Source organism: Sorex araneus, chromosome 2 (assembly GCF_027595985.1).
Source record: "Sorex araneus isolate mSorAra2 chromosome 2, mSorAra2.pri, whole genome shotgun sequence".
Taxonomy (NCBI): Eukaryota; Metazoa; Chordata; class Mammalia; order Eulipotyphla; family Soricidae; genus Sorex; species Sorex araneus.
In genome coordinates, this window is record NC_073303.1 from 27,397,637 (window position 1) to 27,536,619 (window position 138,983).

The following is a 138,983-nucleotide window of genomic DNA, read 5'->3' on the forward strand; positions in this document are numbered from 1 at the left end:
CGTGCTTACTCCTGGTTCTGCACACAGGGATCACTCCTCGTAAGGGCTCGGGGGACCACAAGAGGTGCCCCAGGGACCAAACCTGGGTTGAGGGGTTCAGAGGGATAGTACAGTGGGGGAGGCCGTAGGAAACATTGTAAGAATGGCCCGAATGTGACAAAGACACCAAGTGAGCGGATGCTGCTGGGAACAGCCCCCTGCCCCCCTTGACCTCACCCCCTCCCTGCCGGCACCCCATGTTCCAGGCAAGCTTGACTCAACTTTCACTTTGTAAACGTACGGTGTCTGCAAAGTGTCCCAAGGCAGCACAGGAAGATGAGGCCGGCCTTGCAGCAGAGCGCTGGCTGTAGGATGGATGGCCACCAACAAGCTTGATTGTTTCCTGTTTTTCTTTTTCTTTTTTTTTTTACTGTAAAATTGTTTATGTTGAGGCCCCATTTGCAAACTCCTTATTAAGGGATTAAATTTACGCCAGTCGGTTCCCTTGTATTTGGAATGTTTAACTCATACATTTTTATTAGATGCTGAGAGCTCAAGGGGTTTCTCATAAGTAAGCTGCTTGTTAATTGCCTTTTTTGTACGTAAACAAAATCCCAAATTGGAAAAAATGAGAGAAAATGAAGAAATAAAATTCCTCTACTTAAAATGAACGTCTTTGGTAGCTTTATGCATTTCCCCCCCATGAATTATTTAAAAAAATTTTTTTTAATGATCTCGGAGGATAACTGACCTGAATCTCAGTGGAAACCAGGAAAAACAGGTCCGTCATCCAATGATGGTGGCCTTCTCCTCTCTCCTCTGCTCGTTCTGAGGAACAGCCCGGGGTGGTCTGCAGGGACGGGACGGGGATCCAGGCCGGGTTTTGAGCTGCGGCTTCTCCATCAGCTTTCAATCAGTCGGCCCGGTCCGGCTCTGCTCTGTGAACCGGGAGTCACGCGTCAGCCCGTGTGAAGGTCAGAGTGGATCTGCAGTCTCAGACACCGGGCTGCGTCTGAATCCCGAGTGCGATTTTGTATGGGAGAGGGAGCCCTGGGGTGCTCACGAGGGACGTGTGGCCCGGCACCCCCGGACCTCTGAGCTCTCTCTCGAGCACCCCCATGTGCTCTTCTTGCCTCTGTTGCACGGTTTAAGCCCCTGGGGTCTTGGCTTTGCCTTGATATGTAGCATGATCAATATGATGTAAGCAGGTAGACAGGGAAAGACCCTCGGCAATAAAATTAGGTCAATAAAGCCATAATGCCCATGGGGCTGGAGGGATAGCACAGCGGGGAGGGCGTTTGCCTTGCACGCAGCCAACCCGGGTTCAATTCCCAGCATCCCATATGGTCCCCTGAGCACTGCCAGGGGTGATTCCTGAGTGCAGAGCCAGGAGTAATCCCTGTGCATCACCAGGTGTGACCCAAAAAGAAAAAAGAAACATAAAACATAATGCCCCAAAGTAGAGAGTATGGGGAATAGTATCTGCCATGGAGGCAGGGGCAGGGTGGGAAAGCGGGGTACACTGGGGATACTGGTGGTGGGGAATGTGCACTATTGGAGGGATGGGTGTTTGACCATTGTGTGATTGCAATTCAAACATGAAAGTTTATAACTATTCACACTGATTCAATAAAATTAAATTTTTTAAAAAAAGATGAAAAAAACCAAAAACCTGGGAAGGAAAATTCTAAAGCTGATCCACCCTGTGGATACGGAACACAGACCTGGTAAGACCTCCAGCTGACCCTGAGGAGACTGGAGCCTCCCCAGGAGATTCCTTGAAAACCCTGGACCTCTCCCTTAATCCTTCAATTAACTTCAGTGATTCAGCACAGAGAAGACCCAGCAGGGCCAAAGGTCAAGAAAAGGAGTTTCAAAGGCCGCACCCAATTCTACCCACTTAGTAACAGCCCGGGCAATGGACTTTCATCGAGGTAGAAGCCCCACGTGGGGGCAGGTTGGAAAAACCCTTTAAGTAAAACCCTATAAAAGCCACCTTGGGGGTTGGAGCGATGGCACAGTGGGTAGGGCATTTGCCTTGCATGCGGCCGACCTGGGTTCAATCCCCAGCATCCCATATGGTCCCCCAACCACTGCCAGGAGTAATTCCTGAGTGCATGAGCCAGGAGTAACCCCTGTGCATTGCCGGGTGTGACCCAAAAAGAAAAGAAAAAAGCCACCTTGAACAAAGGAAGGGCGCGCATATGCTGCCTGAGCCCATGTGCTGCTTGCACCCGTGCAGCCGAGCACATATGTCGCCCGAGCACATGTAGTGCCCATATCTCCCCTCTCGAGATGTGGACTGTCCTGCTTTCCTGTCCAATGCTGGGGTGTGTGTAGGGCTCTCTCCGCCCTTGGAGAAGCCCGCGTTCTCTCTTGAGCACGTTACTCTCCACCCTCTCCCACTTTCTCTCCCTCCTTCCCTTCAAAAACCCTCCAAATAAACTCTGTTTTCCTTCACTGCTCATCTACTCCTGCAATTCTTGCCTGCGAGGCAAGACAAGAGCCCCCAAATCCCTGGGTAAGGCCTGGGACTGGTTTCTCCTCTCCTGCAAAGAGCAAATCCAGTCTGAGTCCGTGGCTCCCCGAGAAATCGGGTGGCGGGGATCAACTCCTGGCAGACCAAGCAGACTTCAGGTGTGGCCTGACGGTCACCTTGTGGGGCTGGCGGGCTCCGGCCCGTGCCAAGCAGGGGCTCATGGCAGACTTTGCCGGTCCTAGTCTTCCCAGCGGGTCTTGGGTCGCAGAGGCGGAGTGGGAGAAAGTGACCGTCTTTCTTTCCTCCGGACTCTCGTGAACCACCCGTGGGGTCCACCGACATCAAGTAGACTGTTTTGTCTTGGGGCCACACCCAGCAGGGCTTGAGGGTCACTCCTGGCTCTGCACTCAGGAATTATTCCCGGCAGTTCTCCTGGAACTGTATGGGATGCGGGGATCGAACCTGGGTCAGCAACATGCCTTCCCCTCGGTACCATCACCTGATCAATAGACTGTTTCCCTTCTCTTAACATTTTTCCACGTGGTTTTATTTGCCCCTGGCCTAGAAGCGCCTTGAAATGAATTCTTTTTTTTTTTTTTTGCTTTTTGGGTCACACCCGGCAATGCACAGGGGTTACTCCTGGCTCAGCACTCAGGAATTACTCCTGCCGGTGCTCAGGGTGCCATATGGGATGCTGGGAATCGAACCCGGGTCGGCCATGAGGCAAACACCCTACCCGCTGTGCTATTGCTCCAGCCCCGAAATGCATTCTTTTTTTGTTTGTTTGTTTTTGGGTCACACCCGGCGATGCACAGGGGTTACTCCTGGCTCTTCACTCAGGAATTACCCCTGGCAGTGCTCAGGGGACCATATGGGATGCTGGGATTAGAACCTGGGTCGGCCACGAGGCAAACACCCTACCCGCTGTGCTATCGCTCCAGCCCCCCTAAATGCATTCTTTATCAGCAGCCTATGAAGATCTGTCTCAAGGCTTTCGTGAGTTTATGATCCCACATCAGAAAGCTCACCAGCAGGGCTGGGCGGTGATGCCCCTGGCACGGCCCCCACACACCGAGCCCAGTGACCGTCTGCCACCCGAGATCCCTGGCCCCACACGTGGTTCCTAGTGGCACCCTTGTCATGGTGTTTGCAGACTCTGAAACTTCCGGTAAGCACCACAACCAGGGTGGGCTCAAGCTCACTGCACAGATGCAGCCCCCAGCGAGCCCATGTGCCAGCCCTGGCAGGGACCGCCACCCGTGTGTGTGCAACCCACGTGTCATAGCGACACCGACAGTGACAGAGAGAGAGTGGCAGGGGATAAAATTTGCTATAAGTTAAGAAAACAAGAAAGAGCACGAAGCAATGATCCACCATGAATAGATTTCTTGCATAACAAACACGAGGATTAGATCTTCCAGCACTTCAGACAAGGAAAAATACAAGATTCAGTCTCCGAGTATCTTAAAATTACTGAAGTTATAAAGCAGCATAAAAAATGGGGGGTGGGGCAGAGCAATCCAGCCAGTGGAGCATTTGCCTGGCACACAGCCAATCCGAGTTCAATCCTCAGCATCCCATGTGGTCCCCTGAGCACTGCAAGAAGTGTTTCCTGAGTACAGAGCCAGGAGTAACCCCTGAACATCACTGAATGTGACCCCAAAATCCGAAAAAATGGGAGGTGTGGTTGAGGGGAGGGAATATGCATCATATGTGTGAGACCCGGTTTACTCTTAGCAAGGAAGGAAGGAAGGAAGGAAGGAAGGAAGGAAGGAAGGAAGGAAGGAAGGAAGGAAGGAAGGAAGGAGGGAGGGAGGGAGGGAGGGAGGGAGGGAAGGAAGGAAGGAAGGAAGGAAGGAAGGGAGGGAGGGAGGGAGGGAGGGAGGGAAGGAGGGAGGGTAGGGAGGGAAGGGAGGAAGGGAAGGGAGGGAGGGAAGGAAGGAAAGAAAGAAGGAAGAAAGAAAGACAGAAAGAAAGAAAGAAAGAAAGAAAGAAAGAAAGAAAGAAAGAAAGAAAGAAAGAAAGAAAGAAAGAAAGAAAGAAAGAAAGAAAGAAAGAAAGAAAGAAAGAAAGAAAGAAAGAAAGAAAGAGAGGGAGGGAGGGAGGGAGGGAGGGAGGGAGGGAGGAAGGAAGGAAGGAAGGAAGGAAGGAAGGAAGGAAGGAAGGAAGGAAGGAAGGAAGGAAGGAAGGAAGGGAGGGAGGAAGGGAGGAAGGAAGGAAGGAAGAAGGAAAGGAAGAAAGAAAGAAAGAAAGAAAGAAAGAGAAAGAAAGAAAGAAAGAAAGAAAGAAAGAAAGAAAGAAAGAAAGAAAGAAAGAAAGAAAGAAAGAAAGAAAGAAAGAAAGAAAGGTAGAAAGGTAGAAAGAAAGAAAGGTAGAAAGAAAGAAAGGTAGAAAGGTAGAAAGAAAGAAAGGTAGAAAGAAAGAGTGAACCCTGAGCACAGAGCCAAAAAGAAAAAAATATATTTCAAAAGCACAAGGAATAAACAGTACTATAAAAAGATTAGACGGGTATCCATAATTACAGAGTTAAATGCAATTGGAAGTAGATTAGAATTTTGCACTGGAAGATTAATATGACAAAATTATCTAGAATGTAGCACAGAAAGATAAAGAGATGGAAAATGTGTAGAAGAGAGGAAGAGGCATGGGAAATAAATGAGATGTTCCAACATATCAGAAAAACACTGAGTGGGGGAGAATGGAGGGGAAGAGGAGAAAATGTTCATTTATTTACAAATTTATTCAATAACCAGGCATAGGCCTCTAATGCATGCCAGGCACTATTTCAAGGCTCTTGAAACAAATAATGAGATGATAAGAGATCACGATTGATCATCATCCAGAATGTTTTGGACAAAAATTCTCTGTCTCAGGAAATGAGGCCCAAGCACACTGATCTTTACCTGGACACATGTGAGAGAGAGAGAGAGAGAGAGAAGAGAGAGAGAGAGAGAGAGAGAGAGAGAGAGAGAGAGAGAGAGAGAGTCAGACAGACAGACAGAGACAGAGACAGAGACAGAGAGACAGAGAGAGACAGACAGAGAGACAGACAGAGACAGACAAACAGACAGAGACAGAGAGGCAGAGACAGACAGAGAGGCTTAAGAGAGAGACAGAGAGAGGCTTAAGAGCTTTTGCTTTTGCTTTTGGGGGCCACACCTGGAAATGCTCGGGGCTTCCTCTGCACTCAGGAATTACTCCTGGCGGTGCTCAGGGGACCATCCAGGGATTGAACTTGGGTCAGCCTCACGCAAGGCAAGCTCCCTCCCACTGTACTACTTCTCCAGCCCCAAGATAGAATATTTCATTTGATTTTTTGTGGAGGGTACATCTGGCAATGCTCAGTACTATTCCGGGTGGTACTGGGGGGACCATGTGGTGCCAGGGACCAAACTCAGAGCTCCAGTATGCGAAGCAAGTCCTCAGCCTATCACGACCTCTCTGGCAACACGTCATTTTACTTATTTGTTGTTGTCTGTTTGTTGGGGAGAGGCGGGTCATACCAAACAAGTGTTCAGGGCTTACTCCTGGCTCTGTGTACGTGGGTCGGTACTGGCGATACTTAGGAGAGCATATTATAGAGTGCCAGGGATTGAACCCAGGGCAGCTGCGTGCAAGGCCAGTGACTTATCCCCCATATGACCTCTTTGGCCCTCTCTGGCCTTTTTTTTTTTTTTTTTTTTTTTGCTTTTTGGGTCACACCCATCCATGCTCAGGGGCCACTCCTGTCTCTGCACTCAGGAATTACCCCTGACCGTGCTCGGGGGACCATATGGGATGCTGGGAATCAAACCCGGGTCGGTCTGGCCCATTTTAAAGAAGCTGGAAAAAAGGCATATGTGCGGGCTGGAGTGATACCTCAGCGGGGAGGGCGTTTGCCTTGCATGCAGCTGACCCGGGTTCAACCCCCAGCATCCCATACGGTTCCCAAGCACCTCCAGAAGTAATTCCTGAGTGCAGAGCAGGAGTTACACCTGAGCATTGCTGGGTGTGACCCAAATATCAAAAAGAAGAAGAAGGCACATGTGCTCCTTAGAGCCGAGACACAGCAAATTTCTCAGCAGTAACAACAGAAACTGAAGCAACTCTGCAGTTGTCAGAGTTCTTAGAGGAAATACCGAACCACAGGGAAGGTAACTCGCCACCAACTCGTCCTTCCCAGTGCGGGAGGCTTGAACAAACCACCTGCCCACATTTAATTCCTTTACGTTTGTCCTGAACGCTTACAAAGACTTAGGGTTGCTTGAACCCTTACAAAGACAACGTGAATGCAGGCAGGATGTTATATGTACTAGGGATTGCTATTACTTTGTTAGTAGTTACTTATCGTTACTAGATGAATGCTTAAGAATTAAGAGACTGGGGCTGGAGGGATAGCACAGCGGGTAGGGTGTTTGCCTTGCACGCAGCCAACCCGGGTTCAAATCCCAGCATCCCATATTGTCCCCTGAGCACCGCCAGGAGTAATTCCTGAGTGTAGAGCCAGGAATAACCCCTGTGCATCGCCAGGTGTGACCCCAAAAGCTAAAAAAAAAAAAAAAAAAAGAATTAAGAGACTGGGGCTGGAGCGATAGCACAGCGGGTAGGGTGTTTGCCTTGCATGTGGCTGACCCGGGTTCGATTCCCAGCATCCGATATGGTCCCCTGAGCACCGCCAGGGGTAATTCTTGAGTGCAGAGCCAGGAGTAACCCCTGTGCATTGCTGGGTGTGACCCCCAAAAAAATACAGAGACAATGTCATGGTCATGTGCATGTAATAACTTAAAACACGCACACACACCTACTCCAGATGGAATCCCGGTGACCGAGAGTTTCCACAAGCAAGGTCCAGGTATGCGGGTCCCAGGACTAAATCTCCAGTCCGCATGGTGGCAGAGGACCAGGGCTGTCCCTCTTCAGGTCCCCGCCCACCCAGCTGACTGGCTGTCACGCCCACAATTTGCCTCCGGGCTCCATCTTAGAGCACCAACAGCCGTGGCCCAGAGACTCCCACCTGAATCCCAAAATGGATTAGTGCAATACAGAGATGTCTCTGGAACCCAACCATTTACAGTCTAGAAGTTTACATTTACAATTGCGGCCATGCAAGCTTTCATGATACTCAAAATGAGCAATGGAAAATAAATTATCTTGGTCTGGAGCAATAGCACAGCGGGTAGGGCGCTTGCCTTGCAAGCGGCCGACCCAAGTTCAATTCCCAGCATCCCATGTGGTCCCCCGAGCACCACCAGGAGTAATTTCTGAGTGAACAAGCCAGGAGTAACCCCTGGGCATCGCTGGGTGTGACCCAAAAAGCAAAAGCAAACAAAAAAAAAAAAAGAAAGAAAAGAAATTAGCACCTGCCCCTGGCAGGTAGGCTTGAATAGTGGTGGGAAAATTCTGAGCAGAACATAATGACCAAAATTAGAGGGAGTATTGGGGAAATTGCCATAGAGGCAAGGTGAGGACTGGATGGGGGAGGGGGTAGATAAGAGTTGTTGGTGGAAAATGTGCACTGGTGGAGGGATGGGTGTTCTATCATTGTATGGCTGAATCTCAAACGTGAAAGCTTTGTAACTCTATCTAACAGTGGCACTGTAGCACTGTTTGTAGCACTGTCACCCCGTTGTTCATCGATTTGCTCGAGCGGGCACCAGTAACGTCTCCATTGTGAGACTTGTTACTGTTTTTGGCATATTGAATATGCCACAGGTAGTTTGCCAGGCTCTGCCACGCGGGCAGGATACTCTCAGTAGCTTGCTGGGCTCTCCAAGAAGGATGGAGGAATCGAACCTGGGTCGGCCGCATCGGGCGCGTTTAAGGCAAACACCCTACCCGCTGTTCTATCACTCCACTCCTATCTCACAGTGATACAATTTTTTTTAAAAAAGTAATGCCCAATTCAATCAGCTTAATCAATGGCTGAACAAACAGCAGTACTCCTACATTATATATAAAAAAAATTAAACACACGTATACACACACACACAACAGAGAGATAGTACAGCCAGTAAGGCACTTGCCTTGCACACAGCCCACCCAGGTTCCATCCCTGGCATTCCATATGGTCCCCCGAACACCTCCAGGAGTGATCCCTGAGCAGAGAAGCAGCAATAAGCCCTGAGCATCACGAGGTGTGGCCCAAAATTAACACACACACACACACACACACACACACACACACACACACACACACACACACACACACATACAGAGAGCTAGCTCAAGAACAAATTTTGCCTGTGTGATCCCCAAGTTGAATCCCCACTACTGCATGGTCCAGCACTGCCTCTCCATATGCAGCCCTCCTGGCACCTCTGGTGGGGTCCCAGAAGCCGAAAGGGAAAACCAAAATAACCCGCAGTCAGATACCATTTTACACAGGCAACATCTTTAAAGAAAACACACAGCAGAAACATCACGTTGCATTCCTATGTTCACTGTGGCACTTTTCACAGTAGCCAGAATCTGGAAACAGCCCAAGAACAGACAACTGGATGAAGAAACTTTGGTACATCTCTACAGTGGCATACTACCCAGCCGCCAGGAAAAATGAAGTCATGAAAGTTTGCTTATAAGCGGATGGACATGGAGAATGTTATGCTGAGTGAAATGAGTCAGAAAGAGAAGTCCAGATAAAGAATGACTGCATTCATTGTGGGATATAAAAAAAAAATCATATGAGACTAATATCCCAGGCCAGGAAAAACAGGGGCCAGGAGGACTGGTCAATGGTTGGAAGCTGGCCACAGGAGTGTGTGTGTGAGTGTGTGTGTGTGGGGGGGGCCAGGGGTAGGAGTGGAGAGGGGAGGGGCGAAGGGCAGTTAGGATAGAGAAGGGACCAGTATGACAGTAATAGCTAGAAATGGTTCACTCTTGACAAGAACCGAGTGTTGAAAGTAGGTAAAGGAATATGCATAACTTTTCAGTATTTGTATTGCAAACCATAATGCCCAAAATTGTGGGGCGGGGGGAGGGGGGAGAGAGAGAGAGAGAGAGAGAGAGAGAGAGAGAGAGAGAGAGAGAGAGAGAAGAAAAGTGCCTGCCATAGGGGTGGGGGGCATAGCAGGAGGGAAACGGGAGACATTGGTGGTGGGAAATGTACACTGGTGAAGGGAGGGGTGTTGGAACATTATGACTGAAACCCAATCATGAACACCTTTGTAACTCTGTATCTCACTGTGATTCAAAACATAAATAAATAAAAATTAATTTAAAAAATTAAAGTAAAATAACATTTATACAGCTTCACAACTCATCTTGGAGAGACGCCCATTATTCCAGGTGGGCCCGGGTTAACTGTCACTGGGCCAGATCTCTGGGGTCTTATCTGAATGGGGGTGACGGAGTTCTCGCCCCGCCCACGTGCCCAGTGCACCTCGCACCCACGTCCGGCTCCCCCCACCGCCAGAGAACAGGTCCCGAGTCCTGGCTGGGCTCAGAGAGGGGCCAGAGAGCAGCCACGGGCCGGTCACCCCAGCTCCAAAGCCCCTGAAGGAACCCCTCCAGCCTTCACACAGCCGACAGCCCCGTAGGAGCACAGGGACTTGGGTGGGAAAGTGAGTTACTAAGCTCAGGAGTGAAAACACACACAGAGAAGGCCGGCTCGCACCCAGGGGCGCATCAATCCTCAGGCCAGGACTTCAGCAGCACCTTGACGACACACAGGTCGCTACACGCAATGGAAGGTAAAGCGCTCTGGGTCTGACAAGGGAGCAGGCTTGGTGGGCGGGTGGGAGACGGGGACATAGGTGGCGGGACGGCTGTTGGAATATTGACTACCTGGAACAACTGTATTAGGAGCAGCTCTGGAAATCACGGTGTTTAATCAAAGTTCCAAACAAAAACTTTAGACCCTGAGGCTGGAGAGAAAGTACAGGGGTTAGACCCTTGCCTTGCATGGAGCAGATCCTGATTCAAAGCTCTGCCATCATATATAGTCTCCTGAGCCCTGAGCATAGCCCGTCTGGCCCCAAGGCCCCAAATCCAATAATAATAATAATAATAATAACAACAACAACAACAACAATAATTAAAAATGTTAAAATAAATTTCTATCAATACACCACTTGCAAGATAAGGGCCTTACCTCCTATACTATCTCCCTGGCCCCAAATACTGGACTTTTTTTTTTTTTGGTTATTTTGGGGCTGCACCTGGGGGTACTCAGGACCATGTGGTGCTGAGGGATTGAACCTGGCAAGCGTGTGTGCCAGCCATTGGAACCATCCCCCTACCCAGAGTTAATTTTTTTTAATGAGAATGAAACAGTTATTTTTATTGAATCGAAAACTCAGAGTTTATTACTTACATCGTCTCCTAGTGGAATTCAAAAGGCTCCCAGGGGATGGCTTTCGGATGCAGGAAGCAGAACACTGACTTACAGGAGAGAATCGTGTATAAATGAGGACCTGAGTGTGTCTACGCAGGCCTGGGCTGTAGACAGTCAGAATAACAACCTCACTATGGGGGTACTCACGCACCAGCGCTGCAGGCTGGACAGTTAACACACCGAGCAGAAGGAAGGGGTTCGCTGAATCCCCTCCAGAGGCTCCTTGGGCAAGAAGCTGCAGAAGTCAGCCAGCTTTATGCTGTGAAGAATGCCTGCTAAAATATTAAAGCTATTTACTAAAAGAACAAAAATAGAAAGCATAGCTTCCAAACCACCAGAGAGGAAATAACAGAAAAAAAAGAAAATGCAAGTATCAAGTGCAAGGAGGAAAGGGGAAAGAAGATGCCTAGGAAAATCACCAAGGAAAACACAAGAGAATAAGAATCAGCCCAGACACATTACCAATCACCATGGATATAATTTCCCATTTTTCAAATAGAGTTTGGGTAGATGATTTTTTTAATATCAGACTATAATATGCTAATTAGTACTAGAGTACATTTAAAATGAGGAGGTATGGAGAAGTCGAAAGTAGATGGACAGAAAAAGATATCCAACAAAAAGAATCCAAAGAAAGCATTATTAGAGGGGCCGGAGCAATAGCACAGCAGGTAGGGCTTTTGCCTTGCATGTAGCCGACCGGGGTTCGATCCCCGGCAACCCATATGGACCCCAAGCACTGCCAGGAGTAATTCTAATTCCTGAGTGCAAAGCCAGGAGTAACCCCCAAGCACTGCCAGGAGTAATTCCTGAGTGCAAAGCCAGGAGTAACCCCCTGAGCATCGCTGGGTGTGACCAAAAAAGAAAAATAAATAAATAAATAAACAAAAATAGAAAGCATTATTAGAATCTTCCGGGGCACCCCCAGAGGGGGCAGGGTCAGCCCAGTGCCTGCCCAGAGCCCCGAAAGCCAATTGGTGGCTCCCACACTCCAGTCACCACCGAGCCTCCAGCCAGACTCTGTTACCTCGGGACCAAGCTCACCAAGAAAGTCACCTACCAAAAATTTAGGAGGCAGGGGCAGAGGGGGTTGACGGGAGGGAAGCTGGGGACACTGATGGTGGGAAATGTACACTGGTGAAGGGACGGTTGTTGGAACATTGTATGCCTGAAACCTAATCATGAACAACTTTGTAACTGCGCTTCTCATGGTGATTTAATAATAATAATAATAATAATAATAATAATAATAATAATAAAAGAAAGCATTATCAGAAATGTTGGGGCTGGGTGATAGTACAGCAGGTAGATGCTTGCCCTTGCATGCACCTGACCTGGGTTTTGACCCCTGAGATCCATATGGTTTCCTGAGCCTGCAGCAGTGATGCCTGAGTAAGCCAGAGTAAGCCCTGAGCACTGCTGGGTGTGGCCAAAAAAAAAAAAAAAGGAAGGAAGGAAGAAGAGAAGAGGAGAGAAGAGGGGAGGAGAAAGGAGGGGGGAGGGGAGGAGAGGAGGATGGAGAGGAGAGAGGGTGGAAGAAGTAAGGAAAGAAAGAAAGAAAGAAAGAAAGAAAGAAAGAAAAGAAAGAAAGAAAGAAAGAAAGAAAGAAAAGAAAGAAAGAAAGAAAGAAAGAAAGAAGAAAGAAAGAAAGAAAAGAAAAGAAAGAAAGAAAGAAGGAAGGAAGGAAAGAAAGAAAGAAAGAAAGAAAGAAAGAAAGAAAGAAAGAAAGAAAAGAAAGAAAGAAAGAAAGAAAGAAAGAAAAGAAAGAAGGAAGGAAGGAAGGAAGGAAAGAGAGAGAAAGAGAGGAAGAGAGGGAGAGAGAAAGAGAGAGAAAGAAAGAAAGAAAGAAAGAAAGAAAGAAAGAAAGAAAGAAAGAAAGAAAGAAAGAAAGAGAGGAAGAGAGGGAGAGAGGGAGAGAGAAAGAGAGAGAGAAAGAGAGAAAGAGAGAAAGAAGAAAGAAAGAAAGAAAGAAAGAAAGACAAGAAAGAAAGAAAGAAAGAAAAGAAAGAAAGAAAGAAAAGAAAGAAAGAAAGAAAGAAAGGAAGAGGAAGGAAGGAAGGAAGGAAGGAAGGAAGGAAGGAAGGAAGGAAGGAAGGAAGGAAGGGAGGGAGGGAGGGAGGGAGGGGAGGAAGGAAGGGAGGGAAGAAAGGAAGGAAGGAAGGAAGGAAGGGAGGGAAGGAAGGAAGGAAGGAAGGAAGGAAGGGAGGAAGGAAGGGAGGAAGGGGAGGAAGGAAGGGAGGGAAGGAAGGAAGGAAGGAAGGAAGGAAGGAAGGAAGGAAGGAAGGAAGGAAGGAAGGAAGGAAGGAAGGAAGGAAGGGAGGGAGGAAGGGAGGGAGGGAGGGAGGGAGGGAGGGAGGTCAATTCCAGCTTTGAGAGCGCCCACTAGCTATGCAAGTGGACACAACACAATCTTACCCCTTTCTTGTAGAAAGGGTTCTATAATTTTGAGAGTTCTGTAATTTTGTTTGTTGGGGGCCACACCTGGTGGTGTTCAGGGGCTGCTCCCATCTCTGTGCTTGAGGGTCACTCATGAAAGTGCTCAGGGGACCATGTGTGGTACCGGGGTTTGCAACCAGGTCCATCAGGTGCAAGGCAGGCGCCCTACCCACTGTATTGGCTCTCCGGCCCCCTCCCACAGGATTCTGGCGCCACCCCCCAAAAAAAAACAAGGGTCTTCAGACACTGGGGTGCAGAATCTTCCACTGGGGAGGGGCTCAGAGTGAGGTGTGGGCTGACAGTGACCCACTTCGTTCCGTGTTAGAAAGGTCTCGTGCCAACGGGGTTCACACCTCATTCTCTGTGTGTGGTGGAGGGGCCACTGCCGGCAGTGCTTGGACCTCACACGCACAAGTCACTTAAGTCATATCCCCACCAGGAGCCCAATCTTTTGCGTGTGGGTGGGGGATGCATTTATTTATTTTGGTTTGGGTCCACACCCAACAGTGCTGGGGGCCCCTGGGGTGCCAGGAATGGACCCCTCAGCCCTTTGAGCTATCTCCCGGCCCCTTTGTCGTGTTTGTCTCAAGAGCCATTTCTTTCCTCATCAGCGCCCTAAGTGTCACACGAAAACCTTGGTAAGATTGTTAATTCAACAATTCTTACGATGCAGTAACTGTTAAATCTGGGCTTTGAGGGGCTGGAGTACAGCGGGTAGGGCATTTGCCTTGCATGCAACCGACCTGGGTTCGATTCCCAGCATCCCATATGGTCCCCTGAGCACTGCCAGAAGTAATTCCTGAGTGCAGAGCCAGGAGGAACCCCTGTGCATCGCCGGGTGTGACCCCAAAAGCAAAATAAATAAATCAATCTATGTAAAAACTACAAACGCACGCACTAGCAGAAGGGGGTGATGTGTGTGTGTTGTTTGCAGGCTCTCGGGAGGGCGCTGGCTCTCTCTCTCTCTCTCTCTCTCTCTCTCTCTCTCTCTCTCTCTCTCTCTCTCTCTCTCTCTCTCCACTCGCATTTGGTGCTCTTGAGCCACTGTGTATGGACCAGATCGGGATGGCTCCTCGTGCTCTGTTTCTGTGTGTGCCGCCGTGCTCTCTTCTGTCTGTCTCTCTACTGTCTCTATCGTCTCTCCTCTGGTCTCTCCCAAGACTCCCTTATTCCCTCTCTTTGTGCTCTGCTTCTGTGTCTTCTCCCCCATCTTCTCCTACAGTCTTAGTTGATATAGCAATCACATAGGGTGGTGACACAAAGGTGGGTTGCACATTAACGAATCAACAAAGAGGAGTAAGACCACTCCTCCAGGAGATTAATAAAGTCTCATCTAAAGAGATTACTCCCATTTGCCTTGCATGTGGCTGACCCGGGTTCAATTCCCAGCATCCCATATGGTCCCCTGAGCACCGCCAGGGGTGATTCCTGAGTGAAGAGCCAGGAGTGACCCCTGTGCATCGCCGGGTGTGACCCAAAAAAACAAAACACACAAAAAAAAACACTAAAAACTAAAGAGATTACTCCAGATTACTAGGAGATCCACTCCAGGGTGGGATCCAAACAAGGGTGTGTCGCTTTCTTCTCTCCTCAGCTAGTAATCCACTTAAATAGTTGTAGTAAATCTACTTCTAATATTTCTAGCAATGTCATTCTGTATGAGCACAGTACGAGATATAAACTTAAAGTTTGTTTCCTCCTGAGGACATTCACTATATATTCCAGACCACAGTCCTCAGGCCAGGTTAGTCTTCCTAACCCCAGCAGGTCCTAGTCTCGTCGCTACTTTTGGATCATGACAGCATTTGTCTATGACCATGCTCTCAACTTATAGTTGAGTATTGTGGCGCTTTGGCCTGGCCCATTTCGATGCCAGGATAGCTCACAGCTTGCCCTGGGTCTATTTCGTCCCTCGTTGGGACCCTGCTTTTGGGGTGCTGGAACTAAGGGCAACTGAGTCGAGAAAGCAGATGCGCAGGAGTAAATATTATTGGAGTCAATCAGCTCCTAAGTTACAAAGCATAATATTAACTGTCTTCCTGTGTCTGTACAGAAAGGATATTGCTCTAAGGTAAACTAAGTTCCCTGTGGCAAGGCCAATGTTATCCTACAATCTGGGCTTTGAGGGGCTGGAGTAATAGCACAGCGGGTAGGGCATTTGCCTTGCATGCGGCGACCCGGGTTTGATTCCCAGCATCCCATATGGTCCCCTGAGCATCGCCAGGGGTAATTCCTTAGTGCAGAGCCAGGAGTAACCCCTGGGCATCACCGGGTGTGACCCAAAAAGCGAAAAAGTCCAAAAAAACAACAACAACAAAACCCCACGAAAATCTGGGCTTTGATTTCCAGCGTTATCAGCCTGGGAAGCTTCGAGAAATAAGACCTTTTTGGGGTGATGAGTGAGGGAGGTTCTCTGGCTCTCACTGCACTGCCTTGCAGAGTTCAGAGGTCTGAACTTGTCATATTCTCCCCTAAGTGCCGAGTCCCCCGTGCCTGCCCCCAGCACAGCCCTCCCAGTCGCTACTCCTCCCTGGGTCCCCGAGACGTTTTGCTTACTTGGCACCACACTCAGGTCTGGTGTGCCTGACGCCTACGGGCTCTTTGTCCCTGGTCAAGGTCCTGGCCACGCCATTCCCAGGCCTCACCCTGCCTTGTGTTTTTGTTGCTGTGTTGGGGCCACACCCAGCTGTGCTCAGGGCTGACTCTCGGTTCTGCACTCAGGGATCACTCCTGGTGGACTAGGGACCATATGGGGTCCTGGGAACTGAGCCCAGGCTGGCCCCTTGCAAGGCCAGTGCCCCCCGCACCCCCCCCTACCCCGCCACTGTGCTCTCAGTCTGGCCTCTGTACTGGTCTATTTACCGAAGGCCTTTACTTCTCTATTTAATCCTGGACCCAATTCTCTTTTGTTTATTTGTTTTTGTTTGGGGGCCACACCCCATGGTGCTCAGGGCTTACTCCTGGTTCTATACCCAGGGATCGCTCTTGGTGGGCTCAGGGGACCACGTGGAATGCCAAGGATTGAACCCAGGTTGACCACTTGAAAGGCAAGTAGGCAAGTGCCTTACCTGCTGTACTGTCATTCGTTTACTTGTTTATTTACTGTGACCACTCCTGGAACCAGTTCTTCTCTTTTTTTTTTTTCTCTGCCCCTTTTTTTTGGAGTAGGGAGGATTGCATGCAAGGCAAATGCTCTACCCGCTGTACTACTGCTCTGGTTTATGGAATCAATTCTTTTTTTTTTTCTTTTTGGGTCACACCTGGTGATGCAAAGGGGTTACTCTTGGCTCATGCACTCAGGAATTACTCCTGGTGGTGCTCAGGGGACCATATGGGATGCTGGGAATCGAACCCGTGTCGGCAGCGTGCAAGGCAAACACCCTACCAGCTGTGCTATTGCTCCAGCCCCTGGAATCAATTCTTGACCTATCTGTATCCAATCAAGAAACAGAAACTGTAGGATAACATAACCTCAGGTAGTTTAGGTTTATTTGGGTTGTCCCCATCACAGTGCTCCCATTCCTCTGTGTTTATTTGTAGCTTCTTTCTTTGTGTTCTGTTGACTTTAAATATTGTTATTCTCTTCTCCTTGAGTCCTTTGCATAGTTTATTCAGAGCTGTGTCCTTTTTTTGTTTGTTTGTTTGGTTTTTTTTCTTTTGCTTTTTGCATCACACCCTGTGATGCTCAGGGGTTATTCCTGGCTCTGCACTCAGGAATCACTTCTGGTGGTGCTCGGGGGACCATATGGGATGCCGGGGATCGAACCCGGGTCGGCTACATGCAAGGCAAAAGCACTCCCCGCTGTGCTATCGCTCAGGCCCCAGAGCCATGTCCTTTTGTATGGACACAAGAAGACTGTATCAAATGCTTTTGTAACCTGGGAGTTATTTGACTCTACATGATATTTTCCTCCTGGGCATCTGTTCTCTCGACCTAAGCCTCAGTGCCCTTACTGCCTAGCACCCCCAAAAGCAGGTTCCCGATGAGGGACGGGGATGGACCCAGGACAAGCGGTGAGTTATGTGCTACCCTGGCATCAAGATGGGCCTGGCCAAAGTGCCTGGTCATGGACAAATGCTGTCATGATCCAAATAGTAGTAACTATGTGAGGAACTGGCTCAGGACAGACCACAGGAATCTATTTAGCTTTCTTAAGACTCTTTTTACAGGAGCCCACATTCTAGAATAACTTGTCTATCTGTCCCTGAGCAAGGAATTTGGATACAGGCACCCTGGGTCGCAAGAACGGTGGTGGTCAGACCAGATAACCACACCCATATCACAAGACACATATCACAAGACCCAGGACTGCCCCCAGAAATGGGACATTCCTGAATATTGACTCGAATACTGATCTCTAAAGCCATAGGCTAAGGAGTGAAGTCCTTTTAAATGGATTGGTTAAGAAAGTTTGTAATATTACAAATCTATTGGCTATGAAATGTGTGGGCTCTGCTGTAACGGCTGGGGAAGGCCTATATAAGACCTCCTTTGGGGAGGCTCGGGGTCTCTTGCCCAACCTGCTGGACCTGCGTGTCCGCGTAGGCGGCTGGACCCAGGCTAGCCAGTCTTACAATAAACCCTGCTTGCTGTTTGCAGTCTCTGGAGTCTCTTTGTCGTTATAGGGAGGTTTCGATCCACGCCCTAACAACTAGATTTGGACCTTGCTAGGGTTAGGAATGATTAATCTGTCCTGAGCGCTGTAGTCTGAGTCTGAGTCTGTGGCAAGATGTTGCCAGGACAGCTGCCCTACAAGCCTCAGTGTTACTGTGCCCCTGCAAAATAACTGCAAAATACTGTGCCCCTGCAAAATAATTAAGATGTTGATGGAGTTCTGGGACTGAGGAAAAGAGAAAAACACCTTAAGAGGTATTTTGCAGGCAGGGGGTCAGGAAGGGCTTTGGAATACCTCTAGGTGCTGTCTCCTGTGCTTTCTTATGTTGATTTTGCTACCTGACTGGGTGTGGCCCCGAGGGCAAGGGGCAGAGAGACAAGTAGGGGGAGAGACCAGTGAAGAGGAGCAGAATCCAGAGAGCAAGAGGAGAATCCTGAGAGCGGGGATGGGGGATGGAGGAGTGAGGAGCCAGGAAGGAAGAGTGCGAGAGATGAGAGGGATGAAATAAACGGTAACTAATCAGCAACCAGCTTGGTCCTCGTTCCTTCGCCTGCCCAGTGCCATTGAACCCGGGTGGGCTTCTGTGTTCTCTGTGCACAGGGGTGGAGTAGAACACCGGTGGATGACTTCTACACACACACACACACACACACACACACACACACAGAGTCACACAACCACAATCACACAACACAGACAGTCACACACAGGTAATGCACATCGGTTACACACTCATGAACACATAGTGGTACACTCAGATTTTCATACACTCATTCTCACACACACACACAGACACACACTTACATTTTCACATACACACATCCACACTCTAACACACCCTGGCACTCACACACTCATACGTACTCTGAAACACTTGCAGCCACACATGTGCTCATGTTCACACACACTGGTACACACACTTGCTCACACAATCACACACTTACATGGACACACACAAATGACCTCCTAGCTGGAGTGAGAAAGCAAAAGGCAGCACGTTGGAGGAAGTAAATGAAACTGCCTCGCCCTGCGGGGTCCCCTGAGCCCCCCACATCATGCTAACTACAGGCGAAACGCACAAGCAGCCCAGCACTGCACTGCAGAGAAGCACCAAGGGGCGGATTTGGGCTCAGAGTTACGCTGACCCCGGCAGGAATCTCTCGGCCCTTTGCTCCGGCAGCGGCAGATGCCAAGAGAAGGGGCCACGAGTTTAATCACTGCTGTGAGGCCACCCCGTGATGGCACTTAGGGGCAGCCTTGCTGGGGGGCCTTGCAGGGCAGGCAAGGGCTCTGCCCTGCCACATCCCGGGTCAGGAACAGAAGCTTTGGTGCAGGGGAGGCACACCCGGCAGTGCTCAGGGCTTACTCCTGATTCTGTGCTCAAGGACCATCTGAGATGCCGGGGATCGAACCCAGGTCAGCTGTGTAAGGCAAGCACCTTACCTGCTGTACTGTCTCTCCCGCTCTGCCATCTTTTAAAATTTTAATTCATCTTAATTTTAGAGTTTTCGTTTGGGGGAGTCACAGCCAGCCAGACTCGAGGGACCACTGTACTATCACTCATCACGCCTGGTGGTGCTCAGGGCTTACTCCTGGCTCTGTGTTCAGGGGTCACTCCTGGCAGGGTTCAGGACAACGTGGGGTTCTGGGGATTGAACCGACCTGAGTCAGGCTGCACGCAAGGCAAATGTCCTGTCCGCTGTGCTATTGCTCTGGTCCCTGGAACAAATTTTTTCTTTTTCCAGTTTTTGGTTTATACCCAGCGATGCTCAGGGATTACTCCTGGCTTTGTATTCAGAACTTACTCTTGGCGTTGCTCAGGAGACCAGGTGGGATGCTGGGGGTTGAACCTGCGTCAGGCATGCACAAGGTTTGTCTTCTCTCTCCAGGCCCCAAATTTTTTTGTTAGTCCTAGGGCCGCCACATACTTCAATCCTTAGGGGTTACTTCTGGCTCTGCACTCAGGAATTACTCCTGGTAGTGCTCTGGGGACCATACAAATGCCGGGGATCGAACCTATGTCAAGGCAAGCACCCTATCCACTGTATTATCGCCCCAGTCTCAGCCCAAGTTTTTTTTTTTTTTCTTTTTGGGTCACACCCTGCGGTGCTCAGGGGTTACTCCTGGCTCATGCACTCAGGAATTACTCCTGGCAGTGCTCGGGGGACCCTATGGGATGCTGGGAATTGAACCCGGGTCAGCCGCCTGCAAGACAAACGCCCTACCCGCTGTGCTATCGCTCCAGCCCCATCAGCCCAAGTTTTTAAGACAACTTTCACCTTTGCTGATTTAAAGATATTGGGCAGGAAATGTAGCTTTCCCCTGGAGTCACTGGCTCCGTGTCCTATGCTCAGACATGTCATCGTGGTCCCAGTTGTGGGGCCTGGAACTCGGCAGATCCACGGCCGGCTCTGAGCGCTTCTGTAAGGGAGGGCTGGACAGAGAACGCAAAGGCCTGGGCTCAGTTCCAGCCCTGGAACTACGTGGTCCCATGACACCGGGTGTGGCCCCAGCACCCCCTGGCCGGGTCTGAGCGTGGAGCTGGGACCTGCAGACTCTGAAGTGCTGGGAGTGGCCCTTGCCCCACTGCCCAGCACCCGGGAGCAGCCTCCTCTCCCAGAGAATTCACACTCTAGTAAGAGGAAGACGACAATGAACAGTGCGTGCGTGCATGCGTGTGCGTGTGTGTATGTGTATGTGTGTGTGTTTAAAATCCAATAATCGTGTACATGTACTACACAAAATAAAGCAACAAAGGGGTGCAAAGTAAAAGCCAGGCCCCCCATGAGTCTGGGCTGCAGGAAAGGCTTGTAACTGACTCACCTTCCTCCAACTACAAGGATGGCCTGGTACCCGTGGGCTAAGGCACCCCAAGACTTCCCTGAATATCCCAGGGAGAGGTTCCTGGGCCCCACACACTGCTAGGGTCCTTCTGCCCTGCTTACACACACATTTTAAAATTTTATTTCTATATTTTTAGTTTTATTTATTTTTTAATTGAATCGCAGTGAGATGCACAGTTATGAAGTTGTTCATGATTAGGTTTCTGTCATATAATGTTTCAACACCCTCTCTCTCTCTTTCTCCCTCTCTCTCTGTCTCTCTCTTTCTCTCTCTCTCTGCATCCTCTCTTTCTCTCTCCCCCCCTCCTTTTGGGCATTATGGTTTGCAATACAGATACTGAGAGGTTATCATGTAGATCCCTTTACCTACTTTCAAACACTCCGCCCAGAACTAAATTTTGTTTTTATTTTTTTAAATATTATTATTATTATTATTATTATTTGCTTTTTGGGTCACACCTGGCGATGCACAGGGGTTACTCCTGGCTCTGCACTCAGGAATTATCCCTGGCGGTGCTCAGGGGACCATATGGGATGCTGGGATTTGAACCCGGGTCGGCCGCGTGCAAGGCAAACGCCCTACCTGCTGTGCTATCACTCCAGCCCCTAAATTTTGTTTTTAATCTGAAGGTTTTTATAATTTAATGAAGAGCTATTATACCACCCAGAATTTGAAGGGCCAAGTTTCCAAAGAGAAAAGAAAAATCACCGAGGATTCCACATCCCCCCAGAGCACCTGCAGCAACAGAGGCTGAGAAACGGGGCACGAAGTGGCCAGTCACTGGCTCTCAACGACCAGGACTCAGGGGGTCCTGACGCGTGGATTTCCCTGCGGGGCTTTTGCTTCCAGGCGGGTGGCCGAGTCAGGGGCTGGGCAGCGTGGGCAGGGGCTGGGGATCCGACAGCTCTCGCGGCTCAGAGAAGTAGGGTTCGGGCGAACTAAGGAGAAGGGCGCCCTGTAGACCCCAGGCTTCAGTCTAGGATCGGTGGGAAGCCGGAAGCCAGAAACCAGAGATAGATCAAACTTTACAGAGCAGGGGCCGGAGCAATAGCACAGCGGGTAGGGCGTTTGCCTTGTACGCGGCCGACCCGGGTTCGATTCCCAGCATCCCATAGGGTCCCCTGAGCACTGCCGGGGGTGATTCCTGAGTGCAGAGCCAGGAGTAACCCCTGTGCACCGCCGGGTGTGACCCAAAAAGCAAAATTTACAGAGCAGAGCTGCCCTAAGTTAGCCCAGCTCCTGACTGGGTTCAGCGAGTCTGTCCCTCCAGGAACTCTCTGACTTATCAATTCACGTGGTGCTCAGGGGCCTGACTCTCCACTGCCAGCCCAGCCCACGGGGCCACGCTTGGGGCAGGGGCTCAGGGGGGCCGTGAGCTGGAAGCTCCAGTGTGTGTTAGGTGCCCGAACTAGCGTGTTATCTCCCAGCCCTAGTTTTTTTCTTTTTTTCTTTTTGGGTCACACCCGGCGATGCACTCAGGTCACACCTGGCTCTGCACTCAGAAATCACTCCTGCTCAGAGGACCACATGGGATGCTGGGAATCAAACCCGGGGTTCGCCACGTGCAAGGCAGATGCCCTACCCGCTGTGCTATCACTCCAGCCCCCCCCAGTTTATTTTTTGTTTTATTAATTCAGGCATGGATTTACAATAGTGTTAATATTATTTATTTATTTATTTATTTGCTTTTTGGATCACACCCAGCGATGCTCAGGGGTTACTCGTGGCTCATGCACTCAGGAATTACTCCTGGCAGTGCTCGGAGGACCATATGGGGTTCTGGGGATCGAACCCCAGTCAGCCACATGCAGGGCAAACTCCTTAACCTGCTGTACTATCGCTCCGGCCCCAATATAGTGTCAATATTAATGTTCCAATCAATGCAGCAACCCCACCCCTGCCAGTCCCCCTGCACCCCGCCTCTAGGACCCCTCCCACCACCCCACCACCGTCCCAGGCAGACTCCTAGGGGCTGTTAGCCTTGGCCCCAGTTCCTTTCCTTTCTGTATCTCTATACACTGCAGTTGGTAAGATGCTTCCGTCCTCCCCCTCCCTCTCACCCCCCCACTCAGCGTGCCCCCTCCAGCTTCCTTGAAATCCCAGTGAGCTGCAGGACTCCATCTTTCCTCCTGCTGACGAGCGTTCCACTGGGTCTCTCTCACAATTTGAGCCACTATTCTCTTTCGGGCACTTGGTTTGTTTCCAGACCTTGGCTACTGTGAACAGTGCGGCAGTGAACCTCGGGGGACAAATATCTTTTCAAATGATTATTTTTGTGTTCTTGGAATAAACGCCAAGAAGTGGGCTGGTTGGATCACATGGAAGCTCTGTGAATTTTTGGAGAGGTCTCCACATGCAGAACGATTTCTAATTTATCTTGGCAGGGCAAGGGGAAGAGAAGCTGAAAGACTTCTCGTAAGCCTCGCACCATAGGCTGGGGAAGGCGCCAGCGGCGGCTAAACAGCCATTCTTGGTGCTGGAGCAACAGAACAGCGGGTAGGGAGCTCTTGCCTTGCACGCGGTTGGTTCCATCCCTGGCACTCCACAGGGTGCCCGGAAGCGCCAGGAATGATCCCTGAGCACAGAGCCAGGAGTAAATCTGAGCACGGCTGGGTGCAGTCCCCGAACCAACACATACAGAAACACCTCCCCCCCCCACCGTTCCTGCCATTGCGTTCAGGCCTGAGGGAAGTCAGCCGAGGGTGGCTCCACAGATCTCTGGAGGAAAACTTAGATTCCACTTATCAGCCCTGTCCACACACTGATATCCTGATCCCACGTGTCAGCGCAGACTCACATCTCTCAAAGATTGTGCTGTTCATGACTTACCTCCCCGCTGACAGCCCTCGGATTCAAGGAAGAAAAGAAGTCCTTTTTTTTTTTTTTCTTTCTGGATCACACCAGGCGATGCACAGGGGTTACTCCTGGCTCTGCACTCAGGAACTAATCCTGGCGGTGCTTGGGAGACCATATGGGATGCTGGGAATCGAACCCAGGTTGGCTGCATGCAAGGCAAACGCCCTCCCCGCTGTGCAATCGCTCCAGCCCCTCAAGGAAGAAGTCTTGCACTGCCACGAAGGCGGCCCCAAGATAACGCCTCTACTTCAGGCCTGGGAACTGAAGCCCCTGTTGCAAATGAAAGAAGGGGCGCGAGTCTTCTCAGAGCTCCAGGCCTGGCCCCTGGCTGGGCTGCTGAGGCCTTTCCATGGGCTCAGTAACCTGTCACCCGCCTTCTGTCACCTGGGGCCAGGGCGAGCATCTCCTTGGCTTCAGGCTTCGCTGCCTGTTCAGGCATTTATGCCCACCTGTTTCTTTTTCTTTTCTCTTTTTTCTTTTTTTTTTCTTTTGGTTTTTGGGTCGCACCTGGCAATGCACAGGGGTTACTCCAGGCTCTGCACTCAGGAATCACCCCTGGCGGTACTCAGAGGACCATATGGGATGCTGGGAATCGAACCCAGATCATCCGCGTGCAAGGCAAATGCCCTACCCGCTGTGCTATCACTCCAGCCCCTATTTTTTTTTTTTCCTTTTCCTTTGGGTTTTAGGCCACCCCCAGCTGTGCTCGGGGCTTACGCCTGACCCTCCACTCAGGGATTACTCCTGGAAGGCTCAGGGGACCATGCAGGGTGCAGGGGATTGAACCCGGGTCAGCTGTGTGCAAGGTAAGCTCCTTACCCACGGTACTGTTTCTCTGGCCACCAAGATTTAAAATTTATTAGAAGAATCGTGATTTACAACATTTTTTTGATAGCTAAGTTTTAGACATATATCCCCACCCCCAGTGTCACCTTCCCTCCCCCAGTCTTCCTAGTTGCCATTGGTCCCCCACCCCCAACCCCCAGCCGACCACCTTAACAGGCACATTTTATTTATTTATTTATTTATTTGCTTTAACACACTTTTTTTTTTCACACCCAGAAGTGGGTTACTCCTGGGTCTGCACACAGGAATTACTCCTGGCAGTGCTCGGGGTGCTATATGGGATGCCAGGGATTGAACCCAGGTCAGCCGCGTGCAAGGCAAATGCCCTCTCCGCTGTACTATCTAATTGCTCCGGCCCCAACAGGCATGTTTTAAATAGCACAACATTTTTTTTTTTACAGACTTTGTTAGTTTAGGTTTGATGTTCGATTCACACCCAACAGTGCTCAGTCCTTACTCCTGACTCTGTGCTCAGGGAACACTCCAGGCAGGGCTCAAGGGACCATATGGGGTGCTGGGGATCGAATCCAGGTCAGCTGTGTCAAGGCAGGTGCTTCCCTGTCGCACTGTCGCTCCTGCCGTGTTTTTACAGTCCCGCCGTCATTGAGAGGCGCGTCTCCAGGCCTGCCAAGACCACGCACGGTCAGTGTGTCCCTGACAGCAAGGCCAGTTCACTCCAGCAGGCTCAGGCTGAGCGATGGTACGGCAAAAAGGGTTTCCGCCTTGTATGTGGCCAACGCAGGTTTGACTCCCAGCACCCCAGATGGTCCCCAGGAGTGATTCCCTGAGCGCAGAGCAAGCCCTTAGCATGGCTGGGTGTGCCCCCCACCAATAAAAACATTCTGGCATACTCCTGGGGAACTCCATGGGGTGCTGGGATCAAACCCAGGTAGGCTGTTTGCAAGTCACGTGCCTCACCCACTGTGCTCTCTCTGGCCTCATAATTTTTGAACAAGGTAAAACTATTATTTTCCAGCAATTGAACATTGGGGCCACAGAGATAGTACAGTGGGTAGGGTGCTACCTTACATGCGGACAACCTGGGTTTGGTCCCTTGAGCAATGCCGGGAGTAATTCCTGAGTGCAGAGCCAGGAATAAGTCCTGAGCATCACCAGGTGTGGGCCCCCAAACAAAACAAAACAATAAAAGCAACCCAACAATAGACTCTCTCTCTCTCTCTCTCTCTCTCTCTCTCTCTCTCTCTCTCTCTCTCTCTTGTTCTCTCTCTCGCTCTCGCTCTCTCGCTCTCTCTCTCTCTCTTGTTCTCTCTCTCGCTCTCTCTCTCTCTCTCTTTCTCTCTCTTTTTCTCTCTCTCTGACTTTTTGGGTCACACCTGGTGATGCTCAGGGGTTACTTCTGGCTCTGCATTCAGGAATTACTTCTAGGCAGTGCTTGGGGAACCATATGGGACTCAAACCCTGGTCATCTGTGTACAAGGCAAGAGCCCTACCCTCTGTACTATTGCTCTTGCCCAAAGAACACTTTTTTTCTTTCAATAGTTTGGAAAAATCTGAGTTCAGGGTTGTCATATGTCCTCACCGGTAACACTACAAAGTATCAGGGTACCACTTCCTGACCTGATGAGGTCACTGATTTTGGATCATCATCATCGTCATCATCATCATCATCATCTTGGTACCGTTTCCATTCATCCTAGCCCTGAGATTTTAGAAGCCAACAGTGCCGCATTGGAGGCTCCTTCAGGGTCAGGGAATGAGACCCGTCATTGTTACTGGTTTGGGCAGTAATATACCACAGGGAGTTTACCAGGCTCTCCCATGTGAGCAGGAAACTCTCCGTAGCTTGCCAGGGTTCTCCGAAGGGGAGAACTAGGCTATAAGATGTGGCCGAGCACTTCTGGGAGCTTGGTTTTATAGTCTCTGGATGTTGATCGTTGATGGGATTACACGGTGCCGGGGGCAGTTTCTGGGTGTGACTGCCTAAGCTACTGAAAAGTGGGGGATCTGGGCAGAAGAGGCCCAGTCCCGATCTGAGCAAGCTTGGAGATCTCAGCCCTGGGTCCCACACACCTGAATTCCTCTGCCGGTACCTTCATGTGTGAGGCTCATCCGAACATGTGGAGAGGAGCCTTGAGCATGGCTGTGGCTGGGTTCCAGAGATTTTCAGTTGCCGGTGCTCTGCTCTGATTTTGGATGTAGGAGTAAAACCATATCTGTGACCCTTGGTGCCACACCCTGCAGTGGTCAGGGGTTAGTCCTGGCTCTGTGCTCAGGGATCACTCCTGTTAGTACTCGGGGGACTCTAGGGGATGCCAGGGATCAAACCCGGGTCGGCCATGTGCAAGACAAGCGCCCTGCCCTCTGTACTATTGCCCCTGCCCCAATTCTGGCACTCTTACAGTGAGGTCCAGTGCTTGGTTGAACCTGCTTTCATCTGCAGAAGCAGTCCTTCTCAGCATGCCACAGAGAAGCTTTCTTCTTCTCACACCTCTTTTGGGTTGTGGTTAGTTAGCGGGAACCCGTGGTTTTCTTCATTTGTCACATCAAAGGGCCGGAGAGCACAGCGGTAGCGGTGCCTACTCTGCACGAGGCCTCTCTCCTCCGTCGCTGGCACCACACACGGTGCCCCGCGCCCCTCGGGAGTGATCTCTGCACACTGGGCCAGGAGCAACCCTGCACGCAGTCAGGTGTGGCCCCCCAAGCCCAACAAGCAATGGAGAAACAAACAGCAATACCCACACAATGTTAACAACCCAATAAAGGTTATCTATAAATATAACTTGCACAAACATCAGAGGCGACAGTAAAATGTTGGAAGTTTTCCCATGGACTCCGATGTGAGTCAAGGCTAAATCGAATACTGTTAGAAGTCCGATCTTTTCTTTTATTTATTTTGGTTTTGAGACGATACGCAGTGACCCGGGGGCGTGCAAAGCAAGTGCTCTAGCCTTTAGTGCTTCTGCTGCTGGTGATTAGCTTCCCCCCGACAGCTCCTGGGCCATGCCCCATGGCACCCTGGCACACTGCTAGACTTGCCCTTGTGGGGCTCAGAGGTCCGCTTGCTGCTGGGGTCTGACTCCAGGTCCCCCACACGCACAACCTGAGTACTAGCCCTTTGAGCTGGCTCTTCGGCTCCCTGCCTCTGATGAGAAGACGAGAGGGGCTGGAGAGATAGTGCAGTGGGTTGAGCACTTGCCTTGTACGCAGCCAACCCGGGTTCAATCCCTAGCATCTCATATGGTCCCCTGAGCCTGCCAGGAGTCATTCCTGCGCTCAGAGCCAACGAGTACCCTCTGAGCATCACTGGGCATGACCTAAATCCTCCAAATTACCAGGAGAAACTACTAGAACTCATAAGTAAATTAAATATAATTCGGGGCTGGAGCGATAGTGGGTAGGGCGTTTGCCCTGCACACAGCCGGCCCAGGTTCAATCCGTGGCATCCCATATGGTTGCCTGAGAAGTGCCAGGAGTGATTCCTGAGTGCAGAGCCAGGAGTGACCCCTGAGCATCGCTGGGTATGACCCAAAAAGCAAAAGTGAGATAGAGAGAGAGAGAGAGAGAGAGAGAGAGAGAGAGAGAGAGAGAGAGAGAGAGAGAGAGAGAGAGAGAATTGAATATGATTTCTGGGTCAAAATTTTATAACAAGCTGCATTTTTATAAACGAGTAACTTTTAGTTAGGCACTGAAACCTTAAAATACCACTCAAAAGATTGTATCAAGTATCCAGAAAAAGTGGGCAAGATCTCCGCAGGTGAGGCACAGACGCCGGCTGGAGAGAATCGTCTGAATGCAGAGCCTCTGAGACTCCACAGCACAGTGCCAGCACCAGCCCCAAGCACCAACAGTCATGCCCCCCAAAAGAAGTTTGAAACATCACTAAGAGTGACGAGTAAAAGTGGTAGAATGGAAAACACTGGGGGCAACTATCCCAGAAATGCACCAAAATCTCAAAATTTGTCATAATCAACCTCATAGAACTCTGGAAAGCAGTGAAAGGAATATATTTTTAAATTTTATTTTATTTATTTATTTGTTTAGCTTTTTGGGTCACGCCTGGCGATGTACAGGGGTTACTCCTGGCTTTTCACTCAGGAATTAGCCCTGGCGGTGCTCAGGGAACCATATGGGATGCTGGGATTTGAACTCGGGTCGGCCGCATGCAAGGCAAATGCCCTACCCGCTGTGCTATTGCTCCAGCCCCAGCAGTGAAAGGAATATAGAAATCAGGCAGGGCAGCTTTGAAAGACTATTTTAATTAAAAAAAATTTTTTTCAGGGAGTGGAGCGGGAGGGGGAGATGGGAGGGAAATTGGGGGCACTGGTGCTGGGAAAAGTACACTGGTGGAGGGATGTGTGTTGAATCACTGTATGACTGAAACCTAATCATGAACAGCTTTGTAAGGGTCTATCTCACAGTGATTCAAAAAAAAAGTTAAGGAAATTCGCTGAAATGTCATTGCCATGGCATAACAAGATCTTTTTCACAATCTGGTTCTAATCTACCTTTTCTAACAAATCTCCCTTTACCTTTCAATAGTTACTGACTTTTTAAAGGTTTAAAATTTTATTTCCATAAAATTGTTTACAATAATTGTTTGCATTCAATATTTCAGCACCAATTCCACCATCATTACACTTTCCCACTGCTATTATTTTTAATTTTCCCACCACCACCCAAGCCTGCCCTATAGGTAGATACTAAATAATTGGGGCCTGGAGGCATCTCTGTGGTGTGCTGCAACCTTCTGAGATTCATGTGCAAGTCTCTGAATCATGGCCGTTAATGCGCTTAAATGGCACCCAGAACTTATGACTGAAAACTCCAGGCTTAACAGACCCAGCAAGAGGCGACTTCCCCCCATCTCCCCCTGTTTCCGGCAACTTGGCAGTCATACCCACAAGTCACCTCTGGCTGGTGCAAGATAATCTTATCAATGGCCATGATCCAGAGACTCATTATAATTCTCTCAGAAGAGAGCATAAAACTACTTGCCATAGCCATGCCACCTGACCCTGCAGCAGGCTGTTTTATTCGGGGTGACCTGGAGAGGGGGCGGGGCATGAGGGTCCCAAGGGACCCACTCCCAGCAGCTGAAAACCTCCAGAACTCAACCACTGCCATGCTCACAGCCATTCTTCCCATGCTTGGGCCAAGCATCACCCATAAGTAAACCTATCCCTGGCCATCTTACACCTCACCACTCATACTCCAAGAGAAGTGCACCACATTTGATGGGGTTTAAAGTAGAAGGCAACCAATCTTAGAGAGAAATAAATTTTTAGAGCTATCAGAAAGCCCGGCAAGCTACTGAGAGTATCTAGCCCGTACGGCAGAGCCTGGCAAGCTACCCATGGCATACTCTATATGCCAAAAACCAGTAACAACAAGTCTCACAATGGAGACATTACTGGTGCCCGCTCGAGCAAATCGATGAGCAATGGGATGACAGCGACAGTGATAGATAGATAGATAGATAGATAGATAGATAGATAGATAGATAGATAGATAGATTCACACAAGACTCAACCTTTAACAACATGTTAGTGATCTCTTATAGAAGGGCTTAATGCCCCTTGGGCGAAATAAAGCAACCTTCATACACTTTCCTCTAAGGAAACTTTCTTGGAGCATTTTCAGTGGCTTTTCATAACAATACAAAATAAATTATTTCAGTTCTGCTTTGGGGCAGGGATTGGGGTTCGGGATGGAAACATTTGAAATATGGTGGTGGAAAGGGGTAATGGTGGTAGTTTTGGTGTTCAAATATTAAATGTAATAAAATATTATCAACTATTTTATAAAAATAAAATTAAATTTTTAAAAAATGGTGCCCAGAAGCTGTTCATGGGTGTGACTGCCAGGAAACAGGAAGGGCGAGGAGCTGGGGGGAGGTTGCCTATCCCCAACTCTGTGAAGCCTGCAGTTTTCAGTCACTAGTCCCGTAAACCTAGGTTTTTCAGTGCATTCATTTACATGCGTGGGGTCTTAGGACAAGCCCGGGAAGGTCAGCCATGAGTGTGGCGGCAGTTGGGTTCTGGAGGTGTGTGGCTGCCTGGGTTCATCTGGGGCAGGCGGAGGGACACACCTGGCCCCCTCTGAGGTGCTCTGGTGAAATCGGCCTGACCCGGGGCGGGGAGACATCTCTGTGGTGCGCTGCTCTCTTCTGAGACTCATTTGTGAATCTCTGAGTTTAATCTCTTTTGAGATTTATTTATGGATCTTGAAGCAAGGCTGATAAATGAGCTTGTATAGCTGAACTGGAGGTGGCTTATGGGCGTGACTCCCACACACTTAACCGTTTAATTTCTTGCGAAACTTGGTCTTAAGTTGTTGGGGTCCAGCCAGAGGCACAGTGGCAATTTTGGGGTATCAGGAAGCTTAAAGGCACCATCAGGCTGCTGATGCACTTGCCCCGCAGGTGACACTGTATAGTCCCCCTTTCAATATATTTTTTTAAAGTGTCACTGTATCACTGTCATCCCGTTGTTCATCGATTTGCTCGAGCAGGAGCCAGTAACATCTCCATTCATCCCTGTCGTATGCTAGTGTAGCCTAATGGCATATTGGGGGCTCTTTCAAGATCAGGAGAATGAGGACCATCGTTGTTACTGTTTTTGGCATATCGAGTACACCACGGGTAGCTTGCCAGGCTCTGCCGTGCGGGCGGGATACTCTCAGTAGCTTGCCGCGCTCTCCAAGAGGGACAAAGGCTTTTGGGGCTGCCTCTAATCACCTTTACAGGTGTTCCCAGTCTATAGAACCATATACTATATATTCTCACTCTATACTTTTCATATAAAGCATATATGAATAATTAATAAAATAGAGGAATTGTATTCCATGAGTTCAACACATCAGTAAAAAAACTTCTTTTTTTTTTTTTTTTGCTTTTTGGATCACACCCGGCAATGCACAGGGGTTACTCCTGGCTCTGCACTCAGGAATTACCCCTGGTGGTGCTCAGGGGACCATATGAGATGCTGGGAATCGAACCCGTGTCGGCCGCGTGCAAGGCAAACACCCTACCCGCTGTGCTATCACTCCAGCCCCTAAAAAACTTCATTTGAGGCAGCATGATCAATACTGTTATGATCAGGTTTCATGCAAACCTCATTCCAACACCACATGCCCCCACCAAAGTGTCCCCTCCCCCCAACCCCTCTATCCTGCCTGTGCCAACCATGGCAAGCTCAGTAGCTTTGAGAGATTTTAAATCCTTCCTGTCTGACCCTCTCCCTGGTGTGGTCTGGACATGGCAGCAGATTCCTGGCTGGGGGACCTGGTTCCAGAAGGGGCAGAGGGGACTTTGTTCCAAGGCACTGTGTTTGTTTTTTACCTGGGTGGGGTCCCTGGGCTCCTTTCAACCCTCCGCTATGGAGAAGATATTATTTTTTAATGTTGTTTGTGTGTCACATACAGCAATGTTCAGGGACTCTTGGCTCTGTGCTCAGGGGTCACTCCTGGTGGTGACCTAACTCACTCAGATGGCCGTATATGATGTCAGGGTCCAACAGGGATTTGGATACATGCAAGCAAACGCCTTAGCCCAGTACTCTCTCTCCGGGCCCTGTATTGTCGGAAAACATTCAAAATCAAATGAGCAAGCTGCTATCACCAGGACAAATGTAACCATTGAGGTAAATAGAATTGCCAGAAACCTAGGGGGTGGGGGAAGCCAGGGAGTGAGTTTTATTTTTTGGTGTAGTGGGGGAGTCAGAGGCCTTGAAAAATTTCATGTATACCAGGAAATCTGTAACTACACATGGACAAGGCAGGATGCAGGATGCACTCTCAGAAAACACCTGCAGGGCCCAGGATGTGGCTTGGATTACAGGAGTTTGATCCCTGGCCGAAGGGAGGGAGGGGTATACATCAGCTAAGGCGTTTCCCTCTCATGCAACTGACTCCGGTTCAATCCCCAGCATCCCATAGGGTCCCCAGAGCACCAGGAGTGATTCCTTTTTTTTTTTCTTTTGGGGTCACACCTGGCGATGCTCAGGGGTTACTCCTGGCTCTGCACTCAGGAATCACCCCTGGCGGTATTTGGGGGACCCTATGGGATGCTGGGAATCAAACCCGGGTCGGCTGCATGCAAGGCAAACGCCCTACCCGCTACGCTATCGCTCCAGCCCCAGGAGTGATTTCTGAGCGCAGAGCCAGGAGTAACCTCTGAGCATCACCAGGTGTGGCCCCAACCCCCACGCCCACCCCCAGAAATTAATTGAAATAAGTAAACATTTAAAAAAAGTAAAACAGGAAAATGCAGGGAGACCAGTCAAAAGGGCGCATTGGGGGGCTGGCGCAATAGTACAGAGGGTAGGGTGTTTGTCTCTCACGCCGACGACGGGGTGCGATCCCCAGCATCCCAGAGGGTCCCTCAGCACCGCCTGGAGTAACTCCTGCGTGCAGAGCCAGGAGTAACCCCTGTGCATTGCCACCACGAGCACTTAGCCCTTACCCTGGCACCAATGCAAGGGGCCACCAGCAAGGGAGGTGCCTTACCCCTGTACTAACGCTCTGGACTGTGCCGCAGACCTGTAAGGGAGGCGATAACTCGCACCCAGAACCTGCAGACCGATCCTGCGGGCACTGTCGCTTCCGAGGGAGTGTGCTCGAGAGAACGTGCATTCAAATATGCACATTAAAATATTCTCGGCAGCGACGACAGCAAAGGGAATGAAACAGTGGCCCGTTATGGGTTTCCTGCCAGGCATTGTCAGACTTTCCGGAGCTGCCCAACCCCCAGCCGACCGGGCCGGCCCCACCCTCTGCCTCTCCCTCCCTCCCCCACCTTCGCCCACTGCGGAGTGGACTGAGCAGACGCCGCCTCCCCACCCCAGCTCACTCGGCAAGCAGGGGGACGCGCAGGAAGCATGCTTTAAAACTTGTCTTGTTTATTTTATTATTGGGAAGAGTCATTGTGCGTCTTTAACTCTACCGTTCGTTTATATTATACATACATTTGTGGCAGCTGAAAGGAAAACATAATCTGTTGCCAATAATGTTACTGCACAAATAAGCTTGTTAATGAGCTAATTAAGTGTTAAACAATTAGGTTACTAGTGTTTTAAAGGCTTTATATTAAGTAGAGAAATCTGGTGATGGCTATATATATATATATATATATATATTTGAGAGTGTTTCAAGTACCAAGGGAAATTGGTTGGGGGTTTTAGGTAGGTGGGAGTTCGTTTTTTTTTTTTTCATTAAAAATAATGATGGGGGGGGGGCTGGAGTGATAGCACAGCGGGTAGGGCGTTTGCCTTGCACGCGGCCGACCCGGGTTCGAATCCCAGCATCCCATATGGTCCCCTGAGCACCGCCAGGGGTGATTCCTGAGTGCATGAGCCAGGAGTGACCCCTGTGCATCGCCGGGTGTGACCCAAAAAGCAAAAAAAAAAAAAAAAATAATGATGGGGGCAGAGAGGCGGTACAAGGGGTTTAGGTGCTTCACATACATGTGGCCAACCCCAATTTGGTCTGGCATGATGGGTGGTCCCCCTGAGCACTGCCAGAAGTGATATCTGAGCACAGATCCAGGAATAAGCCCTGAGCTCCACCAGGTATGGCTCAGAAACAACCCCCGCTCAAAAAAAAAAAAAAAAACCAAACAGGCAGAGCCAGAGAAATCACACAGGAGGCAAAATGGGGGGCCAGAGAGATAGTACATCGGGTAAGGTATTTGCCTTGCATGTGGCCAATCCGGGTTCCATCCCGCATCCCATATGGTCCCCCGAGCACTGTCACTGTCACTGTCATCCCGTTGCTCATCGATTTCCTCGAGTGGGCACCAGTAACATCTCCATTGTGAGACCTGTTGTTACTATTTTTGGCATATCGACGACGCCGGGGTAGCTTGCCAGGCTCTGCTGTGCGGGGGAGATACTCTCAGTAGCTTGCTGGGCTTTCTGAGAAGGGCAGAGGAATCAAACCCGGGTCATACTCTTGCAAGGCGAACGCCCTACCTGCTGTGCCATCACTCCAGCCCACCCCACCCCCACCCCAGCACTGCCAGGAGTAATTCCTGAGTGCAGAGCCAGGAGTAACCCCTGAGCATCGCTGAGTGTGACCCAAAAAGACCAAAAAAAAAAAAAAAACCAAAGAGGTAAGATGTTTGCCTTCCATATGTCTGACCCCAGTTTGAGTCCCCGACATCACAGATGGTCCCCCAAGCACTGCCAGGATTCATGGTCACATCTGAGCACAGAGCCAGGAGTAGCCCCTAAGCACTGCAGAGTTGTGTCCCCCAAAAATAACGGCAAGTAAGGGCCAGAAGGAGCCCCCAGACTGATGCTTTGCCTGCGAACCCAGGTTTGGTGGTCAGTACCGTGTGGCCGCCTGAGCACTGCTCAGAGGCTGGGAGAAGTTCTGGAGCACTCAGGTGATCTGAGTTCGATTTCCACCACATACACATACTATGGGTTTTAGACTTAACTGCAGGGTTATGTCTCCAGCTTGACATGAGTTCCTTCATTTGTTCCCTAAAGAATTTTCAGTTTTGTAGTCACGAGCATACTTTATGTGCAGAAAATCCTGGGCCCAATTCCTGACACTAGAAAAAGAAATTTTCTTTTCTATTTTTTCTTTTTTTTTGCTGTGCTAGAGATCAAACCCAGGGCCTCCCCCACGAGAGGCAAGTGCCCCAGTGCTGAGCTACTTCCACGGCCCGTCTTTTTCACTAGCTAATATAATGACCCAGTTGAACAGCAGGAAGGTTGTTTGCCTTGCACACAGCTGACCCGGGTTCAATCCCTAGCATCCATTATGGTCCCCCAAGCACCGCCAGGGGGTAATTCCTGAGTGCAGAGCCAGGAGTAGTCCCTGAGCATTGCCGGATGTGACCCAAATAAACAAAAAACAAACAAACAAAAAAAAAAACAGAATTACCCGAGTTGAAACACATAAAGCAGGGATGGGGGTGGGGAGCTGTGGGTTGGCGTATGAGCCTTGCACGCGTGAATCCTGCATTCCATCATCAGGACCACCTGGCTTCCTGAGCACTGAGCTGGGAGTAGGCCCCTAAGCACAACTGGGCGTGACTCAGAAAACACAGCTGGCGGGCAGTGGAGCTGAGGGGGAGCTCAGAGACCTGAGGGCCCGTTGGCCTTGGGGCACGGGGGATCACCGCCTCAGGCTGGGGGCAGATGCTCACTCCCTTCGCTGTCCCCGCCCTGGGGATCTGTCCTTCTTCTCTTCTTTCCCATTTGGTTTTGGGGCCATGCCTCGTGGGCTCCGAGGTTATTCCCAGCTCGGTATGTGGGGGTCACTACGGGTGATCCCCAGATGACCACACATTGCTGGGGGTGGGACCCCCCCCCTACCCAGCACACACCCGAGCCCCTGAATCAGCTCCCCAGACCTGATTATTAGAGTCAAGCAGGGGATGTGACTCAAGGGTAGCCACAGACCTGCAGGATAAGAAAGAGGCCCCGGGTTTGTCCCTTGGCAACACATGCCCGCCTCCCCATAACAGTCCAACACACACAGCACCACTAAAAGTGTTCCCATGCAACACAACACCTAAAGAGTCAAACCGAAGGTTGAATTTGTTGAATTTGGTCAGACCACAAACCGGGAATGTGTTTGTAATGGAAATGCTGAGTAAGCATTCCTTTATTTGGGGAGGGGGAGTCACACCCAGAGTGCACGGGGCTACTCCAGGCTTATGCTCAGGGATCCCCCACCAGGGTGCTCAGGGGGTCATTTATTTATTTTTTTTTTTGGTTTTTGGTTTTTGGGTCACACCCGGCAATGCACAGGGGTTACTCCTGGCTCTTCACTCAGGAATTACCCCTGGCGGTGCTCAGGGGACCATATGGGATGCTGGGATTAGAACCCGGGTCGGCCGCGTGCAAGGCAAACGCCCTACCCGCTGTGCTATTGCTCCAGCCCCCCTCAGGGGGCCATTTAGTGCCAGAGACTGAACCCCGGGGTGTTAGCATTCAAAGTTTGTATTCCAGGGCTTTGAGCCTCTCCCTGCTCTGATTAGATATTGTTGAAGTACAGAGCTATTTCTAACTTCTTAAGCAAGCTTATCTGTACAAATTCTAATTTATACAAATATCTAGACGATATCTACGTGTGTATTTGATATTTTTAATCCACAGCTACGGATAAATTTATCTAGCCATAAATAACTGGTGTCAACCAAAGGCGAGGACTCTTTCTAACCTTTAGCACAGCGTTTCCGCAACTCGAGTTTTTCAAATAGCTCCTTACTCTCATCAGCTGTCGGGGCAGCGGCTCAGTCTCCAGTTATTTCATGAAGGTCACCACTAAAGAAAATGGTGACCCAAATAAGGGCTACATATTGATTAACGAGGGTTTTGTGGGGGAGGGGATTGGGGCCACGCCTGGTGGTGCTTGGGGGCTCGCCCAGGCTCGGCTCTCAGGCTGGGTAAGCAACTTAACCCCTGTACCATCTCTCTAGCCCATTACTGTGACTTTTATCCATTTGGTGGGGTTGGGTCATTGCCTAGGGCTGCCTGCTCACAGCTAAGTTTGGGAGTGACTCCTGGCAGTGCGGGGGACAAAATGTGGATCAAGCCACAGGGTTGGCCTCAGGCAAGATGAGAGCCTTAATGCTTGAGAGTGATGACTTTTAAATTCTCTTAAACTACTAATTTTCCTCCAACTCTTTTTATACCCTTATAAATTCTTTGGTTTTAAATAAATAAATGAATAAATAGAAGGTCAAGGGGGCTGGAGCAATAGCACAGCGGGGAGGGCGTTTGCCTTCCACGTGGCCAACCTGGGTTGATTCCCAGCATCCCACATGGTCCCCTGAGCACCACCAGGAGTGATTTCTGAGTGCAAAGCCAGAAGTAACCCCTGAGCATCGCCAGGTGTGACCCAAAAAGAAAAAAAAAAAAAAAGACAAAGAAAAGGTCAATAATGAGTAACCCAGGCATAAGAAGGAAAAAAAAAAGGTTGTTTTTTAGTTTGTGTTCAGAATGTCCTAGTCTCACTCTGACTGCCTCATGGTGATGTGATTCAACATGTCTTTCCTGCCATCTGCATTTCTGTGACTTGGTAGCTGTATCTCAATATTGTTTCACGAAGGTTTTGTTTTTGTTTTTAACTACATCTCGCCATGTTCCTCTGGCCTGCTCACTTGATAAATCTGCTGTCTTAAGGATGCTCCTTTGTATGTATTTTCTTTCTTTGATCTTGCTGCTTTCAATATTCCATCTCTGGGCCAGAGCCAGAGCACAGCGGGTAGGGCTCTTGCCCTGCACATGGCCAGCCCAGAATTCGATCCCCGGCATCCCATATGGTCCCCTGAGCATATTAAGATCAATTCCTGAGCGCAGAGACCGGAGTAACCCCTAAGCACCATTGGGTGTGCCCCACTGCCCCCCAAAACACAACAAACCAATCGATCTCTACATTTGAGCTTTGTCATTCTGATTATGATGTCTTGGAGTATTTTTGTGTCTATTACAAAATATATTACACAGATTCAGCTGTGGGCCTGCTAGATCTGGGGGCATGCATTAGTGACTCTTAGAACCTCTCACTATGGGGGCTGGAGCAATAGCACAGCAGGTAGGGCGTTTGCCTTGCATGTGGCCGACCCGGGTTCAATTCCCAGCTCCCATATGGTCCCTGAGCACTGCCAGGAGTAATTCCTGAGTGCATGAGCCAGGAGTAACCCCTGTGCATCACCGGGTGTGACCCATCCCCCCCCAAAAAAAGAAAACCTCTCACTATGGATTTTGAATAACAATTCTTCATCATAACTGTCTTCCTGTTCTCAGAGATTCCAGTGATTCTTAGTTGTTTCTCCTGAACTCATTTCAAAGTTCTCCCTTATGCTATTTGTTTGAGGTTTTTAAAAATAATTTTGTGTTTCTAGACGTTTACTGCATCTTGTCTTGGAGCTTTATTTTACTTGTTTTTGTGGGCCCCACTCGGAGTAATTTCTGGCTCTGCACTCAGGAATTACTCCTTGCAGTGCTCAGAGACCATATGGGATGCCAGGGATTGAACTCAGGTAGGCCATGTGCAAGGCAAGTGCCCTACCCTCACTGTCACTATCACGGTCACCCCATTGCTCATCAATTTGCTCGAGCGGGCACCAGTAACGTCTCCATTGTGAGTCTTGTTACTGGTTTTGGCATATTGAATATGCCACGAGAAGCTTGCCAGGCTCTTCTGTGCGGGCTAGATACTTTTGGTAGCTTACAATATACTTATCCATCCCCAAGAGTTTATTGACTTCTTATTTGATTTTTTTGCTACACCCAGGGATGCTCACTCCTGACTCTGCACTCAGAAATCACTCTTGGTGTTGCTTAGGGAACCATATGGGATGCTGGGGATTAAACCCGAGTGCCCTACCTGCTGTATTATTGCTCCTGCCCCAAGCCTCACTGATTTTATTCTCATCTACTGTAATAGTTGTAATCTGTTGTCCAGGCCTTCCATTAACATTCATTTTTAATTTCACCTATCAAATTCTTTAGTTCTGTCACTTATTTTTGTCTTTTTGGGTCACATCCAGTGATTCTCAGAGGTTACTCCTGGCTCTGAACTCAGGAATTACTCCTGGAGGTGCTCAGGGGACGATATGGAATACTGGGATTGAACCTGTGTTGGTTGCATGCAAGGCAAACGCCTTACCCACTATACTATATCTCCAGCTCCAGTTCTATCACTTCTGACTATAGTTGTCTTATTTCTCCTCTCATGCTCTCTTGTGCCTTACTGATCCTGTGCACCATTGTTTCTTTGAACTCACTGAACATCCTCAACATTTTCTTCCTAAAGTACTTATCTGAGAGGCTATCGAGCTGGTTACTACTGGCTGAGTCTCCTGGGCTGCTATCTTCAGTAAGAATGATGGGTTCCAGGGCTGGAGCGATAGCACAGCGCCTTGCACTCGGCTGACCCAGGTTCGGTTCCCAGCATCCCATATGGTCCCCTGAGCACTGCCAGGAGTAATTCCTGAGTGCAGAGCCAGGAGTAACCCCTGTGCATCGCCAGGTGTGACCCAAAAGAAAAAAAAAAAAGAATGATGGGTTCCGGGGCTGCAGTAATAGCACAGCAGGTAGGGCATTTGCCTTGCACATGGCTGACCCGGATTTGATTCCCAGCATCCCATATGGTCCCCTGAGCACCGCCAGGAGCAATTCCTGAGTGCTTGAGCCAGGAGCAACCCCTGTGCATCACCGGGTGTGACCCAAAAAGCAAAAAAAAAAAAAGAAAAGAAAAGAAAAGAGAATGGTGGGGTTCTACATGCTTCCCCATTATGTCTGTTGTGGTCTAGGGGTGAGTCTAATTCACCACTTCTGTTCCCCTGGCTTCTACCAGGGAGCTCTCTAGGGGAACAGCAGGTGTTAGTCTCCTGTGGAAATGATCTCTGCCAGATTTGTGGTTGCTAACTAATTGTGTAGGGTTTCGAGAAGGTTTTCAATGTCATTCATTGGCCCTGCCACTAATCCATCTGTAATTTAAGTTTCTATGATTTCTAGCTGCCACAGCCCTCTTTGTATGTTTCTGTGGGAATAGGTGGCCGGAGCGAGGATTAAGTTAATATATTAGCACAGGTGCCTGTGGCAGCCAAGACACTCCAGAGCGCATTCAGTGCAAGAGCCCGACATATCTTCCCCCGGGGATACGAAAGAGTGAAATGTCATGGCTGAAGCCCACAAGACATTCCTAGGTTTGGGGGAGCAGGAAAAGATGGTGGCATTTGAATGCAGGGTCTTCGCATGAACCTCTGACATTCAGCCTGGGAGATCAAGGGCCAGATCAGGAGATGTGTCTTTTGAAAAATATTTCTAAGTATACAGTTTAGTGGCATTAAATATGTGGGGGTTGGGGTTTTATTTATTTAGTTAGTTTTGCTTTTCGGGTCACACCCGGTGATGCACAGGGGTCACTCCTGGCTCTGCACTCAGGAATTACTCCCGGCGGTACTCGAGGTACCATATGGGATGCTGGGAATCGAACCTGGGTTGGCTGCGTGCAAGGCAAACGCCCTCCCCGCTGTGCTATCGCTCCAGCCCCAACTTGGGGTTTTTATTTTTAGGTCACACCTAGTGATGTAGGGAGCTGCTCCTGGCATGGGGCCTAGCAGGGATCACTCCTGGCAGTGATCAGGTCATAAAGCCTTGATGAGACTCAAACCTGGACGTCCCACAGGCGAGTCATGTATTCCGGCCCCGTAAGCTCTCTGGGCCCTACAAGCATAAAGGCCAGTCACTCTAGGGGAAGCACCTCACTGCTATCTGCAGACCTCTTTCCCTCTTCCCGAACTGGAAACCGTACACATCGAACAGTATCTCCCCATCCTTTCCTTCCTCCGGCCCCTGACAGCCACTGTTCAGCTGACTCCATGAATTTGCTACTCTAAACCCCTCGTTTAAGTAGAATCACACATCTGTTTTTTTGGGACCAGCTTATTTCACTTGAGATAATGTCTCCAAGTTTATTTGGGGATGGGAATGTGGCTTGGTAGAGCATTCACTTAGTGTGTATAATGTCTTGGGGTTTGATTCCTGGACCAAGGCTCTCTGAATACTTCCAGGAGCAACTAAGCTGGGAGTAATCCCCAACACTTCTGGGTGTTGCCCGTTGCCCAACCCCCACCCACAGAGAGAGAGAGAGAGAGAGAGAGAGAGAGAGAGAGAGAGAGTAATGTTTCTAGGGCAAGAGGAACAGTAGAGAATAGGGCACATGCCTTGAATGCAGCCAGTCCAAGTTCAATCCCCACACCTCATATGGCCCGCTGAGGCTGCCAAGAGTGAATACTGAGCACAGAGCCAGGACCAACCACTGAACACGGCTGGTTGTGGCCCCCAAAGAAAAATAGCAATGCTTCTTTTTACATTTTTTTTTCTTTTTTGGGTCACACCTGGCAATGCACAGGGGTTACTCCAGGCTCTGCACTCAGGAATTACTCCTGGCAGTGCTCAGGGGACCATATGGGATGCTGGGAATCAAACCCGGGTCAGCCGAGTGCAAGGCAAATGCTCTACCCACTGTGCTATCGCTCCAGCTCCTAGCAATGCTTCTTAACAAATTTTGCCTCAAACTACAAGCAAAACAAACGTCTTTAACTGTGCTATCATAAGTTAATAATAAGAAAGGGAGGGCAGAAGAAACAGCTCAAAGAACTGAGCATATGATTTGTTGGAAGCCTCGGTTTGAGCCTGGTACCATATAGAGTCCTGAGCACTGAATGCTGAGCTGGGAGTAGCCCCCAAGCACCACACATGTGAACAAAACAAAACAAAACAAAAACAGAAAAGGAAAGGAAGATTTACAAATGTACAAGATCTCCAGATAATAGCTCCAACTATAGTTCCAATAGTATATTTCAGACTTGAATGCAAGCAGGAAGTGAAGTCGGCCTTTCACTTGATTGTGCAAATGAAGAGTTTCTACTCAACTTCCAACTGAAAGTGATCAATCCACGGTGCAACGATGTGTCACAATGCAGTATGAAGGGAAGAACAGAATTCTACAATTGCCTTCCAAATGATGAATGTGCTTAATTAAAATTACATGCTCGTTGACTGATAGATGTATTTGACAGTTCAGGCTATGTGGAGACATTTTCAGAGATGAACTATGTAGAATCTCATTACAGACAAGCATTAATAGATGAACATTCACGATTGATTTGATGATAGGGAACACCAACATTAAACCTCAATTAAGCAGCAGACCTGTATTATGAAAAAAAAATTCTCAGTGGTTATATTTTTAATTTGGTCAATAAAAAACTTGTGGAAATGCATTTTCTTTACTTTTAAAGTACTCTTTTTTTTTTTTTTTGCTTTTTGGGTCACACCTGGCGATGCACAGGGGTTACTCCTGGCTCTGCACTCAGGAATTACTCCTGGCGGTGCTCAGGGGACCATATGGGATGCTGGGAATTGAACCCGGGTCGGCCTCGTGCAAGGCAAATGCCCTACCCGCTGTGCTATTGCTCCAGCCCCTTTTAAAGTACTCTTAACTTTGTTTCTTGGCCTGCAAAGTCTAATATTTACCATCTCATACTTAAAAGTAAATTTGTTGGGGATGGAGCAATAGCACAGCAGGTAGGGCGTTTGCCTTGCACGCGGCCGACCCAGGTTCTATTCCCAGCATCCCATATGGTTCCCTGAGCACCACCAGGAGTAATTCCTGAGTGCAGAGCCAGAAATAACCCCTGTGCATTGCCAGATGTGACCCACCCCCCCAAAAAAAAGTAAATTTGTTAATCCCAGTCTAGAGGAACATTAGGCAGGTGCATCCAATTTGCCCTCCTGGATAGCGTCTAGTCAATCAAAACCCTAAGTCTCCACGAAGTCCTTTCTCTCCTGTTCTCCACTACTTGAATGGACTCTAAGTCAATTGCTCAAGACAAAACTCGTGGATACCCTGCATTGCAAAAACAAGACAAAACAAAGCAAAACAAAAAAAGGAAAACCTCTTGCAATCTTCCCTTTGCTTTCCTTTCCCATGGTCTTGTGTTGGAATGTCCTGTATTAGTCCCATTGTGGACATGACAACTTTAATCCGACTGCACCATTGCCACGCCAAGATGCTGGTCTTCAGGAAATGCAGCACCTGCTAGCGTCTTGATCTTGGACTGCCCAGACTCCAAGGAATGAGAAATAAATTCTGCTTACAAGGCACCCAGGTTCGTGTGTGTGTGTGTGTGTGTGTGTGTGTGTGTGGTTTTATTGTTGTTGTTGCAGGGGAGGGGGCACACCCAGCAGTGTTCAGAGTTTATTCCTGGCTCTGCATTCAGGAATCCCTCCTAATGGACTCAGAGGACCATGTGGGGTGCCAGGGATCAAACCTGGATGAGCTGCGTGCAAGGCAAATGCGCTACTCACTGTACTATTGCTATGGTCCAGGGTTCTGTTTGGTTTTTGTTGTTGTTGTTGTTCTAGAAGCCCCCCAACACCAAGGATAAGAAAGCATCTGAGGCCAGAGCAATATACAGCAGGGAGGGCATTTGCCTTGCATACAGCTGATCCCAGTTCGATCTCCGGACCCCCATATGGTCCCTTGAGCCCTCCAGGAGTGATACCTGCGTGCGAAGTCTGGAGTGATCCCTGAGCACCGCCAGGTGTAGTCCAGAAAACCAAAACCAACACCCACTACCAGCAACAAAAACTGAAATATCTCATTCCTTCCTCTCCCCAAAGCTCCAGAAGTGCTGGTCCACTTATCAAACCTACCATCTTTTTTTTTTTTTTCTTTTTGGGTCACACCCAGCGATGCTCAGGGGTTACTCCTGGCTTTGCACTCAGGAATTACTCCTGGCGGTGCTTGGGGGACCATATGGGATGCCGGGGATTGAACCCGGGTCGGCCGAGTGCAAGGCAAACGCCCTACCCGCTGTGCTATCGCTCCGGCCCCAAACCTACCATCTTTTTTTCTCTTTCTGGTCTTTGCATCTTCTGAGCACTAGACTGCACCAAAACTCCACAATGTGTCAACATATGCTGGGCAATAGTGAACCGTTAACAAATATTTGTTGAAAGAGGAAACAAATCTGGCGGTGGGGAAAAGAGCTTCTGAAGCACTCTGCCAAGTCCCGCCGTGGCCTTGCGGTCAGGAAGATTTCCAGAGAAAGTGACACTTATGCTGACAACTAATGAGAATAGGAATTACTCCAGTGCGGGAAGCGGGGAAAGGAGAGAGGGCGAGAGAGGAGCGCGAGAAGCAGGAAAGACTGAGGTGTGGGGCAGGTAATGAGCAGCAAAGTGGGCCTGGACTCCTCAAGTTGAGTTTCAGAGACAATTTGCAGGGTTTTTTTTGTTTGTTTTAGTTTTGGGTGCATACCTGGCAATGCTCAGGGGTTACTCTTGGCTCTGTACTCAAGAGTCACTCCTGGCCGTGCTCAGGGGACCAGATGGGGTGCCAGGGATTGACCCCAGGCCTGGCTGCTTGCAAAGCAACCAACTGCCTTACCTAGTGCACCTCTCCAGCCCTTCAAGCTGAAATTGAAGTCCTGGTGCTGCAGGATCAGTAGAGTGGATTGATGATTCATCTGCACGTGGCCGACCCTTGTTCAGTCCCCAACATCCCATATGGTCTCCTGAGCACCACCAGGAGTAATTCCTGAATGCAGAGCCAGGAGTAAGCCCTGCGCATTGCTCGAGCGGGCTCCAGTAATGTCTCCATTGTGAGACTTGTTGTTACTGTTTTTGGCATATTGAATACACCACGGGTAGCTTGCCAGGCTCTGCTGTGCGGGCGGGATACTCTCGGTAGCTTGCCAGATAATGAGCAGTGTGAGACTGTGGCCACGAAAGCCAGATCATTTGGGGTGGGGGGACGGAGAGGGGAGACACTCGGCTGTGCCCAGGGCTTTCTCCTAGCTCTGTACTCAAGGACCCCTGGCAGGGCTTAGGGGCACCATATGAGATGTCAGGCATTGAACCCAGATGGGCTGCATGCAAGGCAAGCGCCCTACCCACTGTACTATCTCTCTGGCCCCAGACCAGATCGTTTGGACTTGCTGACAGAATAGGAAGGAGTCAGTGATAGCTTAAGGAGAGTAGAGAAGCAGTATACTTTAGGAATACTGTAACTGGCCATGAACATGAAATGAACTGTAGAGGAAAGTGAAACAGAAGACAGAGAATCAGTTAGGAAGTTGCAATAAGTGAAGTGCAAAGGAAGAATGTATCAATGTGAAGTAGGAAATACTGGTTGGACAGGTAGAGGAGGTGAGAGAATTTGAGGGATGGTGGAATCATCATGAAACCTTAAAACCAGAGGCCTAGAGGGGCTAGAGCGATCGCACAGCGGGTAGGGCATTTGCCTTGCACGTGGCCGACCCGGGTTCGATTCCCAGCATCCCTGAGCACCGCCAGGAGTGATTCCTGAGTGTAGAGCCAGGAGTATCCCCTGAGCATCACCGGGTGTGACCCAAAAAGAAAAAAAAAAAGATGGGGATCCCTGCAGAGGCATGGGGGTCACACTCAGCCACCCGGGCAGAGTTGGGGAGCTTCACACTTGCAAGGCAGGTGCCCGGTTGTGGGTTCTTCCTGGGGCCCTGACTGGCTTCACGGAAGGATTTAAGTGCTGTGGGGAAAGAGCAGAAGCAATTCCACCCCAAGCTCGGATGGTCTAGAAAATGGGCAGCTTCAACATTTGCTGAACGCCTGCCAAGTGGCAGATGTACCTGGGGCTGAGAGGGTCTCCAGATGGGCACTGTTATGTGGAGACTGTCCGGGGTGCCCTGTGCCCTGCCCCTGAGCTGGCAGGACCCATACCTCACTCTCCTGATCCAGGACTTGCATTTATTTTTGTTGTTGTTGTTGGGAGGTCCTCCATCCCTCTCGGAGAGCCCAGCAAGCTCCCAGGAGAGTATCGCGCCCGCACAGCAGAGCCTGGCAAGCTACCCATGGCGCAATGGATATGCCAAAAACAGTAACAATAAGTCTCACAATGGTGCCCACTCAAACAAATCAATGAGCAACGGGATGACAGTGACAGTGACAGTTGTTGGGAGGTCACCCCTGGCAACACTCAGGGCTTACTCCTGACTCTGCATTCTGGCATTACTCCTGGTGGTGCTCAGGAGACCATATGGGATATTGGGGACTGAACTAGGATCGGCCGCGTGCAGATGAATCATCAATCCACTCTACTGATCCTGCAGCACCAGGACTTCAATTGCAACTTGAAGGGCTGGAGAGGTGCACTAGGCAAGGCAGTTGGTCGTTTTGCAAGCAGCCAGGCCTGGGTTCAATGCCCGGAACCCCATCTGGTCCCCTGAGCACCGCCAGGAGTGACTCTTGAGTACAGAGCCAAGAGTAACCCCTGAGCATTGCCAGGAACGGCCCCAAAAAACTAAAACAAACCCAAAAAACCCTGCAAATTGTCTCTGAAACTCAACTTGAGGAGTCCAGGTCCACTTTGCTGCCACAGTGAACATGAAGATGCTCTGGTCAGAGTGGACATGAGGCTGGATTCTGCCCTACAAAATTTTAGCCTCAGATGAGAATAACAGGGTCACGCCTACGAATACCTGCCCAGAAGATTCCCTAGGCATTCCTGTCACCTGATCCTGAGCTAGCCCAGGTCCTGGCCCCCCACAGGCTGGTCCTTCCTCCTGATTTACTGGTCCAGGTGCCCCACCTCCTCCCCAGCTTGCAATTTTGGTTCAGCAGAGTTTCTGCTGCTTGCGGACAAAGGCTCAGAGCAATGCATGCATCTCTCTGTGGAATGTATTCCAGAGGAGGCTGGGTGGGTGGGTTTGAGGGGGCTGGAGGCCTGCTGGCTGGCCTTCCCTACTTCCCCAAGGCTTTCGCCCTAAACTCGGGGATGGAGCAGGGCACGGTTCTTCTGAGAGGCTCGCACATTCCAACCAAGAGAATTCAGCCACTTCCTTTCTCAGTTCCTTTTGAGTATTCTTCCAATCACTTTCAAAGAACAAACTCTGGGAATGCCGTCACCTCTGCTAGTCGTAGGCTGACTTCAACTTTTTTAAATTGCTTGTGGGTCACAGCTAGTGGTACTTGGAAGCTGCTCGGCACAGAGCACTCAGGGGGCCCTGTGGCCCTGTGTGCTGTAAGCATCTTTACCCTATCTCTGCAGCTCTTGACTTTTTTTTTTTTTTTTTGCTTTTTGGGTCACACCCGGTGATGCACAGGGGTTACTCCTGGCTCTGCACTCAGAAATTACTCCTGGTGGTGCTCGGGGGACTATGTGGGATGCTGGGAATCGAACCCGGTTCGGCCACGTGCAAAGCAAACGCCCTCCCCGCTGTGCTCCAGCCCCTCTTGACTTCAACTCTTAACGGTCATGATCTCTACATCAGCTCAGCTACCTTCCGTTAGGCCATAATCTGGCAAATTAAATTTTTGTTGAAATCTTGAGCTATAGTGGAAGGTTTTTTTCTTTCTTTCCTTTTATTTATTTATTTATTTTGGCTTTGGGTCACATCCAGCAGTGCTCAGGGGGTTATTCCTGGCTCTGCACTCAGGAATTACTCTGGGGGGCTCAGGGGACCACATGGGATGCTGGGGTTGAGCACGGATCAGCTGCATGTGAGGCAAGTGTCCTACTCACTGTACTATCACTCCAGCCCCCTGTAATGAACAGTTTTACTTTGTGTCACTACTGCCACTAGTTGTGCCACTGTCGTGGATCATACTATGTCATTACTTTTTACTAGCAGCTCGCTTCATTAGTAGTTGTGAACTCTTTTTTTTTTTTCTTTTTGGGTAACACCTGGCAATGCACAGGGGTTACTCCTGGCTCTGCACTCAGGAATTACCCCTGGCGGTGCTCAGGGGACCATATGGGGTGCTGGGAATCAAACCCGGGTCGGCCGCATGCAAGGCAAATGCCCTACCCGCTGTACTATCGCTCCAGCCCCAGTAGTTGTGAACTCTGAAGGCAGAGTACATGAGTGTTTAGCACAGACCTTAAAAGTAAATGTAAGCCAAACAACAAAAACTCCACATAAATGCATGGGAATACTTTAGGTAAAACTCATGTAATACAAACCATTTTTAAAAAACAGGAAAAGGGGCTGGAGTGATAGCCCAGCGGGTAGGTCATTTGCCTTGCACGCAGCCAACCCGGGTTCGATTCCCAGCATCCCATATGGTCCCCTGAGCATGATCAGGAGTGATTCCTGAGTGCAAAGCCAGGAGTAACCCCTGTGCATCGCCGGGTGTGACCCAAAAAGCAATAAATAAATAAATGGGGGAAAAAAGAGCTGGATAGTACAGTGGGTAAGGCACTTGCCTTGAATACAGCCAATCTGGGTTTGACGCCTGGCAAAATACAACCCTGAGCACTTCCAGATATGGCCCCCAAGGCAAAAATGACAGATAGTAGAGGGGTTTTGGCATATGCCTCGCATGCAGCCTACTCCTGTTCCATCCCCAGTACTACCAGCTGCAGCCCTGGAGCCCCCTGGACACTGCTGGGGGTTGCCCAGGTCATCTAGGCAATGCAGGGCCTAAGAAGTACAACTTCTGGGGCTGGAGCGATAGCACAGCGAGTAGGCCGTTTGCCTTGCACACAACAGACCTGGGTTCGATTCCCAGCATCCCATGTGGTCTCCTGAGCATGACCAGAAGTAATTCCTGAGTGCAGAGCCAGGAGTAACCCTTGAGCATCGCCAGGTGTGACCCAAAAAGAAAAAAAAATTTTTTTTAATTAAAAAAATATAAAAGAAGTACATCTCAGGCCCTTGCTCAACTACAGGCTCTGTCAGCCGAGAACTGCTGTGTGTGTACGTGTGTTGTGTGTGTGAGGGAGGGGCGGGGGGCTGCTGTTGGGGGAATCTCTTCCCCCCATCAAGAAATAAAAATAAAAACGTGGCCCAGAAAAACAGTGCAGGGCCTTAGAGTGCCTGTCTTGCATGCACATGGCCACAAGTTCAAATCCCTGGTGTCCCACATGCACTGAGCAGAGTCTGGGCAGCTTTCCTGCTTGAGTGTGAACCCCAGCTGTCTGCAGTCCCCAGTGCCCCAAGAGATTTCTAGCTACATAGCAGCCAGAAGTTGTGCATAAGCCCCTGAACTAAGATGTCCAAGTTTCTGTTCCCAGGAAACGTGACCTCTGGCAAACATGTGTGAGCACAGCATGTATGCCTGAAAGAATAACCTCAGCCAGCACATACCAACTGAAGGAATGGGAACCTCAGGAGGCACCCAGCCAAAGGGGGAGAACTGCTACCTGACTGAGTAGCCCCACTGGATAAGCACCCCGGCTAAAACTGTGCGAGTACTTAAGCCAGGCCTATGTGCAACTGCTCTAAGAAGCAGGGCTGGGGATATGGGGATAAAACATTTTTGCTCTGGGGGCCACACCTGGCTGTGTTCAGGGCTATGATCTTCTGCTTGGCGCTCAGGGGTCACCCCAATAGTGCTCAGGAGACATATGAAATGCCAAGTGAGCTACACGGAAGTACCTTAATTCTTGTACCATTTCTCCAGCTCCGAATTTAAAATTTTAAAGACGGACACCCAGGAGCCAGAGAGAGAGCACAGTAGATAGAGCACTTGCCTTGCAAAGAGCCAACCCAAGTTTGATCCCTGGCATCCCATACAGTCCTGCCACGAGTGACTGCTGAGTGCAGAGCCAGGACTAACCTCTGACTACCACCAGATAAGGCTCAAAAAACAGAGACCCTGTTAGTACAGTCTCCAGCCCAATTCCCAATAAACACACACACACACACACACACACACACACACACACACACACACTTCAGATTCTGAAACAAAGCAGCTCACCAGGTTAGTATTTGGTGCCAGGTCAGGGCTTTAAAAGTGGTCCAGGTGCTGGAGCGATAGCACAGCGGGTAGGGTGTTTGCCTTGCATGTGGCCAACCCGGGTTCGATTCCCAGCTCCCATATGGCCCCCCGAGCACTGCCAGGAATAATTCCTGAGTGCACGAGCCAGGAGTAACTCCTGTGCATCGCCGGGTGTGACCCAAGAAAAAAGCAAAAAAATAAAATAAAAAATAAAGTCATCCAGACTTCTGGGGCAACGCACTTGGTGTGCTAAGAAACCATCCAGCCCCAACAAGGCCCATGTGAACAGACACCCAGTTCTCTGCAGCCCTGTTCTCACAGGTGTCTCCCACACACATTAACCTAGTCCATGGTCAGTTTAGATTTCAGAGTAAAGTTTATTTGAAGTTAACCTGCAACAACCTCCCTATTCCAGTATCTACTCTTTCACGTGTCGACCGCTGGCCCCAGTGTGAGGAAGGGGGTGGGGGAGGGGGAAGTCGCCCTGTGCAGGTCTCTCTACCCTTCAGCATGTGCTGTCGGCCCTGAGTCCCTTTGACATGGCCACATGTTTGAGCAGTGTAAGACCCTGAGATAACATTGAAGTCAGTGGCCATCTCCTGGGTTCACTGGTCACAGCCAAGTCACTGTGACCAATACAAGTGATCAGTGGTGGTCAAAGGTAGACAAGAGGCACAAGCTGTGGTGAGAACCTCCTCTATGAAAGAGGGTTCTACGAACAATACATGGAATGTTCTATTTCTTAAAGTGCTCAACTACAACATAAAAAATAGAAGTGTCAGGAAGTTGGTGTCTATTGGTGGGAAAACAAGTGATGACGAGAGTCTTCTGGAAAAGACTGAAGGAACTGAGAGAACATAAAGACAATTCTGCTCACACCATCTGAGCAAGAGGAAGAAAAGAGCTTCACAAAGTCAGTTTCATCTGTGCACGGAGACCATCTCCTCTTAACTTCATGGCAACCAAATAATCAAGTATGTCTAATTCCACTCATCAGAGCCCTCCAATCTGTACAAATTGGACTATTATCAGCAAAGGGCCAATTTACAGATGGCCCGGAAGCTACTTTCCTGTAGATGTTTAGCAAAAACCTGAGGAATCTGAGTGTCCAAATCTGCCAGATGGGGGCCCATACAGAAGAAGAGGTTCACATCTCTATCATCTTGGCACAAGTACAAGATCCAGGACAAGATCTGGTACAAGAATCAGGGGTGACAGAGTAGTGAGGGTGAGTACGGAGCAGCGGCGGTGGCTGGCCCGGCCTGAAGGGAGCACCCGGTGCTGACACTCACTTGTAAGTCCAGTGAGCAGTGGCCCAGCCCTGGCCCTTGCACAGGTCCCGGTGACGCAGGAAACAGGCGTGCACTCGGAAGCGCCGGCCACAGTGGGGACAGGCATGCAGGGCTCCAGCGTGGGTTTTCATGTGCTCCGTCAGGTGATGCTTCAGCTTAAAGCGCTTGTTGCAAATGCCACAGCCGAAAGGCCGGAGGCTGAAGGTCAGCATGATGTGTCGGTCTCGCTTTGGCTTCACGGCAAACCGTTTCCCACACAAGCAACCGAAGCGCTTCCCGTCGGCGGGCGGGGTCCCTCCCCCGAGTTTCACAGGCCCGTGCACGGCCTGGCCCACCCCCCCAGGGCCTCCACCCCCCGAGAGGATTTCGTTTCCGTGAAGATCCACGGGCTTCCAGGACGGGCCCCAGGCCTCCAAGGCCGTCCCTGCCCCTGCTGGCATCAAGAACCCGAGCTCCCCACTGCCTTCCCCGTCCACTCCAGGAAACGTCTTGTTTTCCTCCTTGACACCCCCGTACTGCGTCCCACCTCCTGCGAGGTCCTCCTTCGGCTCAAAGGGTTCTTGCTTAACGTAGACTTTGGGGGGCTGCGAAGGAGGAGGGGTTGGAGGCTCCAGCATCGAATTCTCTGCTTCCGGGAGTCTTCGAGGGGTGGCGGGCAGGGGCGGGGGGTGGGATCCCTGAGGACGGGTAAGGCCCCACGAGACTCTCTGGGGCTGGGGAGTTTGAGAGACGGATGCTGCCCCCTGGTACTCCTCCTCCTCTTCCTCTTCCTCCTCTTCCTCCTCCTCCTCCACCTGGATCTGCAACACCTCTCCCAGGTCACTCCCCTCCCCTGCAGCTGGGCTCTCGGTGGACGAGGAGAACGACGACGGTCCCAGCGGGGCCTGGAAGGGGGAAGAGCGAATGCACCAGCCTCCCGCAGGGGTCGAGGGGGGACCAGCACGGGCGGCACCCCCACCCCCCGAGGTTTCGAGCTCTTTAAGAATTTCGGAGCACTGGTCCACCACCTGCCACATCTGGAGGCCGCTGGCCACCAGCAGGTGGGCGGGGAGGGCGTCCAGCGTCAGGCGGAGGTGGCCGGAGTAAATGAGCTGCAGCAGCCCCTCGAAGGCGTCGGCTTCGATGACGCTGGGCAGCGTGAGGCGGGGGGCGTCCCCCAGCAGCAGCTTATCGTGGAAGTAGGGGGAGGCGGCCGCCAGCACGGCCTTGTGGGCCCGAAGCTCCCGGCCCTGCACCAGGAGGGACACGTCGCAGAACTTGCCCTCCAGCCGGTGGCGGTTCAGGGCTTCGAGCAGCAGCGAGCTGTGCTGCGGGAACTCGATCTGGACGGTGCGCGGGGCCGGGGTGCAGAGCGGGGCCGGGGGCACGGGAGGCGGCGGCGCGGGGGTCTCCATGGCCATGTCGGGGCGCGCAGGCGTCGGCTCTGCAGGGAAGAGGGGAGGGGGTCACAGGCGCGCCCAGGAAACTTTCCAGAGAGGTGGATCGTGCAGGAGGGTCCGCACACCCCCTCCCGGGCCGGGACCACCAAACGCACAACACACACGCACCTACGGGGGCTGCGGCTCCCTCGGCTCCGCGTCGGAAGTCGCCGGCCCGGGACGCCTGCTGCTCGCCGCTGCTGCCCTCACGGGGCCCACAGAGCCCTGGGAAAGCCGCGGCCACCGCGACGGCGCGAGCGCAGGTGACCCTTCCCGCCACGCCCTCGCGCGACCACACGCGCCCACCGGCAGCGCCTCCGCAGCGACCGCGCGCCCCGGGCCGGAAGCGGACTCTGGGCCCCGCCCCCGGACGCCGACGCGCGGAGCGGGAGGGATTAGGGCTGCAGCCAATCGGAGGACGCTCCCCTACAAGCCTCATGCGGATTGGCTGCGCTGGCGGGGAAGGCGGTGCCGGCCCGGGGCCCCTCCCCGCGGCGGGTGGCGGGTGGCTGCTGCAGCAGGATGCGAAGTCGGGTACCCGGGTAGCGAGAGCTGGGCAGAGGGGACAACCGGAAGCCCTCCAGGGTTAAGAGCAGCACCGCCCTACCCCCTGGCCCTCGTAGGCGCCGAGAGAGGGCGACAGACTGGGTGGCTCGGCACTGTCCACTCCGTGTCACCCCCGCAGCACTGCAGAGTGGGTGTTGTCATCCTTGGTTTCCTTGGGGGAAACCGAGGTAGCGAGCGGTGAGCCTGGGACTGGATTCCAGATTTGCTGTGGAACCAAGGGTGTCCTGGGTTCCTTTCGTTAGGTGGGGGGGCCACAGCCGAAGGTCGTCGGTAGTCGGGGTTCACTCCCTGAGCGTGCCCGGTTGGAGCCGTTTGGCCGCGTGGAAGACAGCGCTGGATTCCTCCTACCCGGGAACCAAGTGCTTTCTCTATCCTGCATAGGGGCATTTTAACCCGCAATAAAAATATTCTTAGGGGACCGGAGCGATAGCACAGCGGTTAAGGAGTTTGCTTTCTCGAGGCGGACCCAGGTTCGATTCCCAGCATCCTATATGGTTTCCCCCCACACCCCCGCACTGCCAGGGATGATTCCTGAGTGCAGAGCCAGGAGTAACCCCTGTGCATTGCCGGGTGTGACCCAAAAAGAAAAAAAATCTTAAAAAATGTAAATTGGGATCTTTTTGTTTGGTTTCGGGTCACACCCCACAGTTCTCCGGGGTCACACCTGGCTGGCTATGAGTGAAACTGGGGTGGGGAGAGGGGTGGTGATCATCGGTGATGCGGGGAATTGAACCAGGACCAACCCATGGGCAAGGCAGGCGCCTTACCTGCTGCACCATCTCTTCGGCTCCTGTCAACATACTCCGGCTCTTACCAGAGAATTAACTGCGGGGCCCGGGCCTCTGTCTTAGTGGTGCAGTGGCCGGGGAGAGCTGGACGTGAGCCGGGCCAGCCCAAAGCCCTTGCTCAAAGGATCTGCCTCCGTTAGAGAGTGATATTCTAGGAGACCAGGAGGCCCTCCACAAGGACAACCCATGCCCCCCAGCTTGTCAGTTTTCTCTGAGAGCAGACCCCATCGCCCGCCTGGTCCCCGGGGCCCAAGCCCGGAAAGTCAACACAGCGATAAAAGAACAATCTCCGTTTATTAAACATGATTTTTCTGTTTCACCACACACTCCAGAAAAAAAGGAAACGGGGCTGGGAGTGGAGAAAAAGGGCCAGTGGTGGGGGACGCAGAAGGCGGGGAATGGGGTAGGGGTGGGGAGGGAGAACGAGAAAACAAAATAAAACAGGTAGGGGGAGCACCCCCCACCCTTTGGGCAGGGGGCCGGGAGGGAAGCGTGGGGGGGAGGGGGCCAGGAAGCTCTGTACAGAGGGGTTGCCCCCAGCCCACACACACACACCCCAGATATGTACAGTACAAACCCCAGATAATTACAACAGCCAGAGAGGAGAGGGGGGGCGGGAGGGGGTAGGGTCTGAGGTCGGGAAATAAAGGGAAGGGCAAGGGAATAAAATTTCACATATTTACAACTTTTATATAAGTATAAATTTGGCCCCGGCTGGGTGTATGTGTAGGGGAGGGGCTGGGGGGGGCTGTCCATACAAAAGAAAGAGGGGCGGGTTCTGGGGGAAGAGTCTCCATACCAAACGCAAGAAGGAAGGGGCGGGGCTGGGTAGGGGATAGCAGTCAGGGAAAAGGGGGTGCCGAGAAAGGGCGTCTCCCCTCCCATGACCTACCCACCCCGAACCACATCCATCCTCCCTCCCCTAGCCCGCCAGAGAGCTATGTACAGGGAAACACCGAAAAATTGTGGAGCTGGCGGGAGGGAGGGCGGCGGAGGGAGATTAGGGGTGGGGGCGGGGGAGGGGGAGAGGGAAACCCAGCCCTGTCCTACCTCCCCCTGGGACAGAGTCATGGAAGGGGGCCCCCCGACACCCCTCCTCCAACACAGGTCCCCCCGCCCTGGGGGGAGAGAGACATGGCTTTTCCTAGAGTAAGTTCCCCCCTCCCCCTGGGAGCAGAGACCTCAAAGAGAAAGGGGAGGGCCAGGGGGGGCTACACACCCTCCCAAACCCTAAGCCCTCACCCTCACCCCAATCCCACCCCACCCAACTCACTGGGGGAGGGGGGGGCATAAGCCCCCTCACCCCGCTCTGGGACCAGCCAAGAGCAGATCAGGTGTGGGAAGAAGGGGAGATCCCCCCTCTTCCCTGCCGCCCCCTCCCTGCCCCGGCGGCCCCTCCACCCCATCTGGGTTCTGGGTGGGGAGGGAGTAAATTGAAGAGTGGTAGGAGGAGTTTGTGCGTGCTGAGCCCCCCCCAGACGCTCCTGAGAAATCAAGGGGTAACAGGGCCCCCTCACCTGGGGTCCCCTCCCCGTAACAAAGGGGAACAGGGGAGGCCAAAATGGGGCGGTGGGGGGGAGTTAGATTGTCAGCTCTGGTTACTGCTAAAAAATCACCCTGAAGTTGAAAGTTTGGAGGTGCCACACCCCCAGGCTGGGGGCGAGGGTCTGTCCCCCAGTGCTCAGGGGAACGATGAGGCAGAGGATGGGGATAGCACCCCAGAGTGAAGGGGTCTGAGTGGGGTAGTTGGTGTCCTTGGGGAAGGGTCTCCGGGGGTCACAGAGGAGACAGCACCCCAACAGGAAGGGGTCAGCGAAGGGCCCCACGCTCCCTCCTGGGCATGGAGCAGTGGGGGTGGGGGAATCGGTGCCCCCAGGAGGCATTCAGGGAGGCAACCCCGCTGTCCCCCGAGCCGAGCCGTCCAGTCCCCCAGTCCCGGAGGCGGTGCTGTTCCGGGAAGGGGTGCGGGGGGGCAGGGGCAGGCCGTGGTGCTGGGTGAGCTAGTGGTCTGCGGTGTTTCGGAACTCGCCGTTCTCGGTGATCTGCAGCCGGGGTGGGGGTGGGGGGGCTGGGGGGGCCAGGCCGTTCCAAGGTGGGGCCAGCGTCACACGCGGGTTTGTTGGACCCAAGGGGGGAAGCTGCCTCTCCTGCAAGACACCAAAGAGGAGAGCGCGGACTTATTGAGACGCTTCGCGGGGGCCTGGGTGCCAGCCCCCTCAGAAGTGGCCCCCGACAGCGCCAGCCCAGGCCGCACACCGTGCCCGCCCCCGGCCCCTGGGACAACCCCACCCCAGCCTCCTGCTCCATTTCTCACCTGCGTAGAAGTTACATCTTCTGGGATGGGAGCGAACCTCACTCTAGACCCCTCAGGGCCCTCCAACCCGGCGCTGCACCGGGAAGCCGGCTTGCCAAAGGGCTCCCGCCGCCCCCCCCCCCCCCGCCCCAGCCCACTCCGCTCAGCACCCCCTCCCGGCCCGCCCCCCGCCCCAGGGAGGAACTTTGTGTTGAGGGAACAGGGGGAGGCAGTACAGCGAAACCTCATTAGTCCAAACCCCCGTGGATTTGGAATTTTTTTATAATTTGCACGAAATCTGGGCTCAAGTGTGCCTGGCTCTGAAGACAGGGCGAGCTGAGCAAAGGACCCGCGGCAGGCCGCCCGCGGGGCGGGGGGGAAGGCAGTGTCCGCGCCTCGCTGCTCACCAGCGCATGCTCCCCGGGGGGCCTCCGGGGAAAGCCTGGTTGGTGGAGGTTCTACTTACTGTATGTATTTTGCAGTCATGCATGTCATTAAATAGACAGTGTCAGTCAGTTTTGTCACTTACTCAGAGTGGCCATCTTCTCAAATATAACATTCCAAATTAGAGAGGTTTAACTGTACTGGGGGGAAAGGAAGGGGGTTCAGGGAGGAGATGCGGGCGGGGAAAGTGCCTGGGAGGGGCGGCCTCTCCCTCGGCAGCCATGGGAGCTTCTGTGGGACACAGCAGGCTCGGCCCGGCCGCCCAGGGCGCAGAAACTGGCTGCACGATGTTCCACCCCCACACTCCTTTCAGCTGCTCTCTGTGGCCTCCGAGTTGGGGGGGGGGTGAGGGGTCCAACCCCCCTCCCACCCCTGGTCCTGTTCATCACCTCCCTGGGCTCCCGGCCTCCACTCTAGCCCCCGGCCCTCTGCTGGAAGAGCCCGAGAAAGCCGTTTGGAGCCCAGAGTTCTGGGGGCTCACCGGGCTTCTTTAGAAGACCGCACATAACTAATTTAGAAATGAGTGGCCGGGCGGCAAAGGGGCCAGCGCCTAACAGGGGTGCAGAGACCGCGGCCGCATGGGTTTCTGGGCCCCAGACAGCAGGTCTGACCCTACCTCTAGAGAACATGAAAACATTCCAAGGGGGCTTGATCGATAGGCCAGCAGGGAGGGCGTTTTCCTTGTATGTGCCCAACCCAGGTTCGATCCCCAGCATCCCATAGGGTCTCCTGAGCACCGCCAGGAGCAATTTCTGAGTGCAGAGCCAGGAGTACCCAGGTGCAGCACCAGGTGTGACCCAAAAAAGCCAAAAAAAAAAAAAAACCCCAAAACATTCCAAGTCCCAGGGCCCCACCCCCAGAAGATCACCAAAGCCCTCCATTGGCCACCAAGCGGTCCCCTTGGCTTGCTGAACAGCTCCCACTTTCCAGGAGTCAGCAAGAGGGGAAGTGACAGAAGGCAGGGGACCCTGGACCAGGCTGAGCGCAGGGGAAGGAAACCTCAGCTTCCCTTCCCTCTGCTTGTCGGCTGGCGACAGCACACAGGCGTGCCCCCTACACCCCCAGGGACCCAAATTTAGAAAGTGGATAAATTAGGGTGCCATTATTCATCTTACAAAAGAAGTCACTGCAGGAGTCCTTTAAATGGTGAGGTCCCCCAGTGCCTTTCAGCATCTGTTTACAGATCACCAAGGACTCTGACGGCAAGGCTGGGCAGGCAGAGAGTTAAAATTACAGTGCCAGGAGCCACTGCCCATGCACATCAGTGCCAGCGAGAGAAGACAGCTCAGAGATGGCAGCTCAGAGGCGGCGGCGGACAGGTGCCCATTTGCTGGCTTTTTAGGTAGGACTTCGTGTCCAGCAGGGTGAGCAGGGAGGGGGCGGGGAAGCGAGTGGCCTGAGGGACAGGAGAGGCTGGTCAGCAGGCTAGGCTGTGCCTGGTGTCCCTGCCTGCCTGGGCTGCTGGTCTCTCCAAAGACGCTCATTTCCCCCGAGCACACGCCGCGTCCTGCGTGCACACGCTGCGGCCACACCTACACGGCATTCTGCCCCCCAAAGCCTCCCTGCACTAACTACCGGGTCCCTGCCCCATGGGGTCGGAGAGAGGAGACACAGATGTGGGGGAGCAGGAAGAGAGAGAGGGGCGGGGGAGGGGCAGAGAGCCAAGGTTAGGAGAGGAAGAGGAAACCCCACCTACCTGCTGCGGCTCGGCCTAGGCCGGGCGCCCCCAACCCCTCATCACCACCCCTTTAAAAATCACCCCCTCCCCCTTCCCCATCCCCCCTGGACGCTCAGTGAAATGGGGGGTGACAGACATACACTGGAAGGGGGAGGGAGGCCAGGCAGGGGTGGTGGGAGGAGTGTGGTCTGGGTTTGTGGGGCCGTCGGCAGGCGCTGTGGCTCCGGCGAGGCGCCGGGCAGCGGTGGGGCCGCAGGGCGCTGGGATGATGGGTCTGTGCAGGAGGTGTCACGAGAGCGGGGGGCGCTCTCGGGGTGGAGGGCAGCCGTGAGAGCGGGGCCAGGCTCCAGAGTTGGGAGGGAGTAGGCTTCACGACCAACCTGCAGTGGTCCGGTGTCACCTCCCCCTGTGTCCTCCGCCCGTGGTCAAAGCGGAACCAGGAGAATTACCTGATGAGGAGCTGCAGGGGGAGAGAGTGGGGTCACGGGGTCAGGAGCCTGGGAGGGGGGGCGGGAAGCCTGGCGGTCAGAGCAGAGGAAGGAGGAGCATGGATGGGCAAGTGAGCAGAATTTGGGGGCGAGCACAGGGCGGGGGCTGGGAAGGAAGTCCTACAAGCTGGCTGGCGAGAAGAGGGGGGGCGCAGCGGTCAGAGAGCAAGTAGGTGTGAGGGTGGGGGTGCACGTACAGAGAGGGGTCCAGAGGGTTGGAAGAGTCGGAGGAAGCTACCTGGGAGCTTCCCAGAAGCGGGAAAGGTGGAGGGCCCAGGGACAGTGGTGCCGTGGGGTGGAGGGCGGGGGTCCCGAGTCCCCAGGGCTTTGTCCAGAGCCGGGGGCATCCGGAACTCCCTGAGCTTCAGCCTCACATTTTCTGCCCTCCTGGCCGGGGCCGGGGCAGCTGATTCCCTGCCTGGAGTGCAAGTGGCTGGGAACGGGCCGGTGGGCGTGGGGGGCAGTGAGGGTCTGGTGGAGGTCCTGAGACGAAGACAGCAGTGGGAAATATGGGGGGGTGGCACAGGGGGGTGGGCAGACACTGCCAGGAGTGACAAAGGCACAGACGATGGGATGAAGATGGGGTCACCGAGGGAGCTGCCCACCGCAGCCTCTGGACGGACGGAGGACAGTGGGAGACAGATGGCAGTGGGGCTGGGTGGCGATGCCATGAGAGCACGAAGGACAGTGGGATGTATGGGGATGGGACACAGAGAAGATAAATGACATTGTAATTTCCACCTGAGCGTCGAGCAGCCTCTTCTTGGGTTCAGGCAGCGGCTCAGCCATGGCGGGGTGGTCCCGGCGCAGCTCCTCCTCCACCAGCATCAGCCTGAAGGGACGGGCTTCAGTGGGGTTAGTGGCGGGCACGGGCTGGGCGCCCGCCAGGGATCTGACTCTCCAGCTCTGTGGAAAAACCTAGAACATTCTCCCCGCCTGTGTCCAGAATCCCTCCATGCTTGCCACCGAGACTGCCTGGGACTCACCTTCTTCCCGGGAATCCTGCTAAGGCTGCTCTGTGCCACCCCAGCCTGCAGCCTGCGGCCCCGTCAGGGCAGAGCTAGACCCCCGTGGCCGAGTCCTGTGCCCTCTCCAGGGCGGCCCAAGGGGTCTCGCCCTTCACCATCCTTCCCAGCATCTCAAAGGGTCTAAGAAATCGTACTCCAGAAGTACGTACAGCTTGGATCCACCAGGAGCTGGCTGGAGCAGGGGGGGCCCCTCAGCCCCCTCACCCCAATAACCCACACCCTGGCTGAGACCCCTCCCTCGGGGCCCGGGATTCCCCCGGGCCCACTCCCATTCTTAGGGCATGTGCCCATCGGCTGGAGCCCTGTGGTCAGGGGAACTCCGGCCAGGGATCCCTGCTTCGGGGCGAACATCGCAGGAGAGAAACCAGACGTGACACAGACACAGGCCCATGTCCCGTGAGCACCAGAAGTCACTAAGCGGAGACAGGTGAGTGCTGGGTAAAGGCCACTTAACCGAGCGGGAATGTCCGCCCCGGTGTGCGTGGGCCCAGGAATGGCAGCCCGGGGGTGTGAGGTAGGCTTTCCTACCCCAATTTGGGGCTGGGGGTTGGAGGGGGAGCTCACTTGCTCTGTCCAGCCAGAGACCCCTTGCGCTCCCCCTCCCCGGGCCGCCCCTCACCTGCCGATGATGCTCTTGATCTGTGAGTCCTTCTCCACCTGCTGCTGCCGCAGTCTCTTCTCGCTCTGCTCCAGGCGGGCCTGATACTGCATCAGGATCTTGCTGGTCTGTTCCTCCTGGGACAGCAGCCTCCGCTCATACTCTTCCAGCTTCCGGTTAGACATGTGCAGCCGCTCCTTCAGCGAGTGAATCTCCTCCTCATACTCCTTCACCTGCCCGCCGGGCACAAGACCCCGCACTGTGAGGGGCGCCTCGGCCCCCTCGACCACCCAGCCTCCAACCCCGCTGGCTCAGCAAGGCCACTGCCCAGGGAGGCTGAGCGACATCCCAATCACCTTCCCAGCCCCTTTCCCACCTTTTTTGGGGGATATCGGGGGGTAGGGGTGTTTGTGGTTGCTCTTCCCGCATGGTGACGGAGTGGGTGCCAGGGATGGAACCTGAGGCCTCCACAGGTGACACATGCCCGCAGCCCTCGGAGCCATTTCCTGCCCGTTGCCCCCGCCTTCTGCTCTACGCATCCCACTTTGGAACAGGCCCTTCCACTGGGCTAAGCTCCCTCCAAATGAATCAAGGACACCTGCAGGGAATCAACGTGTCCACACATCTGCCATGTGGCCAGATGAGGACCCACACGGGAACCTGGACTCTCAGACGCACCTTGAGTGACTGTGCCCAGAAATTACAGGTGAGCTCACAACTTGGTCCCACCCCAGTTCCAGAACACACAGGGGAGAGCCAGGGGGAAACGGAATTGGCTGGGGAGAGGAAGGCCTAACCTGGCCTGGGCTTCAAGTGAGACTCAGAATGAGAGCCCAGAAGCCTCTGCGGTGACAGCCTGATGGTCAGGAGGGGTTCAGAGAAGCTATTTTCTCTTCCCTGTTGGCTCCCCAGTGAATAGCTGTGCTATCCAATGCAATGGCCACCAGCCACATGTGGCTACTTGAAATTTAAATAAGTTTGGTTCCTTGATTGTGTTAGCAACAAACAACCAGTGGATATCATAATGGGCACTACAGACAACACAATGTTTCTAGAAAATTCTTTGGGACAATACTAGTCCAGGGTCTGCCTCAATAGGTTTCTAATCTGATCGCTAGGACAGAAGAAAATGACTCTTTTTCATTCGTGATCAAGCCCATTTGAGGTGTAGATATTAGGCCTTGCCTCGGGTAGCTACCTTGAACTAATTAGAACTAAATTCTCTCATGGAACTTGCTGGACCATGTCAAGCTAAGTCAGTCCCAGTGTCTGCCTATGATGAAAGACTACTATCTCCAACAACCCCCTTCAAGCATTTGTTTTTTAGTTCCTGGCAATGATCAAGGGTTACTCCTGGCTCTACACTCAGGAATTACTCCCGGTGGTGCTTGGGGAACCATATGGAATGCCGGGGATTGAACCCAGGTCGGTTGCTGCATGCAAGACAAACACCCTACCTGCTGCACTATGGCTCTGGGCGCCTCTCTACCCACCAAGGCTGGACTTATGGCTTCTTTCCAGATACACTAACGATGAAGACACCCCCTTCTTGGCTTTCCCAAGCACTGCCTGCTAAGTTATCTGTGTGTGCCTCCGAGGTCTTGCCATCCTTTCTTTGCTCCAGGCTGCCACCAGCCTAGTCAAGATCAGTACTTCCCAACTGGGGGATTTCACCCCCTCAGGGGGGTAGAATGATGAGGTAATGTGTCACAGCTTCCGGTGCAACTGGGGCGTTGAGGTTTTTTTGTTTGTTCACTTAAACAAAATAGATTGGTGGGGGAAAGCTACGTAATTCTGAAAAGGGGGCTGAGGCCAGATGAGTTTGGAAACCTTTGGTCTCATTGGTCTTCGTACACATACATGGATCAATACACATATCACACACACACACACACACACACACACACACACACACACACACACACACACTCCTTCCCACCACTGGTCCTGTCACCAGTGCCCACAGATAGTGATGGGAGAAGTGAATATTGCTAGAATTCTAACTCTACCTCCTCTGCCCCCCTTAACTGATCAGCTCATAATGCTAGTAACTTTTGCTTTTCTGATCAGTCTTAAGTGAAGGGCCAGAGCTCCTAGTCTGGCAGTGGGGGAAAAAGTCCAATAGATTGTCCCCTAGATAATGAATAAATGTGTATCATCCACAAAGCGGAGTGGAAATAGGCTTTTCCCCAGACCGGCTGAGTACCAGGTCGCCGCCGCAAGACTGAGGGCTGAAGAGAGGGCGTGGAGGGCCAGAGCGATAGTGTAACAGGTAAGGCGTTTGCCTGACACGCGGTTTCATCCCGGTTTCATCCCTGGCATCCCATGTGGTCCCCTGAGCACCACCGGGAGTGATTCCTGAGCAGAGCCAGGGTTAAGGGCTGAGCACTGCAGCACGTGACCCAACCTATCCCCACTCTGCCACAGGTCTTTTCTTTCCTCGGGAGAGATTCGAGTGACCCTGTGGCGTGCAGAGGGAAGCCAGGCATACCCTGTCCAGTCGACTCTCATCCATGGACTTGGAATACTCCTTGAGCTTGTACTCCTCCCGCTCGATGTGGGCACTCTCGATGTCAGCCGACAGGTGAGGCATATTGGAGACCCAGGCCACCGTCCGCTCGGAAGCTGGCATGGTTGGGTTCAGCGTGGACGGGGTCTGAGAATGCTGGGGCAAGGCGGGGCGGGGCAAATAGAGAGGGGGGAGGCGGAGAAAGGCAGGTGCACTCAGAGGGCGCTGCCAAGAGGGAGGCCCGGCCCATCTGTTCTCCTGCCCTGGCACTGCGGATGGCTAGGGGAGCGACTGAGACCGGCTGCCCCAGGGAATGACTGTCGCGCGGGCTGGAGCCACAGTGCCTGGCGTGGCTCCTGGCACCGGGCACCTCTCTCCACAAGGGTTTGTGAATGGGAGGCGGTGGGAAAACTGCCCTCGGACCCCAGAGTTGCCTCTCCCCGCTACCTCCCCAGCGCCTCTACTCCTGTCCTCCCTGCTCCTCAGCCCCCCCGCCCTCCCTCCCACCCTCACCTACCTGCTTGGTGATGGAGGGCTTCAGCCCCCCACCCCCTCCGCCACCGCTGCCCCCGCTGCCCCCAATGCTGCCCTCCTTGCTGAGGCTCTGCTGTCGTGGCCGGGCAGGGCCGTAACTTGGCTCTGGTGACTGCAATAGGTTCCCGCTGGACGGTCGGGGTTTCTGGGCCGCACTGACTGTCAACTGCTGGGACTTGCCCCTCTGCAGTGGGGGCGGCTGGCCCCCGCCCCCCCCACCGCTGCCCCCACCGCCACTCCCACCTCCGGGCCCTGAGGGGGCAGGCCTCTGGGGCCCGATGGTGATCTGGGGCGGGGACAGCATGTGCTGCAGGTTGTCCTGGAGGGAGAGCTGCCGCCGGGTGAAGTCGGTGCCAGAGGGTCCAAACTCATCACTATAGCTGTGGCTGTGGAGGATGGAAGCGGCGGGGGGCTTGGGGACCCCCGAGGAGAGGTCCTCACTCTTGCTATAGCCATGGAACGGGGCAAAGGTGTCCCCGGGGGGCTCGCCCCCTCGGTGGTGGTGATGGTGGTGGTGATGGTGGTGGGAGGAAGGTGGGCCATGGCCACCACTACCGCCGTGGCCTGCCGGGGGCCCGGGCCCGTCGGCAGCCATGTGGAAGAGAGGGTTCTGGAAGGAGAGGGGGATGCGCAGTTGCTGGGCGGGGACGCCGTCCGTGGTGACGCCCATCTGGCTGAGGCGCATGCCTGCCGCCGTGATGGAGGACCCGCTGCCCTGTGAGAGGCGCCCCGCGGGGGCCGGCCGCAGCCCCAGGGCGGCGGTCAGCGAAGCCTGGCTGGAGTGCAGCAGGTCGCCCACGGCCGCCAGGTTGGACACGCTGCTGCTGTTGAGGCGGCCGCCCGGCCCGTCGCCCTGCAGGTCCAGCATGGAGACGCTCTTGTTGACGCTCAGCATCTTCTGCTCCGGCTCCGTGATGTCCGAGCTGCTCGTGCAGTAGGCAGGCGAGGAGCGGGCCAGGGGTGGCCGGCTGACGTAGAACAGGTCTTTGCCCCCGCCCGGCGGGGGTGGCGGTGGCTTCTCCTTGGTGGGGGAGGGCAGGCGAGCCATGTCCATGGAGCTGCGGGGAGGAAGGACCCACACGAACAGGAGGTTAGGCCAAGGCTGCGGGCAGCGACACCTGTTGGGGTGCAGTGCAGGCCCCCACCGGGGAGGGTGGGGATCTGGGGGGACAGGAAAGACAAGATCCCTCCAGGAAGGGTAGTAGGAGGTCCAGAGGGAGGGAGGCGGGGAGGGAGGGGGACAGCGAGAGGAGGGATGAGGGGCAGATCGGGGCAGATATGGAAGAGATGCGGGTGCATGGAGGAGAAGAGGGGGGACAGACAGGAGAGGTGGGGGGAGGAGAGAGCCCCTCACCTGTTGAGGCCTCGAGCCATGAAGGACTGAAGGTCGATGGAGCTGGAGAGAGATGGAAAGAGGGGCGAGCACAGACAGAGAGAAGGAGAGAGGTGGGCGGAAGGCACGGGCGAATGGAAGCAGAGGCGGCGGCGGTGGAATGGGCATCGAGGAGGCAGAGACAGGGTAGAGGAGCAGGCAGGGCGCTCGTCCCAGCAGGGCGCCCCTAGCGGTCAGGTGCGACTTCTCTAGTGCTGGACGTGGGGAGGCCCGCGGGGGGGCTAGTGGGCTGGGCCGGGGCAGCTTATTTACCGGCTCGCATAGAGCTGCTGGAATGTTTGGACACCACATGGCTGCTCCCACATGTACTGGCTGAACTCAGCTCTGGCACAGGCATGGGCAGGCAGAGGCATAAATCAGAGTTTGCGGGGGGCCTCCTGAGCTTACAACAAGCCAGAGCTGGAGGGCCCCCCCCACACCGCCCCTCACCACACTTCTGGGGCTCTGCATGGCTCGCTCTCTCGGCTTCAAAGTGGCCTGAGTCTATTCGTGGGCAGCATGTGCCTCTTGAGCGTTTTCTCTGAGAACCTGCCCCCTTGGCTTTTCTCTCAAAGCCCTACAGGGCCGCACGCGGGGAGCCCAGTGACGGGGCTCCGGGGCGGGAAATCAGGGGCGCTCCGAGGGGCCGGGCGTGGGGGCCCCGGTGCACTCACCTGTTGAGGTCCCGCATCATGTAGCCCTGCATCTCGGCTGACGGGCCCCGCAGCACCATCGGCTGAGCCCGGGCCCGCTCGCTCTGGCGGCTTGGCTGCCTTTGGATGTTGGGGTTCCTCAGAGCCGTGCTGATGTCATTGAGGAGCCGAGGAAGTGGGCCCAGCTTCAGGAGGGCTTCCTGCAAGGGGGAGGCTTTCAGCTGGGAGCAAGGGGTCTGCACGAGCACAGAGGTGATGCTGGAAAACGGCGGAGGGAGGAAATGGGGGTGGGGTGGGGTGTCTGTTCAGGCATAGGGGCCTCTGGAGACATCAGTGAGGGGGCCCCAGGGCCCAGGCTGACCTTGCTGAGCTGGGGCAGCACCTCCCAGAGCAGAGCATGCAGGGTGGACAGCTCTCGGCCCAAGTCGATGTAGCCCTCGAAGCTGCTGCTGTTGGTCAGCGTGTCCAGGTTGGAGATCTCGTACAGAAACTGCTGCATGGAGCCCCACTCCAGCTCCAGGAACTCGTTCATGAATCCCAGGAAATCCTCCTTTGAGGTAAACCTGGCCGAGGCACCCGGAAGGCAAAGGTCACACATACCCAAGTCTCAAGGTCGAGTGGGACTTGGGGGAACCTGCATGCCCACCTCCCTGGCCCTGCTCCCGCCCGGAGGTGTCCCTCACTTGGAGAAGTTGGCCAGGTTCTGGATGACCTTGGCGATGAGGGTGAGGGTGCGGGAGGTCTGCTCATCCGGGTACTCCTGCATGAGCCCAAAGAGACTGGGCGACATAATGGCGGGGCAGAGGAAGCGCAGGAAGAGCGAGGCGCTTATGAGCCGGTCAGCGATGTCCTCCCGGCCCCGCTCTGCGCAGCGCAGCCGCCAAGATGCGAACACCTCCTTCAGCTCCCTCGGGAACACGCTGGGGGGAAGGGGCGGGGAGACAGAGAGAGGAGAGAGAGAAAGAGAGAGACCTGGACTGAGCCCCAGAGACCCTCAGCTTCCAGGGAAGATGCTGAGGGGGGTGGGAGGAGGTGAGGGCGTGGGAACAGGTGAGAGAGACAGGCGGGGAGGGACAGCAAGAGGGAGACAGAGGCTGCGGGAGGAAGAGGGCGATGGCCGCAGGGACAGACGGATTTGGGAGAAAGAAATGAAAGGGGCGAGGAGGAGGGGGAAAGAGACACATGGCAGAGAGACGGAGGGCGGTGTGTGAGAGAGACAAGGAGAGGAGGAGAAGAAAAAGAGACACCGGGGAGAGACAGAGATGGGAGAGAGATGGAGGGTCACTTGAGGTACAGGGAGCTCGGACCCCCCAACTCTTCTGGATTCCAGGGAAATGGGGATGGAGGCGCCCGGGCATGATCCCCAGTCCCTGGAGTGGCTCGGAGCCCCTTGCCCCTCCGCCCGGTTCCACCTGGCTGTCCCACTGACACCTTAAACAGGGAAGCAGAGCTGGCTCTCGTCCCCCCCTCCTCCAGCTGGCTCCTCCTCCTGACGCCCCCAGTCCTGCCCCCATGGCCCAGGACTCCTTAGTCAGACTAGCTCCCCAGGAACTTGATTTCCCCCTTCCAGTGGGTTGGCAACTCTGTGGATCCTTTCCTCGAAGGATCCTTACAAAGTCACTTCGCTCCCCTTCCTACTCATCCTGCCACCATCTCGATTCTGCACATGACACCTGCCAAGCCAGGGCTTCATCCTCCTGGCTCCAGTCGCCCCTCACCCCCACTCTACCGAAGGACTGATCTTACTCATGACACTTCTCGGGCCTGACACCATGAGTACTACCCCATGGTCCTAGCGATCAACGGGAAGTCAAGCTGACTGCTGAGGCCTGTGAGATGCCAACTCCGGGGTTTCTCACTCAAGACATCTCATTTCAGGGGGCTGGAGAGATAGCACAGTGGGTAGGGCGTTTGCTTTGCACGCAGCCGACCCGGGTTCAAATCCCAGCATCCCATATGGTCCCCTGAGCACCGCCAGGGGTAATTCCTGAGTGCAGAGCCAGGAGTAACCCCTGTGCATTGCCGGGTGTGACCCAAAAAAAGCAAAAAAAAAAAAAAAAAAAAAAAGACATCTCATTCCCCACTAGGGGCGTTCCTCACCACTTCCCACACTAGGGCCCGTGACTTCCACTAAACTTAGCCTCACTGCTGGCTCCTGAGAGTTCTAGATATCTGAAGGGGTCACTGCCTGCCACCTCCACCTCCACACAGCAGAATCTAATCCAGTCTTCAGAGACCAGCCCAGGAGGCACCTCCTCCAGAAGCCTTCCCTGCTTGGCTCAAGCAAAGCTCTGCCTTCTCTGGCTTTACTCGAACTCTGGGCACCTGACACTGCAAATGCTCTGTGGCTTTCTGTGTCTGAATCTGGCCCTTCTCCTAAGTGGAGAGGGACCTAGGCGGGCACTACTGGGGCCCCTCCCCTCTGCGCTACCGCACCAGCATAACACTCGTACTCGGTCCTCTTTGAGGATGGACAGATGGATGAACAGATGAACACAGGACTCCCCTGACACCGGCCCCGTCCCCCCCGCCCCGTCCCAGCGTTCCCAGTCTCACCAATGGGAGTTGACCACCTTGCACAGGGCCAACTCACAGCACATTCGCAGGTTGGCCTGGTGCTCGGCCAGACTGGAAGCCGTGCACTTGATGGGATCCACCTCACAGTTCTCCTCGGACTCGTACAGAGCACGGATGAACTCCCCTGCAGTGTGCACACAAGTGGGGCTGGTTACACTCTCCACAGGCAGAGCCACGGGCTGCCCGGCTTTTCGGGGATGTCAGAATCAGGTGGCTGGAGGCTGCGGTCAGCACCGAGCCCAGGAAGGGTGGACTGGGAGCGGGGGAGTGGGGAGGAGCGGCTAGGTTTGGGGGTGCAGTAGCAGGTTCGGGAAGAAGAGGACCCGAGGGCGGGCCATACCAATGGCATCCTTGAGGTATTTCTGACCAATCAGTCTCATGTACTCTTCTATGGCTTTAGTGGCGAGTGTGTTCTCGCGAAATATGAGGTGCTCGCGTTCCATGAACCGGTCCACCTCGGACATGGCCATGTCGGAGAGGAAGTCCTGGGGTGCAGAAAACCCACAGGTCAATCTCTCAGCCAGCCAAACTTGCGGAAACAGAAAACCAGAAACACCCTCTGCTCCCTGCCCCTTCCAGTCGGCAAGTGCCCATACCCGGGTCACCTTGCCCTGGGGGTGCAGCACGCACCTTGGCCTTGCCTGTACTCTGCAGGATGTGAACGAGCGCGCTGGCAACCTCCTCCTTGCCCTTGACATTCAGGGCGGGCTCCAAGACTGCACACAGCATCCGATAGTGGTTGGTGACGTACTCTGCAAACTCTTTATACAGCTCCATGGGCAGGATACTCATGGTCTGGTACCGTGCCTTCAGCCGCACAGCTGGGCAGCCTCCTTTGCCCTTGCCCCCGGAGCCACTCCCTGAGCCTCCCCCTCCCCCCGAGCCTCCCATCCCCCCGGAGCCCCCACTTCCTGTTGGCAGGGTTACGGGATACCACTGCTCGGTGAAGTGGCGCCCTGCGAGGGTGGCCACAGGCACAGTCACCAGGCCCACATAGCCTGCCTTGTCCTTCTTGCGCTTTTTGTCTGAGTCTCGGTACAGATGCAGCCGCAGGGCGCGCACCGCCGGCAGGTTGTTGAACTCAAAGTGCTCGCCCCAGAAGACCGTGTCCCCTGAGGCCGAGCGGGGTTTGGAGGTGGTGCGGGCATACAGCATGTCGTCCAGGCACAGCTCACAGTAGTACCGTTTTTTGGGGGGCAGCTCACGGGCCTCGATGATCCACAGCTTCAACACGTTGTCCACCCGGCGACTGTTGTCCTACCATGGTGAGGCGGGCGTGGTGGACAGAGGGGAAGGGCCAGAGGGACAGACACCAAAAGGGAAGAAACGGTGACAAAAATGAGACCGTCTCTAAGGCAGCGATCAGAAGGTGGAGAAGTTGTGAGCTGGGCTGGGTGGGGTCTCCCCTGAATTCCTGTCCACCTGGAACCTGGCGGTGGGCCCTGTTTCGAGGAGCAAGCGGGGCGTGCAGCTGTGACCCTACTAAGAGGTCACATGGGGATGGCGTAGGCCCAGCATGCAGTGGCCCACAGCTCTGTGGCAAAGGCAGTTTGTGGAGCTGACGCACACAGTGAGGAGCTGGTCACATGCAGACAGAGGCTGCAACAGGACAGACTCAGCCCCAGGTTGAGGACTGCTAAGGCCGGTGGGCCAGCTCCAGAAGTTAGGACACGGGGTGAAAGAAGCTGGAGCAGCAGAAGAAGCAAGGCCCTTGATTCAAGACTTTATTCTCCTCAAGAAGCCGAGAACACGTGTCTGTTGTTTGAAGTGAACCAGCCTGGGGTTGTTATCAGGGTAGCCCTAGGAAATGCAGGCAGCGAGTAGCTCATCCATCAGACTTGGATCGGTACGGGGAAGCTTCTTACTTTATGTATCTATATAGGTATGTGTTTGGGGACCAGCCCCAGTGGTGTTTCAGGGCTACTGCTGGTTCTGTTATTCAGAAATGAGCTCTGGTGGTGCTCAGGGACCCATATATGGTGTCAGGGATCAAAGGATTTGGTTGCATGCAAGGCAAGCTTGTTAGCCTCTTTATTCTCTCGCACAGATTTTTTTTTTATATAATCTTCTCAAAGATTTTATATATATTGCTTTTTGGGTCACACCTGGCAATGCACAGGAGTTACTCCTGGCTCATGCACTCAGGAATTACTCCTGGCGATATGGGATGCTGGGAATCGAACCCAGGTTGGCCGCATGCAAGGTAAATGCCCTACCCCCTGTGCTATCACCCCAGCCCCTCAAAGATTATATCTTGAGAAGATATATTTTTAATTGTTTGCTTTGGGGCCACACGTGGCAGTGCTCAGACTCCTGGCTCTGCACTCAGGAATCACTCCTAGTGTGCTCAGGGGACCATATGGGATGTCAGGGTTGAAACCTGGGTCTGGTGGCCCTACCCACTGTACTATTGCTCTGGCCGTTTGGATTTCTTTTTAAAGCTAGACTGGAAAACTGAAACTATTAAGGGGAGAGCTAGAAAGTTCCTCAGAAACAGTAAGTTACATTGAGAAAAAAAAAACACATAATAAGCATAATGTTAATCATTATGCTTATTATGTGTTTTGTGCCCGCATGGCAGAGCCTGGAAAGCTACTCGTGGTGCATTAGATATGCCAAAAACAGTAACAGTAAGTCTCACATTGAGAGACATTACTGGTGCCCGCTCGAGCAAATCGATGAGCAACGGGATGACAATGACAGTGAATAAGCATAAGCCAGGAAGGATGGGGCTGGAGAGTGTGAAAAAGGCACAGCTCAGGGGTGAGGACTGTGACGCTGCCCTGTGCTGAAGGGGCCTCTGCCTTGGCCTGCCAACACTGAACCCAGCATCTTGAGTCTGGTTCTTTAGCTCTGACACAGAAAAGAGCCCCTACCCCGCCCCTTGGAAGGTCAAAGTATCACTGGAAATGGGATAGAGAGAAGAGCTGACAGAACTGGGAACATCTGTCCTGGGAAACAAAGTCTTGGGAAGAAACAAGCTCCCAGAATTTCTAAGCTAGAGGAACCTTCGAGATTATTTAGTCCAGCCCCAATCTCAGCAGCTGCAGAGAAGACACCAAGGCCTGGCGCAGCCCCCCCTGCCTGCTGCATGTGTCTAAGAAAGGGGCTGGGCCACCACCCATCAGGGTTCCAGGGACAGTGGACAGGCCCTTCTGTCCACCAAGTCTATGATCTCTGCGGGAGGGAAGCAGAGCACAAGGTAGAAAGAGAAATGAGGAGAAATGAGGGACTCAGAGAAAGATGGGAGTCACCTCCTATTCATCCGGGTCCCTTCCACCCACCCAAACCACTCCCTCACGCAGCTCACTGACCTCACACTGGGCCCCCACCCCACGTCCCCCGTGTGACCAGCGGAGTCCCCTTTACTCCCAATACCTTGTTGGGTTTTACCGCCCGCTGGAGATTCTCGATCCATTTGTCCCTTTCGGCTGCAGAACGACAGGCAAAACATTTTGTTCCTGATGATGTGGTCACCTAGAAAGGGGTGTGGAGCTGAGACGGGGCTTGGGAGCGGAGGGGACCTTCTCCTTGGGTCTGTGTTGCCTACAGCCTCCCCTCACTCTCGGGGAGTGAGTATTTGGGGCCACGCCTTGGTGATGCTTAGAGGTCACTCCTGGCTGTGTTTGGGCATCAGGGGACTGAACCCAGGCCACACGCATAGCCTGACCTGCTGATCTCTCCCGCTCCTCCCAACATCATTCTGATTTCTTTTTATTGAGGTAAGTCACATGGTTTGTAATAGTGTCGACGGTTATGCTTTAGGCAGACAATGTCATGGCGCTATACCCAGCACCAAAGTGCCAATATCCCCCCCCAACCCCCCACTTTTTCGAATCCCTTCTTCTGGGAAGGAAACCCCACCACCCCTTCCTCTGTTCCCTTGGCGTCCCCTCCCGTGTGGCTTACTCTCTGCTCTTGCTCCCTGCCCTCAGCCCTCCTCAGGTACCCAGTGGTCTTGGTACCTCGAAACAGAACTCCTGGCCCAAGATAGAGCTGTGTACTGGCTTGATGATGGAATCTTCATCCAAATTCAGTTCCAAGGCCTCGGCTGCACTGCTTGGACTCAGCAAGGACTCATGGGAATGTGACTCCTTAAAACTCTGCATCAACCGGGCCCTGGAAGCAGGAGATTCAGGAGAGAGGGTTCAGGGTCCCCAGTCTTCTCCAGCACACAGGGCATGGCCATGCAAACCCCCGACCCCTTTCCACATGAGCTCAGCCCACATAGGCAGGCCATGTGGAAAGGGAGGGAACCCTGGAAGAATCCCCTAGTTCCACTCCCCATGGGGCCGGGGAGACTGGCACCCAGGAATAGACCATGGCAGAGAAAAAGAACCAGAGGCAGAGACATTTCTCAGTGGGACTTCTAGGTGCCCCTAACACCCCCCCTCCATGAGCGTCTCAATATAAGGGACAGAATGGAAATAAGGAACCAAAAGTTCAAAGAAGATTAGACATTCGTCTGGGCTTCGACACATGACTTGAGCCTAAAAACACACTTAATGGTTCAAAGAGTGAATGAATTTTAGCTGAATCAGTCAAAAGGGTGCGGGGAAACGGTAAGAAAGCTGTGGAGTGAGGATGAAGAGGGGAGGGGGACACGCACAGATGCAGGGTCGAGCCGAGGGAGGCAACGCAGGGGGTCGACTTGGGAAGAGCCTGGGGAGCAGAGGGGGTGAACAACGGTCCATCGTGTGGGGTGGGGGGGGCACCCGGCGGGATGGGCCGGGGAGCGGCGGGCCGGCGGGCTGAGGAGTAGCGGCAGGAGAGCGGGAGGGGGAGCGCGGGTGTGGGAGCCTCCGTGCAGCTATTTATAGCAGCCCCGTCATTCGGCTCCGTTGCCGTCAGCGCTACGCTCCCCCGGCCCCCCGCCCCCGCGGCCAGGAATACCTTGCCCTCACCCCCCCCCCCACCGCCGGCCCCAAATCCAGCTCGGATGACACGGGAGGGGGGCAGGGGAAGGTGTGACTCACCTATCCCAACCTCCCTACCTGCCCAATTCCCGGGGGCGGCCAGACATGGGGGGAAGGAAGGACAGGGTTCTCCCTCGGGAGGATGGGGTGAGGGGGGGAAGCCCAAGGAGGGACCCCGAGGAGACAATAGCAGGGGAAACGGGGCCATCTCCTTCCACCCCAGCCTCACAACAGTGCCCTCCGCGGCCAGGATTAACCCTCGACTTCCCCCCAAGCCCCTCCACCGTGTCGGGTACCAGAGCCAGCCGGACCCGTCCCTTCCCTCCCCCACCCCCCAGCGGTCCCTCACCCCCGCCGCTCCCACCTTCCCATCTCCCCCCACCCCTACCGGACCCCCCAACGCTGCTTTTCCCCCTCCCTGCCCACAGCCCCTTCCCAGATCCCAGAAACACTCCTCCTGGCTCTGGATCCAGTGCTCCAGGTACAGCTCCGGGACTCCGTCCGGGCTGAGGCGCCGCCGGGAGGAGCCCCTCCTTGGCTTCACCTTCACCCCCTTCCCGGCCCCTCCCGGCCCCCTGCCCCTCTCAAGCGGCTTCCTCGGCTCCCTTCCGGCCCCAGAACATTCACTCCTCAGCCAATCAGTGGCCTTCCACCTCTGCCCTCTCGGCCCCCAGCCTGCCCGGGAACCCCAAGGCGCCCCTCACAGGCCACTGGCCCCATAGCGCCACTCCAGCCGCCCCCACCCCCGCCTCCCCCCACCTCCCATACCGGTCATGGTCAGCACTTCGGAAGCGAGGCAGGATCTGGCGAAAGCTGCTGGTCCGGTCAAGTTTGGGTTGCGACTTCGTGCGTTTGATGGAGCTTTTTAGCCTCCGGCTCAGGAAGCCTTGCTGAGGAAGGGAATGGGGACAGCGGTGGGCTGGAGCAGTTCCCTCGACCCACCCTCCGCCGCTGGGGTCCCTGGAGGAAAGTGGGACTGGGAGGAAAGAGAAGACTCTAGAGGCGAGGAAGGGGGGGCGGAGGGGGCACAGGATCCCTGCTACCAGTTTGTCTTCCTTTGCTCCCACGGGTGCGAGCGCGCGCACACACACAAACACACACACACACACACACACACACACATACACACACCAGCTTGGAGAAGGTGGGAGGGCTGGTCTGAGAAGCAGGGGGGCAGGACCAAAAAGGGGGAACCAAAGAGGTGGGGAGACACACACTCACGCTCCATTCTCCCGCCTGCCCCCTTTCTCAGAATCCTGAGGCTCCAGCTGGGGTGCAGGGGAGGGTCCAGCTGAGCCACATCTGGCAGCGCCTTCACTCACTCACCGAGGGCCGGAAGGGCGCAGCGGGGGCGGCCTCCATGCTGTACTGCTTCCCCCCAGGGACGCTCTTCCTCCTCGAGCGGCCCAAGTGGTATTCTGGAGGGGGGAAAGGGCAGCGGGGAGCTGGGGAGGAGGTCGCCCTGGTCCCAGCTCTCCATCCCAGGCCACGGCCCTTTCGCCCACCTCCCCTGACCCCTCAGCTCCAGCCTCACCTACCCCCCGGAAAGCAGCAAGAAGAACATCGGCGGCGGCCGAAAGGCTGGCGGTGGGAAGGAGGGGGCAAGGAACCCGAGCCGGAGCCCCCCGGAGGGGATGGGGGGGGAGGCCTCAGGCCCATGACTGAGATGGCAGTCAGCAGAGGGCCATGACTGAGAGGGTCAGTGAAACCCCAGTAATAAAGGACATGGGAGAGCTGGGCCCTGGGGTGTTCCTCCGCCCCGGGAAGGGGCTAGCTGCGGGGGCAGGCTGAGTGAAAGGTCATTGCCCTCCAGCAGCCTCTCTGCTCACGGCTGGGCACATCTCCCACTGCCCGCCCGCCCCCAGGAACCTCAGTCTATCCGGCAAACCGGGCTCACCTCCCATGCCCCCCACCCCCCCCCCGCCCTTGGACTGGAGGGGGATGCCCGGGAAGGGACAGCGCAGAGGGGCAGGGCCCTGGAGTCCCAAACTGCAGGAAGGGACGGCTGGGGGGTGGGGAGGGAAGGGGCTCGGCTGGGCTCCACGTACACTGCAGCAGGGAGGGGGAGGGGAGGAGAAGGATGCAGGGCAATTGCCAGTGGGGGCTCGGGGACTCCCAAGTGGGGGTGGAGAGAGGAAGAGGAGGAGAGGTGAATGCGGATGAAGCTGGGACTGCCAAGAGTCTGGAGCGGTGGCGGCTCGGAGGAGGGAAGCTGAGGTTCAGCTGCCAGAGAATTTCGAGGGGCCGAGGGGCTAGAGGAGAATGCAAGTGGGGGGATGCCAAGCTCCGGCTCCAGCTCCAGAATGGCTGCCCAGGCCTGGGCTCCCCCCTCGGCCCCACAGTCACCACTGCAGCCAATGGGGGGGCAGGTGCTGCATCAGGGGCGGGGCTACCATCTCCAAGGCAACAAGAAGCTACAGGCTAGGGGGGGAGTGGAGAGAGAGAACCGGAAGAGCTGCCTGTTAACCCTCTCCTTTCCAGAACAAGGGAAGGTGTCAGCTACATTCTCATGGGCTGCTTTAACAACTGGGAAGAAACCCCAACTTGTCCCCAGCCTCCCTGTACCTCTAAAATGCAGGTACTGGGCTAGAGATATGGCTCAAAGATAAATGTGCATGTCTTCAAGGCATGAAGGAGACCCAGGCACCATTCCCGGCACCACAGAAATAATAAATAGGAAAGACCCAGGTGTTAAGATGGTTTTCATACAAAAATGTGGGTCCCAGACCTAGGAACCCTAATCAGTCCCTTCAGAACATGTGTGGCGCATGGAAACATATACTGACTTGTGGGAGTACGTGTAAACAGGAAGAACAATACAAATATAGATTGGGGTCCTGGTGCTTATGAGACATACAGACAACTCTGAGCACAGGGGTGCCGTGGGTCTACGTTCTGAGACGCTACCGCCCACATATCTGGTAGGATACATGCTTAGACATATGTGAGCACTGCAACAGAGGAGTACAAACTGGCCCCTGGCCCCACAGAGCTGCTAGCGTGGATGTGTGGTCTGAGTCCCTTTAGGCAGTCACAGGCAGCACACCACAGAATTGGACACTGAACCATGAGACACACACATGGTTCCCCTCCTACACACACACAAACACACACACACACAAAACCAGTTTCTCCTCTAAGACATGCTTGAGTCCCACCATGATTGTCCACATCAAGGTATCTCTACAGCCCCAAAGCAAAAACGTCCTTCCTTCATTCACAGGAACCTTTATTCTCCGGTCACAACTATCTCTGCAGAACCTCTTCACCCCTAGCCCTCCCTGAAGCCAATATGTGCAGCTGTGACTGCCACCAGCATGGAGAAAATGCACCCACAATCTTGCTACACAGCCAACAATGCAGTCAAGGGCTCAGCCCATCTTCTCTTAATCTCTCATTGCCCACACAGGGCTGTCTTACTACCATTCCAGGGAACCTAGGTCAGCCATTCCTTCCCTCTGCAAGTTCCCCCAATAGAAACACAGAGTCTAACTTGAAATCCGCCGAAATTGGCTTTGGAACTCAAAGATTAACAGAAGGAGAACAAATTTGCTAATGGGTTCACTCGGTTCTTGCAAGTAATAGAACCTCACACATATTACCAGGAACTAAGATCCAAGAACTCACGCAGAAGTCACAGGTACGCAGAGAGCACACTCACATCCGTTTAGGCTCACAGTCGCGAGGCAAAGAACAGCAGAAACACACAAGGAGAAGGGGGCAGAGTGACAGGAAGCGAGGCCATGCTGTCATTAGAGCTGCATGCAGGGCCATGCACAGAAAACACAGCACACACCCGTGTCCTCGGGGAGCCAACCTGAGAAGCACACAGCGCGATCCTGGGGCTCCATGTCCCAGCCCTGAATGATGTATACACGCATGCACACACTTAACAGCCACCTACACAGACCCGTAACACAGGCATTGTGCATACACCCACACATGTACACACCCTGTGTACACACACAATTGCGCACACACACACACACACACACACACACACACAGCAAGTGCTTCGACTCCCACCTCTCTAATCTCGCCCTCGCCCACAGCTCTCCCCACTGCCCTCCGGTCCCTCAGCCCCCTGTCCTCCCCTCTGGTCTGTCTTTCTGGTCACAGCCGGCTGAGCCAGGAGGAGAGGCTGCCAGAGGAGGATGACGGAGAGTTGGGGAGAGCTTTCAAGGGGGTGGGGGGGGCAGCTCTGAGCTGAGGACAGGAATCTCTAATGACAGTCCTGCAGAAACAGGCCTCACTGTGAGCCAGCCTCCATGTCTGGGTCACCTCCCCTGGGCCCACAGAACCTGCTGCGCCCAAACTGGCTCCTACCTCGCTCCATGGCTCACTCAGGTCTTCTCTCGAGGTCACTCAACCCAAAGGTCTGACCCTCGCTGCACCCCCCGCCCCCACCCGGGACCCCTTCTCCCCTCTTCTCGCCCACCTCCCCATCTTAAGTTCTTATCTGCTCTTCTCTCTTCTAAATCTGGCCCCACTATCTCCCACATTCCGGTTCTCCAGCTATTCTGTCCCTGGCTCACTCACCAAGCCTCCCCGGCTCCTCCTCTCTCTTCCTCCCTACTTTTCCCTTTACCCACTTTTTCTCCTTCTCAGCTTTTCTGCCCCCATCACTGGAGGAGCTGGGACTCACACCTGCCTAACCCAAAGGTGTTTCCGGAATGGAGGGGCGCCAAGGCCGCTCCCACCGTACTCCCTGCCCCCACCTGCACAGCACCCACCACCAGACACGCCCTGGACACCCATGCTGGGGTTGACACACATACCAGGGCCAGCGACGAAACACACATGCAGACACACACACCTACCACCAGGGACACAGAAAATTCTGCTCATGTAGCCACACATCATGCCCACACACAGACTGACAGGATAGGGACGTGCATCATGCATGCACTGAGGGGGGGGGGGAACACATGCAGCAATATGGCCAGGGACAGCCCCACAGGCCAGGGACTGGCCCAGAAGCTCCCAGCCCAGAAGCAGGCAGACAGGCTAATACAGGCTCACGGCTGGCTGCTCATGTGTGCATGAGGAGCTGGTCCCCCCTTACACATGGCACCGACAGACAGGGCACACGACCACGGGCACGGACACACACGGACACACGGGTTGCCACCTCCACCGAGGGGCTCCAAGATCGCCCCCACCCCACCGCCCCCGCGAGCTCCCCCACGGAGACTGGCCCCCGAGCCCCCCGCCCGACCTCCACTGTCCCCCTCCAGTTACCATAACTCCCCCCACTCGGAAGATGCAGCGAGAACATGCGGAGGGAGCAGCTGCTGCCGCCGCCGCCGCCACGGCCTCCCCACCCCCCTCCCCGCGCCCCCGCACACGCGCGCCCCCGTCCCCGCGTCCCCACGCGCGCGGCGCCCCCCCCACGCGCGCGCCTCGTCGGCCCGGCCCCGCCCTTACCTCGCGCCGCCCCCCGGGGGGGTCGGGGGTCCCCGGTGGGGGAGGGGCCCCGCCCCGGCGCGGGGGAGGGGTGGGGTGCGGCGGGAGAGGGGGCGGCGCGGCCCGGCTCGGCTCGCGCCGCCCGGCGCGGTGGGGGCGGCGGCGGGGCCCGGGACGGCCGGCCGCGCGGTGACGGCCGCGGGAACGGCTCCCTCCGCCGCCGCTCCCGCCGCTGCCGCCGTTGCCCGGGCCCCGCCGCCGTTGCTAGGCGACCGCTGCTGCCGTGGCCGCCTCTGTCACGAGCCCCGTCGCCCAGAGACAGCGCGAGAGAGACGGGGGAGGGGGGCGAGGGGACCCCCAAAACCAACCGGGCCTCCCACCATCCCTCTCGGAGCAGGACCCCCCGCCAGAGCCCGCGGCGGGAGCGAGGGGCAGCGGCTCCACCCCGCAGAGGAGGAGCCCCGGATTCCGATGCCCCTCCAAGGGCCGGCGACCTCTCCCGGGCACCGGCGCCCACCGCCTCGGCGCCCGCCTGCGCGGACCCAGGCCCCCCAGGCCCAGGATCCCCCGGGCCCCCGCGCGACCTCCATGCACTTGGCACACCGCGCGTCCCCGGGGAGCCTCAAACGTTCCCCAGCTGTCAAGTCTCACCGAGCCCCCTGCCCCCTCCCCAGTAAATACCCTGGGCCCCTGCCCCACCCTCATCGAGCCCCGGAACAGAACCATCTCGGCACCGTCATCTCCATGACGACGCACAACTGTGCCCCCTACCAAGCACTCAGGCAATGCACTGCGGAGCCCCCCGACCCCCAGGTCTCACAGGAAGGAGAAAGATGGGGATTATGTGGGCAGAGACGCCAACCGCCAGACATAGGATGAACATGTTTCCCGCGCACGTGACCACAGCACACAGGTATGCACACGTGCACACACACCTTCCCTGGACACGGACATGACTCACACACACACAGATGTGACAGACAGCGCACACTTTCTCTGCACACACTACACCACCACCTGGCTTTGCCTGCGCCGTGCTACCCACAGAGCCCCAGGTCAGAGGTTTCCATGACAACGACACCACCGGACCCACCCGGGGTGGCTGACTGAAGGAAGGCAGGGAGCAGTTGGAGCCGGGCCACAGGCTCTCTGAGGAAGAGGGCCTGGAAGCAGAGACCCCCGAGGGGTAGGGGAGCTGGAGGAAGGGGTCAGCGGCTGCTGGGGGGGTGGAGGGCCTGGGGCCTGGCAGGGGAAGACATTGGCCGGGGGCAGTGCCAAGGGGGTTTCTGGGGGCTGAGGGCGGCTCTCTGCACCTTGGCTGCAGATCTCTGTTCTCTGCCTTCATCTCCCCTCACTGTTCCCATGGAAACCTTTTAAGCGAACTTCTCAGGAAGACAAAAATCTTTTTTTAAATGACTAAAGAGGGGGGCGGAGGGGGGGCAGAAAGCGGGAGGGAGGGGCAGAGACAGATGGAGAGAGGGAGAGAGTTGGAGAGACAGACTGCAGAGATAGCTCTACAGACAGACTGAAGGGCGAAGAGATGGGGGTCTGATGGGGGTCGACGGCGGGCAGAGGGGAGCAGGGAGAAGAGAAGAGAAGTGGGGAAGGGCAAAGCAAGGGGGTGGCGGAATCGCAGGAAATAGCAGCACCAGTAAGAGGGAGGGGGGCAAGAAGAGAGGAAGGGCCCCGGCCCCAGGTCTGCAAGAAGACTCGGGCGCGGGTAGGTGGGGCCGAGGTCTGGCGGGAGGGCAGGAACTAGGTCACTGGCGCCCAAATCCCAGGCCCGGCCGGGCGGGGCAGGGACGGGCACCCTCGGACAGGAAGCCACAGATCTAAGCGGACTATTTTTGCAAGCACCCGGGAAACAGTCAAACTTCGCTGCTGGAGAGAGGAGGGGAGAGGGGCAGCGAAACAGAGCCAGGGCCACCCCCCCCCCGCCCCCAGCCCGGCCTTGGCCGCAGCCCGCAGCCCGGAGGAGGGCGCCTGCTCCGCCCCGGCGGGCTCCCACTCTCGGGAAGCGAGACTCGTCTCCGCCCCCACCCCGGCGGCCCGGTGGCCCTGCTGTCCCTCGGCCCGCCTGCCACTGTCCGGGGCGCGAGCCGGCGCGGCCGCCGTACCATGCTCGCCGTGGGGCCGCCCCTCCACGGGCACGGAGACCGTGCGTCTCAGCAGTTTGTTGCGGCTGGACTCGCTCCTCCGGTCCCGGATCAGAAGGGGGTGGATCTAGGGGATGGGGGGGGCGGGTGTCAGACCTCCCGGGCCCACCGAGGGAGGCTGCACCAGCGGCCCGCCCACCTCGGCCGACCCCCGGGTCATTCCTCTTTCCCTCGCTCCCCGAGTTTCTCTCCTTCCTGCCTTCCCATCTCCTCCCCCTACCCCCGCCCCCGCCCCCCGCCCCCTTCCTCTCCTCCCCAGTCCTTCCTCCAGGGCTTCCGAGACACCTGGAGCACTTTCTCCCGAGCCTCAGCCCTCTCTCTCGCCACGCTGCCCGGGGAGGGGGCTTCCCTCCCAGCCTCCCCTTTCCCCTTGCCCTTCAGTTCCTCCAGCCCCCCCCTTTCCTCCCACCCGCCCACCTCCCTCACCCCCTTCCCTCCCTCCCTGCTTGTCACGGGGGTAGCAGAAGCTGCATTTATAATCAAAATCCACAGCTTGTCTCCCTCCCACAGCCCGGCTTGCGGCCAGACTGGGACCCAACCTCCCCGCCCCCCACCCAGGGCCTGGTCACCTCCCCCCACCTCACAACGTCTTCCTTGGTCCCCCACTTAATCTCCTGCTTCCCCTCTTCTCCTCAGCCACTGCCCCCCTCCCCTTAAGCCTCTTCCTCAAAAGCCCCCTCCCCACCTTTCCCACACCCCTCCAATCTCCTCCACCCCTACAGGACAGCCACCCCCAGTCCCTAGCCCCATTCCTGAGCCCATCCAGTTTCAGTGCCACCCCCCCAACTCCCACTGCTCAGGTTTCCCCCCCCCAGTTCCACCCACCTCCCCATCCCTCACTTTTCCTAGCCGGGATTCTGGCCATTCCCAGAGCCCCCCAGCCTGCTGGCCACAGCCAGGACCCTGCCTCCATTCCCGGCCTCCCCTCTTCCTCCTCGAGCTACTTCCCATTCCTCTGGGTCCCCCCATTTATCCTGTAGGGGCCCCAAACCTGGGGTCAGGTCTGTGACCACTTGTAAGCCACTCAGACGTTCCCAGCGCCCCAAACTCAGACTCGCAAACCACTCTGCCCTCAGACCCCGGCCTGCCCGCGACAATGCTTCTGCTCTGACCCACGTCCTCCACGGACCCCGTGACCCGGCAGTTCTCAACCCACCATTTCACCACATATTTACTTGCTCCTGGGTCCCTGGGGGACCCAAACTCCACTTTCAACGCTGCTCATCACACTTTCCCCAATAGCCTTTGGGGTACAGCTTTCACCACCCGTGAGAGGTTACCATTCCCTAGAGCTGGTCCCCCAAGCCGCCCCACTGCCCGAATCTCACGGGGAGGCATCCCCCATCCTACCCTCTGCCTGGCCCCCTCTGGACTCCGAGGTCACCTTTCACCCATCTCATCCTCTCCAATCAGGCCCACCATTGCCTCTTCCCCACCCTTCCTCCCCTTGGACAAAGTTCCCCACTCTCAGCCCCGTCCAGCCCGGCCATCCCCTCCTCTGAATATCCAGTGGGTGCCTGGGGCCGCCCTCGGTGTCCCTGAAACTGGCACCTCCCAGTCTGGCCTTCTCTGCCACCCACACCAACCCCACTGGCTTCATCTCCCAGAACCCTCCAGGTTTCTCTGACTCTCCCAGAGCACTCGCTTGTCCCTGCTGCTTCTCAGGATCCCACCCTCCAAGGACTCCGCTCCAGGACGGGGACAGACCTCGCGCCCACTTGGGGGAAAAGGAGAAGATTCCCTGGGGTCACTTTGGCGGGGACCCTTCACAAGTAACTCCTGTGTCTTCACCCTTGCTCCCAGCCCTCCCCTTTCCCTGTCACATCCTAACTTATCCCATAATAAAGGCAGGTAAAGCCAGGGACATGCCTAGATCTTAAGCCACCATCTCCCCAACCCTTCCTGTGGCCCTCAGTCCCCGGGTCCGGGGACAATGCCTGCCCCTGTGATCCCAGCCCGGCGGCCAGCCTTCTCCCACTGCTCACAGTGATGTCTTCTGTGCCTTCCCTGTGCCACCCCTTTTCACTTCTGAGGACTGTCCCCGTGTTTGGTGCACATCTTGCCCACATTACCCAGAGTTCGTTCCCCAACCTTCACACCCCGCTCACCTCGTCCTCATCCAGCATGAGAAGCTGGTTCCCCGAGATGATGCAGAACCGAGGGTTCCAACCAGGACGATCATATGGGGAATGAACGTATTGGGTTCGATGCATAGGGGGTCCCCGTACATCTGGGGGACAGAGACACACAGAAATGGTAAGGGAGGCTCTCTGCATGTGGGAGACAGAGACCTAGAATAACAAGAGTCCACAAACGTGGCAGAAGGAGACCCCACCCGGCTGGAGGAGATCACACAAGGAGGTGAGGCCCCTGGAAACTCTTCAAGAAGAGAAGAAGAGCCTCTCTCTCTGTGGGGAGGGAGGAGAGGGGTCCACATCACAAGGGACTCCGCAGATCAAGGGGAAGGAATACAAAAGGGTGGCACAGGAATTGTAGAGCATGACAGGGCACAAGCTTAGGGTCAGAAACGAGGAAGGAATATTCTCCATCCATCCACTCCCGAGAAACCGAACTTGGCAGGAGAACAGACATTGATGGTAGGTGTTGAGAGAAGAGGAAAGTACCCCACTAACTGCAGAAGACAAGAACTTGGGAGGTGGCCCCACCCAGCTGCAAGAGGAAAGTTCCACAGCTGGAGGAAGCAGGAAGGGGTTGGGATGGAGGAACAGGTGGGGCAAGAGATGCTGACAGCTAGACAACCGAAGGGGAGAGGGAGTGAAGCCTTGCGCCTGTTCAGAGTCAGCACTAGAACCCCCACTTCCTGCCTCTCTGCCAATCTCAGCGCCCACCCCCCCTCACCCCCAGCCCCCAGCCCCCGTAGCCCAATCCTACTCAACCTTCGGGTAAAGTTCTGCTCCTCCTAGTAGAAGGGGGAGAATGGATGTCAGCCTGTGGCTGTGAAGGAGCCCGGAGCGAGGAGGGAGGCAACAAGGCCCTGGTTTGAATGATTAGAAGCGGAATTGATCTCTTGGCTGCGATCCATAGCCAGAGATGAAAGATTCCACACTGCCATCCATCCCCACTTCCCTCCCAGTCTCCATGGGCTGGATGGACGCACATGCCAGAGATTTGTAACCTCACCAAGGCACTTGAAGAGGGAAAATGGAAGAAAGGAAAATCTAGGTCTACAACAGGAGCAGGCCTTCAATGACTAGAGGTGCGGCTGGGGCAAAATTTCCCCAGAAATTTTGAAGAAGGGATGGGAGAGCGATAGTAGAGCAGGTATGGTGCTTGCCTTGCATATGGCCGACCCAGGATGCATCCCTGGCATCCCATAAGGCCACTGGAGTACCACCAGGAGTAAGTGCTGAGTGCAGGGCCAGGAGTAACCCCTGAGCATTGCTGGGTGTGGGATCCCCACCTCGCCCCCCACAAAAAAAGAAACATTTCCAGAAGAAAGAGAAAATCAGAAAAGAGGGTAAACCAAAGCAGGTCCATGCTCCGCAACGTCCACAACCCCCAGGACCCTCTTTCCCAACGCTGATGTTCTTCCCAGGTCGCCAACCCTGCAAATGTTCTCTCCTTTCAGCCCCCAACGCCACACACCACAATGCAGAAGACTTTCAGAAGAAACGCGAAGTCAGATTGATGACATCAAAATGACAGACATTAGTCTTCAGGTAACAGCAAGTTGAGAGGAAGACAAAACCTGAAATCTTGACAGAATAAAACGCAGATATCTTGCAGGGCTAGTTTTAGCCTTTTGGCTTCATTCCAACTGGATGCTGTAATTTTGAGAATTTTATATCTATCTTTCTACATATAAAAACTCCTTCACCTCTTTTTATCTATAAACATATCCAAACAGATCCAAAGTTGCAGATCAGAGTCAGAGAACTCCCAGAACACAGATATGGAGAAACCCCAGTCCTTTAAAACTATCTCTAGGCCATCCCAGAGACAATCCAACACCCTTTAGAAACTAATCACCACTACCAAGGCTCCGAGACTGCAGACGCTGCAGGCTACATGCCCACCGCATTCAGGCTCCAAGGACCCCCAGAGGAGAAATCTGTTGACACACATAACCATTATGGAAAGGGAAGGGGAGGGGAGCTCAGGCTGCAGGCACGGGGACGCAGGTTAGAGTCTGGAGGGGAAGGACACAGGGAATTCAGCTTCTGAATAACTCTGGAGCAACACACACACACACACACACACACACACACACACACACACACAGAGTCTAGACTTAAGTAAGAATGATTCCGGAGAACAGATGTAAGAGACTGAGGAACACGGCGGAGAAGGGAGAAAGATTTACTAGGATGAGAAATCTCACAGGGCTCAGCTGGGGATCTCCTGCAGGCCCTGTTCCAGCCACCATGCCTGTGTCTTGGCACCCCAAATCTCCAACACCCCGGGAAGGAGGGAAACACAAAAAGAATGGGTGATAAGAGTTGGGTTATTAAAGGAAAGTGGGTAGGCACAGACTTGTGACAAGATAGGGAACGGGGCAGAGAGGAGAGGATGGGCTGGGGGACAAATAACAGGGAGGGATCCAAGAGCAAAGGAAGCAGAAATGATGGTAAATTCCCAGGGACAAGGGAATCCACCGGAAGGGCCCAACTGGACATGGGGCACAAGAAAGGAGGTGGACCTGGCAGGGAGACTAGAACAAAGGGGTCATCAAGAAAGACGTGGTAGAGAAGTGGCAGACACAGAAGGCCCTGGCAGAGAGAGGAGAGGGAGAGGATGGTCCGCAGGGGAGTGCTCTGGGGGAAGGACAGGAGGGGACTCATATAAGGCACGGACACCATATGGGGGGACAGATATAGGTGATGGACACCAGAGGAGGGAGGGGGAATGGAAATAAGGATTGCGGGGGGCAGGGGGGGTGGTTAAAAGTGAAGAAGTGAAAGGAGTAGCTGAGACCCCCAGGGGTTACATTTCTGCTCAGGGGTCTTCAAGGGGGTTAGATCTAGGGCAGGGTTCTAACCTGCACCCAGTCCCACTCAGTCTTACTTGCCTTGCCCCCCCACCCCCACCAAACACACACATTTTGGCCCCCCTCTGCCCTGGTCTCTCCTCCCCCGACCCATTCCTCTCTCTCTTCTCTTCCCTCCATCTGGACCCTCCAGTCCCACACCCCCCCACTGCCTCCCTCTCTCTCCATCTGGCCCCTTCTCCTCTCCCTCCATCCTCCTCTCTCTCTCCCCCCTACCCTCCTCGGAGCCCCCTGCCAGAGTCTGCCCCTCGTCTCTCTGGCTTCTCTCTTCACCCCTGTGTTTTCATTCCCCCTCTCAGCTCCTTTCCTGACACTCAATCCTGCTTCCTTGGTATTTTCTTCATCTCTCTCAGCTCCCACATCCAAATGATTTCTGCAGCTCTTCCCCCAACCCTGTCCTACCTTCCCACCCTTCCTGGCGGTCTCGTTCCCCTTCATCATTTCCCCCTCAACGCCCCCTGGCAAGGCCTGCTTCCTGGTCCCTCCGACCCTTATCTGTCCCTATCCTCTGGCTTTTAATCCCTCCTTTCCCACTGTTCCCGTATCCCTGCCTTCCCGGTCCTCCTCTCTCCCTCCATTTCAGCTGCTCCCCTCCCTGGCCCCAGTTCTGCCCCCCCTGCCCCCGCCCGTCCCCCATGCCCCCCCTTCTGGCCCTTCCCCTCCCCTCACCACCGTACCTCTGAAGGGGGCATAGGACATCGCGGGGATGCTCCCCCGATGGATGGAGGCGCGAGACCTGCTCATCAGGCCTGGGGGGGAGGGGGCGGGGGGGCCGAGGGAGAAAGAGAAGAGAGAAAGAGGGGGAGAGAGAGGGGGAGAAGGAGGAGGAGGTGGAGGAGGAGGAGGAGAGAGGAGGAGAGAGGAGCAGAGAGGAGCAGAGAGGAGGAGAGAGGAGGAGGAGGAGGAGAATAGGAGCCAACGGCAGCAACGGCAGCCGGGAGAGAGAGAGGGGGGCGGGGGAGCGAGCGAGAGAGGAGAGAGCAGGAGGAGGAGGAGGAGGAGAGAGAGAGAGAGAGAGAAAGAGAGACTCTGCAGCCCCCACCCCTACTCCGTGAGAATCCGGGAGAGCGACCCTGACTCCAACTCCCCAGAGAGAGAGAGAGAGAGAGAGAGAGAGAGAGAGAGATCAAGAGAGCAGTGGTTCTAAAGAGGGGGATCCCAGACCCTGGGGCAGGGAGACCCCAGACCCACAAAGATTCCTTTGCCCCCGCCCACAAGAAGGTGAATCTGAGGCAGAAACTCACAATGTAGAGGATAAGAGACCCCCTCGATTTCAGAATGACACCCCCAAACCCCTTAGGGGTCAAAGGTCCTGTGTGAAATGTCCAGGTTCCAAAAGACTCTCCATCACCCCACTCCAGACTCCAGGGTGACTCTGGCACATCAAACCTGAGACCCCCCACTTAATAAAAAGGGGATGGGGGGGTCCCAGTTTCCCAAAGACGCCAAGCTGAGAGCTCGTGGAGAAATCCCACTGGAGAGGGACTAGAGACCCCAGACCCTGAGCTCAGGGGGGAGACACTGCCGCTGCGGAGGAGAGTGGAGAAGAGAGAGACCCCTCCTGTCTGAAGCTGGAGACCTCAACGCCCCCAAACTCACAGAGGAGTTTGAGTGACCGGCGGAGCGTGACCCCAGAGACACAGGGCCCTCCCACAAGCACACCAGAGAGGAAACTCAGTCCTGAGAAGGCAGAGCCCGAAACTCAGCGACAGACCCCCACACACACACCCACACTCCTAAAGGCAGAGATCTTGGGAGCCCTCAGCCCACGCGGGGACCCCAGACCCTGAAGGCAGGGGAGGGGCTGTGGCAAGAGCCCTTCCCTCCGTTGCCTCCTCCCACCTCTCTCCTTATTGGCCCCTCTTTCCATTTTTGGGTCACAGGAAGTTCTTGGGCTCCTGGGAGGTTATGTAGGGCAGGTCTTGGCACTAAAGGGGGGTGGGGTGAGGGGAGGGACCCCTGTCTGAGGGGTCGAGCTGACTCGGAGAGGGACATCGGGTGGACATGGGGGACCAAAGCTTCTGGCGATCGCTCCCCGTCCCCAACCTGCTGCTGCCCTCCTCTCTCTCTCCCCGAGGGGTCTCGGCACCGATGTGTGAGGTGCCCTCGGCCCCACTAGCATGGCCGTCGGTCCCGTCCAGGGACGCCCCTCTCCGTCTCTCTCACCTGCGAGCATCTGGTCTTGCCCGCGCCTGCCCACTCACTCCCCCTGCCCAGGGACAGCTGGCTCCTCAGATTATCCCTGTTCCCTCCTCAGCCCAGGCATCTGTCAGTCCCAGCCAAAATGGCAGGGGGCGCTCTCTTCGCCCCCTGAGGTCCGAGCTCTCGGGCCCCCCCACCCCCGCCGCAAGGCCCCCGGGAACAGTGCAGGGGCTGTTACTAGGCACACTCTGGGGTCTGGAGGGGACTCGCGACTCCGCCACCTGACGCATCAAGTCTGCAGGGGTCTCCAGCCCCCCCCCCTCGGAGCGCCCAGCTCTCCCGTCACGTGGCCTGCGGGGCCGGCCTGCCATTGGCCGCTGCCCGTCGCTCATTGAGCTACAGCCGCCAGGGGAGAGCCGGCCCCCTCACGTGACCGTAGAACCTCCGCAGCGCCTCTGCTCAGCCTCCTATTGGCCCTTTTCGGTTTACACGAAAACGGGCGTGTCATTTCCCTGCATGGTTGCAGATCCGGCTGCCGATTGGTCACATTAACCTCCGCTCCGCCCCCCGAGAGGAGGCGGGGCAAACCGGCCACGTGAGAGCCGGGATTGGCTGGCTCGGGAGGCCGGCGGTCGGGTTTCTGCTGTCACGTGGTGTGCGCCCCACTTGGTATCACGTGGTTGCTGCCCAGGTAAGAAGAGGCCTCTCTTCCTGGGCTGGGGGCCTTTGTCCGCGTTCCCTGTGGCCTTGGAGAGAGTCTGCCCTCCTCACCCGCCATAGGCTGCATGAGGGTGGGACGGGCTTCCGCAGTCCTGCTCAGCGGAGGGGTGAGTGACCGGCCCCGCCCCTTCCGGTCCTCGAAGCCCCGGCCGCTACCCGTACCCCGAGTCCCACCAGCTGGCCCCCGAGGAGGAGGGAGAGAAAACCTAGGCACTGCTGCAGTTTTCCGAGCCCCTCCCGACCTCCAGGGTGCTTTCCTTCCGGGTGGAGAAGAGGGAGGGTTCCAGCGAAGGCTTCCCGGGGTGCAGTTTCCTGGGGCGTCCGTAGAGACATCCAGTTCGCCTGCTCTCAGGCCGCTCTGCTCCTGTCGCTTCTTTGGATGCCGACGCTGCTGCCTGTGGCCTCTCGCCTTTTACTGCTGCCCCGAGCCTGGCTGTCCATGGCCTCTGGAAGCCCGCCGGCCCCGCCCACTTCGTCCTCCAGCTATGTGCCCGGCTCGGTCTCCGCAGCCTTTGTCACCTGCCCCAATGAGAAGGTCGCCAAGGAGATCGCCAGGTGGGGAGCGCAGCGGGCAAGGATGATGGAGGAGCTCGAGTAGGGCCCGAAGCCGCGCCCCGCCCCGACTTGCGGTCCGTCCCTGCTTTGGACACCTGTGTCAGGGTGGCCCGTGCAAAAGCTGTGTCACGGGGGCGCTGACGGGGACCCTCTCCTCCCCTCCAGGGCAGTGGTGGAGAAGCGCCTCGCGGCCTGCGTCAACCTCGTTCCTCAGATTACATCCATGTGAGTCATGAGAGAGGGGCTTAACCTGACAGGCCGGGCCGGCTGGCGCCTGTTTTCTGGGGGGAGAATCTGCCCTCACACCCCTCTCTCCCCGGCCTTTGCAGCTATGAGTGGAAAGGGAAGATCGAGGAAGACAGTGAAGTGCTGATGGTGAGAACTCCCCACCCCCCACAAAACCTGTTCCCGCACAACTCTGTCCCCAGTGTGGCCCCTCATGTTTCTCCCCCCGCCCCCCTCCCCAGATGATTAAAACCCAAAGTTCGTTGGTTCCAGCTCTGACAGATTTTGTTCGGTAAGAACTTTGCTGGCGGGGAAGGGAGTGTGCTGTGGGGTGGGCCTTGCTGGACAGGCTGAAGGGTGGGGGGGGCCTCTGGTGCGCACCCCTCCCCTCCACCCTCGTCCTTTTCAGTTCTGTGCACCCTTACGAAGTGGCCGAGGTGATCGCGCTGCCCGTGGAGCAGGGGAACGCACCGTACCTGCACTGGGTGCGCCAGGCGACAGAGTCCATGACTGACTCTGGCACGGCCCAGCCATGATCAGCTGATCCGTCCAGCCCCCTCTTGCTTCCATGCCCTTGTATCCTCCCAGTCTGTAATAAATGGCTCTCTTTGATTCTCCGTCTCAGGCCTTTCCCATCATCACAAATGTGAATTTGGTTGGCAGGTAGAGAAGTGCTTTTTGTCCCTGTGTTCTCATCTTTTAGGACGCGGCACCGTCTGATTTGTTGATTTCTCTTTATTTCAGTCATACAGAGTCTGGGATCTTTGATTAGCTCCTCCCCTCCCTCCCTCCTCCGTCGTCTTCCGAATTCAGGGGTTAAATAATTTTAAAAAATATTTAAAAAGTTGTAACAAAATAACATCAAAGGAAATAATAAAAGGGGTGGGGAGGAGTCAGGAATCGCGAGGGGAGCAGAGAAGAGAGGCCTCTTCCCCGGCCCCCCACCCGGATTCCAGCCTGGGCAGTAGGGAGACCTACTCCCCAGGTACATCCCAGCTGCAGGTGAGGTCAGAGGTCAGGGAATTGAAAGTGCCAGTGTGTGAATGGGGAAGTGGGCAGAGGCAGGCTGCTCAGAAGATGCCCCCACCTCCCCACTCAACCAGGTACTGCACAGAGCCATCGGGCCGCACTCTCCGAGCCAGGACGCGGACAGGGTCCCCGCGGGACAGGTAGCCAACCCCACCTCGGACTCCTCCCGCAGCCCCAGCAGACAGACCGCGGCACAGGGGGGAAGGAGGTGCCGAGCGTCGGGGAAGACTGGGGGAGGGGGCCGGGGCTGAGGAAGATGAGGCAGTCATCGAGTGAGGGGGGGCACTCTTGGGGACATCTGTGGGGAAACCAATGTGAAGTTCCAGGGGTGACCTAGGCAGAGAAGGGGAGCTGTGAGTCCAGGGGTAGAGGAGGGGGAAAGGAGATCACAGTGGATCAGAGGGACCAGAGAGAGAGAGGCTGAGAACTTAAGAGCAAAGGCCAAAAAAGGCGTGACAGGTCAGCAGCGGGTAGACTCACCTGTCTGGGGGTTCCCCATCCCCAGAGGTCCCTGCGGTGCTGGCAGAGGGGTGGAAAGAAGCGAACATCCGGATGGGACTGCTGAGGTGAGAAGAGGAGAGTCAGGCCCAAAGCAGGGGCAGCCAATCCTCTCCTCCAGAGAAGGCAGCGCTCACACCACCCACCCCTCCAGAGTATTGGCAACCAAAGAGTGGTTCTGTTTTCCCTTTGGTTTGCTTTGGGGGCACCCCCAGCGGTGCTCAGGAACCGTTCCTGAGCTCGGGAAAAAGTAGGGTGCCGGGGATCAAAGCAGTGTGCTGGCGGCGTGCAGGGCAAGAGCCTCATGCACGCTCTCTCCAACCCCCTGAGACAGTGCTCGAAGTCCCCCGAGAGGGGAACTGGGTAGCCAGGAGGAGAGAGGAAGCATCCCTGGCGGGAGAGTCAGGGAGGGGCGGGCTGGCGGAGGGATTTCACACGGCCCTCTGATTGGCGGGCCGAGGGCACTGACCTGGGCAGGCAGCGGGCATCTGTGGGCCGGAAGTTGTAGCCGCTGCTGCCCTGGTAGCTCTGGTTAGGGCTGGGGGACGGCGGCGACACCGAGGCCTAGGGAGAGTGGAGAAGTGAGAAAGACCCCCAGCTCCTTCCCGCACCCCCGGGGCCTCGCCTCATGGGGGGCCCGGCCCCTACCTGCAGTGCCCTCTGCAGCCGAGCCCGCTCCCTCTGCTCCTGGGGCTCTGCTGACGGCGGCTCCTGCTCCTCTGTTTTCCCCTTCTGCTTCCTCCTCAGGGGCTCTGGCTCCGGCCTCCGACGCTTCCCCAGGGGACGTGAGACCCCTCCCCCAGGGCCCTGCCCTGAAGGGAAGCTGTAAGAGGCCTCCTTATCCCCCCAGCCCCCTCCCGGTTGCCCCAAAGACCACCCATACACCCCGAGATAAGTACCCTGGGCAGTTCCCCACCCCCCCTGGACCAGTGACCTGGTGGGGGCTCCATCTCCTGGAGGAGGCTCCACGGGGGGCGGGGTCCTGGCGTGGAGACCAAACAGGCATTTCCTCTTCTTAATCTCCCTCCCTGAAATGAAGCTGGGGTGACGGGACACATGGTAGACGGTCAGTGCTGTGGGCCTGGGCCCCCTCTCCCGCCCTGACCGAACCCCCTTCGGAACCCTTCTTCCTCCCCCCCCCCCCCATCCATCCTCTCTCCTGCTCTGCCTCCCTCCGACCCACCGGTCTTTGTGGCTGTTGAGCGCGGTGAGGAGCTTCGAAGAACGTTCTCCCTTGGGGGTGTCTGAGAGCTGCGGGCAGGAGAGGGAATTGCCAGGAAGGGCACACTGACCCCTCGCGCACTCCTTCTCCCTGTATTCTCCCGGGACCCCCAACGCTCCCCTCCCCTTACCTCCCCAAGGAGCAGGCTGTCCCAATTCTCGGAGGTGAACGGGAGGATCTCTCGGTCAAAATCAAAGTATTTTTTCTTACAGCAAACACTGAGGTGGTAGAGGACGAGATGGGCCACGTCCACCCTGGAAAAACAAGGTGTCAAGGTCCCAGGAAGCTCTGCCAGTGCTCCAGGAGTCCCTGGGAGGGAGGGAGGCTGGGAGGGCCTGGGGGTGGGTGCTCTGCTCACCAGCGAAGCTGCAGCCTCCTGACCTTCTCCGGGCCGCCCCGACACACGCAGCATTCAAACTCATAGAACCTGGGCGAGAGGGGAGGACACGCCTTACCCCGGGAGACAGCACCATCCATGGGGCGGAGCGGAGAGCAAAGCTTCGAGGGTGGGTGGGGCGGAAGGCGGACAGGAAGGGCGGGGGGGAGTGCAGCTCCTGGTGTCTGCACTGATCTCACCTGTCCCCATAGAGCAGGGGTTTGCTCAGACATTGGGTGCAGGCCTCATGGAACCACTGCAGGCAGCTCTGGCACTGCAGCATCTTCAAGTTCCACCTGGGAGTCAACACACACCTGTGGCCTCTGACAGGTCTCCCCCCCCCATTTTCTTCCCCCCTTTACCTGCCCAAACGCTGCTGATCCCCCTCCAGCCCCCTTGGCGCCCGCTTCCCTGGGATTCCCGCACTCCGGCCCCCTCAGTACTCACTCCCCAGGGCCACCGCAGTAGCAGTAGCTCTGCTGCCGGTTGCTCAGATGTCCTGCATCCCAGTCGAGCCCCTTCAGTCCGTACGGCAGAGACAGCTTCATGCTCAGCATGGCCCGGGCATAGGGGCCCTTCTTCAGCGCACCCCCCCTCTGCACAGACAGAGCAGCAGGAGCCTCAGGGGGCTGGGGTGAGGAAAAGCAGGGGCGGGGGCAGGCTTTCAGGGGGATGCTCCCACACACACACGGGTGGCTTTACCTTGGTGGCGATGGCAAAGACGCACTGGCGGCAGACCCAAGCCGTGCCTTCTCCCTCTCCAGGGCCCGGGGCCCTTGGCACGTGGCAGTCCTGGTGATAAGCTGAATAATGACAGTCCTGAGTGCCCTCGATGGCATGGCATACCTGTGTGTGCTAGGGATGGGGGCAGGAGCCACTTCCCCATCTCACTGCACCCCGGCACCCCGGCCTTTGGTCCTGTGGGGGCAGGCGACCCGACTCTTACTGAGAGGTGACAGAACTGGGGCTCAGAGGACTGGGGACCTGCCCGGGTCACGGGGCTCAATCGCTGTAGGGCCCCTACACCCCCCCTCAGTGGTCGCCTCGCCCTGTGCCGGCAGAAGTGAGGCTACAGTGACGAGACTGGCCCGAGCAGGGTCTCGGGGACTCTGGCCAGGGCTGGTGGCACCAGGACCAGCACTGGAGGGAAGGGCCCGCTGGTCCATTCAAGTGTCCAGCCCTCTCACCATGGCGACACTTGTCACAGCTGACCAGCCGGTTCCCGGGGCCCACAGTCTCGGAGCGGCAGACGCAACAGAGGAGTTCCTCCCCAGGCAGGGCAGCTGTGCGGGGACACAGGATCAGGGGGGCTGTCCCTCAGCCCCGGCCCCACTCCAGGTCTGTCTCCCGGAGATGCCCGACCGCAGGTCTCTGGGGTCTCACCAGGGCTAATGTCCTTCCAGAGAACCAGAAACTGGGAGTCATCCTCAAACTGGACCAGACACACCTCCCGGGCACTGTCCACCTGGAAGGGGCGGACAGAAAAGCTGTCTCAGGAGCCAGAGCCAGGGGAGAGGAGAGGGCTCAGGTGACGGGGCAGAGGTCAAAGGGCTCACCTTCTTGATGGTTCCCAAATACAGCAGCCCATCTGTCCAGCGGGCCAGCACATCCTGACCCTCCCAAAGCCGAGGTCTGGCGCCTGGCGTGGGTGCAGGGGAAGCCGGGTCCCAGAGTGAGGGGGCACCAGAGCGGCTCAGCCGGGGGGGCTGTGCCATTGCATCCTGGGGGGGCCTGGCCAGAAATGGGTGGGGAGGTTATCAATGCTGAGAAAACATCCCAGGGGTCTCCCACGATGTGTCGAAGATTCGGGCAGCTACATCCCAGTCACCAAATCCCCGAGATACCTTAGAGGAAGCCACTCCGCGCCCCTCAAGGCTCCATCACTTCCACCCCTAAATCCCTGCCCCAACCTGGTTCCCTGCTGCCAGCTTCCCAGGGTCCCCGGGGTATCCCAGCCTGGCCCTGGGCTGTTAGCTGAGCCCATAGTCGCGGGAGCAAAGGTCGCTGCCCCTCCTTCTACTCTCCCCCTCTGCTGCCTATTACGGGGATCCTAATTGGGGTGTTCCGTTATCCAGAGATGTGTTTGGGGAGCTGTTCGGGAAATGTTTTCCGGAGTAGGAAAGGCTGCCTTCAGGCCCGCGTGTCTCATTCAGAGCAATTACCTCGTGCAGGTTATGTCAGGTCACCCTCAAATTCGGGGCTCCCTGTCCCCGCGTTAGATAACTTCCCTGAGTGCCCCGGGAGGGGGGCGTGTCCCAGTCTCGGTCTCCACTCCCCACGACGGCGGCGAGCCCGAGAGGGGACTCGAGGGGACCCAGCGCGATGCCAGGGCGCCCCGGCGCCCGCGCCCGCGCCCTGCGTGCCGACCCCCGGCTCCCTGCCCCCCCACGGGCGCCTCCCGCCGCCTCCTTACCAGTGACAGCTGGGGCCGCCCGGAGCTGGGCGCGGGCAGACGTGCGAGGCCGAGGCGAGCCCCCCCCGCGCAGGGAAGGCACGTCTGGGCGTCCGGGGGGGCGTGCGGGCAGAGGCCGGGGGGTCCCCAGGCCCAGCCCCTCCGTCCCGGCGGCTCTGGGGCGTATGACGCAGCAGCCAAAGCAGCAGCAGCGGCAGGAGGAGGCGGCGGGGGGAAGGAGGGGAGGGGAGGGGAGGGACAAACCGGCTCCGGGGGAGGGTGGTGGGAGGGGAGCAACGGGGGAAGGAGGAGCCGGGGGGGGGGCGGGCACCACCTCACCCCACCTCCCTCACCTCCCGCAGGATGCGGGGCCTCGGGGCGCCGGCGGCGGGAACCGCGCCAGGCCCGCGGGCCCAGGGAATCCCCGCTGCCCCGGCCCTCCCGGGGAGCGCCGCCCTGGGGCAGGAGGGAAACCCCTCCCGGCGGCCGCCCCGGGCCCCGCGCTCCTGCCCCGCCCCGCCCCCGCGGGCACCGAGGCCCCGCCCCCCGACCCCGGCGCGACCCCGCCCTCCATTCACCTTCCCGGCCCGGCCCCGCCCCCCGCGCCCGGCGGGGACCCCCGCACGTCTGCGCACGCGCCAGCGCTCCCGCCGCACCTGGGCGGGGAGCGGCCGGCCGGGCTGGGCGCTGGCCGCGGGCGGTTGGCGCGGGCGGCCGGGGGCCCTCCGGCGCGGGTGCGCGGCCGCGGGGGGCCGGCGGCGGGCGGTGACGCCGCCAGGGCCAGCCAATGGGCAGCGGGCGGCGCCGGCCCCGGCCGTTCGAAAGGGAAGGCCGGGAACGGGCGGGAGGAGAGCGCCGGCAGCTGGCGGGAGGGTGCCCTGGCCGCGCCCCCGGGCTCGGCGCCCACCCGCGCACCCACGGAAGGGGTGCACCTGCCCCGGGCCGGGGCGCGAGGGAAGCGATGAGACCGGCCTGGGAGGGGAGCCGGCTGTGGACTGGCCAGGTGGGGAGGGTCAGACAGGGGTGGGGGCACCAAGCCCTCCCCCGCCAGCAAAAGTACTTGAGACTGTGGACAGATCCATCTCCCCAAAATGACGAAAAAATACTCTCAGTAGGCAGTCACGAATCTTTATTTAAAATAACATTTATTTCATAGTCCATATACAGCACCCCCTCCCAATAAAGTATCCCTCAGCACCTCCCCTCCCTCCACTCCCCATCTCAGAGGCTCTGGATCTGTCTTCACTTCTTGTTGGCCTGGGCAGTTCCAATGACACACTGGTTCACCTGTTGGCAGGGAACAAACGAAGTTTTCAGAGTAAGCAAAGAGACTTCCCTGGCACGTGCTTGCATGCCAGGCGCGGGCCTGTCCCTCTGCGAATTTTCCCTCAAATGGCCTCCCAACATAAGGGGTGCTGCTCTCAGAGAATACTGAAAAAGAAAGGGCTGAGGCTCAGAGCGGTTCTTGTTAGGGTTAGGTCAGCCACAACAGGTCTGGAATCTACCCCAAAACAGCCAGAGGAAGAATGCAGAGAGGAGTTCTGCACCCACGAGCAAAGCTAGAGAAGACGCCAACCGTCACTGATGAGCCAAGGCACGCCGGAAAATAAACGGTTCCAAGCGTAGAGCAGGAAATAAACCTGATCTGGAATGAAAACCTCTACGGGCCTGCCCCAGGTTCAGGATAGGAGCCAAGATGGAAGGTCCCAAAGGTCTTGGCAAGAATCAAGACAACACAAGCTATCAGACACACAAGCTTCTGTAAAATGATCCCCTTTCCCTCCTTGGGAAGTTGCCAGGATATCCTTAGAGTATGAAAACGGATCAACAATCCAGTATTTATCCTGACTTTTTGATATAGACTGAATTTCAGAGCCAGCAAATAAATGGCATAAGGAAGTTCTTTAGAAAACAGTGACTAGAAAGTGCAGAATGGAGAAATTTAAGAGGGGAAAAACCACTATTTTAGTTCTCCGGAGTCTGGGGAGATGGCTCGGTGGTAGAATGCATGCTTTGCACGTATGAGGCCCTGAGTTCAATGCCTGGCTCTCCCTGTCCGCACCCCGAAATAAAACCCCCAATGAAATAATGGGTCAGTAACCACACACACAGTCCTGTTGCTCATTGATTTGCTCGAGCGGGCATCAGTAACGTCTCCACTGTGAGAATTGTTACTGTTTTGGACATATCGAATATGCAACGGGGAGCTTGCCAGGCTCTGCCGTGCGGGATGGATTAGTAATAAGATTACTAAATAAAAAACATTAATAAGGAATTTTTAGAGCCACTTGTCTTACATGTGTGAGGCCCTGGATTCAGTCCCTGGTACAGCAGGTAGAGCACTTGCTTTGCACGCAGCCAACCCATGTTTGATCCCCGGCACCCCATATTGTCCCCTGAGCCTCCCATGAGCAATCCCTCAGCACGGAGCCAGGACTAAACCCTGCGCACTGCCAGGTATAGCCCCCAAATAAAAACAAACAAGAAAGTGTGGAATAACTAGGGTCAGAAAGCTTGTGCTGGAGCTAAGGTGCCTGCCTTGCACGTGGTCACTGCAGTTTGATCCCAAAACCACCTGCTCTCTGGAGCACTTCCTCGAGCAACAGAGCACAGAGCCAGGAGTAACCTGTATGACCACCAGCAATGCACAAATCCCACCCTACTCCCCCCCACAAAAGTGGAATCATTAAAAATACGAAGTGCCTATCAATTTTTATATTGGAGTTTTATTATCTAATCCATTTCAACTCTAGGAATATATTAACAGTTATGGTTTTTGTCTATATTTTAAAAGAAATTTAAAAAAAATCAAGTGATAGCATTTCATTTTGGAATTGCCACATCCAAACTTGGGGTGTATGACTGCTCTTTTTTCTTTTTCTTTTTGGGTCACACCCAGTGATGCACAGGGGCTACTCCTGGCTTTGCACTCAGGAATTATCCCTAGTGGTGCTCAGGGGACCATATGGGATGCTGGGAATTAAACCTGGGTTGGCCGCAGGCAAGGCAAATGCCCTACCCGCTGTGCTATTGCTTCAGCCCCCTGATTCTCTGCTTTTACTTAATGGCCTCCTCTCCTCATATTTCCAAGAATATAAGCATCTTCACAAAATAAATACTCCTGATATGATGCAATCAAAAGTACCATGTATTATCTAAATTTTCTTGCCTGATTTGAAATAAGCAAAAACTAAAACTAATGCTGGGGCTGGAGTAATTGCCTTGCATGCGGCCAACCTCGGTTCAATTCCCAGCATCTCCTTTGGTCCCCTGAGCACTGCCAGTAGTAATTCCTGAGTGCAAAGCCAGGAGTAACCCCTGTGCTTTGCCGGGTGTGACACAAAATGAAAAAAAAAAAAAATCTAATGCTGGAGCGATAGTACAAAGATAAGGTGCCTTGCAGGTGGCCAATCCAGACTCAGTTTCCAGCATCTCAAACGGTCTCCCAAGCATGCCAGGAATAATTCCTGAGTGCAGAGACAGGAGTAACACTTGAGCATCACCAGGTATAGCCCAAAACACAAACAAACAAACAAAAAACAAAAAAACTAATAAGACTGAGTCTATCAGATAAAAATGGTAAGAGGAGCAGAGGCAGGGTGGGGTGAGGGGGATGGGGTGGGGGTGGTGAGAGGGATACTGGGATCATTGGTGGAGGTGAATGGGCACTGGTGGAGGGATGGGTAAATGATCACTATATGAATGAAATGCAAACACAAAAGTTCCTAAGTTTGTAACTGTACATCGCAGTGATTCTCTAATAAATTTTAAAAAAAATGGTAAGAGGAAACTACCCAAGTCCAAAATATAGTAGTTTATATATAAACACATATTAAAGGACCTTATTTAACCCAAGAGCCAAATGAAATGGGCACTTCTTATTCTTTCACTAAACTGGGTACTTGAACATGTCAGAGTACATGTGCTAGTTGTTAGTAACGTTGCTATGAATTTAAATGAACCTGCAAGAGTGCAAAAGAAATTCTAATCAAATCAGGAGACCTGAACAGTGCTGAGGTTCTAAGCATACTCCCTCCATGCAGCTTCCAATACTGACTGCGGGGACATTTGAGAAGAGGCCTTGAGTAAAGCCAGAATCACAGGGCTACATTTTCCAAAGGACTAACAATTACCCTGTCAAACAAGCAGTAAAGTTCCAAGGGGGGGCGGGAAGCCAGCTCAAAGGACAGGGGCGCATGCCAAGCCTGCAGGGGCCCTGGGTTCCCTCTCTGGCACCACACAGGACCTTCAGCACCGCCGGAGGTGGCCTTGGTGGCACCTAGCACAGCAGTGCATTTCCAGATGTGTGCGGAGAACAGGAGTGGTCGGCAGCCCCACGCACACTGCGTGGGAGGGAGGGAAGGAGGAAGACTTTCCTAGCCTTGTGGAGAAAACATAAGCGTCCGAAATAATCCACAGCCGCTTTTGGGGTCTGTAACCTGAATAGACGAGACAATATCCAATAAGGTCTGAAAAACCTTTAAGTCTCCTTTGATCCAGCAATCCCATTTCAAGGAATCTCTCCCGAGGGAGTCAGCTGTAATTAAACGAATCCAAAATGGCTATATCCAAAGGGTAGTCAGCACTGCCTGGTGTACAGCAGAGAGGCTGGAAACAATCAAAGTGTCCAGCAGAGGGAACTGGTGGATCAATTCTGGTACATCTGCACAGCAGTGTCCAAGGATGAGGTAAAAATAATGGGAGGTTTTTATGTGCCGAAGAGGAGAGTAATATTGTAAGTTTTATTGGGCGGGGGGGGGGTCTCTAGACAGGGGACATGGGAGAGCAGTGCCTCTCAAGCAGTGCTCAGGGACCCAAGGGCCACTACAGGTAAGACTCAGCCCAATGCTGAGGACCACCAGGGTCACCTCCGCAGGGCTTGGAAGATCACGTGGTACTGAGACCCAACCCAGGGCCTCACACCCCATGCCTGTGCTCTGGGCTCCTCCCCTGGCTGGAACTGTGTGGCCGAGCAGGATGACGGGGGAGGGAGGGAGAGCTCTTTCCAACAGGGGGTGAATAAGCACACACGGAGGGGTTTGTGCTGGACAAAAACGAGGGAGAAAAGCACTGGAAGGATACGAGTATGATAAAAATGACTCCTTGGGGGGACAGGGGGATGCGACAGGGGTGGAGGTAGACAGGGGTGGAGGCAAAACTTCATTATGCGTAGTTTTTGTTTCCCCCTTTGGATTTCCGGACCACACCCAAAGATACTCAGGCTTACTCCTGGCTTTGTGCTCAGGGAACACACCTGGTCGGGCTTGGGAGCCCCTCTGGGGTGCCGGGAATGAAACCCGGAGACAAGCACCTTCCCAGCCCTACTACCCCTCCGGCTCCGTACGTGGCTTCCTATAGACTTTAATTACCTACTTTAAAATTTAATTTAAAAATTGGGGCTGGAGTAGGGTAGGGCAGGGCGTTTGCCTTGCATGCGGCCGACCCAGGTTCGATTCCTAGCATCCCATATGGTCCCTTGAGCACTGCCAGGAGTAATTCCTGAGTGCATGAGCCAGGAGTAACCCCTGAGCATTGACAGGTGTGACCCCAAAACAAACAAAAAAAAACTTAATTTAAAAACGTTCAAATGTCAATGGTTAAAGTTGAATAGTGCCACTTGTAAATCCCGTGAGAATGAATGTGGACCCTGGCCGAAAGACAGAGGCCTGGGGAGCCCCACCGGGGACGGCATCTGCCTTGGGGGGCAACATACCTTGGAGGCGAAGCGCAGGGAGTTGAGAGACTCGGAGAAGTTCTCCTCCAGCGGGGAGATATTCACAAACATGAGCCTGCGGGGAGAACAGAGGGGGCCGAACCCCAACATCCAGGGCTAAGACAGAGCCAGGACCCCGTCTCCACGGCAGAGCCCAGCACCACGGCTCCCACCACGCCTTTCCGCCTCTCCCCTGCACCCACATCTTGGCGCTCCCGCCCAGGGAGTTCTGCAGCAGGTAGGTGAGCTTGCTGTTCCGGTAAGGCACGTGGGACTCCTGGAGGGGGAGGGACAGCGAGTTAGGAGAGGGCTCGGCACGGCCGCCCCCACAGCCGCCCCTCCAGCCCGCTCTCACCTTGTTGCTCAAGGCCATGATGACCAGGCCCAGTGTGGACAGGCTACTGTTGATGGCCTGTGTCTCCCGCAGGCGCTCCCGCTCCCCCGGGCCCCCCGCTATGGCCGGGTCGAGCCGCTCACTCCCAGCCAGGTCCACCAGACTGAGGGGGGCGCCGCACTGCAGGCCTCGCGCTGCATGCTCCCCGCAGATCTGCAGCTGGAACACGCTGTGGCTGCGTGAGGACCGCTCGTTCTTGGCTGTCTGGGCCACGGCCCGGTTCTGGCGGGCCAGATGTATCAGGGCCTCCACCTGCGGACGGGGAGCAGGAGAGAGACAGGGAGGCAGTCAGGCCACTCCATGCAGGGACGGTGACGATCAAGCCAGCCCCTGGCCCTGGGCGCTTGCTTTGCCAGCCAGCCCAGAGACCAAGTTGCACCAAATGTCCAGATGGACTAAACAGAAAACTGAGGTGCAGGGTGGAGTGAAGGTTTCCCAGAGGGAGGGAGGCCAGGGACAGCTTCACTGCTTTAAGCTCTTCCAGGCAAGTGTGGCCAGGACAAGGACTCTTGGGAAGGGCAGAGCCGGCACTGTGACCAGTGAGCTGGCACCACTAGAGTGACGCCTGTGACAATCACCAGTCGTGAGAGAATCCCCTTCTCTGCTGCCTACTTCCATCAGGAGAACCTACATGACAGCCGACAGCCAAAGCCACCTGTGGCCCCCGGTCCTCACAATGTCCCCTTCTTCCTTCCACTTCCTCCCCGCTGCCCACTCGGCCCCAGCACACCCTGGGGTCTCACCTCCTTCTCACAGGAGACGGGGACGTAGCGGGCATTGGTGACCGTCAGCTCCTCGCTCCCTGGCCCTGCCCGGCGGATCTCACACTCCCCGGCCTGGCCCTTCCCCTTGCCCGTGGCCAGTAAATCTCGGACAGTCTCATTGTAGATCTCCACATAGCTGGCCACAAAGCTGTAGGTCCAGCCCTGGCCGCTCATCTCCCGGGCCACGGAGAAGAGGTGTCGCATGGCCCGAGGTATCAGCCCCTCCACCTGAGGGTCTCCCCCAAGGCCCCCCTCCATCGTGAAGGTCTTGCCGCTGCCCGTCTGACCGTAGGCAAAGATGCACACGGGGTAGCCGTCCAGGGCAGACTGGACGAGCATGGCTATCTCCTCGAACACCTCCTCCTGCCCACTGGCGGGGGGGAACACGCGGTCGAAGGAGAAGTCATGGCGGGGGGTGGGGGCGGGCACCCCACTCAGAGTGGATCGCCGCTCGTCGGCTCGGGAGAGGCTCAGGCGAGTTGGAGTCTCAGAGGGGCCCCCGGGGCCCGAGGGGAACTGGAGGAAGCCAGGGAGCGGGGTGGGCTCCCCCGGCAGCACCGGGCGGACCCGGCAGAACACGCGGATGTTGCCTTTGAGCTCCTGTAGCTGGTTGTGCAGCCGCCGGCGCTCCATCTCGAGCGCGTGCAGCCGGTCCCCCCGCTCGGCCAGCAGGGACACCTGCGCTGCCGTCTCCCGCCGCAGAGACGCCACCTCCGCCTGGCTGTCCGACAGGGCCGCTTCGGACGCCTGCAGCTTCCTCTGCCCAGAACAAAGACGTGCCGAGAAGAATGAAAGCCAAGAAACGGTTATGGTGGAGTCGGGGGTGTGCCCTCCCTCCTGGGAGCTCGGGCGGACAGGGAAAGGCGTGAGAGAACAGGAGTCACGGGGCCAGGCTCCCGGACTGTCTAGAGGGGCCGGAGGAAGCGTATCAAGGCTACCTAGGAAGCCCGAGAGAAGGTTCCAGATAAGCACATGCAGCATGCCCCCCAAGGGAGAAGTGAGTCCGGGAGATACTGTCCTAACAGCTGATTGGCGCTGATGCTGTCAATCCCCCGGTTGGTGCTCAGCAAGGAGTCCAGGGAACCCAGGCAGAGAGAAGGCAAGGGGGACTCGCACCCAGCACCGCCGGGAGGGCCATGTGGAACGAGCGCTCTGGTTCCCCTCCTGAGCTCTCTCTCCCCTACATGGGGGTCCGGGGTCAGGGAGGCGATGGGGGGAGGGTGGTTCCCGGGGTGGGGAGGGGGTGAAGCCCAGCAGGCGCCCTGGAAGAGGCGTGGCCCTCACCTCCTGCTCCTCCAGCCGGGCGGCCAGCGCCCTGCGCTCCTCCTGCAGCCCCCGCTGCTCGCTCTGCAGCTCCCGTACCAGGCCCTCCTGCGCGCCCAGCTGCTCCTCCAGCTCCAGGACGCGGCCCTTCAGGGCCCCCAGCTCCTGCTGGTCCTGTGCGGCCTGGGCTCGCGCCTGGGCCAGCTCCTCTTCCTGGGCACTGCGCTTGGCCCCCAAGGTCGTGGCCTGTTGCTGGGCCTCCCCGAGCTGCTCCCGGAGCTGTTGGTTCTCCCGAGTCAGGGCCTGAAGCCTCTCCCGGCAGCACTTCAGCTCCGCGTTGGCGTCAGATAACTGACCCTTGATGTCCCAGGCCGGGCGCTTGCCGGGTCTCTTCCCTCCGGGTACAGGAGGGGCGGCAGCTGCTGGGATGGGCACAGGCAGGACCAAGGTCAGGGGGTGCTCGCCCCTCCTCCGGGCCTTGGAGGTGCCCCCCGAGGCTGCAAAGTCCCTCCTCTCCAGAGAAGGGTCGCGCCAGGGTACTCACCACCTCCTCGCCCCACCCCAGCCTCTCACCCCGGGGTTATGGGTGTCACCTACTGCTGGGCTTCTGGGCAGGAGCCGCCGGGCCTGGCTTCTGAGTCTTTGACACTAGACAACCAGAGCACTGGCTTCAGGGACAGAGCCGGGGCCCCGCCACCTGCCCATTCTCCCATGACCCACACCCGAATCCACCGGCCCCAGCTTCTGAGAGCAATTACCTGTGGAACACCGGGGCCCCGTCTTCTTGGGGACTTTCGGAGCTGCCAGGTAGGGGAGAGAGGAAGAGCAGAAAACTCACTCTCTGAGGTGGACACTCCTGCTGGCCTGGGCTGTGAGGGCGCGGGGACTTCAGGCCGGGGGGACCTCAGGGGCCAGGCTCTGCTTCCTGCTGCCACACCCACAGCCCTGGACACGGTTCCTCTAACAATCAGACCAGACCCTCAGCACCTCCCTCGCGCCAACAGGAGGCGACACACCAGAAACTGGCCGGAGCAAGACACGCACGGCGGCCAGCGGGAGGCCCCGTGGGCAGAGGATGCTGCAGTGTGGGTACACACATGGGACACGCACAAACAATCCCTGCAAGGACTCAGCTGTCCCCGTGAGAAGGGGCTCTCCCCCACCAGGGCTGCTTTTCACTGTGGAACAACTTTCGTGTCTTCAGAGTTTTTTGTTTTGTTTTTTTTTTTGGGGGGGAGTCACACCCGGCAATGCACAGGGGTTACTCCTGGCTCATGCACTCAGGAATTACCGCTGGTGGTGCTCAGGGGACCAAATGGGATGCTGGGGATCGAACCTGGGTCTGCTGCATGCAAGGCAAACGCCCTACCCGCTGTGCTATCACTCCAGCCCCTCTTCAGAGTTTTGAACCAAGGGAAAGAGAAGCCGATCAGAATCACCGAGAGGAAGAGGGGAGGGAAGGCACTGGGTCACCTTGTGTCTGGGGAACCGAGGTAAGGACAGACGCTCTGGGGCGGGAAGCGGCCGGCTTGGTCGTCAGGTCCAAGCCTCGCATCCTTTTCTGCGGAAAGACAGGGCATGGTCCATGGTTGTTACCTTTCCCAGTCGGTGGGCACTCGCATTCTCTCCCCGCCCTGACTCCCCCTCAGACCCCTCACCTCCCCGCTCCCTCCCCACCCCACTCACCTTCTGCGGCTCCAGCGCGTTCTCCATCTGCTCGGGCCTCCTCTTCAGCCTGCTCCCCGACAGAGGCAGCCGAGAAGTGGCCTTGAGCAGGGATCTCTTCAGGTCTATGTTCCCCTTGACCTCCACCAACGGGGACCTCTGCTGAGAAAAGGCGACTGTCAGGACGACAGCAGGGGGACTGGGCACCTCAGTGCCCGGCTTCCTTCCTGCACGGCACAGTCCTCCAGCACTGCTGGAGTGGCCCTGGGCGCGGCCACATACGGCCCCGCAAACCAGCAGAGACACAACGGCCCAGGTGTCCCAAGTGCCCGGAGGTCCAAGAATTCCTTTCTGGGCTCTCCAGCCCAGCTGTGATGGCACCCAACAGCCACGAGGAGGACGTCCTGCGTCTCACTCCAGGGCTCACGGACACGGGCGGCCAGAAGGCAGAGACTGCAGAAAAGGGCCTCTCGGGTCCACAGAGATAAAGTAGGGAGGCTCTTGCCATCCACGTGGACAAACCAAGTTTGATTCCCGGCACCGCATATGGTCCCCCACGCACTACCAGGAGTGACCCATGAGGCTCAGAGCCAGAGTTAGCCCTGAGCACTGGAGGTTCTGACACGCCCCACCAGAAAAGTGAAAAAAAAAAATGGGGGGGCTTGTTTTTAGGTGACATCCAGCAGTGTTCAGGGGTTACTCCTGGCTCGGTGCTCAGGAATTACTCCTGGTGATGCTCAGGGGACCATACGGGATGCCAGGGATTGAACTGGATCAGCCACGTGCAAGGCGAATGCCCTGCTCGTTGTGCTGTCACTTTGACCCCATGGAAAGTGAGTATCTTAAAGGGAAAGGAAGTCTGGCTGGACAATGAGTTCAGCTAACCTTAAGGGGAGCATTTAAGCAAGCAGAGAGAAATGGACACTTTTCAAAGGTAAAAACTCAAACACGTGCTTGGCAAGGCTAGGTAACCAATAGGCCCTTCTAGTTAGCGCTGAGAATCTTTGGAATTAAAATGCCACACCTGGCAGTGCTCAGCGATCACTCATGGCAGGCTTGGGAGACCATATGGGGTGCCAGGGACCAAGCCCGGGCTGGCGGCAATCAAGGCAAGCACCCTATCGCCCTTGCTCCCTTAAGAAAGGGAGAGGGTAGGCGCGATACCCTCTCCCTTTCTTAAGCTCAGTGTAACGACTGAGTGGGAAGGGAGCGTGCATTAAACTGTTCGATTAATTCTTCTAACCCAAGGCCTCAGAAACCGGAAGTGCAGGCTCTACCCAACTCCACCATCCGCCACCCCTAACCCCTAATGACAAAATATTCAAAATGTCTTTTCTGTATCAATTTACTGAATCCTCACAGCAGCCCACTGAGAAGGCCCTGAGAGGTGAAACAGCTTATCTAAGGTCATCGGCAAGGGGGTGGGCAGGGGGGAGGGGAGGGGAGCACTGGAGCATTGAATGCAGGCAGACTGGTTCTGACTGGGCTGCTCAGCCCAGCCCAGATGGCTTCAGAGCCAGCCTAAGGAGCAGGGGGGGCGGCAGAGATCCTCCTCCCAGGACCGAGGAGGAGCTGCCGGCAGGCTGGCTTGCCCGGGCTAGCCCAGAGGTGGCCTTCGGGCTCAGAGGCCAGCCAAGTGCAACGTGAGATGGCGGAGGTGGACACTGCTCTCCTTGACCAGCCTCAGCTGGAGCTGGGGATTAGGCCCGAGATCTTCCTACCTGTGGTGACCAAGTCCTGGTGTGCCCAGAATGGGGGCTGGGGGCCGTTCTTGGACTCAGAATGTCCAGTGCTAAGACCAAGTCCTTCCTATGCAAACTGGGGCACTGGCGACCCTCTGTGTGCCAAGGCCGCCATCAGAAAAGCACCATGTCTCTATCGACACTCGATGTCCCCCTCCTGATTCTAAGGTCGGCCTCCGCCTTCCAGTCTATCATCCACTCGGTACTTACTAAGTTCCTCTGAGGAGGGGTAGCCAGGAGAGCGTGTCACAGACACTTAGAGTCCTTCTCGGCTGAGCCTGGGGGACGGGGAGCTAGCTCAATGAGCCTGCGCCCAGGAAGCGCGTTCGTGGCAAGAACTGAGGTGGTGGCATGCCGGGAGCCACCAAGTGCCCGTCCGCCCAGCTGAACGCAGACCGCGGGAGAGGAGGCGAAGGCAGAGGGAAAGGCCTGAACCACGGCTGCCACAAAAGGAGGGACTTCCCCGAGGGAAGGCAGAGCCTGGGGATGTTTAACTAGGAGACAATGGCCAGATCTGAGCGAGGGAACCATGAGCTGTACGAAGAGTGAACAGAAGCTGAAGCCGAGGAGGGGCCTGGGCGGAGGAAGGGCATACGCCACTCTCTGGTCCACAGGAACTGCACGGCACCCAGATTCCCAGAACAGCACCTGGCTCCTGGCACTGCTCTAGTCTGTGCGTCGGCCCTTCCAAACCACAGAACTAAATTCTACCGAAAACCATCTCTTCACAGCCAGGGAGGGAGCAGAGTACAGCAGCTGTCTGGGATGTACAAGGGCCTGGTTTGATCCAAAAACAAAACAAAATCTCTTCTTCAGTTCTCTGAAGTATGTCTACAGCTTGTGCCACTCAAAGGGTCTAAGAGATGCTGATTCATTAGACTCAGACTGCCTAGGACATTGGAATTGAATTCTTGTCCCAGGGGGGCTGACCTAGAAGCTGGAGGGCTGCTGAGAGAATGCCGGGCGAGAGGAAGAAGAGGGACTAGACCCATGTGTGAAGCTAAGAATGGTCCCAACTGGGCATTCACTCAGACAGGGCTGCAGAGGGCGGGCAAAGAGGGCGAGGGAAGAATTCAGACCAACCCTCAACATGACGGCAGGAATGCTGGGTCTGTTCTCTTCTGCTTTTTAGAAATTAAACTCTCCCTTTAAAAGTCACGGTGAGGGGCTGGAGCAATACCACAGCGGGTAGGGCGTTTGCCTTGCACACAGCAGACCCAGGTTCGATTCCCAGCATCCCATAAGGTCCCCTGAGCATCGCCAGGGGTAATTCCTGAGTGCAGAGCCAGGAGTAGCCCCTGTGCATCGCCGGGTGTGACCACCCCCTCCCAAAAAAAATGTCACGGTGAGTTTGAGCTGGAGCATTCGGTCAAGTCTGGAGTGTCTTGCGTTTGATGCCAGCCCCTGCACTGTCCCAAGTCCCGCTGAGGTGCCCCCAACATGCACAAACGCTCCCACACTGTAAGCTCACAGGCAACGGTAAGAAATACAGAGCCGGAGAACATCGGAGGAACTAGCGATATGTATGAACAGAATATTATGCAGCCAAAAACAATTTGTGGCAACTTGGGAACACCAGAGAATATCATATTCAGTGAAGGAAGTCGGAAGAGGGCAAATGCTGAATGGTCTCACCTATGGTGCCCAGAGTAACATAAGAAGGGAATGCAGGATAGCAAAGGTGGGCAAACCTTTGGCCCTAGATTCACTGTATCACCGCCATCCCGTTGTTCATTGATTTGCTCGAGCGGGCATCAGTAATGTCTCCACTGTGAGACGTGTTACTGTTTTTGCATATAGAATATGCCACAGGTAGCTTGCCAGGCTCTGCCGTGCGGGCGGGATACTCTCGGTAGCTTGCAGGGCTCTCCGAGAGGGACGGAGGAATTGAACCTGGGTCGGCCGCATGCAAGACAAACGCCCTACCTGCTGTGCTATTGCTCCAGCCCTGGCCCTCGATTATAGTACTGAAAAGAAAGGGAAGGAGAAAAATGGGGTGTGGTGGGGGGAGGGTGGGTGAGCAGGAGGTAACAGGAACAGGGCAGGGGACCCTGGGCACTTTGGAGGTATAGAGTCATCAAAGTATATACCTAACCCCAGAGCCACAGTATCACAGTATTAAAGCATGAGAACCATATAATCTTTAAATCTTTAAACAATAATCTTTAAAATACGCATGTTGGGGGCCAGAGCGATAGTAAAATGGGGAGGGTGTTTGCCATTCATATGCCCGACTCAGGCTTGATTCCCACACCCAGTACGGTCCCCCAAACCCTGCCAGGAGTGATTCCATGAGCACAGAGCTAGGAGTAAGCCCTGAGCACTGCTGGGCGTGGCCCAACACCCACCCCGCCCAAGCACTCAGGACCAAGTTAAAATACTGGAGTGTGCGTTTTGCCTGCAGGAGCCCTAAGTCCAGGAGTCAAAGAGACAGACATAGGCAAAACAAGTGCCTCACACACTGTCCTATCCATCTTCGTTTGCCATCAATTCCTGCTATTTTACTTGATCATTCCTGTCAGTACACAATATATGGCATTATTTCTTCCAAGGTTAAAAAAAAAAAAAGTGGGGCTGGAGCAATAGCACAGTGGGTAGGGCGTTTGCCTTGCACGTGGTCAACCCTGGTCCGATTCCCAGCATCCCATATGGTCCCCTGAGCACTGCCAGGGTTAATTCCTGAGTGCAGAGCCAGGAGTGACCCCTGTGCATCGCCGGGTGTGACCCAAAAAGCAAAAAAAAAAAAAAAAAAAGAAAAGTAATCCTACCTTTCCTACCAACTCCTACCATTTTTATTGTTGTTAGTCTCTGACAACAAAAACACTGTAGAAATAGTCTACACAATATTCACTGTGTCTCATTTCTCTCCTACACCCACCCCAGTTAGACTTTCACTGCCACCACTCCACCAAAACTATCTCATGATCACAAATAACTGTTGCTAACTCAATTCTCATCTCCAGGGCTTTGGTCCACAGCATTCACTACAACGGAATCCCTTCAGGACCTGCCTTGATACAGTTCCTTCTTCTTCTTGCTTCTCCTTTTCCAGTGGGCCATCCTCTTAGTTTTCCTCCCTCACAAACAGAACACGCCTCATCGCTCCCATCTTTAACTGTTGTCTCGATTCTCCACAGGTGCCCTAGTCCATTCCATGGCCTTAAATATCAGCCATATGGTGACAAGTCCAATTTGGGGGGTAAGGGGACTGGAAAGTGGAGGGGCACATGGAGCAGGGCTCAGGGACTATCACTGGCTCTGGGTTCAGGGGTCATGCCTGGCAGTGTAATAGCACCATTGGCAGTGCCATGACTGAACCAGGCTAGGCTACGGCAGGCAAGCGCCTTAACCCCTATACAACCTCTCTAGCCCCGACAATCCTCCAGTATAGATGCCATTCCTGAACTTACAACATGGATCTGCTATAATGGAACTGCTTTCACAATGTCTCCACTTGGGCATGTAAAAAAACTTACCAAGCCTCCATACTGATTTCCTGACAACCAATCACCTTCAAATATACTCTCCTTATAGCTTTCCCTACACTGTTGAAAAACTTCCCCTTTTAGTTGCTCAAGCCCAAACCCCAAAGTTCTCTCGGTCTCTTAGACAATGCATCAAATGTCAACAAACCATGATCAATTCCACCTCCAAAGTATACCCAGAATCTGATCACTTGTTGTCACGGTTCTGACCCAAGTCCCCAATATCGCTCCCCTTTCTCCACCAGTTCTCAAGTGGAGTGATTCTACTCCCCAGGTGACATCTGACAGTGTCTGCAGACAGCTGGGCTATTCTCCTCACACAGGGGACTGCTACTGGCACCCAGAAGACAGAGACCAGAAAAGCTGTTAGACATCAGTGTACAGAAAAGGTCCCAGGATAGAATATCAACCAACATCAATGGTGGGAAGGGTAACAGGTGTCAATGTTGCAAGGGTAGGAAGACACTTGGGAATTTAGCAGTTTCTTGCTACCCCTGCCTTACAGTCTAAGCTTGATGCAGCAGCTAGGGTAATCCTCTTAAAACACAGCACAAAATCTTGTGTCTCTCACTGCTAAACTCATCCAGGATTCTCTCAACACTTAGGAGTAAAGTCGAAGTCCTCACAAATAGCCCGTATAAGAAGCAACAAGACCAACACAGCTCTCCATGACCTGTCATCCCTCCCCACAATTCCCCCCTTTCTCTTCCATCCCATCCTCACCCTGTAGCTTACTAGGGATTCTGTATAACAGATTTCTCTGCCTCGCGTGTCCTTCTGTCAGTAGAGCCTTGCCTATCTCCCTCACCTCTTTATGTCTTATTCCTCACCTTCTAGATGAAAGGGCCTTACTAAGACGCCCTGTTTGATCCTGCTACTTGGATTCCCTCCCACCTCTTCATCTGCTCAAAATTTCTCCTTTTCAACATAGCACTTATGACCCATAGTTATATCGTTTATGTATCACACACTGGCTATCTCTCCAACGGATGGTATCTCCATGCAGACAAGGATTTCTCTCTTTTTTCACTGCTTCATCTAAAGAAATTGGGGGCCCTGGGACTGGAGCGATAGCACAGCGGGTAGGGCATTTGCCTTGCACGTGGCCGACCCAGGTTCGATCCCCAGCATCCCATATGGTTCCTTGAGCACCACCAGGAGTAATTCCTGAGTGCAGAACCAGGAGTAACTCCTGTGCATTACCAGGTGTGACCCAAAAAGAATAAAAAAATTAGGGGCCCAGAGCAATATAATAGCAGGTAGGGTGCTTGACTTGCATGCAGCTGACCCGGGTTCAATCCTTGTCATCCCACATGGTCCCCAAGCCCACTAGGAGTGATCCTTGAGTACAGAGCTAGGTATGGCCAGGTATGGCCCCAAAACAACAGCCTGACAAACAGGCTGGAGTGATAGTACAGCGCAGTGGGTAAGGCATTTGCCTCGCATGCGGCCAACCTGGGTTTGATCTCTGGCACCGCAAGGAATGACTCCTGAGCACAGAGTCAGGAGTAACTCCTGAGCATTGCTAGGTATGGCCCCCAAAGAAACATAAAGGACAACTCTGCCTCGCACATAGTAGGTGATCAGGATACAGCTGATGACTAAGAGCAGAATTTTATTTTTCACTGACACATCACAGTTTATGTTCTTTAGACATCAGGACGAGAAGACTTCAGGATGAAGCTTGGGTTTGGGTAAGTCTAAATGTGGAATCCTAGGAAACAGGGGTTCAGGCCAGCTCCCTTTCCTAAAAGTCAATATACTCCACTGAAGAGAGCTTAGCTTGGAGGTGGTTATGGGGTGCAGAGAGGCACTATATAAGTCCCATATGAAACTGGGGAAGGAGAACCAGGGGTCCTTTGGGCTGCATTAGCCCTTTCTCCTCTCCTGACACCCCAAGCAGCAGCAATGAGGGTACAAAAGCAAGAGATTTGCCTATTTCCTCCGGGAGAATGGGGGAGTACTATGGGACCATTGCCTATTCTCTGTGCTCAGGAGTGACCCCTGGAGGTACCGGGGAACCATCTGTGGTGCCGGGATCGAACCCGGGCGGCTGCGTGCAAGGCTGGGGCGTCCCGGCGGGTCCCTTCAGACACAGCGGTGGGAGCTCATCTCGGAAGTCAAGCACACGGTGCGACCCTGGGTGGGAATGCAGGGCCCGCAGGCACGGGTCCGACAGGCCTGCGCCGCTGGAATGGGAAATCCCGGAGGCACGAAAAGTGAAGCCAGGCGCGGCGCCCCCGGAATCGGGGCTTCCCGGGCCTCCGGGGGCCGCCCCCCGTCCTGTCCACTCTCGCCCCCGCACCCCCTTCCCAGCCCTCCGCGGAGGCGCGGGGCCTCCTCCTCCCAGGCAGACAGGTCTGGAGCCCGGTGCTCGCCCACCTCGGACACGGACCGCCTCGACCCGGTTCTGCCCCCACTCACGTGCGGCTCCATGTCCAGCTCCGTCCCCCACACGCTGGGGAAGCGCAATGGAACACGAACCGAGCGCCGGGGCTCGCGGGCCCCGCGTTCTCCGTCCCGGACGCCACGCAAAACACAGGCGCGCCCGGAGCACCAACAGCCGCCACTTTTGAATTCAAACGGCCGCCACAGCGCTCACCTCCGCCGGGGCCAATCGCCGCCGCCGCCCCCGCCGAGGGCCAATCGCAGCGCCCTGCGCCTCCCGAAGCCCCGCCCAGCGGCCGGTTAGTTACAACTTCCGCTCCAGGCCCGCGTCTCCCTCCCACCGCGGCCCGGGCAGAGCCGCCGCGCCGCACTTCCGCCCGGCTCGCCGCCGCCGCCGCCGCCGCGCGCCGCCTCCAAAAATGGTCGGAACGCGCCGCCCAAACGTACCGCTGTGGGGGCGGGAGCGGGGGAGGGAGCCACGCGTGCGCACACAGGGACCCGGCCCGGCTCAAAGCAGGACGAGCGCGCCCTAGCGGCTGCCTTGGGGAATCACGCCCTAGTCCTGGCCGCATCGACCAGATAAGCGCTACCCGCCCTGGGCGCCCAGGCTCCCAGCCTCGTCCAGCTGGTCGTGGACGTAGGAGCAGGAGCCCTCAAGCAAATGTGAGCGTGACTGCCTCGACTCGCGCCAGGGTCATCCTGGCGTTTCACATCACACCGAGAGGCCTTGGGCCCTAACTGCAGGAAGCGTGCTGCTGAGAATCTGAGAAGGGTTTCTCCCTGCGACCCCCCTCTGCCCACCTCCTGTGCTATTCCTCCACCCCAGGAGTCTAAAAATTTTAACCAGGAGGGATAGAGCGATAGTACAGAGGGTAGGGCACTTGCCTTGCATATGGCCAACCTGGGTTCGCTCCCTGGCATCCCCCAACAGCAAAGGACTGACAGGAGTGATTCCTGAGTGCAGAGCCTGGAGCAACCCCTAAGTATTGCTGTGTGTGGCCTCAAAACAAAACAAAACAAAACAAAACAAAAAACAAAAGAAACTATACGTCTATTTATTCTAGATTCTCCAATGTAATAGAATAAGGTGGACATAAGATTGGGAGGGACAGGGTCATACCCAGTGATGCTTTGGGGTTACTGCTGGCTCTGCACTCAGCAATCACTCCTGGAGGTGCTGGGGGACCATGTAGGATGCCAGAGGTCGAACCTGGCTTGACCACATGCAAGGCAAGTGCCCTTTCAGCTGTGCTATCACTCTGTTCTCCTGGTATTTTCAACACCTAGGATTTTTTTTATTTGTATGGCCTTTGTAACTTTCTTCCTTTCTTTTTTTGTCTGATTATTATTAGAGATCTTTTTTTTTCCTCTCCATGAGTCTAGAGAAGATGTGTACTTTGTTTATTCTTGTTTATTATTATTATTTTTTTTTTGCTTTTTTTTAGGTGACACCCGGCGATGCACAGGGGTCACTCCTGGCTCTGCACTCAGGAATCACCCCTGGTGGTGCTCAGGGGACCGACCATATGGGATGCTGGGAATCGAACCCGGGTCGGCCACGTGCAAGGCAAACGCCCTACCCACTGAGCTATTGCTCCAGCCCCTATTCTTGTTTATTCTTTGAAAAAAAAAACAACAACACAGGGACTGGAGAAATAGCAGAGTACGGTGTTTGCCTTGCACGCGGCCGACCCGGGTTCGATTCCCAACATCCCATATGGTCCCTCAAACACCGCCAGGGGGTAATTCCTGAGTGCAGAGCCAGGAGTAACCCCTGTGCATCGCCAGGTGTGACCCAAAAAGCAAAAAAAAAAAAAAAAAAAAAAAAACCACATCTAGGCCCAAGTGATAGTACAGCAGGTAGGGCGTTTGCCTTGCACACAGCCAACTCAGGTTTGCTCCCTGACATCCCTTATGGTCCCCTGAGCACTGAGTAAGTTCTGAGTTCAGAGCCAGGAGTAACTCTGACCATTGCCAGTTATGTCCTAAAAATAAAACAAAACAACCAAACGAAGATCCATGTCTTGGTTTCATTAATTTATGGGGCTTGGCGGGGGGCTGTCTATATTGTTTATTTCTGCTCCATTTTTATTATTTCTCTATTTCTGTTTTGGACTCCTTTAGTGCTTTTTTTTTCTTTTTGGGTCATACCTGGCGATGCACAGGAGTTACTCCTGGTTTTGCACTCAGGAATTACTCCTGGCAGTGCTATGGGATGCTGGGAATCGAACCCAGGTCGGCCACATGCAAGGCAAACACCCTACCCGCTGTACTATCACTCCAGCCCCTATTGCTGTTTTTTTTTCTAGTTTCACAAGGTGTGAAGTTATGTATTTGAGCCTTTCTTGATTCCTGTATTACTATGAACTTTCCTCTTAAAACACATGATCTGTGTCCCATCTGTTCTGGTAGCTTATAATGTATTTATTCCTACTTGATTCCAGGAATATTTTTATTTCTTCTTTAATGTTCTTTTTAACCTACTAACTATTCCATAATGGATTGTTCAGTTTTCAAATATCTTGAATTTGTCCTAGCTTCCTGTGTCGTTTGGGTTTGGTTTTGTTAGTTTGGGGGCCGCACCTGCTGGTGCGGAGGGCTCACTCTTGACTCTGAGCTCGGAGACCACTCACTCCTGACAATGCTTGGGGGTCATATGGGGGGCTGGGGATGGAACTCAGGCCAGCTGCAGGCAGGGCAAGCCCCCTGCCCGCTGTACTATCTGTCTGGTCCCTCTAGCTCTGTGTGTGGCTCATTTCTACCTGCAGAACACTGTGGTCCAAGGAGAGAGTGGATAAAGTTTCTATCTTCCTGATTCTCTGCAGACTCGCTCTGTGTCCCGGTATGCGGTCTGTCCTGGGGAATGTCCCGTGGCACTGAGAAGGATGTGTGCTTTTGGAGGAAGGCCCAGTTCTTTCATTTTTCCATTTAAGGACAATGTTTCTTTATTAGTTTTTTTGTCTGGTTGGTGTAATCCAAAGTGGGGTGGGGCAGGGTGTTAAAATCTCTTATTACTATTATGCTGTTGTCCATATTTTCACTCAGATCCATTATAGTTGCTATATATAATATATGTATATGTGTATATATATATAGATAGATGTTCCTTTTGTATTTCTTTTATGTTAATGTGTGTTAAACGTTCTGAATGTACAGAGCCTTTGATCATTAAATTATTCCATCTCAGGCCTTCATATCCTTTTGAAAGTTGAATACTATTTTTTTAGAATCAGTACAGACAGTCCAGTCTTTTTTTAGGCTCCTACTGAGACCTATATTACTTTTCCCCCCAGCTTTTTACTTCGAGTCTGTGTTTATCATAATAGTCCAGGTGTGGTGCTTAAATAACAGAAGGTTGTGTTCTGCTTCCAACAGATTCTCAGAACTAATTTGCACAGCAGACAGAGTAATAGTACAGTGGGTAGGGTGTTTGTCTTGCACACGGCTGACCAGGGTTCGATCCCTGGCACCCATATGGTCCCTTGATCCCTGCCAGAAGTGATTCTGAGCACAGAACCAGGAGTAAACCCTGAACACTGCTGGGTGTGGCTAAAAAAAATCTTTGTAAGATGTTAAAAGGGGCCAGAGACATAGTATAACAGGTAGGGCGCTTGTCTTACATGTGGCTGACCACGTTCAATTCCTGACACCCCATATGGTCCCCTGAGCCCTGCCAGGAGTGATCCCTGAACTTAGCACCAAGAGTAATCCCTGAGCACTGTTATGTGTGCCCCCAAATCAAAAACAGTTTAAAATTTAGATTCCAGAGTTGAAAACATATATATATATATGTAAGTGAGAATAGGCATTTTATCGTATTTTATTAAATGGTTTAAATTTTCTTATTTACATAGGTCAAAATCATATAGTAATCACTAATTGGCTCTTACTGATTTAGTTCCTAAAACTAAATTTTTTTTTATTTAGTTTTGCCAGTTCTTAAAGTTTTTTTGGAATAAGCAATATAAAGTAAATTTTTTATGTGTCTATGTATTTGTGTGTATATATATCATTATTATATTATGTTATATTAATTATATACCTTAACATCAACAAGATCCTTAAATTACTTATGATCCAGCCAGTGTTCAACTATTTCCGGACTAATTTTTTGCAGTTGTTTCTTGTGCCTTTCTTTTTTTTTTTTTTTTTTTTTTTTTGCTTTTTGGGTCACACCCGGCGATGCACAGGGGTTACTCCTGGCTCTGCACTCAGGAATCACCCCTGGCGGTGCTCAGGGGACCATATGGGATGCTGGGATCTGAACCTGGGTTGGCCGCGTGCAAGGCAAACGCCCTACCCGCTGTGCTATCGCTCCAGCCCCTCTTGTGCCTTTCTATGACAATTCCCCACTCCTCCTTTAGTGCCCAGGAGCCAGTCCAGGGCCTGGTGTATCCGAAGCACCGTGTGTGCTACCACCGAGCAGCAGCTCTGGCCAGACTGTCACCCTCCTTTTTTTGTTTTTTTTTTTTTTTGCTTTTTGGGTCACACCTGGCGATGCTCAGGGCTGAATCCTGTCTCTGCACTCAGGAATCACTCCTGGCGGCGCTCGGGGAACCATATGGGACGCTGGGAATCAAACCCGGGTCACCCGCGTGCAAGGCAAACACCCTACCCGCTGTGCTATCCCTCCAGCCCCCATCCTCCTTTCAAAAGTGTCCTCTGAGGGGCTGGAGTGATAGCACAGCGGGTAGGGCGTTTGCCTTGCACGCGGTCAACCCGGGTTCGAATCCCAGCATCCCATATGGTCCCCTGAGCACTGCCAGGGGTAATTCCTGAGTGCAGAGCCAGGAGTAACCCCTGTGCATCGCCAGGTGTGACCCAAAAAGCAAAAAAAAAAAAAAAAAAAGTGTCCTCTGAGGGCCAGGAGTGTGACTCAATGGTCAAGTATATGCCCTGCATGCAAGTGCCCTGGGTCAATTCCCAGCACCATGAAAATGAAATGAAATAGAGGCTGCAGAGATAGTACAGCAGGTGAGGGACTTTGCTTGCAGGCAGCCAACCCAGGTTTGATCGCCAGCATTCCATATGATCCTCGGAGCCCAGCCAGGAGTGATTCCTAGGCCCAGAGCCAGGAGTAAGCCCTGAGCAATGTCGGATGTGGCCCCCAAACAAAATACCCTCTCTTTTTTTGAGGGAACAATACAATATATAGTGTGTGTTTCATCCCAAGTTGGTTTATTGTCATCTTATGATGTCCTTTCTGTGCTCCAGGCTTCTTGGATGTCCCATTAAGTCTTGTCAGGAGGCACATATCTGTTTGCTTCACACTTGTTTAGGGCTTTCTCCCAGCTCTGCACTCAGAGATCACTCCTGATGGGACTTGGGGCATCATATGGGGTGCCGGGGATCAAACCCAGGTTGGCTGCTTGCCAGGTACCCTCCCCACTGTCCTATCTCTCTAGTCCCACACATATAAGGTCTTTAAAATAATGCTTATCATCATTTTTTCCCCTTTCTAAAGTGATGCCTTTCAATTGCATAAAATTTAGAGGAAAATATACCCATCTGTCTGCTAGCCCTAGATAAGCACTGGTCATATTTGGGGGTTTTGTTTTTCAGACTTTTGTTCCATGCATATGCTGCATAAATGAAATTAAAAATAGAAACAAAATATTATAATGGCAGGTCAATAAAAAAACACAGGAAGTAAACAGAAAGCATATGACTCCAGCAAGATGTAGTATATTCATAGACTGAATATTATTCATCATTAGGGGCTAGCGTGATAGCACACTGGGTAGGGCGTTTGCCTTGCACGAGGCTGACCCGGGTTCGATTACCAGCATCCCATATGGTCCCCCGAGCACTGCCAGGAGTAATTCCTGAGTGCAGAGCCAGGAGTAACCCCTGAGCAAAGCTGGGTGTGACCCAAAAAAGAAAAAAAATTATTCATCAATAAAAAGGAATATGACATGGAAGAACTTTGAAAACATGCTGAGTGAAAGAAGTGATCATTAAAGGCCATATATTGTATGATTGATTCAACATCTATGAAATTACCAGAATCAGGAAGTCCTTAGGGCAGAAAGTAGATTAGAGGTTACCAGGGCAGAGGGAAATGAATAGCCACTGACTGACTAAGGGCTAAAGTTCCTGGGACTGGACGGATAGTGCAGTGGGTGGAGCATTTGCCTTGCATGGGGCCAGCCTGGTTTCTATCCCTGCACCCTCCATGGTCCCCTGAGCACCGCCAGGAGCGATTCCTGAGTGCAGAGGCAGGAGTAACCCCTGAGCACTGCTGGGTGGGGCCCAAAAGCAAAACAAAACAAAACAAAGTGTCTTTTTTCTGTGGTGAATAAAATGTTCTATGATTAGAGAGTGGTAATGGTTAAACAGTTCTGCTAATATAAAATTCACTTATTATTTTTCATTTTCATTTTTTTAGCAAGACACCGTGATTTACAAAGTTATTCATAGTTGAGCTTTAGGCATACTGTGTTCTAGCACCAGCCCTGCACCAGTGTCCCTGGGTTCCCTCCCAGTCCCCCGACAGCCCTCCTGCCTGCCTTCTTGGCAGCATATTTTTAGTTTGGTTGCCGTCATTCAGATCTCATGTCCTTGGCATTGTTGTCGCTGTGGTTTAGATACAGGCCTCGACACCGCTGACGAACCCGTGGCCCTTCACCCCTGCGTCTCCTTATTTCCCTTCCTCCTCCTCTTGCTACCCCCTCTGGGTTTCATTCCCTCTCCGTCCTTCTCCTTTCTCTATTCTGGGATCAAGAAAAACACTAAAAATTGTGCAGGTTCTTGTGTGTTTGATTTGGGGGCCGAAGTGCTCAGGGGCTACCCCTGGCTCTGTGCTCAGGAGTCAGTCCTGGCAGAACTGGGGGCTATGCGATTCTGGGGATCGACTCTTTCCCTGTGCAAAGCATGCCCTCGGTCTCTGGAGCTATTTCTCAGACTCCCGAACCCCCAAACATTAAAACTCCCAAACATTAAAACATTGTTTGGGGGTTTCACCTGGCAGTGCTCAGGGGTAGCTCCCGGCCCTATGCTTGGCGGAATCTCCCGGTTGTGCTGGGGGCCAGGGGGTGCAGGAGAAGCAAGGCTGAGCCTCCTGCACACAGAGTGTGTGCTCGGCCCAGTCCTAAACGGTAAGTTTAAAATGCAGAGCTTTCGGCTCCAGCCGAGTTTCGGCCCGGGTGCCCATGCCTCTGCACAGCCGGTGGATGTGGAACGAGCGGGAACCAGAGACAGCTTTAGGATTTGGGGTTCCAGCTTGCACCCATGTATGGAGACTGTGAACTAAGCTTTTGCTACATGCTGTTCCAGGAAAGGAAATGATTTATTTTCCAACTTAAATCTCCACGGACTTAATTACTATAATACAGAAATTGTAAACCGCGCGGCTGCTACTGCAGCCGCGCAACATTTTATCTCTTCATTCTCATCAGTGGAAAACTTATTATCAAATATTTCCTTGTTAATAGAGCTGTATTCTTGGGGGATAAATTCCAACAAAAATAGTGAGTCTGTTTTGAAACTCTAACAACAATAGTGAGTTGTGTGTTGAAATCTGGAATGTAATCAAGGTAAAGAGAAAAGGAAGTGAAATTATCACTCATGCACGGGGGGGGGGGTTGGGGGGTGAGGGGTGGGATGTATACTGTTTTTTTTAGTTTTTGTTTTTGTTTTTGTTTTGTTTTTGTTTTTATTTGTGGTGGAATATGGGCACTGGTGAAGGGATGGGTGTTTGAGCATTGTATAACTGAGATATAAGCCTGAGAACTTTGTAACTTTCCACTTGGTGATTCAATAAAATAAATTTAAAATAAATAAATAAATAAAATGCAGAGCTTTGGGCTGGAGCGATAGCACAGCGGGTAGAGCGTTTGCCTTGCATGCGGCCGACCTGGGTTCGATTCCCAGCATCTCATATAGTCCCCTGAGCACCACCAGGAGTAATTCCTGAGTGCAGAGCCAGGAGTAACCTCTGTGCACTGCCGGGTGTGACCCAAAAAGAAAAGGAAAAAAAAAATGAAAAACTTTTCAGTTTTCCAATGTCAAGTAATACGGTTATCAAATTAAATATGAGAAAATTATTTTTAATAGGGACCACACCCTGTGGTTCTAGAGTGGTGTGGGGCCTGGCCCATGCTCAGTGATGCTCAAGCCCAGTGGGGCATGTGGGGGCATGAGGCCAGACCCAGTCACTCTGGGGGTTGGGGACATACGGTGCTGAGGAATGGATTTCGGGGTCTCACACACGTTAGGTACTTACCCTACCACTTGAGCAATCCCCGGCCCTAAAAAAGAATTAAGTTTCCCCTGAGTCTGAGTTGTGAATCCCTCTCAAATGATATCAACGGACTGTTTTCTGACAAAGGTCAGATGGAGGGCAATGGAAAATTTTCGTTCGTGTTTTGCTACCCAAAGATTAATAGAGATTTTCAGTCCTTGCAGTACTGATTTTCCTTGTGACTTTCCAGTTCTCGGAAAAAAGAAAAAAAAAAGAAAGGGATCACTCCTGATGGGGATTGGGGGACCTTATGGGATGCTGAGGATCGAACCCAGGCTGGCTGCATGCAAGGCAAACACCCTACCTAGGTGCTATCTCTGAGGGTCAATATATATATTTTTAATTCCACTGTCAGTTCTTTGAGGCATAAAGGAACGTGTTCAAATAAGGAGAGTCTCTGGACCCTTTCCTGCTCCTGGTCCCCTGCCTTGAGACACACAGATGTCTTTCTCCAGTCCCAGGAGACAGGAAAGCGTCACTCGGTACAGGCAAACCCTTGCTCTGCAGGCAGAGGCCTCCAATAGAAAGACATCAGATGCCTCAGGTCCATGAGCTGTGCAAAGAGCTGAATCAATGATCGGGGAAAGTCAGTCTAGGTGGGGCTCGGAGCTATAGTACAGCAGCAGAATGTTTGCCTTCCACATGGCCCACCTGGGTTTGATCCCTGGTATCCCATATGGCCCCCCAAACCTTCTGGGAGTGATCCCTGAGCACAAAACTAGGAATATGTTCTGAACACCAACCTCTTCCATATATATGTGTATATATATATGTATATATATACATATATATCTTAGATAGATAGATAGATAGATAGATAGATAGATAGATAGATAGATAGGCTGAAGGAATAGTACCGTGGGTAGATGCTTGTCTTGACCCAGGCTTGATCCCCCGACCCATGTCTGATCCTCCCCAGTCCTTATGGGCCCCTGAGCACAGAGCCAGGAGAAAGCCCTGAACACCACCAAGTGTGGCCCCCAAACTGCTCATTTTAATCATGCGTCTAAATTTTTATATCCCTACATATGTATATATAATTTCATTTATTGATCCAAATTTTTATCAACATATCAGCCTCTCTCACACAATCCTGTGAATTTTGTAAGGAATTTGTTTATTGTTGAAGCATTTTTTTTTATTTTGGCCATACCTGGTGGTTCTCGGGTTACTCCCGACTCGGTGCTCTTGACTACACTTGGGGAAGGCCCTGTGGTGCCAGGAGTACAACCTGAGTCTCCTGCGTGCAGACCATGCACCCCAGCCCTCTGAGTTGCCCCGCACCAGCCCACACTCCACGGCTTGTCATACAGGGCAAGTTGGCTGGATGGTCAGCTGGGGACAGTTTCTATTCCCTGATGACTCAGGAAGTGGGAGTCTCCCACTTCCGGCGGGGCAGGTTAGAGCACCAGCTCACCATGGTGAGAGGGACGGAGGCCCTGGGGCTGGAGAGTCTGAACTTCTGGGTCCCCCCACCGGGACTCTGTTCTCCCTCCTGTCTCCTGGGACGCCTAAGGAAGGCACAGGTTGCTGAGGGATGAAGGGCTGGTGTCCCTCCTGCACAGTACGGGAACGATGCTGGTCCTGAGAGCGGGAGTGAAGGGCTGGGCCTGACAGCGCCAAGGAGGGGGCCCTGGGAGACCTGGCCCAGCACTCCTGCCTGTCTGTTCTGGCCTTGGTGCAAGTCCGGTCTTGGGGAAATACTGAGCAAATACTGTCATTTGGGGTGACAGCCTTTGCGTGACGACGGTCTCAGAGGTTCATTGTAGTTTCAGGTCCAGAACCACCCTGGTTCGTTTTTTCTGAATATTCAGGGGAATTCTTTCTAATGTGGGTGGTGGGAGGGGACCTCCCAAGCGGCGTTCAGAGGACGAGGGACTCTCAGTGATATTCAGCCAACTGGGCCAGTGTGAGGGTCCAAGGACACGGTGCTGGGCGGGCCTTCTGGTGTGTGGGAGCCTTCAGGGCTGCACCCAAGTGATGCTGGGAGACCAGGTGGTACTAGAGATCCACCCGGGTAGAGGGAGCCTCGGGTTCCATTCCTGGGGACTCCGTGATGGCCTGGACATCGCCAAGAGAAGCGTCCAAGCACCAAGACTGAGAGTAGCCCCACTGGGTGTGGCCTATTTTGCTTTTTGGAGCACGCCAGCTGTCCTAAGGGATCACTCCTAAGGGATCAGTCCTGGTGGGGCTCGGGAGACCCTACATGGTGCCAGGCAAGCATCCTACTCACTATCCTACCACCTCTGACCCCTATTTTTTTCCTTTTTTTTTTTTCCTTTCTGGGTCACACTCAGCGATGCACAGAGGTTACTCCTGGCTCATGCACTCAGGAATTACCCCTGGCGGTGCTTGGGGGACCATATGGGATTCTGGGAATCGAACCTGGGCTGGCCGCGTGCAAGGCAAACGCCCTACCCACTGTGCTATCGCTCCAGCCCCCCCTTTTCTTTTTCCTTTTTTGACAGTGCCAGGATCCAACCCTGGGTTCCCACAGAGCAAACTAAACAGTGTTCTGCTGAGTCTCACTCCTGACTCTTTGACGTTTGTCTAAACTGTGTCCCAAGAAGTCAGAATAATTAAATCCTGTAAGAGGAGATAGTTGCGAGCTGGAGAGAACATTCAGTGAGAGAAGCACCTGTTTTGCATGCAGGAAGCACAAGTTTGAACCGCAGAACTGCCTGATCCCCCAAGCCCTGCTGTGGAAAGGACCCCTAAGCACAGAACAGGAAATAGCCCCACCCCTCATCGGCTGGATGGGGGCCAAAAGCACCCAACATAAAAATCAAAGAAATTCATCGCTTCTCGGCCTTTTGGCTAAGACCATTGTGTAAAAATCAAAGAAATTCACAGGAATTGAAGGTGGGAAGGGGGCCTGGGATGGTTGCAGGAGACCCAGGAGACATGACTCCTAGCACCCACAGTCCCCTGAGCACCCCTAGGGGTGACCCCGCACTGCTGGGCGTGGCCCAAGACCAAGAGTAAAAGAATAAAAATATATATATATTTGTAAATCTGGTAATTGATGTCAGTGGGCGCCGCTGGTGACTTCTGTGAAGCAGGGAGGAGAAAGACGGTCACTTTCTCCCCATCCACTTCTGCCACCTGGGTCACTGGGAAGACTAGGGCTGGTAGGAGAGCCAGTCCCAGGCCTTAGCCCAGGTTTTGGGGGTTCTTGCCTCACCTCGCAGAAAAGAATTTCAGGAGTAGACAAGCAGTGAGGTAAAAACAGGTTCTATTTGCAGGTTTGAAGAGGAGAGAGAGGAACGCACTGAAGGGAGAGTGTGGGCTTGAAATGGCCTCTAGGACTGGCTTTTATTTGGTTTTTGTTTTTTTTTTCTTTTTGGGTCACACCTGGCGATGCACAGGGGTCACTCCTGGCTCTGCACTCAGGAATTACTCCAGGCGGTGCTCAGGGGACCATATGGGATATCGGGGATTGAACCCAGATAGACTGTGTGCAAGGCAAATCCCCTACCCACTGTGCTGTCACTCCAGCCCCTAAAATTTTTATTTTTAAATAAATCTAAGAGTAGAACTCTTAGATGCTAGTATTTTCCTTGTTTTGCTTGTTTTGTTCTTTGGGTCACACCCAGCAATGCTCAGGGGTTACTCCTGCCTCTGCACTCAGGAATTACTCCTGGCAGTGCTCGGGGGACCATATGGGATGCCAGGGATCAAAGCCAGGATGGCCCCATGCAAGGCAAATGCCCTACCTTCTGTACCATCGCTCTGGCCCCAGATGCCAGAATCTTGAGAACAGTAAGTGCAAAAGAAAAGCACATCATTTTAGCATTTACAAACCTAATTAGAGAAACTTTGCTAATTAAAGATGACTTTCCAGGGGCTGGAGCAATAGCACAGCGGGTAGGGCGTTTGCCTTGCACGCAGCCAAACCAGGTTCGATTCCCAGCATCCCATATGGTCCCCTGAGCACCGCCAGGGGTAATTCCTGAGTGCAGAGCCAGGAATAACCCCTGTGCATCGCTGGGTGTGACCCAAAAAGCCAAAAAAAAAATGAGTTTCCAATCTTCAGATAAAAATTTGTGTATTTGTGTACGTAGATATATAGATACTAAAAAAAAAAAAAAATTCCCCGTGTCAGAGATTGAACTCAGGACCTCATATATGCAAGATAATGTGTACAAAACTCTCCCATTGAGCTGCATCCCCAGACTCTAGCTTGTATTTCCTTTTGTTTTGTTTTTTTTCTTCTTGGGTCACACCCGGTGATGCACAGGGGTTACTCCTGGCTCTGCACTCAGGAATCATCCCTGGCATTGCTCAGGGGACCATATGGGATGCTGGGATTCGAACCTGGGTCAGCCGCGTGCAAGGCAAATCCCCTCCTGCTGTGCTATTCCTCCAGCCCCCTGTATCTCCTTTTCTTTTCTTTTTTTATCTTTTGGAGGCAGGGGTTTGTGGCCCCAGCTGTGCTCAACAGACCAGGGCTCCGGTATGTAGGTGTGATGGCTCCAGGCAGTGCTGGGAATTGAACTCAGGCCCTTCTTCATGCAAATCCTGTGGTCCAGCCCTTGGAGCTATTTTCCTGGCCCTAAACTGTTTTCTTTTTTCTCTTGAAATGAGACCCCCATAACCATGCCACCGGACTCTCACCAGGGGCACCCCGGAGGGGGCGGTTGAGAGCTCTCCCCGCCCCAAGGGGCCCAGCCCTGGCAGCTGACTCCACTACCCAACTGCCTTCACCCTCCAGGCCACTTTCCACCCGCCCAGGCTGAGCCTCACGCATGAGTGAACATATTCCTGGACCACGCGGCCACAAAGAGATCATTGATAGTACAGTGCTTTCCTGCAACACATCATCATAAAGGGAAATATATATACCTCTCAGAGAGCTCAGCAAGCTACCAAGAGTATCCCGCCTGCATGGAAGAGCCTGGCAAGCTCCCCGTGGCATATTTGATATGCCAAATACAGTAACAATAACAGGTCTCATTCCGCTGACTGAAAGAGCCTCCAATCGTTGGGAAAGATGAGTATGGAGAGGCTGCTAAAATCTCAGGGATGGGACAAATGGAGACAGTACTGGCGCCCGCTCAAGTAAATTGATGAATAATGAGATGACAGTGATACAGTGATACAGTGAAGCTATTTTTTTTTTTATAAAAGCCTTGCATGGAGGCTAAATCCTCTGCAACACATTGGAGTTAGTCCAGAGTGGATTAGCCCAGTACCTGCACAAATAGAGCCTGGAGCAGCTTCGGGGGGGTGGGGGAGTGGGGGGGATAAGGGGGTGGTGATGGGAAGGAAACCGGGGACATTGGTGGTGGGAAATGTACACTGGTGGAGGGATGAGTGTTGGAACATTCTATGATTCAAACCCAGTCATGAACAGTTTTGTAAAGGTCTATCTCACAGTGATTCGATCAATTTAAGAAAAAAAAAAGGCTTTGCTGGGGCGCTTTGCGTGCTGCGGTGTCAGCGGTCACTCTGGGCTGGTAGTGGGCACCACACCTGAGGATCACCAGGGAAATTCCTGAGCCAGAATGGGGAGAAGTTCCTGAGCACCCCCGGGTGTGGCCCCAATCAACACAAAACGCAAAAGAAAGCCTCACATATGTTTTTTCTTCATCTGGGATTAAATAGACCTTGTCATTCCAGCTCGTCTAGATTTCTCCTGGACAATGGCCTGTGGCTGAAATCTGGATGCAGCCACTTATTATTATTATTATTAAGACTTCCACATTTTCTTTAATGTCCAGGCCATCACTCGTAAAGCTGAAATTAAAGTTTTCTCCCCTCCCATTCTCTTTCTTTTAAAATGAAATACTTGGCATGCCCCAGGAGTGCATCAGTTAGCTCATGGGACTTAGACAATGTCAAAGACCCAAGTAGAAAATGACAAAACAGGGGCCAGAGCAAGTGTTTTTCAATCTGGGTTCTACCACTGACATCCCATACAATCCCCTAAGCACCTCCAGCAGTAATTCCTGCATGCAAAGCCAGGAATAACCCCTGAGCGTCGCTAGGTGTGGCTCCCCCCCAAAAAAAAAAAAAAAAAGAAAGAAAGAAAATGATAAAGCATAACGCAAGTAAACCTCCTGGAAACACCAGCCCTTACCCAATATAATCACCTACTCCAATTTTGGGTTTTTGTTTTTGAGCTACACCCAGCTGTGCTCAGGGATTACTTCTGGTGGTGCTCAGGGGACCATAGGGGGTGCTGGGATGCTAGGGATCAAACCAGGGTCAGCTGCATGCAAGCCAAGCTCCCTGCCATCTCTCCAGCCCAAGTTTTGCACCTGTGAAACAGTGGAGGCTCAGGTGATGCCTCTGTGACCCCATGATTATCATTCCCTGTAGGATAACATTGCCACAGGTAGCTTAGGTTTATTTGGGTTATTCCCATCACAGTGCTCCCATTCCTCTGTGTTTATTTGTAACTTCTGTTGACTTTTAAATATTGTTTTCCTCTTCCCCTTAAGTCCGTTGCATAGTTTGTTCAGAGCAATGTCCTTTTTGTATGGGCACAGGAAGACAGTAAATGCTATGCTTTTGCAACATGGGAGTTAATTGACTCTAAATGATATTTTGCTCCTGGGCATCTATTCCCTCAACTAAGCCTCAGTTGCCCTTACTTCCTAGCACCCCCAAAGGCAGGGTCCCAACAAGGGACTGGATGGACCCTGAGAAAGCGGTGAGCTATGTGCTACCCTGGCATCGAGATGGGCCTGGCCAAAGTGCCTAATGCTTAACTATAAGTTAAGAGCTTGGTCATGGACAGATGCTGTCATGATCCAAAAAGCAATAACTAGATTTGGACCCTGCTAGGGTTAGGAATGATTAATCTGGCCTGAGCGCTGTAGTCTGAGTCTGTGGCAAGATGTTCCCAGGAGAGCTGCCCTACAAGCCTCAAAGTATCTCTTACTGTGCCCTACAAAATAACAAATATTAAGATGTTAATTAAGATGCAAGGAGAAGGTGGTGTTTCTGCCCCTGAGCCTGGTGGGCAGCCAGGAAGAGTTTCTTATGTTGGTTTTGCTACCAGAGGGGATGTAGCCATGGGGTGGAGAGAGGAGTGGGGAAGAGGCAGAGAGGGAGGGTGAGAGAGTCATTGGAAGAGAAGCTGTCAGTTGTAGGAGAACATGGGGTTTGTCCTTTTAGCTTTGCCTTAGGGAACATAGTTTACCTTAAAGCAATGTCCTTTCTGTATGGACACAGGAAGACAATATTGTGCTTGTAACTTGGGAGTTGATTGACTCCAATAATATTTACTCCTGGGCATCTGCTTTCTTAACTCAGCTGCCCTCAGTTCCTAGCACCCCAAAAGCAGGATCCCGACGAGGGACAGGACGGATCCAGGGCAAGCGGTGAGTTATGTGCTACCCTGGCATCGAAATGGGCCAGGCCAAAATGCCACAATACTCAACTATAAGTTGAGAGCATGATCATGGACAATGCTGTCATGATCCAAAAGTAACGATGAGATTAGGATCCTGCTGGGGTTAGGAAGATTAACCTGGCCTGAGGACTGTGGTCTGGAGATGCCCTCAGGAAAAACCAAACTTTATATCACTTACTGTGCTCATACAGAATGACATTGCTAGAAATATTAGAAGTAGATTTACTATAACTATTTAAGTAGATTACTACCTCACACCCTGACACACCCTTGTTTGGAACCCCACCCTTGAGTGGATCTCCTTAGATGAGATTTCCTTAGATGAGATTTTGTTAATCTCCTCAAGAAATGGTCTTACTCTTCTTTGTTGATTTGTTGATGTTAAACCCACCTTTGTGTCACCACCCTATGTAATTTGCTATATAAACTAAGACTGTGGGGCACTGAGGGGAGATAGAAGAGACGGGGAGAGAAAGAGGAAGAAGGAGGCAGAAGAAGACGGGAAGAAGACACAGAAGCAGAGACAGAGAGACAGACACAGAGAGACTGACAGAAGAGAGCACAGTGGCACACACATTAGCAGAGCATGAGGTGAAAGAAGTGAGAGCGAGCAGGATAGAAAGGGGGATATTAGAAGATCCAGAGAGAGATCGAGAATGGGGAGGAAGCAACGAGTGAGACAGGAGTGTCTAGAGAGGAGATTGGAATAAACTGCGATTGAGACCAACCAGCTTGGCTCCGTTCCTTCCTTCACCTGCCTCATCATCGCCATCAACCTCCCCGGAGTGGGGGAAGCGGCTGGAGACTACTGAACGCCGGCAGCGGGAGAGATAGAGCCTCGCTGGTCTCCCTAGTTCTCCTTTTGTGTTTTTACACAGTCAGTCAGAATCCAGAGGTCAGAGTCAGAGTCAGGATCCAGAGTGGAGAGAGAGAGCCCAGGCTGAGAGATGGGGGCATGGAGAGATGAGCCGGACAGACAGGAGGAGACGGGAATGAGGGACAGTGTGAGACTACAGAGCTCAGAGAGACAGAAACAGGTGCGTGGAGAGAATGGAATAAATGGCAACTGGTCAATCAGCCGGCTTGGCCCTCGTTTCCTCTTCCGTCTGCCCCATGGCCTGGGCCACCCCGGCTGGGCAAGAGGCCCGGGACTACCCCCGAGCCCAGGCACTGATAGGGAGAGCTGCAGGGGCTCTCCCCGCCCACCACCACCACCACCTTCCAGGGAGTTTTTTTTTTATAATTCCTGTCCATGATTCTGTCTTTTTATCATGGTCTTAAGCAGCCATGAAAACATGGGGTATTTTGGGTGTGTGCAAACAGAATTTATTTTTTGCAATAAATCTGTTATACATTGATTCTGTATTTTCACATTATGTTCACACTGAGTGTTGGGCCACACCCTGAGGTTTTCATTTCCTCTTGATAGGGGTGTGAATCACCTTCTTGCTGGAGAGGCTTCAGTGTGATGTTCCAGTCCGTGTTCGATACCAAAAATGTGGTTTTGCTCAAGGCCCAAGAGGGTGGCATGAATGGAGCCTCTCCTTAAACTTGGGGGACACCTTACCCTATTTGAGTGGATGATACAAGAGCATGAATTATCATCTTAAAGAGGAAAAAGGGTGTATGTGTGAAAAGACTCTTCAGGGGCCTGAGTGATAGTACAGTGGGTAGGGCACTTGCCTTGCATGCAGCAGATCTGGGTTCAATCCCTGGCATCCCATATGGTCCCCGAAGCACCACTGGGAGTAATTCCTGAGTGCAGAGCCAGGAATAACTCTTGAGAATTGCTGGATGTGACCATAAAAAAAGAACAAAAACAAAACAAAATAAAAAAAACACCTCTTCATCCCTTACCACCACGTTTCCTGTCTGTTTTCTTCCCCCTTTGGTTTTTGGCTCTGCCCAGTTACCACAACCCACTTGTGAAAATGGGGTACGGTACTCCTGATCGTGCTCAGGGGATCATACGGCGCCAGCGATGGGACTCAGGTCTCCTGCATACAAGCATAATTAAGCTATATCCCTGATCCATTTTGTTTCATTTTTCTTCTTCTTCTTTTTTTTTTTTTTTTTTTTTTGCCTTTTGGGACACACTCGGCAATGCACAGAGGTTACTCCTGGCTCTACACTCAGGAATCACCCCTGGTGGTGCTCAGGGGACCATATGGGATGCTGGGAATCGAACCCGGATCGGCCACGTGCAAGGCAAACGCGCTACCCGCTGTGCTATTGCTCCAATCCCTTTGTTTTATTTTTTAATATGTACTTACTATATCTGACAGTAACTGATGTTTTCAAGGGAGACCACGCCCATTGGTGCTCAGGATTGACTCCTGGCTCTGTGCTCAGGGATTACTCCCAGCACAGTTTGGGGGATCCTATAGGGTGCTGAGGATCGAACCCAGATCAGCCAAGTACAAGGCAAACACCGTACTCACTGCAGTATTGCTCTGGCCCCTATGGTCTGGCCCCTGTGACTATATACATGGGTGGATAATCTAGGTGTCCTACAAATGGTTTGTTTTGTCGAGACTGTATTTTTTGTTGGTTGTTTTTCTGTTTGTTTCAGGTCCACACCCTACAATCGGCTCAGGGGTTACCTCTGACTCTGCACTCGAGAATTACTACTGGTGGTGCTAGGGGGACCCTATTGATGTCAGGGCTTGAACCCAGGCTGGCCACGTGCAAGGCAAGTGTCCTCCCCACTGTACTATTGCTCCAGCCCCGAGACACACATTCAGAAACATGCATTTGCAGAGAGATCACTGTCTCTCTACAGTGCCATCGTCCCGCAGACCTCAGCAGCAGGCGGATACCTCACACCTACCCATCCCGTCACTTCCCCTGCTCAGAGGGGCTACTCACATGAAATACGGCGTGCGTGACCGAAGAACTGAATTTAAAACCTAATGTCTATGACATAGGGCATGGGGGTGAGGCTCAGCAATAAAATGTATGTCTTGCCTTCTTGAGACCGAGACTTGGTCCTTTGCAGAAAGTCGGGGAGGGGGTTGGGAGAGAAAGGAAGGAAGAAAGAAAGAAAGAAAGAAAGAAAGAAAGAAAGAAAGAAAGAAAGAAAGAAAGAAAGAAAGAAAGAAAGAAAGAAAGAAAGAAAGAAAGAAAGAAAGAAAGAAAGAAAGAAAGAAAGAAAGAAAGAAAGAAAGAAGAGAGAGAAAGAAAGAGAGAGAAAGAAAGAGAGAGAGAGAAAGAGAGAGAGAGAGAGAGAGAGAGAAAGAAAGAAAGAGAGAAAGAAAGAAAGAGAGAAAGAAAGAAAGAGAGAAAGAAAGAAAGAAAGAAAGAAAGAAAGAAAGAAAGAAAGAAAGAAAGAAAGAAAGAAAGAAAGAAAGAAAGAAAGAAAGAAAGAAAGAAAGAAAGAAAGAAAGAAAGAAAGAAATAGTGGAAGAGGGAGGGAGGGAGAGAAAGAAAGCACACAGAATTAATGTGAATTTTAATTGAATTCATTTGAATTTTAGTTTAAATAGTACTGATGTCGGCGGAGTCCACAGGAGGAGGGAAAGACAGTCACCTTCTCTCACTCCGCCCCTGCCACTCAGGACCCGCTGGGAAGACTAGGACCGGCAAAGTCTGCCATGAGCCCCTGCTCGGCACGGGCCTGACCCCCGCCAGCCCCACAAAGTGACCGTCAGGCCACACCTGAAGTCCGCTTGGTCTGCCAGGCACAGGAGTTGATCCCCGCCACCCAATTTCTTGGGGAGCCACGGACTCAGGCTGGAGCAAGGATTTGCTCTTTGCAGGAAAGGAGAAACAAGTCCCAGGGCTTTACCCAGGGTTCCTAGGGTTCTTGTCTCACTCGCAGAAAAGAATTTCAGGAGTAGGGGCTGGAGCGATAGCACAGCGGGTTCAATTCCCAGCATCCCATATGGTCTCCTGAGCACCGCCAGGAATAATTCTTGAGTGCAGAGCCAGGAGTGACCCCTGTGCATCACCGGGTGTGACCAAAAAAGCAAAAAAAAAAAAAAAGAATTTCAGGAGTAGACAAGCAGTGAAATAAAACTGATTTTATTTGGAGGTTTTGAAGGTGTGGAGGGGAAAAGATGTGGGGGGGAGAGAAAGACAGGGAGAGAGTAACACACTCGAGAGAATTCGGGCTTCTCCAAGGGCGGAGAGAGCCCTATACACATTCCAGCATTAGATAGGAAAGCATGAGAGTACACATCTCAAGAGGGGAGATGAAGGCGACACATGTGCTCAGGCACCTCATGTGCTTGGCCACTTGGGCACAAGCAGCACATGGGCTGGGGCACCATATGTGCGCCCTTCCTTTGTTCAAGGTGTCTTTTATCGGCGCTTCTTGGGTTGTCTTGATCCGGAAGTTCTGGAGTCTTCTCGGGGCTGGATCACATTTTAATCTGATTAAGAGAGAGGTCCGATGGTTTGAGGAACTTCATGGGGAGGGGTCCAACCTCCTCAGGGCCTGCTAAAGGTCCTATCAGGTCTGTTTTCTGTATCCACGGAGTGGATAAGTCTTGGGATTTTCCTCCCAGAAGTTCTGTTGACCTAAGTTTCGTTGCTGAGGGCTTTTCCCTGTCTACCTGCCTACACCAGTACCTTATCATAGTTGCTGTTATAGTACACAGCACAACTCTAATTGTTCTTTCGGTTTGGGGGCCACATCTAGTGGTGCTCAGAAATTACTCCTGGCTCTGCACTCAGGGATCACTGCTGGCAGGGCTCAGGGGACCATATGGGGTACGAGGGCTAGAACTCAGGTCATCTGGCTGCAGGCAAGCACCTCACAGGCTGTACGTTCTCTTCAACCCTCTCATCACTATTTTAATTTGCCTTTTCTGCTTCCTGTATGTATGGTCATTCGTATGGTTTTCACTTTTCTCTTGGGTTGTCTTTTTCTTTTTTGGGGTTTTTTTTTTTTTTTGCTTTTTGGGTCACACCTGGCGATGCACAGGGGTTACTCCTGGCTCTGCACTCAGGAATTACCCCTGGCCGTGTTCAGGGGACTATATGGGATGCTGGGATTTGAACCCAGGTCGGCCGCATGCAAGGCAAACGCCCTACCCGCTGTGCTATCTCTCCAGCCCCTTGGGTTGTCTTTTTCATATTGATTTGTGGATGTTCTCCATAAGCCCTCCATAGTAAGCCTTTCTTGCTTGAACCCGATGTATGGCATTTACTCTCAGGGGCCTTTGGCTATTCACTGTCACTGTCACTGTCATCCCATTACTCCTGGATATACTCAAGCAGGCACCAGTAGCGTCTCTATTCCTCTCAGCCCTGAGATTTTAGCAGCCTTTCCTTACTCGTCTTTCCCAATGATTAGAGGCTCTTTCAGGGTCAGGGGAATGTTACTGTTTTTGGCATATCGAATACGCCATGGGTAGCTTGCCAGGCCCTGCCTGTGCAGGCAGGATACTCTCGGTAGCTTGCCGGGCTTTCTGAGAGGTATGTATATACTATCATCCCATTGATCAACAATTTGCTCGAGCGGGCCCAGTAATATCTCCATTCATCCTAGCCCCGAGATTTTAGCAGCCTCTCTTTACTTGTCCTTTCCAATGGTGCTGCATTAGAGGCTCTTCAGAGTCAGGGGAATGAGACCCATCATTGTTACTGTATTTAGCATATGAATACGTCACAGGGAGGCTTGCCAGGCTCTCCCATGCAGGCAGTAAACTCTTGGTAGCTTGCCAGGTTCTTCAAGAGGGAGAACTAGGCTATCAGATGTCACACAGCCGCATTGTGGCCACATGCTTCTGGAAGCTTGGTTTTATAGTCTCTGGATGTTGGCCGTTGATGGGATTACATGGGTGGGGGGGCAGCTTCTGGGTGTGACTGCTTAGTTACTGGAAAATGGGGAATCTGGGTGGAAGAGGCCCAGTCCCGATCTGAGCAACCTTGGAGATCTCGGCCCTGGGTCCCACACACTGGGGTTCCTCTGCCAGTCCCTTCATGCATGAGGTTCTTCTGAACATGTGGAGAGTGGCCTTGAGCATGGCTGTGGTTGGGTTCTGGAGGTCTTCAACTGCCGGAGCTCTGCTCGGAGCAGGGAGGGAAACTCAACCCGTCCCCTCCAAAGGGACCCAGTGAAGACAGCCAGGCGCGGGGACAAGAGACTTTGGCTATTATTATCATTATTTTGCTTTTTGGGTCACACCCAGCGATGCTCAGGGGCTACTCCTGGTTCTGCACTCAGAAATCACTCCTGGTGGTGCTCGGGGGACCATATGAGATGCTGGGGATTGAACCCGGGTCGGCCGCGTGCAAGGCAAGTGCTCTACCCACTGTATTATCGCCCCGGCCCTTAGCTATTAATTTTAAGCTTGGAATAGCAATATATGTACTTGTATTTCAAGAGGTACACAGAGATAGCCAGGACTCTGGAACAAGTTAAACAGAGACAGGCCCAATGACTGGAAAGATTCCACCACCAGCTGGAGCCGGGTCCTCCATGCTCCTTCCAGAGCAGGCCCCACGCTGCTCCGTCTACAGGGACTTAGAGAGACAGTCGAGTAGTTTCTACTAGCTCAAGGCCCCATTCCCCAGGGTTACTCAGGGCCCCTGGAATGTGCCTTCCTGAGACAAGTCTCAAGGTCACAGAAGGAACTTGCTGTTTGCTCCAACCATGGGAGGAGAGTCCTCTGTCTCCCTGACTCTGTGGGAGCAGCGGCCTAACCCGATAAATGTCAGATAATAAGCCCAAAGGGACTCCTACATGTGCTCAGGCCTGTTGAAGGATCCCTTTGGCCCATCCATAATTCTTTTTTTTTCTTTGTGGGTCACACCCGGCGATGCACAGGGGTTACTCCTGGCTTTGCACTCAGGAACTACTCCTGGAAATGCCAGGGGACCATATGGGATGCTGGGAATCGAACCCTGGTCAACTGCGTGCAAGGCAAACGCCCTACCTGCTGTTCTATCGCTCCAGCCCCCATAATTCTTCTTCTTCTTTTTTTTTTTTTTTTGGTGTTTGGGTCACACCTGGCAATGCACAGGGGTTACTTCTGGCTCTGCACTCAGGAGTTACCCCTGGCAGTGCTCAGGGGATCATATGGGATGCTGGGAATCGAACCCAGGTTGACCACGTGCAAGGCAAACGCCCTACCCGCTGTGCTATTGCTCTAGCCGAGCCCCCATAATTCTTAATAAAACTTAAATCCGCTAGTTTGGTTACTTTGTTTGTCCACATATATTTTGGAATTTGTTCATGAAGTCTGGGAAAAATAATCCTGAGAAATTTTATTAGAACTGTATAGATTTGTAGAGTAAACAGAGAGCAGCTGATGCCAGTGTAGCACTAAGTCTTCATATCCACAGACATGGCATGTCTCTGCTCCGGTGTTATGTCTTTCAGTAAAACGTGAGCAGAGAGCCGGGGTGCAGGTTGGCTGGGGCTCATTTGATCCCGAGCCCCACACAGTCCCCTGAGTTAGGAGCAAACGGAGCTGGATAAGCCCCCAAACAAAAGCAAACTTTTTTTTTCATTAAAACAAAATACTGGGGCTGGAGCAATAGCACAGCAGGTAGGGCGTTTGCCTTGCATGTGGCTGACCTGGGTTCAATTTCCAGCATCCCATATGGTCCCCTGAGCACCACCAGGGGTGATTCCTGAGTGCAAAGCCAGGAGTAACCCCTGTGCAACGCCAGGTGTGACTAAAAAAGCAAAAAAAAAAAAAAAGTTTCTATTATCAATATGTGACGAACTTATATTCAAACCTGTTTCTATTATCAGAAACAACTGCACAGGAGCACAGGAAGTGAGTCCTGACATCTGCTCTCTCTCACTGGCTCCTTTCCACTTGTCCTTCGCTCTCACTGTGAATGTCACCCACTGGGAAAGTTCTTGACTATCTCCCGTTCTTTTTTTTTTTTTTTTTTTTGCTTTTTGTGTCACACCCGGCGATGCACAGGGGTCACTCCTGGCTCATGCACTCAGGAATTACTCCTGGCGGTGCTCAGGGGACCATATGGGATGCTGGCATTTGAACCCGGGTCAGCCACGTGCAAGGCAAATGCCCTACCCGCTGTGCTATCCTTCCAGCCCCATATCTCCCGTTCTTTAACTGTTTCTGTTCCCTACTTCTCACGGTGTGCTTTTATTTCTGCCAATGAATCACTCCACATTTTGTTGCAATGTCTCACTCACTGTGAAGTGATTCTACTCGGGGGTTTGACCAGAGCCAGGCAGCGTCCTGGGGAAGAGGACTAGGAACCCTGGAGAGGCTGGCACAGCCAGAGACGCTTGGACAGGTCGAGCTTTCTCTTACTGCTATGGGCAAACACCTCAAAATACTAACTTAAGTTGTTCTTTTGTTTTGGAGGGGGCTCCAATGCTACATCCAGTAGTGTTCAGGGGGGCCAATGATCAAACTTGGGGCCTTGCACATATTTTGCACTTGAGCTACAACCCCACAGGGCTTTACGAATTATTTTTGCAGAGCTGGAGTGACAGTACAGTGGGTAAAGGCAGTGAACCCGGGTCTGATCCCTGGCATCCCATCTGGTTCTCAGAGCCCACCAGGAATGATCCCTGAGTGAAGAGCCGGGAGTAACCCCTGAGTATCACCAGGTGTGACCCAAAATATGAAACAAAAAAATACTTTTGTAGGGGCCGGAGCGATAGCACAGCGGGTAGGGTGTTTGCCTTGCATGCGGCCAACCCGGGTTCGATCCCTGGCATCCCGTATGGTCCCCCAAGCACCGCCAGGAGTAATTCCTGAGTGCAAAGGCAGGAGTAACCCCTGAGCATCGCTGGGTGTGACCCAAAAAGCAAAAAAAAAAAAAAAAACCTTTTGCAGAGGCAGGCTGGGGCGTAGGAGGAAAACTGGGGACATTAGTGGGGGGAAGTGTACAATGGTTGAAGGGATCACTGTGGGAAAATTCTATGCCTGAAGCCTAATCATGAATAACTTTATAATTCACAATGATTTGATTTAAATACACACACACACACACACACACACACACACACACACACACATATATATATATATATATATATTGCTTTTTGGGTCATACCCAGCAATGCACAAGGCTTGTTCCTGGCTCATGCGCTCAGGAATTACCCTGGCAGTGCTCAGGGGTCTATATGGGATGCTGGGAATTGAACCTGGGCTGGCAGCATGCAAGGCAAATGCCCTCCCACTGTGTTATTGCTCCAGCCTCGATCAAAAATATTAAAATATATATATATATATATATATGTTTTTGCAGTATGTGACCAACTTATGTTCAAACCTGAGAAATTTGAGACCTAATAGTTTCTTGCGGGCCCCTCTGGGAATGCTAAAACTGTCACGGGTGTTTTGGGTTTTTTAAATGTTTTTGTTTGGGGCCACACCCAGCAGGGCTGGGCTCCTTCCAGAGCTGTGCTTGGAGGTTGCTCCAGACGGGTCTGAGTGTGAAGTGTGCTCGGGCCCAGCGAGCTCTCGGCCTCAGTGACCTTCACTCATGCTGACTCAGCTTCTGCATTCTCAGTGCCAGAAAGTGCCTCGGGCGGAGGCTGCAGAGACCCTCGGGCGGAGGCTGCAGAGCCGCGCCCAGGAAAGGCCTGGTCCCCTGCTCCAGGGTCCCACCCCTTTGGTGAGCATCGTCAGCCCCTGGAGCTGCAGTAACTCAAGCTCGGGCTTGCAGTTGTGAGGCCCCAAGCAGGCTCCTCAGAAGCCGTGACGGGCTGCAGCTAACATTATGTCTCAGCCAGGCCTCAGTTTCCGTTTCCCCGAAGCAGGATTTGCAGTTTCTGGTAAACTCCCAATTGAGTCAGTCACCTAAATAAGAGACTGGGCGGTTGGATCTGGCCAGTCATGAGGGGTCGCTGCACCCTTCGTGGAAAGAACCCCAAGCCGTTACTGGTCCCTGCTGTCTAAGTGCTGACCACTGTCGTCACAGGGCAAGGCTAAAAACAGACCAGCCTATAAACCGCTTCTTGACTGAACCCCATATACACTGCTTGTGATTTGGAGTCGGGGTCCTTGTCAAGACTCCACTGTGGTGGATGAGACTTGGACCCTAGCTCGAGCTAGCGCTGGCACAGGCTAGTATATTAAAGTTCCTTTGCCAGGCTGGAGCGATAGCACAACGGGTAGGGCGTTTGCCTTGCACGCAGCCGACCCGGGTTCGAGTCCCAGCATCCCATAGGGTCCACCGAGCACCGCCAGGAGTAATTCCTGAGTGCATGAGCCAGGAGTAACTCCTGTGCATTGCCGGGTGTGACTCAAAAAAAAGCAAAATCAAACAAACAAAATAAATTAATAAAGTTCCTTTGCTTTTGCATTATCCTGTGTGGAACTGGGTCTCTCCGCAATTGGGGATCTGAAACGTGGGCACAACAGGGTGAGGGCCTGAGCTCCTGAGGATGCTTTCAGTAAGCCCCACCTGAGCCGGGAAGACCGTGGTCAGGCCAGTGAAGAGCGGCTCCCTCTGCAGGGATTCCGTGGGACCAGAATTCTTGCTCTACGAAGCACGTCTGGAGACAGATGGACACCGTTTTTTCCCCAATGTTTTAGAGAACAGGATAACGAGAGGAGGTGCTTGAGGAGGCGAGTTTGAAGCCTACGACTTGATTGCCAAGTCACCGGTACCCAGCTTCCCTGCAGGAAACTCAGCAAGGGTGGGGTGGGACAGAACCAGGGATAAGGCCTCAGATTCAACCCCTGACACCACGTGGGGTCTCGAGAGCACTGCCAGCAGTGATCCTGGTCACAGACCCGGGGATCAACCCTGAGCTCTGTGGAGTGTGTCCCCACCCAAACAAACAAACAGGAGATCTCAGGGCAGCTCCAGGACCAACCAGCCTTCCGCAAGAGCAGCCCGCTGGTCTGGGATCTGTGAAAGGTTTGGCCACAGGGCTTGCCCAAGCCCACAGTGGCTGTTTGTTTTAGTTTGGGGGCTACACCTGGCTGTGCTCAAGGTTCATTGCGGCTCTGCCCTCAGGAATCACTTCTGGAGGGGCTCAGGGGACCACATGGGATGCTGGGGATCGAACCCTGGTTGGCGAACTATCTCTCCAACCCCTGCATTTTTCTTTTCTCTTAATTGTGCTGGGTGGGGCTGGAGTGATAGCACACTGGCTCGGGCGTTTGCCTTGCACGAGGCCAACCGGGGTTCGATTCCCAGCATCCCATATAGTCCCTGAGCACTGCCAGGAGTAATTTCTGAGTGCAAAGCCAGGAGTGACCCCTGTGCGTTGCCAGGTGTGACCCAAAAAGCAAAAAAAAAAAAAAAAAAAAAATTAATGGTGCTGGGTTGAAACCCAATCTTCTGCATGTAAGACATGAGCTTTGCCCTGAGCAAACACCATGATCTCTTAGCATCTGTATTGCAAACCATAATGCACAAAAGGAAAAGGAGAGAGAGAGCAAGAAGGAAAGTGTCTCCCATAGAGGGAAGCTGGGTGTAGGGGGTGGGGGGCTGGGTGGTGGTGGTGGTGAGAAAACAGGGGGTGGTGGGAAATGTGCACTGGCGGAGGGATGGGTGCTGGATCATTGTATGACTGAAACCCAATTATGAACAGCTTGGTAATGGTCTATCTCAGGGATA

General features: G+C 53.9%; 5 protein-coding genes across 24 annotated transcripts; 1 reads left to right on the top strand and 4 right to left on the bottom strand.

The window, feature by feature from the left end:
- Positions 1–49,929: 49,929 nt before the first annotated feature.
- ZBTB9 (zinc finger and BTB domain containing 9) lies at positions 49,930–52,618 on the bottom strand. Of its 2 annotated transcripts, XM_055126957.1 has the most exons (3): positions 52,406–52,618; positions 51,866–52,281; positions 49,930–51,742 (listed from the first exon to the last, which is right to left on the bottom strand). In XM_055126957.1, the coding sequence occupies exons 2-3, from the start codon at positions 52,256–52,258 to the stop codon at positions 50,855–50,857; spliced, it is 1,281 nt and encodes a 426-aa protein (XP_054982932.1). In that variant the 5' UTR covers positions 52,259–52,281; positions 52,406–52,618; the 3' UTR covers positions 49,930–50,854. The 2 variants fall into 2 exon arrangements, with proteins under 2 accessions (XP_054982932.1, XP_004617715.2); XM_004617658.2 differs by having other exon boundaries at positions 49,930–52,281.
- Positions 52,619–53,906: 1,288 nt separating this feature from the next.
- On the bottom strand, positions 53,907–86,110 carry SYNGAP1 (synaptic Ras GTPase activating protein 1). Of its 17 annotated transcripts, none has more exons than XR_008628426.1 (21): positions 85,969–86,110; positions 82,392–82,513; positions 80,245–80,350; positions 74,048–74,139; positions 73,490–73,611; positions 71,771–71,924; positions 71,184–71,282; positions 68,436–69,062; positions 68,146–68,290; positions 67,785–67,929; positions 65,912–66,148; positions 65,590–65,791; positions 65,250–65,428; positions 64,849–64,920; positions 64,558–64,599; positions 63,187–64,261; positions 62,652–62,825; positions 60,182–60,393; positions 59,276–59,366; positions 58,427–58,506; positions 55,642–55,778 (listed from the first exon to the last, which is right to left on the bottom strand). XR_008628426.1 is itself a non-coding variant. In XM_055124943.1 (20 exons), the coding sequence occupies exons 1-20, from the start codon at positions 86,033–86,035 to the stop codon at positions 55,632–55,634; spliced, it is 4,107 nt and encodes a 1,368-aa protein (XP_054980918.1). In that variant the 5' UTR covers positions 86,036–86,110; the 3' UTR covers positions 53,907–55,631. The 17 variants fall into 17 exon arrangements, 15 of the variants coding, with proteins under 15 accessions (XP_054980918.1, XP_054980917.1, XP_054980916.1 ...); XR_008628427.1 differs by having other exon boundaries at positions 55,721–55,778; positions 59,276–59,379; XM_055124943.1 differs by lacking the exon at positions 58,427–58,506 and having other exon boundaries at positions 53,907–55,776; positions 59,271–59,366; positions 60,182–60,387.
- A 1,875-nt stretch (positions 86,111–87,985) lies between these two features.
- On the top strand, positions 87,986–89,545 carry CUTA (cutA divalent cation tolerance homolog). Of its 2 annotated transcripts, none has more exons than XM_055127577.1 (6): positions 87,986–88,124; positions 88,506–88,708; positions 88,874–88,933; positions 89,038–89,083; positions 89,176–89,225; positions 89,343–89,545. In XM_055127577.1, exons 2-6 carry the CDS (start codon positions 88,533–88,535, stop codon positions 89,467–89,469), a joined length of 459 nt encoding a protein of 152 aa, XP_054983552.1. In that variant the 5' UTR covers positions 87,986–88,124; positions 88,506–88,532; the 3' UTR covers positions 89,470–89,545. The 2 variants fall into 2 exon arrangements, with proteins under 2 accessions (XP_054983552.1, XP_004617717.1); XM_004617660.2 differs by having other exon boundaries at positions 88,122–88,260.
- A 118-nt stretch (positions 89,546–89,663) lies between these two features.
- On the bottom strand, positions 89,664–95,143 carry PHF1 (PHD finger protein 1). 2 transcript variants are annotated; one of them, XM_055126484.1, is made up of 15 exons: positions 94,472–95,143; positions 93,615–93,789; positions 93,442–93,523; positions 93,246–93,341; positions 92,761–92,861; positions 92,506–92,654; positions 92,259–92,354; positions 92,041–92,109; positions 91,813–91,936; positions 91,644–91,711; positions 91,395–91,499; positions 91,109–91,283; positions 90,930–91,024; positions 90,443–90,520; positions 89,664–90,295 (listed from the first exon to the last, which is right to left on the bottom strand). In XM_055126484.1, exons 2-15 carry the CDS (start codon positions 93,771–93,773, stop codon positions 90,004–90,006), a joined length of 1,689 nt encoding a protein of 562 aa, XP_054982459.1. In that variant the 5' UTR covers positions 93,774–93,789; positions 94,472–95,143; the 3' UTR covers positions 89,664–90,003. The 2 variants fall into 2 exon arrangements, with proteins under 2 accessions (XP_054982459.1, XP_004617719.2); XM_004617662.3 differs by having other exon boundaries at positions 89,666–90,295; positions 90,443–90,523; positions 94,472–95,141.
- A 514-nt stretch (positions 95,144–95,657) lies between these two features.
- On the bottom strand, positions 95,658–112,025 carry KIFC1 (kinesin family member C1). Its single transcript, XM_055128239.1, has 11 exons — positions 111,901–112,025; positions 104,271–104,408; positions 104,058–104,145; positions 103,343–103,384; positions 103,182–103,232; positions 102,606–103,006; positions 101,301–102,080; positions 100,519–100,809; positions 100,367–100,440; positions 100,164–100,239; positions 95,658–95,737 (listed from the first exon to the last, which is right to left on the bottom strand). The coding sequence occupies exons 1-11, from the start codon at positions 111,910–111,912 to the stop codon at positions 95,693–95,695; spliced, it is 1,998 nt and encodes a 665-aa protein (XP_054984214.1). The 5' UTR covers positions 111,913–112,025; the 3' UTR covers positions 95,658–95,692.
- Positions 112,026–138,983: the final 26,958 nt, after the last annotated feature.

Excerpts from the sequence above, each read along its gene's own strand:
- KIFC1 (XM_055128239.1), bottom strand. Across the intron at positions 103,233-103,342 it reads GGGGCCCCGGTGTTCCACAG|TGTCAAAGACTCAGAAGCCA; the intron begins GTAATTGCTCTC and ends CTGGTTGTCTAG. Across the intron at positions 100,441-100,518 it reads TCATGGCCTTGAGCAACAAG|GAGTCCCACGTGCCTTACCG; the intron begins GTGAGAGCGGGC and ends CTCCCCCTCCAG.
- ZBTB9 (XM_004617658.2), bottom strand. The coding sequence starts at position 52,258 with ATGGCCATGGAGACCCCCGCGCCGCCGCCTCCCGTGCCCCCGGCCCCG.
- SYNGAP1 (XM_055124941.1), bottom strand. The coding sequence starts at position 86,035 with ATGAGCAGGTCTCGCGCCTCCATCCATCGGGGGAGCATCCCCGCGATG. Across the intron at positions 71,283-71,770 it reads GCCAGGAGTTCTGTTTCGAG|GTGACCACATCATCAGGAAC; the intron begins GTACCAAGACCA and ends ACCCCTTTCTAG. Across the intron at positions 55,777-59,270 it reads CTGCTCGACGCTCAGGTGGA|GAGGCAGCTTCCCCCCTTGG; the intron begins AATTACAATGTC and ends TGTCTTGCAGGA.
- CUTA (XM_004617660.2), top strand. The coding sequence starts at position 88,219 with ATGAGGGTGGGACGGGCTTCCGCAGTCCTGCTCAGCGGAGGG. Across the intron at positions 88,709-88,873 it reads GTCGCCAAGGAGATCGCCAG|GGCAGTGGTGGAGAAGCGCC; the intron begins GTGGGGAGCGCA and ends CCTCCCCTCCAG. Across the intron at positions 89,084-89,175 it reads AAGACAGTGAAGTGCTGATG|ATGATTAAAACCCAAAGTTC; the intron begins GTGAGAACTCCC and ends CCCCCTCCCCAG.
- PHF1 (XM_004617662.3), bottom strand. The coding sequence starts at position 93,773 with ATGGCACAGCCCCCCCGGCTGAGCCGCTCTGGTGCCCCCTCACTCTGG. Across the intron at positions 92,862-93,245 it reads CTGTGACAAGTGTCGCCATG|CTTATCACCAGGACTGCCAC; the intron begins GTGAGAGGGCTG and ends GTCATTATTCAG. Across the intron at positions 91,500-91,643 it reads CTCAACAGCCACAAAGACCG|CTTCATTTCAGGGAGGGAGA; the intron begins GTGGGTCGGAGG and ends CCGTCACCCCAG.